Raw genomic sequence first — 144179 nt, forward strand, 5'->3', positions numbered from 1 at the left:
TATTTTGCTAAGGGAAATATTTTTAAAGGATATGCTATTGTTAATTTCTTTGCTGTATAAAATACGAAATGAATATAGAAGAAATTGAAAAGAGAATATAGTTTTCTTTTCGTATTTGCTAAAATAGTTGCCGATAATGATTTTACCCTGAATTCCGTTGATATCAACTCATCTTTGGCAAGTTTCTACAAATTATTAACAAACAGATAAAGTATAATGCAATGTTTATAATAATAATATTTCAAAAAGTACTAAATGTGAATTTGCTTTTTAATTATTTTGCCAAATATTGAAAAACATATTTCCGACGAATAAAAAATATATGCTTGGTGAAACTTCTGATAATGAACCTTGTCAATATGATTTTTGTAGTATCTCTTTAACTTTTATGTCATATAAAAATATTTAAAGAAATCATTAATTTTATTAATTTCAGAAATAGAATATTGAGTCTTATGAAAATGAAATCAATTTGCTAACATCTAGAAACAATACAACAAATAGTTAAGTACATCATTGAAATTTTCCAGATATTTTATTTCATAGTGCTATGAGTAAAATTTGCGATGACTGCAACATAAGATATAGAACAATATTGTAAATAATTACAAATTCTGCTTTATACATTAATCATTATTTTACTGGTATCTCTAATAACTATATACAAGAAGTATGTTAAAAAGCAATTTTCGCTAGTAATAAAATGTAAATTGCATCTTTGAAAGAGCATAAACAAAGTAGTGAGAACCTTTATGTAAGAACCAAGACCCTGCTGTCTTTTCTTAAAGATTATGGCCATGGCCAAATCGAAACAAAAACGGCGAATAGCGAAACCAGAAACAGAAGCAGAAGCAGAGCTCATACATTTAAACATAAGATTGTGAGGCCAGAACGAAGCCATACAGATGTAAATGTTTATGTTTCCTGTGTTGCTTGCTGGTTGCAAGTGGGGCAGAGTTGCACGGAGCGGGGAGGAGAGTTAAGTAAACTGGGGAATATCTTGGCAAATGGTTGGCACAGTTTTTGTTATTATCATTTAATATTTTTGTTTGGCGATTTTATTTTGCCATTGTTGGTGGTTTTGGTGGCTAAATTATTATTTTACGTTTGGCAGTGTTGCCACACTTTTTAAAAATTTATAAAACGCGATTTTTACGTTATTATTTCAAGCGGGAGTTGGGAAGTGGGAGCGAGGAGCGAGGAGGAGCAATGAAAGGAAAGACACACAACACATGGACACTTGGGAATGGAGAATTTGTGCAATATTTTTAATATTTATATGGCAACCACACAAGCACACAAATCATCAGCAGGCGACGGCAACCCAAGGAAAGAACCATGCGAAAAAATTCCTGTAAATAATAAATTTCTGTGCGCTGCAACAACAACAACAAGAATGGAGCAAGCAAGAAAGAGAGAGAGGGAGATATGAACAGAGAGTGGGAGCAAGAGGAGCAGGAACAGTAACAGAAACAGTGAAAAGCGCGGAATTATAAACCGTGGAAAACTATTACCCCAAGGATGCTCAAATCCAAATACACACACACACTCGCACACACGACCACACAAAAGAACACACAAGCAGATACACACAGATACAAATACAAATACAAATACAAATACGGTTACGTGCTTGGCGGAATATTGCAAAAATATTGCAACAACAAAAAATGCAAACAGAAACAAATGAGAAACCTCTTCAAATATTTAAGAATTTTAAATACCCTTTAGTAAGTTATATTTTGGTTTTACCAATTGATGCTTTTATATTGCTGAAAAGAAAGTAGAAAAGTAGAAAAATAGATGCGAGGGTTATTAATAAGAATTAGCAAAAGTCTAGAAAAAATGCATTGTGTTGTAAAAATACTGTTAAACAAATTATAACATATAAATGAATGTAATTTATTCTAAAATAGTACTAATAAATAACCACATAAGTTAATGAAAAAATGAGACGAACTTTATTTTGTTTTTTTTTTTCTCTTTTTTTCAGCTCAAAACCAAGTTAATTGCTTAATTAAATTAGTAAAGAAAACAAAGTAGTAAATAATTCTCACAACTGAGAAAAGTCATGTTTCTCACTTTGTTGCTTATGCTGTGTATACAAAACTTTTTCAAGTAATTATCTTACTTGCAACCAATAATGAAGCTAATTGCCGATCGAAATGCTCAGCTTGTGCAAGTTAGTTATGATCGGCTAACAAGCTTGATAAGTTATTTGGTATGCCCTTCAATGAAATTGCAATAAGCATCGGTACATTGGGGGACTTTCAGTTTTTCTCGCCAATATTCCTGCTGATGAAGTTTTATGATGGTAGCACAACAAAAACAAAAAAAAGACCAAAAATGAAGTGGAAAAAAATGCGAATGTTCGAATATTCATTCATATGCAGACAACAGCAGCGGCCCCCTCGAGCGATTCCCGACCCGCAGCTCCCTCTAGCACCCAACACACTCTCTCTCTCCCTCTCTCTCTCTTCATCTCCCCTTTTTGCTCCCTAGCTACTAGTTAACCTGCGGGGCCTGCAGCAGTTGACTTATGTGTATTTGTGTTTTGAGTGTACATGTGTGTGTGTTGGTGTGTGTGTGTTGATGTGTGTGTCGTATGCAAGCACTGTGCATATTTTTTAATTGAGTGCGCGGGGAATTGATTGTCAAGGACGTGAACGTGGTCCTGACTCGCGAGCTGAGTGGGCAAATGTATACACATATATGCAATACATATATGTATGTCTAAGTGTGTGTGGGCCACATGTGTTGGGTTTGTTAACTTGTTTGGCCACGGTTACTGTAACCGTTACTATTACCTTTAAGCCATTTTTTATAACCTTGCCGGAGTGTGTGCACTATGAATAACAGCACTTGGATTGTTTTCCTCTCTTTGTTTTTCTCTTCTTGATCAACTCCTTTGGTTATTCAATGCACATTGTGCAAGTATTTATACAGAGCTTTGCCAATAATTAGAGCAACTCCACTTTTGAAAAATTTTCAGTATTATAGAATGTTTTTAAACATAGCTCAAACCTTTCTTTATCCCATTTGAACTTCGATTCGCTCACGATCTCTGCATTTCCGCTGCATGTTTCTATATCCGGCAGTATAACAACAGAGCAGAAAAATATATTTGCAGCAAAAAATAATATTGATAGAAATAGTTAGTAACTCTAAACCGCGAGGGAGATGCTGGCTTCAATGAAAGGGGGAGCAGGGAGGTCAAACTGTTCACTAATGTATCATATAACAGTCCATCTAAAATCCCATTCACTTAGCAATTTGTAACAAACGGCGAAACAAACTGCGAATGAACTCAACCATTTGCATCGCTAGGTGAATTCTTTTTATTTTGTCTTTTTCTACGCCGTTTTGATGAATGCACCGTTGTGGCCGCCATTTTGTAGTCGCAGTAGTAACAGTTACAGACGCAGTTACTGCAATGGCAACTTGCAACTCGCAACTCGCATTGCAATTTCCGTTTGCCGCGCCATATAAATAAACATTTATTTTGTGTACTATTTCCCACACATGTCAACTACCGCAAAAATATAGTACTACAACCACTCTCCTCCTCTTCTTTCTCTCTCTCTCTCTCCTTACCCCCTCTTTTATTTTTTCGCTGTTTCTATGTTATTTAGTTTTCAGTTACAGTTACAGTTACCGTTAGTTTAATTAATCTTAATTCACGACTACAACAGACGCCGCTCTCAACTTCACATGCAAGATTTTATTTATAGCCCCAAAAAGGGAAACTAAAGGAAATGCAGTATAAACAGCGACATGACATGCAGCACTTAAAATACCCTATAAAATACATGGTGGAGTTATAGATATAGATATAGATATAGATATAGATATAGATATAGATATAGATATAGATATAGATATAGATATAGATATAGATATAGATATAGATATAGATATAGATATAGATATAGATATAGATATAGATATAGATATAGATATAGATATAGATATAGATATAGATATAGATATAGATATAGATATAGATATAGATATAGATATAGATATAGATATAGATATAGATATAGATATAGATATAGATATAGATATAGATATAGATATAGATATAGATATAGATATAGATATAGATATAGATATAGATATAGATATAGATATAGATATAGATATAGATATAGATATAGATATAGATATAGATATAGATATAGATATAGATATAGATATAGATATAGATATAGATATAGATATAGATATAGATATAGATATAGATATAGATATAGATATAGATATAGATATAGATATAGATATAGATATAGATATAGATATAGATATAGATATAGATATAGATATAGATATAGATATAGATATAGATATAGATATAGATATAGATATAGATATAGATATAGATATAGATATAGATATAGATATAGATATAGATATAGATATAGATATAGATATAGATATAGATATAGATATAGATATAGATATAGATATAGATATAGATATAGATATAGATATAGATATAGATATAGATATAGATATAGATATAGATATATATTATAGGGTATATGAAAAGGAACAAAGGGAAATTAGTTCCATAGACATATGCGGATGCACTTTTGGACTAGGTTTGCTTTTTACTTTCGGTTGGTTGTTGTTTATTATGTTGGCGTGCACTTGAAAAGCACCGTTATGTTGCATAAAAGCTACGCGGAAGTGGAAGCTGCATTAAAACGAGAGGAATATATAAATCGAGGGTGGCAACTGGGAAAATTCTAATAAATTCAAAAATAAAATTTTGTTTGCACCATAAACAAAGACATCAAACAATATTTGAAAAGCGAGTCGCTGTTGCTGCGCTGTTTATTTGGCAATGTTGAACATGAATCTGTTATACTAGTCACTAATATTCGAGTATATATGTATATATGTTTAGAGACATATGTATATGAAGGTAAATATATCAGAGAGTCTACAATGGAGGGGGCGTGCCAGCTGCCGCCCATAATAATTGAATAATTGAATTTATGCGATACTCCGGATTTGCATTTTGAACGCAGAACGTTGAACGTGGAAAAAAGTTTTTTTGCCTGTGATTTTTGAATAGAGTTTCTATTTATTTTTTACGCTTCGAATGGCAATAGAATTGAACCGTATTCAATGGCATTGAATGCCAAACATGCGATGATACCAAAAAGTTAATAAAATATTTTCGCTCACTCCGAAATCGAAACAAATTCGGTTTAGTTGTACTTTTCATCGGGGATTACATGAGTGAACATTCGTAGTTTAAGAGCTATTGAAGGGGATGGATATCATAAGCTGATATCATCATCTTGAGGCTGCGCACGCATCACTTAATATAATTTGGCAAATTAATATGTCCGGGCTCGATTTGTTGGCCATCAATGCAATTGGTTTCCTTTCGTGCCTGCCAATAACCACCATAAGTAAAGTAAAGTTTGTTGCTCATCTGGCAGGACTGATGATTAGTTGTGCAGCTCCCGCTCGTCAACCTTTGCGTGAGCTGTCAAAGTGACAACTGAATTGCAGCAGGAACTCAACGTTAACCAATGTTGACTCCCCCTTGGCAACCATTTCTCCGACTCCGACTCCCCCTTCCCACCTCCCCACTCCTTGTGGTGTCGTTTAGACGTGTGCCCACTCGGAACAACGTGCACACATTTCTCTGTGTCTTTATCTTATGTTCTTTAGACAGACGATTGTTTCCAATAATGCTTACTCGCATATACATATAGTACATATATATATATATTTCTTGTGCCGTATGAATTTTCATGCATTTTGAGGCCACATCCCGGGAGTATTTTGGCATCTCTTGTTTTTATTTCACTTGAGCTGTCAGTCAAGAGTTGCCAGTTTTCGACTTCCCTTCCCTTTTTGGGTGGTTGTGTTACGTGGTGGATTGTGGTGCTTTCTTGTCTTGTACTATATGTGTGTTTGTGTGTGGGTGCACTGCGAACAAAGTATATGCGTGGTTTTTTAGTTGTTTTGCCTTTGCTTTTGACAGCTAAATGCAGCAGCACAACTCTGCAAGACAACTCTGTCTCTCTCCCCACAACTCAGTTGTCAAATGCTCCTCTGTCTCCCGTGTCTGTTGAGACTGCTTTTAAAAAATGTTTCTTAGCAAATTGTTTGCCAAAATGCTGCACAGACATCGAGCAGGCAAAGTAGAAGTGGAAGCCCAACACCGGCAGCCGAATGACGCTAATGGAAGCCACTGTCATTGGTGAGAGTGGAAAACAGAGCAAAGATTGGGTATTCTACACTTCAACTTCCCTCTGGCACTTGTGTCATATGTGTAGCACACCTTAATTGAAGGCGCCTCCTGGCAATTATTTGATACTCTTTTGACAGCTGACAGTGCTCTAAAGGAGCACATAGAAAAAATGGCGTTTAAAAACTAATTCTTGAGTAGAAGAACATTTAAATTTTAATAACAATTCTTGAAAGAAGACTATAATCTTCAAACATCAATGTTCTTGTGTATTGGCAGTGAAAAGAAGGGCATCCCTCTCTAAAATTATAGTGTTGTCGCTAAAAGTTCAGTAAGTAGAAAAAACTCAAATCATATATGTTTACACTTATTACAAATTTTGATACATGTGATTAGTATATCCTATGATCAAACGATAGTCAGTTCATTTATTTCGATTACTTTAAAAATTGTTAAAATCAATCAATTTTAAAATAAGAATATATACTTAAATTTCAAGAATGGTCAATCTGAAGTTATCGTAAACTTTCATCTTAATTTGAAAGTTTTTTCTCTATTTCATTATGGTTAACAAATTTTTTCTTGAATTAAGCACATTTTTGTTCAGTGAACTTTATTTAGTACTTAACTACTTCAAAAAGTGGTTTTAACTTTGCTCTAAAAATGACCTTTAACACCTGTACATAACATATGTATTGTAAGGAGTATATTGATAAAGCATACTCATTTACAATCTGATTAATATCAACTGGTTTTTCCATTTGCTTTTCTTATCCAAACCCATTTCACATACTCAGCATCCTTCTTCTCGGCCTTATGCAATGCAAGTCAACTGCTTTGCATATGCCTTTGAATTATCCTTGAAGTTGAATTGAGTTTGGGGGTGGCAGATTGAGTAGTAGACGTGATCGGATTAACTATTTTATTGGAAGCTCTAAAACATATTTTTCATTTCGCTTCCAACATACGACGCGTATTCCTATGAAAATTGAAATACGTTTTTATAATATTCAATAAAGCAGCCTGAGCACATCGTGTACAGTATATAGTTTACGTATTTCTTTTCCGATTTTGCCTCTTCTATTGCGCAAAATGATAAAAAGTTATGGGGCATACGTGTGGGGCACAAGCAGGACACCTTTTTGGCATTGGCTTTGGCTTTTGCTTTTGCCTTTGACTTTGATGCCGCAAGCAAAGACGGCAGCTGGGGAGCTGTGTGAGTGTGCGATGAATACATAGAAATGAATAAGTGAATCACTGGAAAACTGAATGACAGATTGACTGACTTAATGACTGACTGACTGAATGACTAAGTGACTGAGTGAATGCATTGCGGGTCTTTGTCGATTCAATCACTTGAATAATGCCAGCCACAAATTCAACTAACTGCAAATGTTCAATACAATTTGATTATGATGGCAAAAGAGGTGCTGACTGTGAGCGTGTGAGTGTGTGAGTGAGTGTGAGAGTGTGTGAGTATAGTGGGTGTACTCTGTGCACTTGATTGAGTGCCTTGCCATGGCATTTGAGTGGCTTTGAGTGCCAAGTAGCGTCAACCAACAACTCTGAATGCGAAAATTGCATAAATGCATGGCACTTTTCTGCGATTGCAATTTCCATTCCCCTCCATCCCCCGCACCTCGCCCCCTTTTTCCCCTTGACACCATGTGTGGCCCGTTGTTATTGCTGCTGCTGCTGTCGGTTTTCAATATTCAAAACAGTTTGCCATATGCAAACGCTTGGCTCACAGCCCTCAGGGGCCACAGTCAGAGTCAGAGTCAGAGCCAGAGTCGAAGCCAGTGAAATTCCAGGGGCCCAAAACAAATGCACACAAATGACCCACGCGATTGGACAGAGTTTTGTGGCCTTTGGGGCCAGTGGAGGCAATGGGCGAATGCCAGATGGGAAGGACTGCTGTTAATATGTCTGTGCGAAGAGCCCTTGCAATCAGACAACAATTGTTAATAATAAATGCATAATTTGCAATTGGATTTTGAATGTTTTCACAAGCAGCCCGAAGGGAACGGGTTGATTAACGAGTCCGCACAGGAGATGGCAAATCGATGTAATTGATGTGGCAACAGCAGTTGAAAGTATGTAAGGAATAAGCAACTGATTAATGAGTTGAATAATCCAACCAAAAAAGGGTCAAAAAAGGAATCGACAGTTGAATTTATTTAATAAAATACAAGGATCAGGCAGGTGTGTTTCAAAAGCCACAATTATGTTGCAGCTAAAACTAATTGGGTTAACCGAAGCGTTAACTAATTATGTGGCATATGAATTCAATAAGTTTTGAGGCATTTCTTTTTTTATTGTTTTCGATTAAAAGAACATCAAATAAAATTTAAACATGCATAAAGAATAAAGGAAAGGAAAAGAGCTGATGGAGTTGGGCCACTCCTCGAACTTAACATATGTAAAATGCTCAATTAAGTTAATTAGATGGCAGCGCATGCAAAAGGCGTTGGTGCGCTACTTTTTGAAGGCAGAGCAGCTGGCTGGAGAGTCGAGTCTGCTCTGAACTGGGCTGGAAATTAGAGTTACCCAAAAAGGCAGCAGCAGAAGAAGTAGGAGCCACGATCGCACCTGCCGGAACTTATCGCCAGAAGAGAATGCAACGAAACAAAAATTTGGGAAAAAGGCAAAAAGAAAAGGAAAAAGCAAAGCAGCGAATGACCAACTGCCCTGCTGGCCACGCCCCCAAGTTGGGTCGCAATTATTGTGTTAGTTGTTGTGTTGTGCTCATTAAAATTGATGTCTTAATTTGAAGAGTTTTACATGCAGCCAGAGCCACAGCAGCAGGACACGCAGACATACACACATGCCGAGAGGCACCCTGTAATTAGGCGCCGCGGCAAAGAGCAAACCCGACTACCAAACCGAAAGAGACAACAAGAAAGGGAGAGAGATAGAGAGAGAGAGTGCGCCCTTCGAATTGAAATTGTTAACAAATGAATTTTACCACGAATTTGGCTCGCGGGTAAACTGAAAACAGAAAGAGAAACAGGAGCTGACTCCGACTTCGTCTCCGTCTCCATCTCCGTTTCCAACTACGACTTTCGGCTTATGGACCAGTTAAATGCAAAGACAAATAACGAGAAAACAGCATTGGCTTTTTGATTACGAGATTGGCTTTAGTGCAAGCGCTGCAATTAAGCCAAGGCATCTTCAACTTTGGCTCGCGGGGCGTTTTCGCCTTATGATGAAGTTGTCAGTGGTCTTTGGCTACTGTGCTTCGCTTGCTCTTTGTTGCTGCTGTTGCTCTTTGCCCCGAGGGAGGCACGTCTGTTGGTTTTACTTAGCAGAGGCTTAAAACGTGAGGCAATAATAAATAAATACACATACACATACTCGTATTCGTATGGCGAGTAAATATTGTAGTTAAAAATAATTGCAATTTCTGCTCTTGTAAGTTTTCAGCGCTTAAAGACTGATCAATGCAAAGGCCTCACAGCTGCGGGCCTGGACAGGAAGAAGGACCCATATGTCTTGCATCCTGGCATTGATTCGATTCACAGATTCGCCATGGCAGAGATAGAGAGAGAGAGAGCCGAGCACAAAGCCATTGTGCCTGCCAGACGTTTATCCATGTATTCAGGTAGCTGCCCCTCTGCTCTGTCAATCGGACATCCTTGGCACATCCTTGCAATACCTTGCCTTTGGCAGCGTGTGTGCCAAGCTTTAGTTACACTACTTTGATTTTGGATTATGTGGCCTGACCGTTTGGAGTTGTAGCTTGAGTTAGAGTTGCATCGTAACAACCTAATCTGCCTTGGACATGGACAGCTGTTGTTTTGTTGTCTGCGTATCTAAGGACTCCCCATAGGACACACTACTAATCACAGGCACTGTTGTCGCTATTGTGGCTCTGCTCACTTCCTAATGAGAGTGCAACGTAACACCCAAAAAAGAAGAAGCGTTGCATGTTTTCTGTATCCTGTTGTTGTCATGGCGTCACAAAGTGGCATCAGTCGCTAGACACCAGTCACTTGATTTCCCAGGCTATATAATTTTATGCGCGACTTTCACAGCCGTCAAAGTGTCAACTGCGTCGCGAGATTTCAGCACTCACTCGCTGGACTCAGACAAGGTCGCCATGCATTGGCCCAGACATGTCTGATGTCTGCTGCCTCAGGCGAAGGCTGAGCATGTGCCTGGATAGACAACTGTCTGTCTGTCTGACAGCTGGAAATTGGATGCCCAGCGACTCGTGTTTATATTTTAAATGTCAGCACAACTGGATGGCAATTGGATAGGATGCATCCTGTCAGGGACTCCTCTTCTTCTGGAGACAGGGGCAGGGGTAGAGCTCATTAGCAGCCTTGCGTGGGCAGCAGCTCTTGTTTGTGGCCCATCACACGCTTATTACCATGCGCATTATCCACACACCAGACTTGTAATTGTAACTAGTTTGGAGCAGAGTCCCTAAGCTACTCAGGATTCGAACTCGAACTCAACGTCGCACTCACTTTGGTATTCCTCTCCTGGCCGGACATTCATAAATCTTTTGCCAGGCCAGTGACTTTAAAGAGCGCCAGCAAACAAGCGCATAAATATAAATCAAAGCATATGAAATGGATTTTTACAGTGGCGGCGTGTAAACGGCACATTAAGGGTGTAGCGTTACACAACACTGGCATTAATAGTCGTCCCTCTAGGCTCTATAGTAGTGTCGTATTTCTGCTCACAAGGGTGTCGATCTGTTAACACTCCAGGAACATAAAACGCTCATTAGTAGCAAAACAAAAGACCTGCTAAAGTTGATCTTAAATTTTCGATTTTTCGGTATTTTATATTCTAGGAATAATATAGAAAATTACAGTTTCGTCCTAGAGTTGTTCAAAAGTATGTTCCAACAGTTAGCTAAGGGACTTAAAAACCAATCTTTAATGGTATTCTGTTTCTACTTCTGTTTATATTTAAATAACCACATTTACCTAAATTCCAATCTCCAGTTCTTACAAGCTCATCATTTTCAGATTGATCATAAGAACATAAGTTACTTATTCCTTATCAAGCATAAATAATACATGCTAATGCCTGGGGACGTTCTACAAATATGGGACTAATCTTTATTGGTTATCCCAACCACCATTTACTCCCCCCAACAAGCCCAAAGATATATCTATTCCATTTCATTTAGCTACCCAAAGGAGGCATTCAAAATATTTCTTGTACCTACTTCACTTTTAAAATATGAGTTGCTCCGTAGCTTGACATTGATATTTGTATTATTTCGTTACAAAATTGGTTTTTTTGTTCTTTTCCTGACCAAGTGACCAGCATCGATAATATTAGAAGGGGGAATCAAAAAACCCTTCGAGGCAAAATTTGGAACCCCTCATAGCTACAGCTCTGTCTCTTTTTAGGGGGAGCAAAAGCTTGACTCACTTTTTATGTTTTTAATGGCAGAGAGCAACATTATTTATAACTCAGCGGCGCAAGGATAATGCCATATTAAATGTCAACTGCACTAGACACACGCTCTCATAAGACTTGTGGGACACAAATCCCAAACATAAAAAATCTATTGCTTCGCTCTGTCCACTTTTTGGTTGCTTTCTCTTCTCTTCTTTTTTTTTCTCTTCGAGCGCTGCAAACTAAAGCAAGTTAAGTCCTTAAGATGTCCTGCAGCGACAAAGGCGGAAAGTAAATCCAAGGCAAGGTTACCTTTTTCCACCACGAGCAACAAATACAAATACAAATACAATTCGCAAGCAGGGTTCTCGTCCTTCGTCCCTTTTTGTCTTTCCGCCCGAGTGAAGACTAGTTGGAGTCAGTCTTGGATGGAGATGGGGATGGAGATGGAGATGGAGTTGGAGACTCCTGTGATTCCTTTTGGCCACTCATTTTTAATTCAGCTCACATGCTCACATCTGTTGGTCACCGGAGTATCCTTCCTGTCCAGTTTCGGCCGCTACATGCTCCATTGATTTATGCGCTGCCAATGCGCTTCCTTCTCCCCCTTTGCTCCGTTCCAGCTGCTGCTCGGACTGCGGCATTGTTCATCATATGCCTCGCTGGCTACTTTGTTTCATTGTTTCATTACATTGGCCACATTTGTGGCTCATTTCGTACATGCTCCGCATGTCTGATAATGACCAGCACACAGCATTCCTTTCATTATCCATTCCCAAATCGTATTGTAATTAATTTAATATATAAGTATGTGCATCGCTTTTATGCTCTATTCCCAGCCAAATCATTTTGCGGCATATGCGCTCACAGATCGCTCTCGACAACTGCAGATCTGTCAGCACAGCAATACATCTCTGTCCTGAAGAGCTGACGGTTCCCCTAGGACCCATCGCATCCATCATATAGAGTAGCAGCACTTGTTGTCGAGTCCTTTTTGCAAATGATGAGTAATAACTAATACCCAAATGGCAATGGAGCTCGACTCTCTAATTCTATCAATTTAATTAGTTTCCTTTCGCTCCAATTGTTTGTTCCAGGAAACTGCACAGCGGCTGCTGTCGGTCGAATCACGTACCAAAATGAACAGCAGTCCGTTATCCCTTTGCTCGCATCCTTTATCCTTCATTTGCCGTAGGCGTTGCAGCATATTGTTGGCTGCTGTTTGCACCTCCCCCGGAGAGGAGTTGGTGCTTATCAATCATAACCAGCAATTGACTACCAGATTTCGACTTTTGAATCCTTTTTAAAGCGAAACTGCATCGTTGACTTCTTGGCTTCTGCTCCTGCTCAATCATGACCATCAATCATTTCCATTTGTATGTCGTCAACTCCTACTTTCTCCTCCAGCATCTTTTTGTGGTCTTTGTGGTTTTCTCTCGGTATTCTTTTTTTTTGGCTTTTGGTTTTTGAGGCAGCCGCAGCGAACAAAAAGGACTCGCCTGCAATATCGGTATCTCAATTTCAGCAGCTGATACTCTGATCGAGGCTCTGGGCATCCCCGGGATGCCTCTTTTGTTGTGCATTGTAGGTGTGAAATGCTCAAAGCGTTCATGCATATCCTGTTGACAGGCCGCGCTGACTCTGTCTCTGCCTCTGCCTCTTTGCGTCTCTATCTTTATCTCTTTGTCTCTGTCGCTGGCTCAGCTGCCTGCTGGCCTCAGGTCCTTTGTTGTTTTGCGCCTTGGCCAAACCCCTCTTATCTGCCTGCTGCCTTCCTGCTTAACATCAATTCAACTGCATGTTTTTCTCCTTATAACATGTGTTTCACAAATGTTTGCCGAGTCCCCGCCAAGCATCTTCATCACCATCATCATCCTCATCATCGTCCTCGTCGTCAACTCATCGTCCTTTCTTTACAGTTTTTAATTTATGTTCGTTCGCTCTTTGTTCATCGGCAACGTCTAATAACTCAATTAAATGGCAGCTCCTATCAATGAGCTGACTCTTGGCGGTGTAATCTCTGTAAAAATGTTCGCATTCTTTAATTTAATATCCTGTGAATACGGCACAAATGGCAAACCGCAGACAGGATACAGAGCACAGAGCACATTGCACGGAAGCCGCAGTCGAAGTCGACGCCGACGACGAAGCTGTAGATGAAATCATTATGCCAATGACAGGAATATCAATTTACGCACGAAGGAAAGCCGCTTTCTCCATTCACGTTTAATTATGTCGCGGTGTGAGCGGAAGAAAATCTAGAAAAAATCTATAAAAAAAAAGGAAAATATATTTTTGTTAGGGATGGAACTTTGTGCACTTGTCTAGCTGAATTTTCATAACTGTATCATCTCTAATAATTCAGTTTTATATATTCAATTCAAGTACCTGCAATTGTGAGTCTCGTCGCGCCGGAAGCAAAGCAAACGGCATGAAAATTTGCCAACTCATTGTTAATAGAAGTCTAAGGGAAATGCAGAGAAAGCAGGGAAAAAAAATCTAATAAACAGAATCGCAAATCAGCTTGGAGAATTTAAAAGAAATATTACCACAAATATAATTGCAAGCGGAGCGAAGAGGATTAAAAGAACTACAGTACCTGTCGAGTATTTAGATGGAAAGATGGCAAGTATTTTGGTCTAATTAGTGGCTCAGCGTGTGCAGAACAGAACAGAACCTACTTAAGTGGCCAGGCTTGAGCACATAATTGTAGAGACCATGCCTAAGCCAAAGCCATCTTAAGTCGGAGACCAAAACCAATCAGGCACTTCATTTGCATTTTAAGCAGCTTCGTCGAATGCAACTGAAAGCAGCTTAGAAAAAGAATCAAGGAATGGAGAACTAGTCAGTGTTGTTCTTAATGTAGGCGTTGTGCCTGGGAATGTCTGGGAATTATCGATATTATTAGCTGCATAATTGAGCTATTTATAAAAGAGAACAGACCAATACAAAATGATGTAACGATTCGACTCCAAACGAGCTGTGAACCGTAGGTGTTGGCCCAAATCACGACGCGGCTAATACGACGGCCAGACAAAGCCAGACAGCTGGGGAGAACTGGACTCTTAGACACCTGCACATTACAATTTCAGTTCGCTTAATTAAAAGCTGCTTTTCATCTCTCACACACACACACACACACACACACACACACACACACACACACACACACACACACACACACACACACACACACACACACACACACACACACACAGGGAATGCAGCTCACAGTATGATGTCCCAACTCTATCTCACTCTGCCTTTGGTTTTTCACCTGTTTGGGGAAACCAAACAAAGGCTGTTCGAATTTATCTCGCCACATGCAGCGAGAAACGGAGGAAAACGAGGTGCTGAGATCTCAAATTGACATTGGCCGCCTGCTGCTGATTAGCTGCTGCTGATAAGTTTCGGCTGCCAAGCACCAGCAATCAATGAGAATGTTATGTAAATTCTTCTCCTCCCTCTTCTCACTCCCTCTCTTTCACTTCAGCATTTCATTCTTTAAACTAATCCAGTTCCAACTCGACAAGCTTCATCAATTGTGTCGCATCTGTGGGCACCAAATGTGACACTATTGTTGTTGACTTTTTTCTTTCTAATCTATCTATCTTTATCGTTAACTGTGACCGGCTATAATAATGTCTTCATCACCAACATCATCATCATCATCAACGGGTGTTTTTTCATTTAAGTTTCTCGTTTGCTGCTTAACAAATTTCATTGTCTGGAACTCTTTTTCTGGCCAGCAAATGAAGTTATCACAAATTTGTATTTACATTTTCAGCTGATTTTGATAATATTATGCAGAAATTAAAACACTTCATTAGGTTCGTGTTAATGGGCTTTGTGGTGTTGTTGTGGCTTATTTTCTTTTGACCCCAAAGCGTGAAAGTTGCAATGACGAACAAGTTAATAAAACTTTTAAATTCACGCAACTTTCGGTGATTTGACAACAGATAACAGGCGACATTTTCCCGGTTGTTTAATGCAGTTTAATGTTAATTAAAATTGTTTCAATTTATCAAATAGTTAAAATATTGTAATTTGAGCTAATTTCCATAGCAAATCTTTAACACGATGCTACAATTACAGTTAATTTTAGTGTGAAAAGTAATAAAAAATGTATGTATTATTTATACCTTTATTTTTCACGAGTTAAAATTGTTGGTGGCTTTAGCTACGCTTAGAAAGAGATTCTTCACTTAAAATATTCGAGTTGTTTATTTAAAATATAAATATATTAAGATTTGAGTGCAGTTATTTGAGAAATTAACTTTCTAAGCATTTGTAACTGAGCTTCGTTGGTTTCATTTGAGTTTAATATTTTTACATTTATTGGTTATGTATGGTTATTTTATGACTAATGCAATTACTTCTTTGAATTACTCTTAAATACCTAACAATTGTCCATTTTTTATTTCGAGTTCATTTAAAATTGAGAAACTAACTTATTATGTTAATAGAGTATGGCTGGAATATTCGTGGTCTTCAGAAATAAAATATACAATTACTTTATTGATTTCTTAAATTCATAATGGAAATAAGGTAATTTTCAGTCTGACTACACTTTACTTACAGCACCATAAAAATTAAATTAACGAATGTGTTTTTAAGTCAACTGAACCAGAAAGAGAAGAAATGATGTATTTCAACTAAATGATGTATTTCAACTAAAGCTGGCACTAATGCACTTATTAATACACATCAATTTAATGGAACATTACCGTTGAAATAAAAAACTGTTGTAGAAATATACTTAGTTATACGAATCTTTAACAGACTGAGTAGCTGGCAACGTTCAGCAGAGCTCAATGTCAATTTCAATTTCGGCATACAAATTGTGTAATTCAGATGCGACGCTTGTCTTTTCATTTGACGGCAGTGTAAAGTCTAAACACATTTAAGCCCTTACTAAGTGTCATGTTGAACACATGTACATCAAATTCAATCAAATCAAATCAAAACCCTCGTTCCTCATTCCTCGTCCTCTCGTCCCTCTTTACACTAAGTACAGTTTGTGTGAGGAGAAGCATGAAAATTGTCCTTCTGTCTGTATGTGTGTGTTAGTGTTTGTGTGTGTATTTTATGTGCCTGTCATTTGTCTGTCAATCAGCTGTCGCATATTTTTGGCAATAAGGGTTAATTTACGCTCATAATCCTTGCCCTAGGGCTGACGATGTCACTGTTCAGTGTTCGCTCCTCGGAATTCGGTGTTCGGTGTTCAGTGTTCTGCTGACATTTGCTTGCACAATTTTGTCACACAAATGTCCTTCAGGCTGAAACAACAAATTCCACTTTGTTTTCCGCATTCGCCAAACATTTGCAAAATTCTGCACTCTTCTATTGATTTTTAATGCTGATTGACAGCAAGACTCCTTTTCTCTCCCTCTTTTTGATTGACAATTTCCCCATCCTCTAGAGTACAATTTTTCCTATTTTAGCAGTTCCCATGACTGTGGGAAAATTTGCATAATTTTTCTATAATTGAGGTTGAAAACCATTTTGCACAAAGCTCATTTAATTGCCGCATAATTGCACCGAAAAACCTCTATTAAAAGAGGGGACAACAACTGCGAGGAGGCGGCACCACATCAATTACACTACACGTACTCTCATTTGACGTGTCCTGCTCGAGGATAACGCATAATGACCGCAATTCCCGTGACGCATCCAAAAAGCTAATCATCCGGGAAGACAACAGAGAAAAGCAGGGACAGAGATTGTAATTGTAGCTCATAATTTCAGTTGTTACACGCGAGAGAAAAGGTTGCCACCCCACCGCAAAGTGGGAGTTGACCGCGTCTGCTGCCAGGGTTACGACGCGCTCGCTTCATTCACACATGGACACGTAATTGTTGGCTGAAAGTAGTTGTTGTTGTTGTTATTGCAATAATTTAAGTCCAGCACAAACGTTTATCTGCAGCTTCAGGCATCGCTGGATTAACCGATGCACATTTTTGTCGTACCATAATGCGGGTTCAACCAGGGAGGTAAGAATAATAAAAGACCGCACTTTAGCGACATTTTTAATGCGCTGCTTCAGATTTATTATTCTACAACAAGTCTCTTAGAGTCAGGGAATAGCAAAATGTAGTTTACATAATGAAATATGCAAATTTGGCTTTAGATTCCAAGAATATTTTATTAATGGAATGTAAATGTGAAGATTAAACTGAAAATAGGTGCGAAGCTCAATCTTAGAAAGTTATTGAAGGACCACTTTTTTAATTCATATTCTTTATTAAGTATAGCATCCTCTTGTGCAAAAATTAACTATGCACATGTGCAAAATTGTATAATCAACACCTTTAGTACAATTTTAGTAGGGTACTCGCAATCAAGTCTTTGCAAAACTTAGAGTATTATAGCAATTAAGGTGCTAGTAAACTTAGAGAAAATTTTAAAGTGTGTTTTAGTTTAAGAATGATTGCAAACTTGATGTAGATGTATTTACTAAAAAGGAAAGGTATAGTATTTTAGTTTTAAGTATATTAGCTTATAGTTAAAATAGTTACTGTAATATAAAAAAACAAGTAAGAAAGCTACAGTCGAGTGCACTCGACTGTGAGATACCCGCTACCCATTTTGAATAAAAGAAATATATTTTGCGGTATTTTCTCAAAATATACCAAATATACTGCAAAAATACTAAAAAATATACCGAATGGTATATTTGGTATATAGACATAGTACCGTATTCAAAATATACCATAGACGGCACAATATACCAGATTGTCAGCCAAAGCAACTAAGACCCCTAGTAAGTAGGCGTTTTTGCCCATACTAAAGTATTTCTTTAATAACTTCGACAATTTTTATCTGAATCCAAATTTTCAGGAATCATAAATACTATAGTTATTATTGTATATACCAAAATTCGGAACTCTAGCTTTAAAATTACGCTTGTTATTCGATTTTTTTGATTTGCGGGGGCGGAAGTGGGCGTGGCAAAAATTTGAAACAAACTTGATCTGCGTGCAAACATAACAAATGCTGTCGAAAAAAAATTATAGCTCTATCTCATATATTCTCTGAGATCTAGGTGTTCATACGGACAGACGGACAGACGGACGGACGGACAGACGGACAGACGGACATGTCTAGATCGTCTCGGCTGTTGACGCTGATCAAGAATATATATACTTTATGGGGTCAGAGATGTCTCCTTCTACCTGTTACATACATTTCCTGTCGGCACAAAGTTATAATACCCTTCTACCCTATGGGTAGCGGGTATAAAAAGTGAAGAATAATAATAAATATAATGAAGTGGAACCAATGAGATTTCACCATACTTTACATATGTATGTAAGTTGAACTCGAGGAGCACCGTGCTCATCATTAAAGATTCAATGCATATCCGATGTATAGTGTTGACATAACATTAGATGGAGTAAACCTGTTAAGATAAAGGCTTCTAGTTAAATTGATTATTGCTGTGAAATTAATATTTTGCAAAAGGTAAATAAAATGAAAAAATATAAGTCTTCGTCTTGTCTAAACCAATGAATTTTTCTCAATTCTAGAGTTACCTAGTTGCACTTTTTTACTTACTTTTATGAACTGAAATCGAGTCTTTAACTGATATTCCATTAAATCGAAAGCTAAATCAATATGCCGAACAAAGTGTAGCGCAGCGTGGAGTGAAAATAAAACCGCAAAATTAATGAGCACCAACCAAATGAAACGATGCACAAAGTGTGCCGTCGGCTGCTCAAGTCATCATGATCATCCGCTCTTGGTGGTGGGTCGAGTCCGGAGTGGCCCACACACACACTCACACACACACATATGCAGTGTCGCCAGCGGGGTGGCGGGGTGGAAGTGGCATGTGACATGAGGCATGAGGTATGAGGCATGGTTGTTGCACTTTCGAAGCTAATGCAAACATACGCTTGTTTGCACAATGCTTCAGCTCCTGCTCCTGTTCCCAGTGTTGCTCTCGGTCGAGCTCATCGCTGATGCTAATCGGCAGAGACAATTTAATCTCTAATCAAAATTCAAAATCGCAAATTTCCGAATCAGCAAATGAGAAATGCGAATTGCGAAACGAGCGATGATAAATGGAAAATCAAGTGGGTGGGTGCGACTGAAAATGCAATCATCAACCGACGGAGGAGACTTGTGCATTAATGAGGACATTAAGCCAAAAGACAACAACATTGCCCGGAACTTGGTCGAGGCCGCAGCAATCTCTCCGAGTTCTCTTCCCTTAAGTGGAAAGCGCCCTGTTTGTTATTGTTTGTGTCCTGGTACTATCGATTATAGCACAATGGGAAAAATAGAGGAAAGTTGTGGGGTTTATTGACATTGCCAAAGGATTTTCACACGTTCCTGCGAGCTGCGTTCGTTTCCAATATTTAATTATTGATTTATTATGTAGAATATGGCAACAGCCAACCCCCGTGGAAGAACCTGCCAAGATCCCTGCTTCTCTCTCTCTGTCTCTGTGTGTGTTTGTTAGCTCATTAAATGCAATAAACGGCAACGCGTTAACCAGCAAAAGCAACAAAGCTAAACAAAACAAAAGACAACACAGCACAAAACAAAACGAATCGAATCGAAAAGTAAATCAAAAACCAAAACCAAACTAACGAGCTCCAAAGGATCGGCGCATTCTCTTTGAAGTGCAGCGTGCTTAAGGCATTAAAATAAAAACAACAACAAAGCCAAATACGAAGACGAAGACGCAGTCGACGACGACTTTTTTATGATCATTTGTTGTTTGGTTACAGCAAACATATAAAAACTCCGGCCAGGAACTGTTCACAAACAAAAGCCGCACTCGCCACAGCCACAGCAGACGCAATTCCAATTCCTATCTCGGTCCCAGTCTCGGTTTCAATCTCAGTTCTCAGCTTGGATGCTGAGTTTCCAGTTCAAGATTGTAAACGGGAACTCCTCTGTTGCTCTGTGCTGCATGTGCCGCATGACCTGCTGCCAGCAAACAAACAAAAACCAAAACCCAACGAAAATAAGAAAATACTCATACAGACTCGAAATTCACAAATCCCTTGCACCTTTATTTCAAAACAAAAAACAAAAATCCAACGAGAGAGAAATGTGAAAACAAAAAGCAAGCGACGCACGACGCTCAGCAAACAAAACTCGTACGTAGAATTTGAATTCTGAGGGCTGCACTCCAAAAACACACTCGATCAGTACTCACAAATACAAAAAAACACTTTGAATGCACCAACAGAGGGACACAGTTGATTTGTCAAGTCATTGTGTAATCATCACTAAGCCAAAGTCACAATACCGAGGATTGTCCAAGAAATTAGCATTAAATGTAGCACAACATGTCCAGGAAATGCAACAGGAAATTCAATTTCAGAACATGTCAAATTCAATGGAATTAATGATGAAACTTGACTTGAAACACAATCTAGTTAAATTTATAAGATCTATGTATTTCAAATGTGTAAGTATGCAACTCTGAAAGCAGATAAAGATATAAATTTTTAGAAAAATTAAAATTTATTCAATAATTTGTACGGTATCTAAATTATTTATATATATTATGCCACTCCCTAATCTAATTTAATCAAATACGAATTAATATATAACCAATTTGTACTCAAACCATTCATTTAATATGCAAAACTGTTTTCATATATAATATTTAAAAACTTCATTAGTACTTCATTTTGTGGATTCGTTCTTATACCCGCTACCCATAGGGTAGAAGGGTATTATAACTTTGTGCAAATATATGTAACAGGTAGAAGGAGGCATCTCCGACCTTATAAAGTATATATATTCTTGATCAGCAGCAATAACCGAGACGATCTAGCCATGTCCGTCTGTGTGTCTGTGTGTCTGTCCGTCTGTCTGTCTGTCCGTCTGCCCGTGTGAAACACTGGATCTCAGAGACTATAAGAGATAGAGCTATAATTTTTTTTCGACAGCATTTGTTATGTTTGCACGCAGATCAAGTTTGTTTCAAATTTTTGCCACGCCCACTTCCGCCCTCGCAAATCAAAAAAATCGAATAACAAGCGTAACTTTAGAGCTAGAGCTGCGAATTTTGGTATGTATTTGGTTGCGATCAGATAAAAATTGTAGAAGTTATTAAAGAAATACTTTTGTATGGGCAAAAACGCCTACTTTCTAGGGGTCTTAGTTGCTTTGGCCGACAATCTGGTATATTATGCCGTCTATGGTATATTTTGAATGTGGTACTATATCGATATACCAAACATACCATTTGTATATTTTTAGTAGTTTTAAGTATTTTCGGTATATTTTGAAAATGATACCGCAATATTTTGCCTTTATTAAAAATGGGTACCGGGTATCTCACAGTCGAGCACACTCGACTGTAACTTTCTTACTTGTTTCAAATGATTTCAATATAATAATTTTGAAATTGTAAGTCAAACATACATATTTAATAAGATTTGATTAAATGTTGAATGATTTATTATTTAATGAACAATAAATTCAATATTGTATTTATATATAATATATAAGAACTTTTGTTTTTCCTTTCTGTATAATTCAGTGTAATTCTTTCTGCCTTTTCTCTCAGTCTATTTTTGTATGATTTTGCATTGCATATTCATCCCGTTTTCCCAACACAATGCTTGACCTACGACTAGAAGCTGTTAATTTTTGTGACTCTATTAAATTCTGCTTATGGCATTCAACTCGTACCCTGACAAACTCTTTTGATTGACTGCAGCTGAGATACTTTGACAACAGATTCAGAGTTGGCACTGTGGAAATGAACATAGAAATATCTCAGGAAATATCAAAATAATAAACCTCGCGCACACGAGTCGAGGACAACAGCGACGATGATGATAAAGATGATGACACGAGATGCGAAGAGACGGACACTGAGATTCAGAGTGCGACTGAAGTCGACAACGATGTGCCACAAATAAATACGCAGAGGAAGTTGCCACTCAACGCGGCGACGTCACAGGCAGAAATAATTCAAAGATTCTTTGTGACTCGAAAGTATTTCGAATTCTCTTCGCAGTAAGTCGATTTAAGGCATTGAAAGAGGTAATAAAAAAGAAACTTTTTAATGTTCCGAAGTACATTTGTAGCTAATATTTGTTATATACAGATTTTGAAAATGGAATTCATTCTAAGGGTGTGCAATAGTCGGTTCTGCCTCATCATGAGATATGATTTTTTTGAGTTTCCGCACTTTTATGTGGCCGTATTGTATAGACGAGCGTGCTGTGAGCGTGCATCAGGAATCGCACTTTAATTTACACTTGAAAGACTTTTCACGAATTTCTCTCACGGCGCGCGGAAAACGTGTCCGCAACAAATGAGCAGCGACGGTCCATAAAAAATAAGGATCTCCTCAGAAGGAAGGGAGAAACCCAAATCGGGGAAAAACTGAGAAACTGCGAAACTACGAAATGTCAGGCGTAATAATTCGATTGTCCACTCAAATGAAATCGAATGCACAAAATCAGATTCACAATCTGAAATCACAAATCACAAATGCTGCGAAGGGTGAACTATCGGAAAAACGTTTCGGTAGCTGTAAATTGTGCAGAAGGAAGGGAAAATCATTTCCCAAGCAATAATAAACCATAATTGTTGTTGCTCTACCGATAAGCATATTGCACTCTCTCTCTCTCTCTCGCTCTGCAGAAACGTTCGCTCAAGTGTTAAGTGTCAGCTGCAGGATAAGTGCGTGCAGCGACAGGATATTTGTTTGTTTATTTGCTCCTTGCAACGCAGTTCATTGCTTGCTCTGAAAGCGTGTGTGCTTGTGCGATTGCAAATACATCAGCGGCAGGCACATTTTTAATGCATACTTCAAGGCAACATGGGGCATCAACAATCTCGATTCGATAGCGTCTGACATGTGTTGGCGAGTGTACGAGTGTTGGATTGTGTGTGTGCTGAGTCTTAACTGATAGACAGACGCCCACAATGACTAGACCAAAGTCAAGTTACATTTTTGGGCTGCACTCTCCATATCTCAGCTGCAGCAGTCAGAGCTAAAGCCAAAGGGGTTCAAGATTTTGATTCTAAAGATATATAATATAAGATTGTTTGTCTATGTTGGTAATATACATTAACAGCAAAAGCTTCAGATAATATAACTATAAACATGTCCTTAAGTGCAAGGTATTCTAACGAATGTAAGTTAGGTTTTACTGTTTAGGACAAATAGATAAAATATAACATAAAATATAAATGGCTAAGTATTTAATGTAAAGATGTAGATAGCACAAATATTTATGGTCACTAAAATCTTGTAAATCACTCACATACATGACATAAATCCATCACAAGCATTCGTAAAAATTTGATTTATTTTTCATTCAAATTCTAATCAGTTTCTAGTACTCCAAACATTCAGAATTGGTCAGTTTAGATTTAGTACCTTACATAATATATATATTTCTAGGTTTATAAAATAAGATTAAAATCAATCAAGTTAAGCATGATTATTTTTGGCTATCGATCATGTTAATTTAATTAATATAGTATAGTACATTATACACAGAATCTAAATTAATGATCATTGAAAGTCTGCTAGTTATTTGTTCTAAATTAAAACAAAAAATCATAATTTATACCTAGGTTTCAAGCTCGTATAGAAACACTTTAATTAAATCAAATGCTCTTTCATTTTAAATAAAATTAACTACACGGATTAGATGTCCACTTGAATAGTCTTGCTTAACTCGAAAATTTGTCAGCAAATTGCGGAAATCAGATTGTAAGCTGGTGCAGCAGCAAGTGTTATTAACCCAAAAACCCATATTACTGGCAATTAGTTGCCACAAAAGTTTGGAATGACAACTGCGTGCGAGTAATCTGAGAGAGCTTTAGACAATTATTTATGGAACTGCATGTGACTCTCAGTTGGCTGCGTCTCCCCCCTTCTCCCTCTGCGCTGTGAATCCAGCTATCCTTGTGACTCTTTTGCTCTTGGCTAATTCTGGTGACACCGCATTAGTCAACACTTTTGTGCGCACATTTTCCAACACTTGAACTGATTTATGACACTTCACACAACTGAGCGCTTAATGTGATTAAGTTTTTTATCTAAAGCTCTACCAGACGCCAGAGGGCGCCACACACATAGCTGAACTGTGGCTTGACTCGCTCTCTGCTCGTAAAATGCCGACAAGTTGTGCTGTTTAGCTTTTAATGTTATTATTAATATGCTCTTATTTACTCAGCATGTAATGATCGTCATCATCATCATCATCATCATCATCATCGCTATCGACATCGTCAACAAAATTAACATCAACATCAACAAATTGTTTGCACTAATAATTTGTGCATCAAATTATTTGTCACCAGAAACACGTTGAATCCACAGGCAACAGAGGCGGCATCCTGTTGCATCCTTCAGCATGAGACAGCATTCATGCAATTAAGTCAACAGCGTTGTGTGTTTGCAACATGGCAGTTACATGGTTTAGCTGTCTCGCAACCCCCTTAATCCTTCTCTTTTCCATGAAATTCCGACTAATAAAATGAGAATTATGCCAGCAATAAAAGCGTTAGCAAATTGTTATTGCTTTAATGTGTATTTGCCATGATTGTTGAGGCACAATTAAAATAGGAGACAATGTGTATCGAATTGATTTCAAATTGGCCCAAATCAAATGTATCTCAGACTTGTTAACACCAATCCAACTACAATTAAATCGTCTCTTGTATGGCCAACTAAACAGTCTCCGTTTCGTTCTTCACACATTTTTCATTTAATGATGAACAAATAAAGCGTATAATAAGAAAATAAAGCATCTTGAATTGTTTGTTGTGGAACAAAAAGTATCTGAGAGCTATTAGAGCACGCGTATCCATGAGATGCTCGTTAGATCGAGTTTCTTTTCAGGTGTTTCGAATGATATTAACGAATGAAATTAGTGCAGCTAACTTTATATATTATATTTAATGATGCTCAAATTGCATTTCCCACTGATGGGTGATGATGAGAATTTTAAACGCATTTTTTTTTTGTTTGGCCTTTGCCTAACGGATCGCCAGTGCCATTAAAATGGACAAGAAAAAGTCGTAAACTAAAAATTAGTTGAGAGAATTTACAAATAAAATACAACAAGGAAATTGTGGTGTGAACGACACGAAGAGATACTCTGTACATCAAGGCAAGTATCTCTTTTCTTCTGCTGCTGATAAAGAGTTGATACCCTTCTGGATAGAGTGTGTGTGAACAGGGTATAGACGAGTTGTGGGCAGTCAGCAGACAAAGATGAACAGTCGACCGACCGTGTGGTAATTAGAATTAAGAAGCATTAAAAGAAACTCAACAAAATTCACACAATGCGCTCAAAGCGAAAGTCGTAAATAAAGCCATAAAATTGTGCGAGTAAAAACGTAAAGCCAGTGACTGGGTTCTCTTCTTCTTCTCCATCTTGGTGAACTGTGGAAACTTAATTAGTTGCAAGAGCCACGTAAAGAGGAAGAGTAGTCTCCAACCAAACGAGATAACAATTAGTTTGGAACTCTCGAACGATTCGAACTAATTTATGAATGCACCTTGTTGACAATGCCGCTTTTGGACAGCTCGTAAAAACATTTGGAGTGCCGAGTGCCCAGTGCCATAAAATAATCATGGTAATAATAACTAGCACAATGAATATCAAGAGTTCCCACTGTCCCGACACACAGCTGCGTGGGTGAGCTGAGGGCTGAGCTGGAATTACAAGCTCGATTGATTCGCAATGCGAGTGCCAAAGAAATTCCGTGATTACACTTATTCTCAACTAGCCCACAGGCAAATTCAAATAACAAACACTATTATTTTTTGATTATTTTTACCTAGTTTTTGTCAATTCCTGTGCTTTGTTTTTTTGTCAAGTGTAATCCCACATTGAATTGGGTTTGGGACCCGGCTTGTCCTCCTCAACGGAGAATAATAGCCAAGCCCAAGCTGTTGACATGCAATTTGTTCGAGCGTATTCAGTATTGCACTCATCCTGCTGTTCATCCTGATCCTCGCCTCTGTTCCGTTTCAACCCCAAGGCACTCCGCACACAATTGACATTTGCCTTGCCAAGTGACAATGGCGGATTTACTTGGGAATGAGACTGCAACTGCGACTGCGACTGCGACTGAGAATTCGGATTTAGCTGCAGGGACCTGGGCAGCTACAACTACGACTGCAATTGCAACTGCGGCTTTGGCTTATTCATTTGTAATTGGACATCCATTTTGTTTCTTCCTGTTGTCAAACATGCATTAAGCTCGAAGCAAATGTCATTCGTAATCTCTGAAATGATTTAGAGTTTAACAGACTCTCCCAAAATTAAAATATATGCTATTACTAATACAATAAAAGTTTTTCTAACTTATTAAGAGCCTTTTGCTGAAAATCTAGTATATTTTGTATTCTATGTCATTTTTGCCATGTACATATATCGATATTCCAATTATTCTTTCCTACTTTTTTTGATGTAATATCTTTCTTGCGAACTTACGAGTTTATACTGCAAACAGATTTAAAACGGACGGAATATATTCTGTCAAAACCCCGATAGCAAATAGAAATACAATACATTACAGACAATACATTAAAGTATAAGATCTAATTTTTAATATTAATATCTAGTTTTAAAATAAATTCACTTATTTCATCTCATTTCGATATTATTTTTATTTCTGTTTTCGCTATAGATTATATATATTAATTTTGAAACTTAAGAAATAATATTTTTTAATTTTATATCGACTATTTAAAGTTCCCATTATTAATTGTATGCCACAAAATATTCCAGAAAATATAGAGACAAATAGAGAGTTTTAAATTTTAAAATCTTATCTTTGTCTATATTTCATCTCTTTTAAAAAGTATATTGATTGATGAAAGCAATGACGAATGCCAGGACGATGTGCTCCAACTTATTGGTGAGGCAACAAACTCCATTTCGTAATATCCATTCTCGAAAATAGTAGACATTAGTGTATACATCAGGAATTGTTGCATGCCCAGTACGCATCCCGTGAGAACAAATGCCGACCACTTTGTTATCGCATATTAACGGTCCTCCTGAGTCACCACTGGAACTGCTGACTTCATAATTTTTGGGGTTCGAGACGCATACAAACAAGTCCTTTTTAAAGCCAAAGCTTCTTGAGGCACAATATGCGTCTGAGTGAATTGTTACATCTCCATTTCCAATATCATCAGGCAACGGTCCATCCTAAAAATCAAATTGAAGTGATGCATATTTCTATTGTATATTATAGTTGCAAACTTACTTCCAAAATGATGCCCCATCCTATGACAGTACATAACTGTCCAGCTAATGGCTTCTCACTTGCTATAGGAATAATACTCACAAACTCTTCACTTAAGTCCAACTCATCCTTGAGCTTAATCAATGCGATGTCATAGGTATGAACATTAAATGCATTATACTTAGGATGCACTTTTACTGAGGCCACCGTTAATTCTTGGCTCTGTTTATTTCGCAGCAAACGGCGAGTTGTTCCAGCGACGACCTTTATATTCTTTGCGAACGTTATAGAACCCCTGTATAAAAAACAAATAAAATATAGAAGATCCAAAAATTGAAATATTGAAATATTAATATATAAAATATTGAAGAGAGAGCTGAGGAACGCAATTGTTCCGTTTGTAACAAAAAGTTTTGTCGAAAAAAATTTAAAATCTATCTTTTATAGTTAGATGATCATATGGACAGACGGACAAGCTTATATCGTCTGCTGCTGACCCTGAACCAGAATATATATACTTTAAGGGGTAGCAGATATCCTATTCTGCTTGTTACAAAACATTTCAATCTTATAGAACCCATTCACCGTTTTATGTTCTCTGCTTTAAGGAAATGTATGTGCAATTTAATTTGACAACATGTAACGTACCTCTTAGCAAGACAATGCGCTGCTGTCAGAATAACTTTCTTAGAAATTATAGAGCCACAACAAAAGTGTCCAAATCCAAAACCATATTCATCCTCCATATATACACGGCGAAGCGACACAACATATTTAGCAAGATCATTCTTCTCTGGACGATAACCACCGACTACTAGAAAAACAAATTCATCATCCTCTCTGGTTTTGACTAAGCTTGAGTTGGCAAAAGATTCGCTTTTACTTTTCACTTTTGTTAGTGGTGCCTCATTGGTGTTCTTGACCTCATCAAGTAAATTATAAAAACTCTTGTAGTTACTTCGTAATGCCGCAGACTCAATATTAAGGTTGTCATTCAATAGTGCGTCAGCCAAAAGATTTAAATGTTTGTAGCGGTAATGTAAAAAAGCGAGAATAACAATAAATTTTGAGAGATTCATTTCAGAGTTTTATGTTTCGATAAAACTTGTTTTGATTGTAAACTTTCAAGACATGTGATTTGAAAAATAAAAGCATACTATATCGTTACTTACTTAAATATTACGAATACAAATGCTCTAAGTTATTCGTTTTATTTTTTTAAATGTATGAAAATCCTCTTTAATCTTTCACAATCCAAATTTGCAATTTGTAGATTGAACAAGTTATATTTGATTTTAAAATATATTTATATTAGAAATCTTCAATCTTTAGTCAACTAAAACATTCGGGCATAACTTCAGATTTTCTTATTCGATGATATTTTTTAGTGTTTAGATTTAAGAAACGATTTAAATTATGCAGATTACAGGTTTTTTATAAATGCAAAAAGACAACGAAAATACCTATAATTTAAAGCTGCTTCATGTATAATATATTTTATTTTTAATGTTGCTTATTATATAATATATCGACTATTTAAAGTTCCCATTATTAATTGTATGCCACAAAATATTCCAGAAAATATTTATAATTAATTTCAAATTAAAATGAGACAAATAGAGAGTTTACAAAAATGTTTAAAATTATAAAATCGTATCTTAGTCTATATTCCATATCTTTTAAAAAGTATATTGATAGATAAAAGCAATGACGAATGTCAGGACGATGTGCTCCAACTTATTGGTGAGGCAACAAACTCCATTTCGTAATATCCATTCTCGAAAATAGTAGACATTAGTGTATACCTTAGGAAGTGTTGCATGTCCAATACGCATCCCGTGAGAACAAATGCCCACCACTTTGTTATCGCATATTAACGGTCCTCCTGAGTCACCACTGGAACTGCTGACTTCATAATTTTTGGGGGTTCGAGATGCATACAAAGAAGTCCTTTTTAAAGCGCCCGAGTCTTGAGGCACAATATGCATCTGAGTGAATAGTTACATCTCCATTTCCAATATTATCAGGTTCCGGTCCACTCTAAAAATCGAATTGAAGTGATGCATATTTCTATTGTATATTATAGTTGCAAACTTACTTCCAAAATGGTGCCCCATCCTATGATAGTACATAACTGTCCAGCTAATGGCTTCTCACTTGCTATAGGAATAATACTCACAAACTCTTCACTTAAGTCCAACTCATCCTTGAGCTTAATCAAGGCCACCGTTAATTCTTGGGTCTGTTTATTTCGTAGCAAACGGCGAGTTGTTCCAGCGACGACCTTTATATTCTTTGCGAACGCTATAGAACCCCTGTATAAAAAACAAATAAAATATTGAAGATCCAAATATTCCGAAAATATATTGAAATATTAATATAAATTTTCCATAAAGCGCAAAATATACCATAGAGTATACCAATTTGCCATATATAGTTATGTCTTGTCTATCGGCTCCGCTGCTGACCCTGAACCAGAATATATATACTTTATGGGGTAGCAGATATCCCATTCTGCTTATTACAAAATATTTCCTGTAGGCACCCTTTCACCCTCTTATGTCTTCTGCTTAAAGGAAATGTATGTGCAATTTAATTTGACAACATGTAACGTACCTCTTAGCAAGACAATGCGCTGCTGTCAGAATAACTTTCTTAGAAATTATAGAGCCACCACAAAAGTGTCCAAATCCAAAACCATCATCTTTCTCCATATCTACATGGCGAAGCGACACAACATATTTAGCAAGATCATTATTCTCTGGACGATAACCACCGACTACTAGAAAAACAAATTCATCATCCTCTCTGGTTTTGACCAAGCTAGAGTTGGCAAAAGATTCGCTATTACTTTTCACTTTTGTTAGTGGTGCCTCATTGGTGTTCTTGACCTCATCAAGTACGTTATCAAAACTCTTGTAGTTACTTCGTAATGCCGCGGACTCAATATTAAGGTTGTCTTCCAATAGTGCGTCAGCCAAACAATTTAAATGCTTGAAGCGGCAATGTATAAAAGAGAGAATAACAATTAATTTTGAGAGATTCATTTTCAGAGTTTTATGTTTCGATAATAGTTGTTTTGATTGTAAACTTTCAAGACTTGTGATTTGAAAAATAAAAGCATACTATATCGTTACTTACTTAAATTACGAAAAAAAGGAATTCGATTTTACTATTTCTTAACAAGTTCTATTTACTATCAAAATATATTTATATTAGAATTCTCCAATATTTAGTCAACTAAAATATTCGGGCATAACTTTCGATTCTCTTATTCGATGATACTTTTTTTGAAAACTATTAAAATTATGCAAATTACAGTCTTTTTATAAATGCAAAAAGACAACGAAAATATCTATAATTTAAAGCTGCTTCATGTATAATATATTTTATTTTTAATGTTGCATATTATATAGTATAAAATAAAATAAAAAGTAAAAAAAAAAAATATTAACGCACGTATTTTTTTAATTCTTTCAGTATACTCTACGCTCAAATTGTTTGTTGATAGTGTCGTACTTAGTATTAACTTTATTCATAGAATAACTAGGGTAACTCACAGTCTATAACTTTCAGGCAAGCTTTAGATAGAAAGGGGAAGAGAGGGAGAGCGCATGTGGGACATACTTACGTATGAGCTGTTTATTGTAAGCCAGGCCAAGCTTAAGTAATTCCCAGAGTATAACTTAATTAATTGCAGCTAATGTAATGCCCGGAGCGTAAATGAGAAGAGCAGCAGCATAAAAGCCGCAAAAGCGAGCAACAGCAGCAACAACATGTTGGCCAACACACATGGCCGGTAACGAGGAAAACAGAAGATGGCTGCCGACATGGAGATGTTACAACAATAAACACTAAAAAAAATTGAATTAAATATGAAAAGTGTAACATGAACAACAGCAGCCGCAGATATGCGAAGTGAATGTTGCAAGTTGTGTGGTGCCCAGTGTGTGGCATGAAGTATGAAGTATGTTGTCGACTATGCTCTGTTGTTATGTAAGTAATCTGGCAGTCGACTGGCAGACTGCACACTGGCATGCAATGCTGCAGCCTTCGAGCCTGGCTAATTGGGACAGCTTATTGCCTTGGTTCTATCTTCCTCTCATGTGTTATGTGTTTGTGTGTGTTGTTTGTTGTGCCAAGCCGGACGTGTTGGCCAGCAGAAAATTGTGAGCTAAATACTAAATGAATTTAAGGCATTTATCTAAATTATCTGCGTTGGAATCATGTTTTGGGCTAATTGTGCCAACCACAACATAACGACGCCCAGGCAACAAATATGATCATTATATCTGAAATTATTTAACAAATTTAAATGAAAAGTTTAAATGAACTTTCCCTTATTGCCATTACAAAATAAAAAGTCGTTTTCATATATTTGGAGTTTTTTTTTTTTAACTAAAGCGTTGCATAAACTTTTCTCAATCAATAGTAAAAAGAATGAAGAAATAAAATTACTTATTATTACACCACTTAATCGTATAACATTTATTTTTAAAAACTATTGTTTTGGAAACATTGCTGAATCTTACAAGCTTTCGATATTTGCATGTAAGCAGCTCATATTTTTACTTGCTTGATCGAGCAATATATGTTAATACATTAAATAGCATTGTAAAACTCGAAACGCGTCTTTTTGTCAATAATTATAAACTTTAGGAATCTGATCAAAAAAGGGATACGAAACTTTCACACCTATTTCTATACAATTTATCGTGATCCATGGTAAATGAAAAATATATTTATTTTACATTAAAAAAACAAGTTTAGCTTCTTATAATCCTTGGTGAGAAATCAAAACGTCATAGCAGAATTTGACTCTAATTGGAAGAACTCAAATGATTATTGAATTGTACAAAAAGTTGAATATTTAAACTATCTTTTACCTTGTTAATTTTTGTCTTTGACCTTATCATCATTTGACTGAATTTCAATGGCTTGTGCTTCCAAGTTCTCCACTCAATACTCTGAAGATCATCACTTCGAGGGTCCGCTTTAGTGTATTCTCCATTAAGATTGCTGAAAAGAGGCAATAATTTAAATATCTGATGAATTTAACTACTACTTTCAACCTTCTTACCATTCATAGCACTTGGAAAACCACCAACCAGACCTGAAATTCTCAGCACAACTATCTTTGTCCAGATCATTATCCCTATCTGGAGTGGAGAATTGTGTGAGTTCATGACTGCGCAGAGCATCTCCGGCATTTCCAGAGTATGATCCAAGTTCCTTCAACTCGTAGGATTCCTCCTCGCTGCCAATGGAAAAGTCACTGTATCTGGCATATCGTTCTCTATTCGCAAAGTCCACAAGTAAAATATACAGCTCGTGAGGTTGCGATGTGGTCAGTAAATGAATCTCTTCGAGACCCATGAAAAACTCGCCATTTAATTCACCGAATCCTTTCCTGTAATCAGCCCAATTACGATTAAAATTCAATCTGCCATCTATACGCCGTTGCATAACTATCCAACCAGGACCAGCAATGCTAGAATCACATGAGTAATAGTTGGTATTTCGTACGTAAACTGGAATTTCAACGAGGCCAGTTAAACTACTCGGACATATTGGCACCGGATGATACTTTTCATCTAGGTGAACAAATTTCTCCAATGGAAATTTCTCCATTGGCAGTGAATAAGAATCGTTAAGTGTTTCATCTTTATTAGTTTTAACCTTGGCTTTTCGTTTTACGTTTTCACTCTCAAGTTCCGCAATGCGTTTTTCATAGTTGTTCGTATTGTTTTTATACAAGGCAATTATCTCCGCTTGCAATGCCAATTGCATATCGTTTTGCTCAGCCATTTCATTTAAATTCACTATTTTCGCTTCTAGCTCTTTAATCTTGTTGTTTAGTTCGATGAATATATTCTCTTTCGAGTTGGCCGAGTTGACGTGTTGCAAAAGAGGTTTCACTACTTGATAGCAATATGTGCTGCATTGTTCATCCATTTCCCTTGAACCTGCGAAGCACTATAAACAAACAAATTCATTGGATATTGTATAGAGAATTACTTTTTAATTGAGTCACTAACCGAGCTTTGCACTTGTGAAACCATCCACAATATAGTTAATACGTTTGCAATTAAAATCATTTTGAACGCGCACTTCGAAGCTTCGATTCGTCTCACAACTAATCACTTACTAAAGTAATGGAAATTTGTCTTTAATCATTTGTGTCTTATCAGTTAAATATTACACAAAAGTATATTTGCTTATATTATTTTCAATCACATCGAACGTCGAACGTTGTAGCATTGCAATAAGCGCGAATAATAGTTTCAATTTTCATACCCGCTACACCCATAGGGTAGAAGGGTATTATAACTTTGTGCGCAATTTTAGAGCTAGATAAAGCAAATTGGTCGAGTATACTCGACAGTGGCTTTCTTGCTTGTTATATTTTAGACTAGTTCTAATATATAATAATAAACTTGACATACATAGAGTATTTATCTAAATCAAATTATTAGGAATAAAATAAATAATGTACTTTTTTAATCTATTTAATTGAGGTTTTGTTATTGATGGCATATTTGGTGTTAAATTAAATTAATAATAATAATTATTATCTTTCTATTTAGTTTGATCAAACTGTTTTATTTTGAATTCATTTATAGCGTGACAACTTTGGTAAGTTCAATTTATTTTATGTACAACGCGAAATATTGTAATATTATTGCAATTGTTGTCACTGATCGCATTGCAAGTAATTACATTATAGATGAGAATTAACAGATTAGATTATTCGGTGCTCAAATTGCAAAGAGTATTTTCCCATCTGTTGACCGTTGATTGCAACGCACGAGCTGAAAGAGAATTTTACTGTCGAAATAAGTAACTTTTGAGAGAGTTTTCTCTGTCGACATTCGACACAATCATTAGAAGCATTTCAAAAACAACAGAAGCTGCATCGACATCAACAATGCACTCAGAATGTCAGCTTTTCTTTTCAGGTGAAAACACGCACATTTCCAACCTGAGCTTTCGGCACCTCTGATGAAATCTTTAGAACGAAGAAAATTATGGCTTGACGCATTGACAGCTTTTCACCCACTTTGAAGAAAACTGAATCAAAATCGAACGAGTCTTCAATGCATTTGTGGAAGGCTTTTCGCCCCTGCTAGGTGCCACTTGTCACATACAAACACATCGTCCCCGCACTCCGCCCTTGACAACACTCATCGAATGTGTTGTGTGTAAATTATGCGTAGTCGGAGTTGTTGCTGATTTGAATGTTGTTGCTTGGTTTTAAATTTCAAATGCTTTGGGATTTGGAAGTGCGAAAAGTCAATGCAACAACAAATGCAAAGGCTTATTTACACACACTTCCCCACCTCGAAGCGGGGGAATGCCCCGCATTCTTTTCCATTCCATCATTCAACACACTCGACAGACTCGAAACAGCCAACACTCAAACACTCAAAGAGCGACGCAACAACGAATTGCATTCATTATGTTTATGCAATTCTCTTCTCTCTCTCGCTCTCTCTCTCTCTCTCTCTCTCTCTCTGCTTCTCTTTCTAGCCATCTCCCTTCAACTTCGCTCACTTTGCTGAATGTTTTAACCTTTTTGCATTTTTCGTGTACGAAAAACGGCTAAAAATACTTGAATAATGTTCTGTCTGACTGAATGTTGCTGTTGTTGGTGCTGCTGTTGTTGTTGCTTTGACTGCACAGATTTAATAGGATTTTAGTGCATTGAAGTGATTTCTCAACGCCACCTCATCATCATCATCATCATCAAGACCATGATGGCAACGTTGCTTTTCATGCTGATGATGTAAATGGAAAAGGGAAAGCAAATAGGAAACGGGAAAAGCGAAAGGGATGCGTCAACTGTGACTTCGCTCTCTGTTGAGTTATGCTGGATGCCAAGATGAGAACTAGAGCTGAGCCTCCTAAACGTAGCCAGGAAGCGTGGGCTATTATCCATTGCCAAAGCCGTAACTCTTTCCGTCATAATGGACAGACTATTAATAAGACCAACAACTTGGTACAAGTTGAGACTTCTGTACTATTTGTAAAATTATTTTTATATAATTAGGTGGCCTTGCAGTTTTTCTGTTTAAAATAGTTAATGCAAATAATGTACACAAGGAATTTACAAATTATTGAAAACACGCCGAAACAGTCAATCATATTTTAAATAATATTCAGGTTCTACTTGAAGATATATATAATATTTGCATTTACTAATTATAAGAACTTTTTTTAGGGTTGATCAAGTCCAACAATACATTAAATAAATAAACCTATAAATCGTATCCCACATTAATGCCTTTAAAAATTTCAAAGTTAAAAAGCTTAATTAGATTTATTTTCATATGGTTTTATCGAAAATGAGTTGCGAGTATATAACAGTCGAGAACACTCGATTGTTGCTTTGTTACTTGTTTTGATGCAATGCAAATTATCATTTTAATTTAGTATCATTCATGCAAACTTGAAGTCGGCATTGCAAACAAACTTAAATCTGCTAAAATAATCCGTCAATATTTTGTATTTAAACCCGACAACAAATAGACATTAAGAATCAACATCAAAAATTCATTTTTAAATACAAAATTTAATATACGTTAAAGTATAATATCTAATTTGTATTTTTATTTTTAGTGTTACAAAATATTTTAATTTAAGAATTCAGGAACCCAACAACAAATTTAATTTTCAGTTAAAAAGCGAATGCAACCATTTCAAACAATTTATTTAGTATTAGATAAAATAAATTGCCTCTGTAAATAGTTTTGAATTTGCTTTTTAGCTTAAAATAAAAATAAATTCAATACATTTTTGTATATTTTTTTTACCATAGATTTTATTTTATTGCTAACTCAATGATATCAATACTGGAAACTTATGAATTTTTATACCCGCTACCCATAGGGTAGAAGGGTATTATAACTTTGTGCCGGCAGGAAATGTATGTAACAGGTAGAAGGAGGCATCTCCGACCCTATAAAGTATATATATCAGCGTCAACAGCCGAGACGATATAGCCATGTCCGTCTGTCCGTCTGCCCATCTGTCCGTCCGTCCGTATGAACACCTAGATCTCAGAGACTATAAGAGATAGAGCTATAATTTTTTTTCGACAGCATTTGTTATGTTTGCACGCAGATCAAGTTTGTTTCAAATTTTTGCCACGCCCACTTCCGCCCCCGCAAATCAAAAAAATTGAATAACAAGTGTAATTTTAAAGATAGAGCTACGAATTTTGGTATATACAATAATTACTGTAGTAGTTATGATTCCTGAAATTTGGTTGCGATCAGATAAAAATTGTGGAAGTTATTAAAGAAATACTTTTGTATGGGCAAAAACGCCTACTTACTAGGGGTCTGAGTTGCTTTGGCCGACAATCTAGCACATTGTGCGGTTTATGGTATATTTTGAATGGTGTACTATATCGATATACCAAACATACCATTTGGTATATTTTTAGTATTTTTTAGTATTTGAAAATGATACCGCAATATTTTGCCTTTATTAAAAATGGGTAGCGGGTATCTCACAGTCGAGCACACTCGACTGTAACTTTCTTACTTGTTTAATTTTAATTTGATATCAAGAATTGAATGCCAAAGATACGTTAATAGGTAAACTATATATATATATTCGAGATAGAGTTATAGATAAAGTATAATGTAATGTATGTATTTATCAAATTATAAAATCTTATCTGGTTTGATTCAGTCTTCTTCAATTTTAAAAAATATATTGATTACTGAAGGCAATGACGAAAGCCAAAACGATGAGCTCCAACTTATTGGTGAGGCAACAAACTCCATTTCGTAATATCCATTCTCGAAAATAATAGACATTAGTGTATACCGGAGGAAGTGTTGCATGGCCCATACGTATCCCGTATGCAGCAATGCCCACCACTTTGTTATCGCATATTAACGGTCCTCCTGAGTCACCATTAGCAACGCTGACTTCATAATTTTTGGGATTCGAGACGCATACACACAAGTCCTTACTAAAAACCCTGATTCTTGATGCACAATATGCATCTGACTTAGTAGTTACATCTCCAGTTCCAATATCATCAGGCGTCGGTCCAGTCTAAAAATCGAATTAAAGTGATGCATATGTATTTCTATTGTATATTATAGTTCCAAACTTACTTCCAACATGTCGCCCCATCCTATGCTAGTACATAACTGTCCAGCTAATGGCTTCTCATTTGCTATAGGAATAATACTCACAAACTCTTCATTTAAGTCCAACTCATCCTTGAGCTTAATCAATGCGATGTCATAGATATGATTATAATTATAATACTTAGGATGCAATTTTACTGAGGCCACCGTTAATTCTTGGGTCTGTTTATTTCGTAGCAAACGACGAGTTGTTCCAGCGACGACCTTTATATTCTTTGCGAGCGTTATAGAACCCCTGTATAAAAAGCAAATAAAATATAGAAGATCCAAATATTCCAGAAATGTTTGAAATATTATTATACATTTTCGATAAAGCACAAAATATACCATAAAGTATGCCATTTATAGTTATATATTGTCTATCGGCTCCGCCGCTCACCCGGAACAAGAATATATATATACTTTATGGGGTCGCAGGTATCCTATTCTGCTTGTTACAATACATTTCCTATACGGACCCCTTTACCTTATGTCTTTAGCTTAAAATAAATGTATGTGCAATTTAATTTGACAAAATGGAACGTACCGCGTGGTAAGACAATGCGCTGCTGTCAGAATAACTTTCTTAGAAATTATAGAGCCACCACAATTGTGTCCAAACCCAAAACCATATTCATCCTCCATAATATACAAGGCGAATCGACACAACATATTTAGCAAGATCATTCTTCTCTGGACGATAACCACCGACTACTAGAAAAACGAATTCATCATCCTCTCTGGTTTTGACCAAGCTAGAGTTGGCAAAAGATTCGCTTTTACTTTTCACTTTTGTTAGTGGTGCCTCATTGGTGTTCTTGACCTCATCAAGTACATTATAAAAACTCTTGTAGTTACTTCGTAATGCCGCAGACTCAATATTAATGTTGTCTTCCAACAGTGCGTCAGCCAAAAGATTAAAATGTTGGTAGCGGCAATGTATAAAAGCGAGAATAACAATTAATTTTAAGAGATACATTTTCAGAGTTTTATGTTTCGATAATACTTGTTTTGATTGTAAACTTTCAAGACTTGTGATTGGAAAAATAAAAGCATACTATATCGTTACATACTAACGAATGCAAAAGAAAAGGAATTCGATTTTACTATTTCTTAACTGTATGAAATTGCTTTCCGAATCCTAAACCTTGCACAACCCAAATTTGAAATTTGTAGTTTAAACAAGTTCTATTCAATATCAAAATATTAGGATTCTTCAATATTTAGTCAACTACAATATTCGGGCATAACTTTCCAATTCTCTTATTCGATTGGTTATCAAAATCGATGACACTTCAAGGTATTCATCACAAAATGAATGTTTTCTTTATTTTCTTTTCTTTCTTTATTTATTTAAATGTTTAAAAATTTAGAAAACAATTGAATTTAAATCAACTACAAGATTCTTATAAATGCAAACAGTAAAAGAAAATGTCTATAATAAGAGCTATTATATGCAAATCAATGTGGTATTATAATTTACATATATCAAAATAATATACTGAACATTAGTGAAAGCATATAGTCTCTGAGATATATATAAATGTTCATACGGACAGACGGACGGACAGGCGAAGTTATAATACTCTACCGGCATAAAGTTATACCCTGTGAGTAGCGAGTATAAAAATAAAATAAATAAAGAAATGTTAATCCGAAAACGCGCATTTCAAACCTTGAAATCTAATCTATTATCTTAATTTTAAATATTAAGTATAGTCAGTCAATAAGTTTATTAGGAGTTTATAAATGTTTCTCTTAGAAATAAAATATATAAATAATAATGACATTATAAAGAGTTTCATCGAAGATTCTATTAAATTTATGCCTAACTCGCGATTTCACAACATTACCTGCAATCGAATAATCGACACTCGGGACTAACTAAAACAATTTCTCGCGGGTGAAAGATTTAGGAAGATAGGCACAAGCAAGTCACAACGACAGTGAGAGACGAAGACGAAGAGAGAGTGCCAGGAAAACAGTGTAGGTGAATGCTGCTGTGGGTGGCTGGGACTTGTGGCAAAATTTATGACTTGCCTTTAGCTACTAATGAGTTTGTCGGCATCCGTCAGTTGAGCCGCTTGGCCGGCGCCTAGAAAGCAGCTTAAACCAGAGCGCCGGACCTTGAGCATTCAAGCCGATGATACACATAAAACACACACGCACAACACACACGCACACACACACACAATACAACATAATGGGTTAAAAATGCGTAAACGATTTTGGGCGTCGTAAGCTTCTTAGATATTTGCATCAGATTTGCCATAAATTGTGTGCATGTGTGTGTGTGTGTGGGTGAGGTCGCTGGGCGGAACAGTCAAGGCTTGGCGGAAGCATTTTGATTGATTTACTCACAGACACAAACAAACACACTCACACACGTGTAGCACCATGAGATGGATCAAGTGCAGAGCTGAGTGACTTCCTCTACGGGCAGAGGAGGCTCATCTTATGTGCTCCCGTAATTTACCATACCATAAAGCCAAAATGCGGCCGTATTTCTTCAACTTCCGGCATTAAGTGCACACAGCAAACGGCATCAACAGCAGCAGCAGCAAATTAATTAAGTGACGCTGCCAAAGAGCTTCGACCTCACACAAGCAAGAGGACACTTACAGGAGTGTGTGTGTGTGTGTGTTGTCAAATTAATTAAACGCACACCACAACGAAAACAACAGCAACAACAACAACAATCAAAATTGAGTGAACCAAAGTCAAAGCAACTGCACTCATTCCCCTCGATTTACCTTTCTCTGCTGCTTCTTCATGCTATGCAGCTTTGTAGTGGCTTTTTCTAAGCTCACGTAATTTACACCTGTCCGTGTTGATCCAATTGGCATAACAAAAGCCAACACACAACTCCACAGTCTATTCTCCAGACGCTGCTGCACTCAATAAAATGCAGAAGAATGCTGCAATTACTTGGGAATCAATTTTGTAATGACAATAAGATACAGATATAATTACGGATATTCAATTAGAATTTGTTTCATTTGAAGTAATTAAGATAAATAAATATTTTAATATTACTAAGTATTAATAACTGAAAATAAATAAAGAAATATTTTAGTATTATTAAGTATTAATAGCTGAAAATAAACAGCAGATCGAAAAAGCATACATAAGTATCTTTTTTGATGCGTATCTCTAGTTGATTTGATCCAAAAGATTGACTCTAGAAACTAACTACTCTTATTGTAAAATTCTGTATATCAACACCACAAATAGAAATATTTCAATAACTAATTGTAATGACAATAAAATGGTACATTCAAAAGTTAATATTCAGTATAAAGCAATAAATGTTAATACATAATTTAAGCACTTTATAATTAAAAAAATATAGCAGACAAGGGGAAAGATACTTTATTAATCTTTATCTATTATTATTTGTTACTATTGAACAAAACACCTGTACGTGCAATAAACTACAAAACACTAAAGTAGAATTCAATATAAAAGCTGGTAACATTTCAAAAATACAAATTCTAATAACTTTCAATTTAAATTTCATCGAAATGTTATTAGAAGACTTTCAATACGCTTCTATACCGTATAGTAGAATATATATATCTTTTTGCGAATATTAAGATACTTCAACTTGATTTCAACTGTCTTCTGCACAAAAATGTCCCAGCTCGCTTAAGCTCATTTTGTTGCCTACTGTTTTGAGTGGATTATTAGACATTCTCCCACATATCGATTGCAAAACGTACTCAGTAAAAACTAAGCCGAATTGTGCCAATCGTTTCACCTGTCAGCAGCATTTCAATACATCTAAGCTGCAAAATTGCCTTTAAATGCTTTGAAAAGCTTTCGCAATGAATGTACAAGTTTTCAGTTAGGGATGTAACACAGACATAGTTACATACGCATACATATGTAGAGTGACACTCTTTCATAATCCCTTAGAAATCGACTCACACTCACACACACGCATAGTTGCCTAATTTCCATAGCAAACGACCCAACTAAGCTGCTTCGCAATCCTCTAACAATATCAATACATGTCACTGAAGCCTATTCTATTTGGCGTGAAAATCTAAACCATACGATGGAAGGGGCGTGGTTCACACGCCTCCAACCTAAGCTGGCCCTTCATAAAATTGTGAAAACTAGGCTAATGGATTATTTTTACAAAGCGACGCAAAAAATTCACTCAAAATACGAATTGAATCGAAAGTTGATGTCTGATATGGATTTCAGTGGCAGCGAGAGTATCTTTGAATTGCAAATAATGAATATTCTGGTTAAAAATATCAAGTGAAAAATTCTCTTTACTTTCGTTTAAAAATTAAATTATTTTTACCAGATTCATAATAGCATAATAATTGAATTCTCTTTAGTTGTAGAAACTTTAACTCCCAGTTTTATGTATTCATAACTTAATTATAATGTAATTTTCATAAGCTGCATCAATTATTGATAATTTCATTCGCTTAACAAAAAATTTAATTTAATTTAGAAAAAATCATAAATTTAATCAACTATATTTTCTGCAGCTGAATTCATTCAATTCCATTCTCTTTTTATTGATGCAATTTTTTTCAGCAGCAAATTCTTAATTTTAATTTAAATGTATTAACAAAAAAAATTTATGTATATAGATTTTGTATATGGGTAAAGAAATTTTGGAATTAATCTGGAGTTCAAATGTATGAGTAAATTAAAAAAAAAGGAACCTACTTCATATTTTATTTAACCAAATAAGAAATATTTTGAATGTTTTCAAAATTGTTTTGATAATTATGTGTAATGTAGTTTATATTCTGTCGGCTTCTTAGTTATCTGAATGCCTTAAGGAGTGAAGCAGAGGTCATTACACGAATTGTTTGCAAATTGCAGCAATTAAATAACTAATTAAAATCATTGCAAATGAGGAGAAGAAGATTCGTTGTCCGTTTGCGTCGAGCAACACTTTAGACTCATCCATAAATAATTTATTGTAATGAAATTTGCTAATTGCTAAATGTCCAAATTGCAGTACAGGTTCAACTTTTGGCTTTAATTTAATTTTTAATGTTTAAGTTTTGACCAGCAAAACACTCACACACACACACACACGCACACTTAGAGATGCAGACGCACTTTGGGGCGAGATGGGAATTGAAATCTTGACTTTAGCATCTTGTTGCAGCAGCATGAAAGGCAAATGCCAATATTTGTCTGGCCTGAGCAGTTGAGTGTGTTGGGAATGAATGAGTGAACTAACGAAAGAGTGTATGAGTGAATGTTCACTTAACCTCTTTTTGTATACTTCTTGCCAACAAGATTTTCAATTAAAATTGATTTTATGCAAATTTTCAATTAGTCAAACACATTTTATCAAGCGCACATCAACAAGGACAAAGCAAAGGATGTGAATATGAATGCGAATGCAAGCTCATCATCGTCATCGGCATCGTCAACAACATCATCAACTGCAGACATGGCCAAAAGACTTGTGTAAACCACTTGAGATAAATAGATTTTAAGTTGCATTCGCAACATTCTCCCGTCTCAATCTCTCTTTCTCTTGTCCTTCCGCTTGTTTATCTCGAACTTAACCCTCGGCCATTTTTGCAGCTCTTGAATGCTGATTAAGTAATTGCATTTGCCCAAAATTGTACAACATTTTGGCGTTGACTTCATTTGCGCTGCCTTTCAGCGTCAATTACGAGTTGAGCGACAAAAAAGAGATGCTATATACCCTTCATACCCGCTCCCCACTTCTTTAACATCTCTTCATATGTATATGCGTTAGTACAAGTGTGTGTGTGTGAGTGTTTGTCTATCGCCTAATGTTTTGCAGCTCTCACTAATTGCATTAAAAAAGTAGACGCTCCTTTTTCCCCTCCGAATGCTAGACTGGCGCTTGCTAAATTATATAAACCCAGAGAGAAGATTTAACTGCTCTTTAAGCCGCAGCATAAATACCCTTTCACTAATATTTATGTGCGTAGTCTCCAGCAATAAGCATACCCGCTTGGATGAGAGTAGAGTGAGGACAGACAGCCAGACAGTTGGATAGTCAGCTGGCGAGATAGTCGAGTAATTGTAGTCTGTGGATTGCACAGTGGGCACACCCTCGATGTGGCTGTTTAAAAGGTGGAGTTGCGTTGTCTTCGTTGCTCTGCGCTTTTAAGCTGCAATTTGGTTGCATGTCACTTGTGCGAAATGCTTTCAGACAATGTTCCCCGGCTACTTCACATGATATGCCATTAGCAGCTGTGAGTGTGTTCACCTGGCGTATGCTTAATTTGCGACTTGAGCCATAACTGAAATGTGCTTGAAGCGAATGCAATCTAAACTAAACAGAATTGCAGTGCAAATGAATTCAGTCAGCATCGATTTGAGTCGAAACTAATCACTGTCCTTCCACACACAACATCATCAGCATGTAAATTGTGTGTGAGTGTGTGCATACCTCAAGAAAGGCAACAAAATTGTCAAGCTGCCAACATGTTTTTGCAATTAAGTTACGGTTTTTCTTGTTCAAATATTAGCACTTACATTTTCAATAAATGTCCCAGGCAGTCAACTCATTTGCATGGGATGTGTAGACGGACAACTCAATAAACTACTGACTGCCATTGAAAATACTCAGCAGACGACGACGAAGTCAGTGAATTGCACGCTCAATTTAGTTGAAATGTGGAGATGGGCAGACGTCGACGACGTTGACGACTCTTCGAGTACAAACAACAATGGCACGCACTGATTTGACCTGGGAATCGAACAGGGCAGGGGAAGAGGAAGGGGAGAAGAACAGCAGAAACACAGTTGTAAATAATGCGAGAGAGACGATTACGAGTGCTTTGATTGGCTCGAAGACAGGACAGGGGCAATTAGCAGATGGGCAATGGGCAATGGGCTAAAATGAAGCACAAGCAGAGACTCAACTGAACAAGCGGTGAATGCCTCACTAAGTGCATGAATAAATAAACTGAAGGCACTTGTCCACATCTCTACAACTGGCATTGCAACTGGGCATTGCAAGTCCACGACCAAGTCCAATTCCAGCTGTGGCGCTCTTAGTCACAGTCAACACATGTTAACAACTTGATGGCCAAAAGTCAAATGGCTTAAATGCCCAGCACATTGTAAGCAAACAGCGCCACAAAACAGCACACACACAGAGTCAACCACTGACTGACTATGCTCCACACAAAGGGACAAAATAAAGAAACCAACTTCGACTCCAACTCCAACTTTCAACTCGTATGCAAATTGAGGCAAATAAAATTATTATTCAAATTTTTGGCATGTCCCATGAGCGTTAAACTAACAGCCAGCAGAGCAATGGACAACAACTTGCAACTCGGCATGTTGCTGAATGTCTCCTTCCTCCCTTTTCATCCCATCCTTCGACGGTTCTATGAATGGGGTGACAGTGCAAACAACTTCAGAAACGCTTCATAAAAGTCAAGTTGCCTCATAATGATGATGATACTGAATGCTGATGTTGATGTCAGTTAATGTCTGCTGAATTGGGAGTTCTTTTTCCCTCTCTCTCTCTTTCTCTCTCTCTCTCTTTGAAGCGATCAAATAGTCACAGTGGGAAAAGCTCTATTAGCATCGAAGTAGTGCATTTGAGAAATCAAGGTGTTCAGCCTTATTAAGCATTCTCTATTCCTGGGAAAACATCAATCCGCTTTTTACGTATCGCAGACCATGCAAATTGTCAATCAGAGTTCAGACTGCCTCGTGTCTCTCGTTTGAATAACGCTTGCAACTCTTAGACAAATAGTTCACATTGTTTTCCAGGGCCAAACGCAAGCCATTAGCTTGGCCCAAAATGTTTCTCAGCTAGACAACAAAAGGACAGCTTCTTCTTCGTCTGCTATTGCTGCTGCCAGACTCCCAGTGAGAGACATGGCAAAAAGTGTTACGCCCACAAATCACGCCCAGCACATTGCAAGAACACCAACAAAACGAATCGAAACAAAACACAACAAAACAAGCCACCCAAACGGCAAAAAATGACAGGAATTTTACAGGCAGTCAATTATGGCCGGGTCTAGCAATCGTGGACATCGTGGACAAAGGCGGACAGCAACGGATGGTTGGACACTTGGTCGGTCGGGTTGTTCGGTTGCTCTGAGATTGGGAATCGGTTGAGCACTGGTAGCCCACCAGACGTCAGCCACTGAGACCCAGCAGCAAACCCACAACGCAAAAGCAAAAGTTGTTACTAGTATTTTCACACTCGTTGCCCAAAATCATATAAAAGTGTATACGCTTAGTGTCTTGGTCGAGAACACTTAACAGAAAGCCTTGCTATACAAAACTATCTTTCAAATTAGTTTAAGGAATGGCTTATAATTTCTAATATTATATAATACTAATTAATAATTAAGTTTGCATTTCTTTGGATTACTTATGAAACTTTATTAGCGCTTATATTTTTTAATCATTTGACATCTCCATTACATCTCCAAAAAATTGTTTGCATCTGCGATTTGTTTATATATTCTAGTCATTAAAAAAACTGTTACCTTAAATCTTCAATATTTTCTTTAACTTTAACTTTAACTTTAAATGCACTTCAAGTATTATATTAACTTCCATATTATTCTTGAATCTATTATCGCTTCTTTACTTCAACTCAACACATATTATATAAAACTTATCGCATATATCTTCTATTTCAAAGATGATTGGAGTCATATCGTAAAATTTCTAGTTTTATTAATAAACAAATTGTGAATTTTTCTAGAATATGTGTTGTACTAACTATTATTATTTTAATACCTAATTTTCAATATTACATATACTAAGAGATAAAATGTGATCAAAATAATAAACTAATTTATTAACTAATTAACTCAATATGAATGTTGCCTTTTATATCCCTTAATATGTACGTATGATGCATAGTGCTTCAATGTCGAGCACACTTGACTGTTTTTTTGATGGCACTTGTTCTTGTTGTGGCTGCTGCTTGTTGTTTTGACTGTGTTGAAACCAAAACGCGCATTTTCCATGCGATTGGCAGAAAGAAAAAACCTGGCCAAAAGAAAGGAGGGAAACGAGGCGGAGCAAATCGACATATTGACAGACTAAATGGAGTTGTGGGTTTTGAGTAGTAAATCAAGTTAGGCACTCGCAGCACTCACACACAACCACACACACACACACACTCGCACATAAATTGTTTGTTGCATGCATAAGCGAAAATTGCATGCCGCAGAGAATTTGCCCAAGAATTGAGTGAAAAAACAGTTGAAGAGTTGCGCAGATCGAAGCACAGATACTCTGCAATAACTGTAGCAATCAAATGTCCATGAGTTGGCAGCACCTTCTCGTCGAGTGGACAGTGCTTGGTATGGCATCAGTTTACTAGTTTATCCTAAGGATAAACCTGCTGTTAAGTTTGTCACTCACATTTCGTAGTATGTGATATGCAAATGACTTCACATCCTTGAGTAGCATCCTATGTCATTGGAAAGTTGTGTTTATCCTGTCCCATTGACAGCAAGTTGGCCAAAGAGTCAAAGAGCCGAGGGACTTGTTGTCTGGTCCATTTTGGAGACTGAAGAAGCAGCTTTTGTTGTCTGTCAAGCGGAGTGGCCAAATATGGTTGTTAGTTTACCAGACAGACAACCCCGAAGTGGAGACTCCCGCGCTGCATTTGCATATTTTTGCCGGCCAAGTTGTTGTTGTTTTTGTTTCCGTGACTTGGCTTCTCCTGGGAGCTGTCTTCGCTCCAATTGCTGGGAGCTGGGCAGTCAGCCTTTTGCTAGTTTTCGCACAACATCAAAATGAAAATCAAAGCCAAAGTTCGCTGATGTGGCTGCAGCAGCTTGTCAATGTGGCTGCCCCGTGAGACAACTTAGTCAATTGTTGCCACTGCCACGCATTGTGTGCACACTCTCTGCCTTTCCTTTCTATGCCTACCAGTTGGAGTGCCTCCAAGGGGAATGTTTATGCAAAAGTCTCGTTAGAGCCTGCACTGCATTCATTGTTTCACTCGCCGTCTATCCATAAAACATGAGACCATCTGATAGCATCGCCATCGAAACAGATACATGCTTAGGCTTACTATACTTACTGTATACCTCAAAATGAAGGGATAGTCAAAGTACCCCAAGCTGATTTTACTTGGTCTCACATAATTGTTAAAATTGCAGTCTGGTCTGCTGATAAGTTTATTAAGAGCACTCGACTTGACCATCAAACGATTCATTGAATCTTTCTCACTCTGCTCTCCACAAGTTCTCGCTTTGTTTCCGAGTGTGTGTCGAACAAGGGCCCAAAGTGCAACGTGTTTGCCTAATTGGCATGAGCAAAAGGGTACTAAAGTGCAGTCTGGGGTCGGGTTTATTTTTTCTTGCCCACTTGCTCATGCCATAATCTCAAGGTACTCTCTCGCTCGATGGGTAGTCAAATGTGAAGAGCATATTTGTACAACCAACCTCAGCATTTATTGACATCTTCTGGGCGTGGCCGTCTGAGAATTTACTACAAATTGGCAAAAGTCAGCAACGGCAACGGCAATGGCAACGCCAACAGATGCCACTTGCCACTCGAGTCTTACTCTCAGCTCAGTTTGCGGACTGCTCTTTATGCAACTTTCATTAGTTTTGAGTGGGTGCTTCTTTTGTTCCTTGCAGCACCGCTCTTTGCCCAGGTTCAGAGTTCAAGCGACCAAACACCCAACGGCATTGTTTCAAGTTACCAAATTTAATTAGACAAATTTTTAATTGATATCATATGGCCAACGCCCAATTGTTGGCGTCTTGTAAAGTGGCCACCCCATCCGACTGAAAGTTGCATATTCAACTTGCCACACAACGCCAAGCACGCCAATTATTTGTCTGCCAGCCGCCTGCAGCAAGAGTAGCCTGAGATGTTCTTTGCTCGCTTCAAGATGTCGAATAAGTTGATTACTTTCGAGTAGCCTCCGAAAGTGGCAAACAAGCTCAACAACTCTCGGTTCTTTGCCAAGACAGTCAAGTGTCAGAGAACTATGCAAAGTGTTGCCACATCTCATAAAAATGCAGCAAATGGACGTTGTTAAGTTGGCCGCGCATCAATCGCATGTTATTGCAGTTAAGTTGGCTGCGCTTGATTGAATCATGAAATAAAAGCTATGAACTGCTGTTAATTTAAATAAAATTTAGATTTAAGCTACAGTCGAGTGTGATCGACTGAGAGATACCCGCTATCCATTTTGAATAAAAGCAAAACAGTGTGGCAGTCTTTAAAAGAGCCAAGTTGAAAGACCGAAAAAATACCGAAATATATATTTGGTATATTGATACCGTAGAGTTCAAAATAAACCCTAACTTAATCAGTTGTGTTTAATACATATAACAGCACTTTGAGTTAAGTCAAAAAGCTCAACAACGCTCAGTTCTTTGCCAAGACAGTCAAGTGTCAGAGATCTATGCAAAGTGTTGCCACGTCTCATAAAAATGCAGTAAATGCACTTTCTTAAGTTGATCCAATGCCTGTTGTTGAAATTAAGTTGAAATATATGTAGCTAACAAATGCAGTCGATTAAATTATAATTAAAAAATGAATTCATTTTTAATAATTTTAATAGTTTATTTGTTAATTTATTAATCCCAACTTAATGAGTTGTGTTTAATACACAAAAGAGCATTTTGTGTTGAGTAAGTTGGCAAATAGTAAGTGAGAAGCCCAGGGCAACGGGATGCCTTAAACATGAACAGAGCACGCCAAGAATACCCCGATTCCCCCATGAGGCGCTGTTTCGCATCCTCTGCTTTCTTCTTTATCTCTTTGCTGCCATGTACTTTTGTTTTAAGTCAAAGCATTTAAAAAGCCAAAGCCCAGATTTCAGCTGCAAAAAGTGGCAAAAGGGTTGTTGGTTGCAGCCCCCTCTCCAACGCGTTTGCTTTTGCTTTATGCGAACTGTTGGGGGGAGAGATGAACGTTTGTCTGGTTTGGGGTTGTGTCGAGTGTTGTCAATGGCAGGCGATAAGGCGACTGCCATGCCATGGAATAAGGAGGGCGTTGGAGTATATAATGTGCCTGCAGGTTGTAATATTAATTGTTTTTACCGTTGAGCCTTTTTTGGCATAGCGTTAAAGGATGTGCTGGGGAATTGCAATCGCAGGCGCCAAAGCGACAGAGGAAGAGAGAGAGAAGAGCATGGCAAAGTGGTCAAAGCTATATTGAATGTCTTTGACAAGCGCAGTCTGTTAACTTAACTCGCAATTAGGCACTGCGTGTGCCACGACATGGCCAGGACATTTGCTTTGATTCAATTAGCCGGCAGCCACAGTCACAGCTATAGCTATAGCTATATCTACAGCTACAGACCCAGCAACTGGTGTAGCTCAGCGTGCCGAAGGAGGCAAGAAGACCGACCGCATGATCCGGCAAGATTCCCGTTTCATTAACGCTACGAAATTCGATTAATTGAGCATTTGTGCGGCTTTGCTTGCCTGCTTACTTGGGCACTGGGTAGTGGGCGGCAGCAGGGGGCGTGTCAGAGCACAAACTGTGTATATTCAAACAGGCGACTGCCCACAGCGTCAGTTGTCGCCAACAATTGTCGTCGAGGCTGCGACGTTGGCTGACAAGCCAAACTTTCCTCATACTCTGGCCCCCTCCAACTCCCTGTCTCCTCCCCCTGGCCACATGTCACCTTATGCCAGTGACATTTCCGGCTTGCTTTTGACTTAATTTGATTAAAAGTTTTTGTCGCAGCAATTGAAATTCACCGGCTGACGAACAAGTTCCTCACTTTGTTAGCGGACTTTTTCTCCCTCTCCCTTGCCTATCGATTTAAGCCGCACAAAATACAAATTGAATCCTTAGATAAACGCTGCCAAATATATCTCTATCTACAGCTTTTAATGACTTAATTGTCTACTCAATTAGGTGACAACTCACCGAATAGAAAACATCCAAAGTACACAAAAACAATTCTAAGCTCGCGCTGATCTCATTAAACCTAATCAGCAGCAATCAAAATTGACTGGATTTCAATATTATTTCGCAACGTCAGCTAAAGCAATGGAGACAATGGAAACCTCAATGTCTTCAACGAGAAGGGAATTACGAATTATTGTTTAATAATCCATTTTCTTAGCTTTCCGCGATTGTCAGGGGTTATATATTTGAGCAGCTTTAAAAAAGAAATATTTAAAATTTGTAAAAAATTATTCCGACAACTTTTATTTCGCTTTATTTTGAATGGCATCTTTATGAAAGTCATGAAAAATTGTTGAAAAATGAAGCAGAAAATTAAAATTTGTTATTTCCGATCATATTACTGTTTAAGAATATATATTTTACTTTGTCTTTTTTTAAGCGCTTCTCTTTTGTATGCTTAGTTACTTATGTATATTTGACACAGCGAAGAAAATGTAATTTTATTCTATTTACAAAAGTTAATTAATCAAGACACTAACCGATCCCTGCGCGTGTAGAATTAAATTCGATCTAAATTCGAAATAAATTCCAATGATTGGGAATCGTAATAGAAAATCTGTCTTGATATTCTATGGGAATATAATTTTGATGACGGTCCATGCCTCCTTCTGAATGAGGAAATTTTACATTTTCTACTGACACTCAGTTATCAGTTAGTTAACTTTTGCCATATCTATAAGTCGTGAGTGTAATAAATGAATGCAAATAAGAGAGAAAAAACTTTTCAAAATCAAAACAATTTCAAAAATATGCATTAGACATTTATTCCACTTGATATGAATGCATATACAATGAAAATAATGCAATCATTGCAATCATTCATTGCCAGAGTGTTTTCCAGCTAATACTCAGAGCATTAAAATCAAGGTTCATTTGCGTACACTAATTGAGATTCTATTTAGTTAAGAGCGAAACAATTTGATGTCAATGTGGCCAAAGGCAGATTCATTTAGAATGAACAAAGAAATCATTTGCGAAGAACACTTTTGGCTCAATTCCTTTTTGGCTTTCGACTCGAGTTTTTAATTAATTTTTAAAACTACTTCTCCTGCACTTGCTGTACTACAGATATCCAGTTACTGATGACGCTCCATTGCTGATTTTGTACTGCATTTACACATTAATCTCGCCAAATGCTTCAAGTGTCCAAAGGAACAGGAGAAGGGGCAGAAGCAAAGGCGAGAGGCAAAGAGCAGTGCTTCAATTTATTGATAGACGCCTTCATCAAACGATTTTTAATTTCATTTCTCTATTCGTCTCTTGCTCTCGTCTCTCGCCTTATTTGATTGTCTATCTCGATGTCGACAAAGAGAAATGCAACGCTGTTAACATTTTGTCCCAATGAGTTTTGTGGTCAATAATGAGAAATTCCTTTGGTTGCGCTTTGTAATCATCGACTAAAGCTTGGGGAAAAAGCAAAAAAAAAAAAAAAATGAAACAAGCAGAGAAATGGGAGAGAGGAAAGACGGAAAAACAAAGCAAAGTATTTGCACTCCATTCAATTAAGTAATGGCGAAAAAGGAACCCCTCAAAAAGCTTTGACAACTTTGCTTTGCCCGAACGAATTCATTTGAATTCTTGACATTTCGTTAGGCATACGCATGGGGGAGATGTCAAGCATGGCATGCACGAAGTATCCTCTGGATTTGAAGCTCCTTTGGCTGTCTCTCGAGTGTCCTAGGCGAAAGAGAGAGGGAGCGAGAGGAATGAGAGACTTGACTCTGCTTGACTTCTCCATCTCTCCGCTCCTTTCTTTGCTCGAGTTTAAAGCTAGCTTTGTTTTGTTAGCCTGCTTTCCGAAATGTCAGTTACATGTGTTGTAAGTGTTATGAGAGAAAGTCAACTGGAAGTGTATGAGACAGAATCAACATTACACATACGCAGCGTGGGCTGCGCACAACACAGCACAAAATTTTTGAAAATTTAAGAAGTTGCTTTTTATTGCTCCAACTTCTTATCTGTAATGAAACATACGTCCCATACCCATTCTATGTACACTTGCAGTACGCCATCTATTTGGGTCTAATCAAAGCTAAACAAAGGTCTAAAGAAATTCTCATTACATGCGCACACATTTCATTTTGCGCGGGGGGGGAACACTCTCCGGGCCCATAAAAGTCAAATGTGGCACTTAAAGTGGTCCATTTCACTAGACACGAACGAGGGTCCCACAGGTGTGTTCCCCACACAGCGTCCGACGCCCTTCAAATTAAATGAAATGCGTAAAAATGGCAACAATTTGATTTTGTCAGATTTTCAGGCCAGACATGTTTTGGGGGTCTGTTGTTCTGTTGGACACGTAAATAGCACAATGGTCGAAATCGAGCAGCCGCCTTCTCCTCCTCGCCTCGCTGGAAACGCATCTTTCCTGCCTGTCTGCCTTTCTCCTCCTTCTCCTCCTCCTCCTCTGGCCAGCTCAAATTGCACGCGCGGCTCCCAAGTTGCTAATTTAAGTGTAATAATCCTCAAAGCCAAGGAAACGTGAGCCAATTTATATGCAAGCATTAGAGGCCAGTCGAGAGCTGCGAACTCAGGGGATGTCAGACTGGGGTAGCTCGGAGTTTGGGCTTCGGGGTTGAAAGATGCTGCAATCACCTGCTCTGCTGCTTCGGCATTTCCGCACACGGATTTCACTTTGGCTAATAATATGTAGTGCGCCAGCCTTCAGCTCCAACTCCAACTCAAACTCCAGAAAATTATGAAACAACACAAACAGTAGACAGGCAACCGCAACAAAACAGTTTGCTGCCCCTCCTCTCGACCCCTGATCCCATGTTAAAATAAATTTAATATTGATTCAGCTTTTGTAATGAGAAACGCGACGTCATCAAAAGTCCACTTAATATCCCCTCGACCTAGTTTAAAAGCGTTTCGGGGGAAATGTTTGTCATGTTGTTGTTCAAAATTATATCTAGGGCTGGGCCATTGTCTATATTGTTGTCTATGCTGTTGACCAAAAGCTCCATTGTCGCTGTTGTTGCATTTTTGCTGCCAAATTAAAAACCTCTTAAATTATGCTGATGACCATGGATACATTTAGCAGCTCCTCTCCGTACAGCTACAGTGTGTGACAGGTGGGGGATTTTATGTTATGTCAGGATAGGCTTGGGCTTTTCATTATACGTAATGCTGGTCATTGAGAGCAGACACCAAAAGCACTTAACACGTTGCCCGTTTTCATTACATTTCCCCCTCCGTCATAACAGGAATGCCAAAAAGGGAGCAAACACACACCACGCAACCAATCTAATGAAAGAAAGAGGTAGCTGTGGGTAGCGAAATGTTGTTATTATGAATATTGCTGAGCGTCCCTCTGAATTCTTCCCTTCCCTGGTAGAGTAGACTTTCCAAAGCGTAACTATTTCGGTAACCATTTCTGATCGTATCTCCTTTGAAACCGGTTCCATTTGTTGCCAGAATTCCATTTATTGCAGCTTAAAGCGCTGCGGGCGTTTGTTGTTTACCGTTAAGTATTATGCCACGCCCACACGAAAATCCAGTTATTTACAGAGCAGCTCATTAGCCAGACACACACACACAAACATACACAAACCACAAAAAGGGTTTCAGTTGCCGCAAACGCTGAGGAACTTGAGGATTCAACTCGGCAGTTGTCGCATTCCAATTTTCAGATTTTTGTGAAACGCCACCCGCTGTGTCAGCCCAAAACGAGTTGACAGTTGTCTATCGGTCTGACTGTCTGTCCGCCTGTCTGTCTGTCTGTCTTTCTCTCTGTCTGCCCCTTTTAATGATGGCAAATGCTGTGCTGACAAAACTATTGCCCAACGTTTCTTAATTTTGATAGCCCCAACTCCAGCTCCAACCTCAACTGCTGCTTGAGAGGCATGAATACCTAAAATAAGTCCTTCAAGTTTTGTTGGCAAAAATGCAATTAATTTGAACGCCAAAACTCATTAATATCTGTGAAGAAGACACTCGAAAGTTGTTTGTTTCGTCCTGTTTCGTCCCCAAAAAAAGTATGCAAACCCTTTTCCCTTGTTCCTTTCTCATTTCAGTTTTTTTTTTCCTGATTTTCGTTTGGCCCTTTTGCTATTTACCTCAGGTTAATAATAAAGCAGCCAAAGGCTTACGTATTATTTGCACACAAAGATGAAAACAAACTTGTTGCTTCACTTGCCACTTGCCACACTACGCTACGCCTTCGACTTGAGTTGAGTTGAATTTAGTTGAGTCAAAAGCGAGCTAAGCCCAGCCGAGTTTTCATATAAAATTTACCTTTTTCGGCGCAATGATTTATGGCCAAAGGGCAGGCCAAAGCAAAAGCAAAAGGGCCAAGGATCTTAGGCTGGTTGGCAGCCTGGCAGCGTGGCAAGGAAATGAAGTTCAAGCCATCGTAAGTAGTTTCGGAAACGAAGTAACGTTTCGAAGTGTAAAAATTCTCATCGTCTTACCTTACTCAAATTGAAAAGCGCACTTGACGCTGTCCAGGTTTGTATTTTCTTTATTTTTTGCCTCCTGTTCTTTTCTTTTCCTTACGTTTCTTTGCATTTTTTTCTCTCAGTTATTTATAAAGAGTTTGGAGACCCTGCCGCTAGGCATTGGGAAAGTTTCATTGTAGTCCTGGGATTTGGGCAAACAAAATTAAGCAGTCTGCAAGTTTTTAATTAAAAAAGGACGCGAGTGTGCATTAAACAGCTAAGACACGGTGAAACGCTAAGGAGAACTCAGCTTTAAAGCCAATGATAAATAAAAATACTTTAACGAATCAAAAGCTTAGCGAACTTAACTAGAAAAGATACATACATACATCTTCAGGGAGGTCTGTCGTAATATTAAATAAGAAAACCTACACAAACGGTGTGATATAGTTTTCAAAGACTTTATAAGTCCAAAATTCCATCAATTTTTAAGGAAAAACTATTACAAAAGTCCAGAAAAATTATCTTTTACGAAAATTACCTATGAAATGTTATTATACTGCAAGTAAATATACAAAAAAAATATATATCTTTATATAATTAAAGTTCTTGATTATAATTCTATGAAATGTGAATCACATTCCTTGTAAAGGAAAATTCTTTAAAAAAAATCATGTCAAAATTTAATTTTCAAATTTAAATCGAATTTAAGTAAGATTTCCCCATATTTATTTATATTTCATACATATTGTGATTAATTTTTTTAATTTTACTGTACTATATCTTATTAAGTAGATTATCAGAATAGTAAATTTAAATATAGATACTTTATTTATTCCAATACAATTTAACAAAAATAAGTAACTCAGATCAGTCAACTAAGCTTAACAAATTTTGGACAAAACATATTTTGAATTTTTTTTTTTTTTGCTTTGGATTTTTGCAAAACTAAAATCAATAGATAAAAATATATATATATAAATATAGAAAATCAAGAATCAATTCATTATTAAAGAATTTAAATATAGTTAGCTAACCAAATGCGAAACATATTTTGTAGTAAGAATTTTGCTAAGATCGATTCTTAATGATCAAATCAATAATGTTGAGAAATTGCTTAATCGATTCATGCCTGATAATTATTGAAAATCACAGCCAACGTAGAAGAGGCTTTTTTTTTAGCTAATAGGAGAACTGGAAACAATCATTCAAATGTTTGGACTGTGAGTGTGCAATGATCACACAAACGAGTGCACGTGAATAAATTGCGTGGCTGTTGGCAGGAAATTTGTTTAATCTGACAACAAATTGTGGAAGACACGCAATTGGAATCGCCACGCCAGGTTCGTTCGACCAGTTTTCTTAACCAAAGCCAAACCAAAATGTGAGCTGAGCTGAAAGTTGATGAGATGCAAATGGATTGGCGCGATAAGGCGCCAGGTGAGACGACCACAAGACTAAGTCAGACTAAAAGTTTCTCAGTCTCAGTTTCGGTCTCTGGCTGAGTCTGAGTCTTAGCCTGACTCTGTCTCTGTGTCTGGGCTATAACCAAAGACTTGGACGTGGGCTGTCCTCGAGCTGGTAACGCCAGCTTATTATTAACTGTATAATTTAATGTGTAGGCAGGAAATTGATTTATTATCAGCGTCAGTTAATTTTTTTCTTGCCTCTTTCCTTTTTGCGCATTTTATAAATTAAGCAACTCGCATGCCGTATGCTGTATGCTGTATGCCGCTTGCCGCATGCCGCATAAATCTTGCCACTTGGAGGACAACAAAAAAATAAATTACAAATTAAGTTGTTGGCTCCCACAGTTAACCAACCGACCGGGTGACAACAACTTCAGCGGGCTGCAATAACGCTTGTCATCTGAAGATAAGGATAAGGCGACACTGCCACTCGCCACTCGCAACTCGTGAAACTGTGTGGCAACTTCTCCGTTCTTCATATAATTTATTGCGCCCACTTTTTCTGCTGCTTCCTTATCAACGTTATCGTTGAATTTAGCTGTTTAACGCCCAAACCTATCTGCATAGGAAGCCAACACTTTGATTAACTAAAGCGACAACAGATTTAGCCAGGTTAAAAAAGTATTAGAAGCAGCTTTGTCTTCTCCTGAAATGCGACTAGACACAATGAAGTTACACATCAATTTCTCCAGCTATCACATCGGAACTCAACTCAGTCTCAACTGTCAGTTGGCTTTCCAATAGTTTGTCAATGTTGTTCCAAATTATTATTGTTGCAGAAGTTGTTGCCATTGTTACGATGTGCAGTCAGTCATTCAGTCAGTCAGTCAGTCAATCAGTCAGTCAGTCAGCAAGCTAGTTATTGAGTGAGTTGTCCCATGCACAGGCCGTGACTGTTTCCAATTGCATTTCATCAAAATTTCGTCAGTTTTTGTGAGTTTCCGTAGCGAAGGGACAAATTGCTATTAAATTGCCTCACAATTGCGAAACACCATAAATCGACGAGTTACCAATAAGAGTCGATATATGTATGTATATAGTCGATAGACCAGACCAGACCAGACAGTCAGTCAGACTGTTGGCATTGGTATAGTAGACACCCCCTAAAACGATCCAATTTTAATAGTCTGGTTTTCCGCTTGGTTAACTCAATTTGCGTGGCTACTTTCAATTAGATTTCCGTTCGCTTTTCCCGTCGCTACTTTTTTTCGTTGTTCGTTGTCGTTATTCAGTCGATTTCAGTTAAATGAAAAGCTGTAACTATTATTTGTTTATTTGTCGCAAATAAAATGTCAATCGAAAGAGAGAGTTCAGGGTTCACAAGTTGCGTGCTGTTTTCTTTTGTATTTATGGTCTTTTCGTTGAACTCGTAAAAATAGAATTGTTATAATTCCCATTTAGTGCTTGTGCCGCAAATGAGTTTAATGACAGTTTGCTTCACTGCCTCGCGTGGGCGGAGATCGGGACAGGGATGGGGGCGTGACAGGTGCAGCTACCCAGCCTTAGCTACTTTAAAGGGTGTGGAGTCGATTGCCAAAAACTGCATCTTGGTGGTCTCTCCTGAGTGACAAATGTGAAACCCAACTTGACCCGCCCAAGAGTCATCAGTCGATTGACTAATGAATCAATTAAATGCACTTTTAAATGTGCCATAAAAACCTGAAATCTGTTTTCAAGTTCCTCTCAAAGTGAATGTTCGTCATGGCCACAACAAAGAAGCAAGTAAGAAATGGGTGTGCTCGACTATTGAATACTTGAAATTATTTGGAGACTTCTCAGTGTTAATTTGTTATTTATACATATATCTTATTTGGGATTAATATTTTAAAATATTTAAAACGCTTAAGTTATCACCATGACATTACACGCCATTACTTTTTTGATGACAGAATAAAAAGTTAAGGATAAATGCTCAGAATCGAATCTGAATCAGTGTCAATATCTGGATAATCCCGGATTTTCTTAATAAAAAGTATTAATTTTGAAATCCTGAAATTTTTAATTTTAATACAATATACCACTTAATATATATTTAATATAGTATTTAGAAAAATAAAATAAAATCTTGTTTATATTTATTTTACTGAACATGCTATATATGTATATACCATACATATGTATGTTATTTTATCAATGCACATGCATCACCCGAAACAGCAATTCGGCGAAAGATAATCGAGAAATTATTTCAAGCAAATAATGGAAACTTAATGTGGCATTCGACAAGCGACAAGAAAGCTGAGCCAAAAAGCCAATGAAAGCTGAATCGATAGGGAAACAGAACTAAGACAAGAAGGAAGAAACTGTTTGCTCAACATACCGAATTACGTATACTCTATACTTTGCGTTTCACCCGTGTTGACGCTGCTGACGACACTTGGAATATACCTTTTTTATTCTACCTGTCAAAGAACAAGTCGGGGGGAAACATGTTCCCGCTGCTGACATCGGACCAAATGACGCATTATTGAACTGTCAATGGACGTGACAAAGGGTTAACAGTGTCAACATCGAGTAGTTGTTCATTCTTTAAATTGTCTCGCCCAATGCAATAATGGGTTTGACTTTGGTTCCATATTAAATATTGATGGAGAATGTACACAAATATTATTGTACTTTACTTGACATTTTTAGTATTGAAGCGCTTAGAAGTATAAATAATTGAAATTGATGATCGGGATTGAATTTGTGTATGTGTTTAATTTCTCACCTCTTTCGATTGGCATCGACTCATGAATAATAGCTTAGCCCCTAACAAAATGGCAAAAAAGAAGAAGAAGAAGGCAATCGCAACCAACAAATATTTATGGTAGTGGAGCTGAGACAAGGGACAGGCAACTTTTGTTGGGCTTGGCGGCTTGACGCTTTTGTGGGTCAGTGTCGCGAGACGTTGCGGGGGTCTATGCTAACCTGGACCTGAACCTCAACTTGAATTCGAATCTGAACCTGGACCTCGACTTGAACCTATGTGCATCATCATCTTTTGTAGTTGGACACCTCACTTTTTTGTATTTGATAAGGATCCGCAAAGAGAATGAAACTAAAGACAAGGCGAAGGCGTGCATTCGAATTTTATTATGCATGACAGCTCCATGAACAACAAAAACTACAGCAACAATAACACCGGACACTCCCACTGCCCCGTCACGAAGTCAGAACAGAACAGAACAGAAGTGAGGAGAGTTTGGGGTCTCTGGTTATGGATAGGGGTCTGGGTATCTGTTTGACAGCTGGATACCTTTTTTTGGGGAGCTACACCCGAACTGAACCGAATGCTTAGCCATGTGAAAAAAGATTGCGTTTTTCATATTTTAATTTTACTTGTTTAACGTTCGAATACGATTTTGGAATATCGATAAGGTGCGAGGCGGAACGTTTCCTTTGTTATTGTTTGTTCTTGCTCGTTGTTATTCTCCTTCAGTTTGTTCTGTATGCATGATTATGTAACATTTACTCCAAAAGAGCGAGAGAGAGAGCGCATCGATTTATATTTTGACAAATGATTTCTAAATGAGTGGACACTTTTTTTGCCTCCCTCTTTCATTTGGAGTTCATAAAAAGAGCCGTGTAAATATTTTTGACTCATCGGAAAACGAGCTTGGGTTTAATTAATTAAAACGCGTCAAGCCAACAAGATCAACGATAAGAATATCGGTATATCAATAACCCACAACGATTAATTTGATTTGATGCTGAATAATGCAATAACCAAGAATCAAGACAGTTTCTCTGTAACTTTGTATATGAAATATGAAGTGAATACAAATTTAAATTGACTCACATTAACATGCAATTTTCAATACAAACTAAATCAATATTTTGAATTAAGATCATTATCGCCATAAGTATTGCAATTGTGTAAAATACTTTAATATTTCCAATAAGAGTCAATTGCACCTTTATATTACATTGCAATTCAAATTTTAATAGCCTCGCGTGTTTGTTAATAAATAAATCTAATTCACAGCAGGCAGAATTTCCAATTTAACCGGTTGTCCAATTGCACTTCATTCTCTATACATACATATGTTTGTATGTTAGCATATTTTTAGCATCAAATTAAATTACGCCGGCTTGCGTTCAAAACAAACTCGGAGAGTCTGCTGAATGATTCACCGGTAAACAGACACAGTGTCTGTTAAAAAAATTGTCACCCAAAAAAAAATATGACAAGTTGGAAAAAAGAAATGCCTTTTTTTCCATTTAAAAATATTAAAAACAAAATCTTTGTTGTTGAAGATATTTTAAACAATGCATGGGTCAAAAGAGAATACTATGTTCCTTATGGTACATTACTTTTCTTTTAATGTTTAATAGAAAAGCTTATTTACTTGTTCTTATAGTTTCAAAAACACATTCTTTTATTAAACTGAATTTTGCAATTATATTAATAAACTGTTAAAGTTAATAAATCAAAATATTCACAAACATACTCTTTATTTTTACAAATGAACTTGATTAATATATATATTTTCTTTAAAACGCTAAAATATCTTGATTTTATTTAAATGAATATTGTTATATTATATAAAATAATCTTGAACTATATTTTAATATACAAATAAATACAGATATATATGTTTTGTATGTTAAATAATATTACAGAACTATTATATTATTTGCAGATGATAAACAATACCAATTGTGGGTCACTGTAGTTGCTCTAATCAATGTCGTTGATTGTTGCTCACGTGCAGCATAAAATTATAACGAAATCTATATAACACAAAAACCTGCATAGATATGTGTATATGTATATATGTATGTATGTGGTATTGTGAAATCCAAAAAGTGGAATGGTGAATTAAAGCAAATTAGCAGCTAATACTCGTAAGCATGGAAAGTTTATAACAAAACGTATTCTCTAGTTTCATTGTTTACACACAATGCACACAAATACATAGGTTTGTGTATGTGTGTGTGTACGTGTCAGCAGCAATAAAATATAATGTAAATGTGGGGGAATAAATAATTTATGTGATTATTTGTTTGCAGGTGCCTTGCAAAGTTATTTTAAAATGTCCATTATTTGCAAAAACATACGTATGTACATATGTAGTATGTACGTATAAATATGTGTTATCCACAACCAAATCGTTAAAATCAAAACTAGTCACACTACAGTTTGTGTTGTTGCTATTTTCGTGACTCCCAACTGACGAACGATAAAACAAAACAAACCCGAGCAAATTACAGACAGCATCACAACAACAGCAACAATAATATTCATTAAGGTTGAGCAACAACAGCGTTAGACGTTAGAATTTGAATGAAAAACACGTTAATTTATGCAACACAAACAATGTTTACATACATACAGCGGCGCATTGAATAAAAATACAATCAATTTTCTCAGCTGAGCAGAAAATTGCAGAATTGAAGCTGGCTCGTTGATCGTGAGTACGCAAAACGAAGATCAGTTGAGTGCAGACGATCGATGTGAAAAGAAGCAAAGTCAGAGGCTAACGGGCTGTCTTCATACATAGAGCATTTACAACGGAACTATTTTTAGCAAAGAATAAACACTTCCATATTCACTTGACATTTGTCTGCTTAGACTGTTCCCAGCTGACGTTTGCCTAATTGACTGTTCCCACCAGACGTTTGAAGGTTTGTACAGCAGCCAAGTTAAGTTTTGCCAATTCAACTGTTCACAGTTGACAGTGTGCCACTTTACTATTCACATTCGACAATTGCCTATTTGACTGTTCCCAGCTGACGTATACAAATATATAAAGTACTCAGCAGACTGTAGACTAATTGACTGTTCACAGTTGATATTTGGCTGTTGCGTACTAAACTATTCCTATGTAGCTGACGTATGCAAACTTCAACTGTACCCATCCTGCTCTTTAACTATATAACTGTACTCAGCAGTCATTTGCCAGTTTTTGCTGTGCCCTCCTATTGAGCGGCAACTTGCCTATAAGACTGTTCTAAAGTTTATTACTTGACTGACGCTTGCAAGTTTTTACTGTACCCATCTACCTGTTGCTTATTTAACTGTTCACAATTAGCTCTTCCCGATTCTCATGTTTGCAGTGGAAATTTGCGTATTTGTAGTCAGTTTCATCTGTTCCCAAGTTGCTGCACCAACATGTCGACGACATTCACCATCAATGGCCAGCCCTACACAGGTAAGTCTGCTCAACCTTGAGTTACCTTAACTAACATTTTGTTACTCTCAGTCAATCTGAGCACTCTGCCATCGGACATCACACTCAACACGTTCATCCGGGAGCATGCGCAGCTGACGGCCACAAAGTTCATGTGCAAGGAGGGCGGCTGCGGTGTTTGTGTGTGCGTGTTGCGCGACGGGAAGCGCACCTGGGCCGTCAACTCGGTGAGTATTCACTCCACGACCTCCACATCGATCATCACTAAAAACTCAATTGCAGTGTCTGACCCTGTTGAATAGCTGCACCCAGCTGGAGATCATCACGGCTGAGGGATTGGGTAACAAGAGCATCGGCTATCATCCCATACAGAAGCGTCTGGCCAAGCTCAATGGCACCCAGTGTGGCTTCTGTTCGCCGGCATTCGTAATGAACATGTACGGACTGCTCGAGTCCAATGGGGGTCAGGTAAGCATGGCCGAAGTGGAGAACTCCTTTGGAGGCAACATTTGTCGCTGCACCGGTTATCGACCTATATTGGATGCCATGAAGTCCTTTGCCGTGGACAGCAACATTGCGTTGCCCTCGGATTGTGTGGACATCGAAGACTCATTCGAGATGTTGTGTCCACGCTCTGGTGCTCAATGTTCCGGTAAATGCGCTAGGAAAACGATTCCATGTGACGATAATGGCCATTGGTATTGGCCCAAGACAATGGAAGAGCTCTTTGAAGCTATCGATAAGGATCCCAGTGGAGACGAGTTTATGATCGTTGGAGGCAACACGGCTCATGGTATCTACAGGCGTTCCATGGACATTAAACACTTTATTGATGTTCGTGGCATCGAGGAGTTGCAGCAACATAGCATCGATGCGACTCAACTGAAGCTTGGCGCCAATCTGAGTCTCACCCAAGCAATGGACATCTTCAAAAGCAGCTGGCGACAAACGGGATTTGAGTATCTACAGGAGCTGTGGCAACACTTTGATCTGATTGCTAATGTACCAGTGCGCAATGTAAGATTCGCATTCTTTTCTTCGATCTTGATTTAATTCCTTGTGATGCCTTGCAGACTGGTTCACTGGCTGGCAATATTAACATCAAGAAGCAGCATCCTGAGTTCCCATCGGATGTCTTCATATGCTTTGAAGCGCTCGATGTGCGTGTCGTGGTGGCCAAAAATTCCAAGGAGGAACAGGAAGTATCCCTGACGGATTACCTCAAGTGCGGAAACAAGAAAGTTGTTCTCAAAACCTTTCTGCTGCCGTCATATCCGAAAGATAAATTCATCTACGATTCCTACAAAGTAAGGATATTTCTCTCTTATTTAAATATCTGAACAACTTTTTTGTTTGAAACTCTTCTCAAGATCATGCCGCGTGCTCAGAATGCTCATGCCTATGTGAATTCCGCCTTTCTTCTGGAGCTGGATAATCCCACGAAGGTGAAGAACGCACGCATCTGCTTTGGTGGCATTCGACCGGACTTTGTGCACGCCAAGCCAATTGAAGAGCTGCTTGCTGGACGCAATCCCTTTGATGACACCCTGCTGGAGCAGATATTTACCAAGCTCTCGACCCTGCTTCAACCGGATGAAGTACTGCCTGATGCTTCACCCGCCTATCGTTTGAGCCTGGCCTGTGGCTTACTGTACAAGTTTCTGTTGAAACACGCGCCCCAAGCAGAGGTTAGCGATGCATTCAGAAGTGGGGGTCAGTTGCTACAGCGACCGCTGTCCTCGGGATCACAGGTGTATCAAACCCAGAAGAAGAGCTATCCCGTCACCCAGGCAGTGAATAAAGTAGAAGGCATGATTCAATGCTCGGGAGAAGCGACTTATATGAACGATGTGCTGACCACGGCGAATACGCTGCACTGCGTCTTTGTGGGTGCTACCAAAGTAGGCGCCAACATCGAACAGATCGATGCTAGCGACGCCCTACGTCAGCCTGGAGTGATTGCTTTCTACAGTGCCAAGGATGTGCCAGGTGCGAACACTTTCAGTGATCCGACTTTTGGATTTGAGGCTGAGGAAATCTTTTGCGCCACTCGAGTGCGACACTTCAAGCAACCCGTGGGAGTTGTGGTTGCATTGAGTTCAGATTGCGCAGGTCGTGCTGCACGTCTGGTGAAGGTTAGCTATAGCCAGCCCGATCCCAAGCTAACAATTAGGCCCAGCTTAAGCGATGTCCTGGACACGTTGCCCCGCGAGGATTCACGCATATTGCGCATTGTCAGCGAAACACCCGGCAAACTGGAGTTCTCAGCTACTCCCGATAAAAGCGTTAGAGGCGTCTTCCAGATGGGATTGCAGTATCACTTCACGCTGGAGCCGCAAACAACAGTTGCCCTGCCCTTCGAGGATGGGCTCAAGGTCTACTCGGCCACTCAGTGGATGGATCACACACAGTCGGTGATCGCGCATATGCTTCAGCTGAAGGCCAAGGATGTGCAGCTACAGGTGCGACGCTTGGGCGGCGCCTATGGCTGCAAAATATCCAGGGGTAATCAGGTGGCCTGTGCCGCCTCCCTAGCCGCATACAAACTGAATCGCCCGGTGCGTTTTGTACAGTCTATCGAGTCCATGATGGATGTTAATGGCAAGCGTTGGGCCTGTCGCTCCGACTACGAGTTTCATGTGCTGGCAAATGGCAAGCTGGTAGGATTGCAGAATGATTTCTACGAAGATGCTGGCTGGAATGGTAACGAGAGTCCCATCGATGGACACTCTACGGGCACGGCGTCCAACTGTTATGACTTCTCCGACAGCAATTTCAAGATCAACGGTAATGCTGTGCTCACGGACGCGCCCAGCTCGACGTGGTGTCGTGCACCTGGATCCGTTGAGGGAATCGCCATGATGGAGAACATTATCGAACATGTGGCTTTTGAAGTGCAACGCGATCCGGCGGAGGTGCGACTGCTTAACATGGCCAAGGGTAACAAACTGGCCGAGCTGCTGCCACAATTTTTGCAATCAAGGGAATACGAAGCACGTCGCAAGGAGATCGAAGCGCACAATGCCGCCAATCGATGGATGAAACGTGGTCTTGGTCTTGCCGTCATGGACTATCCGGTTTTCTTCTTTGGGCAGTATCCGGCAACGGTGGCCATTTATCATGTAGATGGCACCGTAGTTGTTACTCATGGTGGCATTGAAATGGGTCAAGGTATGCCAGTTTTTTCCTCTATTTATTTACTTTTCCTAACTTTTCTCCTTTTCCTCGGATAGGTATGAACACAAAGATTGCCCAGGTTGCCGCCTACACATTGGGCATCGACCTAAGCTTCATCAAAGTGGAGGCCTCGGACACGATTAATGGAGCCAATTCAATGGTTACTGGTGGCGCTGTTGGTAGCGAAAGTCTTTGCTTCGCGGTGCGTAAAGCTTGCGGTGTGCTAAACACACGACTACAGCCCGTAAAGAAGGAGAAAGCGAGCTGGCAGGAAACTGTTCAAGCTGCTTACACCGCCTCGATCAATTTGATAGCCTCAGATCATTATAAGGAGGGTGACATGCAGAACTATCATGTCTATGGCCTGGCACTGACCGAAATCGAACTGGATGTGCTCACGGGAAACAATCAAATCAAGCGTGTAGATCTTTTGGAGGATGCGGGAGAGAGTCTAAGCCCCTACATCGACATTGGCCAAATCGAGGGCGCCTTTGTCATGTGCTTGGGCTACTGGCTAAGCGAACAATTGGTTTACGACCGCCAAACTGGACGATTGCTCACGAATCGCACCTGGAACTATAAGCCACCGGGTGCCAAAGATATTCCCATTGATTTCCGCATTGAAATGGTACAGAACCCGCAGGCAAATGGAGCTGGATTCATGCGTTCCAAGGCAACTGGAGAGCCGCCTTGTTGCCTGGCCGTCAGTGTATTATTTGCACTGCAACAGGCTCTGCAATCGGCCAGAAAGGATGCTGGTCTGCCTAGGGAATGGGTTCGCTTGGGTGCGCCCACAACACCTGAAACATTGGTGCTCAATGCTGGTCACGATGTCAAATCGTTTAGACTTAAGTAATACCATATTTTTGGTATGCATATATTGTAAAATAGCACACATCTGTAAAATGAAGAACTGAGCAAGCAAATGCTACCAATTCATTAAAAAAAAATGGTTGCGGGTAAACTTAGATTGAATACTATTCGTACAAATAAAAATTATTTAAACTGTCTGTATAGTGTTTAATGTAAATTATAGTTGCAAATACGAAATCACACCAAGCCATCAGCGTAAATTCCAATCGACTTGTCGACAATATCTGTTTGCATTACTTTATAACTTCAACAGAAAGCTTAGACGATTAAGGTTAAGACTGTTGCACAGAATTCCAAACCACGCTCTGAATTCATTTAGCTTAGCTTCGTAAAGAATTTATCTACACTTCGATATACTATGAAAACATCTGCTTGGCGAATAATAAAGTGTAAGCTGTCTGTATATGCCCGGCTGCTGTGTACTCTCCACCATTCTCCAAGTCTAAGCTACTCTCAACAATCCACTTTTGGCACAAGACGCCACACTGTCCATCTGATAATTAGAGCAAGTGCCTGAATATACAACTGAAATTCTGCTAGTAGTATTTATCTATACAGTCAGCGCAAAGCCTCGCAAGCTATAGAATGCGTAGTGGCGAGAGAATCAGCAAGCTTACGGTGAGGAGAATGTGGGCAAAAAAGCTACAAAACATAGAATACAGATTTTAACAAGAATTACATGATTGGTAAGGTTGTTATTACTTACTGTCAATAGAAACTAAGTATACATATTTTTAAACAGCAAAACCAAAAAAGTCAATCTAAGTATTCGTGATAATACTACTGTAGCTTCTACTCTGTGTGCTATATAATTTGAAGACGCCTTCTTCCACCCTCTCAAATTACATATTTACAATCATTAATATGATTAGTTTTCATTATAAGCACTTTATTTTTTAAATATTTGTTATGTACATATGTACTTAAACTTGAAATCCATTGATCGATTCAAAGCACATTCTGATTTTTATCAAAACGATTAAGTGAATGAAATGATAGGTTTGAGCTGGAAATACCTTATGCATTCATAATTGTAGTAAAAATGTATAATATGCAAATCAGCATTAAAATGGAATATTATAATTCTGAAACTTCGTATGCAAATTTTATGCAATTATTGATTTTATTGTTTTATTATTTACAGAAGAGGTATTCAACATTTGTCGCGCTTTTTGTAGCAAACTCAATACGTTATAATATTATTTACTGAAAAGAAGTTGTCTATTAAAGTCTTTAATGCCGTCTAAAGAATTTATCAAGATAAAATCGGACGTAATTAAATAAATTAAACACATAAAACAAAAAAAAAAAACAAATGTTTAAACTCGTATTATAAAATAAAATCCAAATAAATATTTGTCGTTTGACTTATTCTCAGTTCTAATTACTTGGGGTATTTAATTATTTTCGATGTACGAGAGTTTGCACCTCATACCTCGCAATTCTCTAGGCAAAAATTGTATTACAAACAGCAAAATTTTGTTGATTCACCTAACGTTTTTAACTTTCCAACCTACTTTTTCGATCCCAGTTGAAGTATGATATATTTTTCAATTACATTTTTTTAATAATAACCATCATTAACAAACTTTAATTTAGCTTTTTTTAATTTTTCGTATTACGTATTACATTGGATACGTATCTCACAGTCGAGTCCAATAGACTAAAGTTTTTTTTTGCTTAATTTTAAATACTTTAAGCTTAGGTAAGCCGAACAGTAAAGAAACATTGCAAGAACCAGCATTTAAGTGATAAGCTTATAATTGAAGTTGAAACAGTTCTACATATGGATTCCGATGGGACAGAGAACACAAACAGAAAATAAACTTCAAAGACAAAGCAAGTTTTTTATTGTCATGTAAAGTTTATGCACTTTTTTTTGCACATTTGGTTTGTTTTATTGCTATTCGCTATCACTGCGAACCAGTTTAGCTTTTGGCTAATTACTGCTAATCAGGTTTCACTCGGGGCTTTAAATAGAGGCGCTTGGTCAAGAGCTTCGCACTTTGCGATTGGATGCCAAACTAGCAGGAATGAGTATCAGATTCAACGTCAATGGATTTCCATACGAGGTCCAACCGGCGGACTACGCCGTGGACATCACACTCAACACTTTTCTTCGAGAACATCTCCACCTGACTGCCACCAAGTACATGTGTCTCGAAGGCGGTTGTGGCTCCTGTGTCTGTGTGATCCAGCGTCGTCATCCCGTAACTGGCGAATTAAAAACCCACGCCGTCAACTCAGTAAGCAGCGAGTAATAAAGTGAAATGCAATGTATTTTAAGCAATCCCTTCTCTATAGTGCTTGATGTTGCTCAACACCTGCAATGATGTTGACATTATCACAGACGAGGGATTGGGTAACAAAAGCAGTGGCTATCATCCCATACAGAAACGTCTGGCAAAGCTCAATGGCACTCAGTGTGGCTACTGCTCGCCAGGATTCGTAATGAACATGTACGGACTCCTCGAAGGTAAGGGAGGCGTGGTCACCATGTCCGAAGTGGAGGATGCTTTTGGCGGAAACATCTGTCGCTGCACCGGCTATCGACCTATATTAGATGCCATGAAGTCCTTTGCCGTGGATAGCACCATTGAGGTGCCTGCAGAATGTGTGGACATCGAGGATTCCTTCGAGTTGCTGTGCCCACGAACTGGTCAATGCTCCAGTGGAAGCTGCTCCCGGAAGATGCTTCCATGCCAAGACAATTGTCAATGGTATTGGCCCAAGTCATTAACAGAGTTGTTCGCTTCTTTAGATCAAGTTCCCGCAGGCGAAGAGTATATTCTGGTGGGAGGAAACACAGCTCATGGTGTCTACAGAAGACCGAAGAGTATTCGGCACTACATCGATATCAATGAGGTGCCGGAGCTGAAGCAGCACAGCATTGAGTCTGATCATCTGCTACTGGGCGCCAACATGTCGCTGACAGATGCGATGCAGCTCTTCCAACAGGCTACAAGTCGCGCCGGTTTCGAGTATTGTGCTCAGTTATGGCAACACTTCAACCTGATCGCGAATGTGCCAGTGCGAAATGTGAGTGCTGGCCATAAATCCAGATGATCCAGTTCGAAACTTGTTTTCTCTCTACTGACTGATCGTGATTGCAGTGAGAAAGTGAATTTGAACTAGAAAGTAATCGAAGTGGTGTTGCTCTAAACTCTGTATTCACAGAATGGAACTTTGGCTGGCAACATTTCTATAAAGAAGCAACATCCAGAATTTCCCTCTGATGTTTTTATCACGTTTGAGAGTCTTGATGCCCAAGTCCTGGTGCATGATAACGCACATACCCAGAGAGTGATGACCCTATTGGATTATCTTCAAGATCGCACTCCCAAATTGGTTATTGGTGCATTTATTCTGCGAGCATATCCCAAAGACAAATACCTTTTCAACTCATATAAGGTTAGTTCATCATGTCTATGGAATTCATTTTAATATACTCTTCTGCTTGATAGATTCTTCCCCGAGCCCAGAATGTTCATGCATATGTCAATGCAGGATTTCTCATTGAATGGCAAAATATTCAGCGTCGCATAGTCGGATCGGCTCGTATCTGCTTCGGAAATATTCATCCAGGTTTTGTACACGCTCAAAATGTAGAACAGTTCTTGGTGGGTCGTGATCTTTACGATAATGGCACTGTGGTGCAAGCTTTCGAACAACTTCTGACGATTTTGCAGCCAGTTGAAATGCCACCAGAAGCATCTCCTGAATACCGCCAGAAACTGGCCTGCTCTCTATTTTATAAATTTCTTTTGGGGTCCGCCCCTAAAGAGTTGGTTCGGGAGCGTCTTCGAAGTGGAGGACAATTGCTTGAACGTCCTCTCTCCTCGGGCAAACAATCGTTTGAGACTATTCCCAAGAAATACCCGGTTGGTCAGGTGGTTCAGAAACTGGAGGGTGAGTCTTAAATACTTTAATGTCTATGGAACTCAGCAATATTCTGTTCAGGTCTGATTCAGTGTTCCGGTGAAGCCAAGTATATGAATGATCTGATGACCACTTCCAATGCTGTCTACTGTGCCTTCGTGACTGCAAAAAGAGTCGGAGCCACGATCGAAGGCATCGATACCAAGGCTGCCTTTCAGTGCAATGGTGTTGTGGCCTTCTTCACACTGAAGGATATTCCTGGAGATAATAACTTTTACAATTCGAATTTACTGGCTGTTGAGCCCGAAGAAATATTTGTTAATGGTCGTGTCAAGTACTACGATCAACCCCTCGGGGTAATTGCTGCAACTACCCATGATGTGGCTGTCTATGCGGCTTCCTTGGTGCAGGTGACTTATGCTAATGATCAGGTTAAAATCTACACAAGTATAAATGCTGTGCTCGCATCCAAGAAGCAAGATCGAATGTTTACAATAACCAAGAAAGTGGAGGAAGTACAAAAACCAATGCCAGAGGCAGGTGATATAATTGGTCGAGGAATAATAGAGTTGGAGTCACAATATCACTTCACGATTGAGCCACAGACCACCATTGTGGTACCTGTCGAGGAGGGTATTCAAGTGTGGTGTGCCACTCAATGGATGGATGTGACTCAGACTAGCATTGCTCGTATGTTAAAAATAGAGTCGAATGCGGTGCAGTTGCATGTGCGACGTGTTGGCGGAGCTTACGGTGCAAAGGTGACTCGATGCAACCATGCAGCCTGCGCCAGTGCTTTAGTTGCCTATAAACTAAATCGGCCAGCGCGATTTGTGCAAACTATTGAGTCCATGATGGAGACCCTTGGCAAACGATGGGCTTGCAGATCCGACTATGAGTTTCAGGCTCGTCCGAATGGAACAATTCGTCGTCTAACAAACAACTACTATGAGGATGCTGGTTGCACTCTTAATGAGAATGTTGTCGACTTCCTAACCCAACCTGCATTGCCAAATGTCTACAATCTTAACAACACAAACTTCACTGCGAAGGGCACAGCAATCCGAACGGATGCAGCGAGCTCTACATGGTGTCGAGCTCCAGGATCAGCAGAGGGTGAGTTCACAGAGCATTACTGAATTGCATATACAAACTTTTATTATTTATATCATAAAAAGGTATTGCCATGACTGAGATTGCACTGGAGCACATTGCCTTTACTTGCAAAATAGATCCAGCTGATGCTCGGCTGGTGAATCTTCGACCGGGCAACAAAATGATTCAGTTGCTTCCTCGATTCCTTGCTTCAACGGAATATCGCAAGCGACGCAGCGAAATCAACTTGTTTAATGCACAGAATCGATGGCGCAAACGAGGATTAGGACTCTCCCTCATGGAGTTTCCTCTGAATGTGAGCATTGCCTTAGCTTATCCGACAACAGTAGCAATTTATCATGCGGATGGATCTGTGGTCATTACCCATGGAGGCATTGAGATCGGCCAAGGAATAAACACGAAGGTGGCCCAAGTTGCTGCTTTTGTTTTGGGTATTCCACTGGAACGTGTGCGAATTGAGACAAGTAATACAATTACAGGAGCGAATTCCTTTTTGACTGCCAACTCGATGGCTAGTGAACTGGTAGGAATTGCTGTTCGCAAAGCCTGTAATACCCTGAATGAGCGACTTGATCCGGTGAAGCGTAGATTGGGCCCCAATGCAAGATGGGAAGAGATAGTTGAGGCGGCCTTCACTCAATCGATCAGTCTCATTGCATCAGAAATTTATAAAATGGGTGATCAGCAAAATTACAGTATATTCGGATTGAGTCTCATTGAATTGGAGCTCGACATTTTGACTGGAAATCATTTGATACGACGCGTGGACATTTTAGAAGATGCAGGCGAGAGTCTCAGTCCCAGCATTGACATTGGTCAAGTAGAAGGAGCCTTTGTCATGGGACTAGGCTACTATCTCACTGAACTTCTGCTTTATGATCGCCAGACAGGTCGCATACTTACGAATCGAAGCTGGAACTATCATCCTCCGGGCGCTAAAGATATACCCATTGACTTTCGCATTGAATTATTACAGAAAAATCCGAATCCAGTTGGATTCCTTAGGTCGAAAGCCACTGGGGAGCCAGCCTTCTGTTTAGCTGTCGGAGTTCTCTTTGCTATGCAACATGCTATACAATCTGCGAGGGAAGATGCTGGACTTCCCAGAGAATGGGTTCGCCTTGGAGCACCAACAACACCAGAGACAGTTGTGCTCTCGGCGGGAAGTGATGTCCGTCAATTCGCTTTAAAGTAGATAATAAAATATAAAATAGTATTAATAAAGAAAATCAACAGGATAGGTTTTCAAATAACTATAGCTTTTTTGATTATTACTTAGTGTCTTCTATCTTAGTAAATTTATTTTAATAACTTTGTAGTTAAGAATAAATTAACTTTTATTATACTAAAAATTTAAAGATTCATGTTTTAGGTAAATACTTTAATATCATATAAAAGAGAATATTTGGAACAATATTAGTCGTTGAGGGTTTAACCCAAGTAATCAAGGGTAAATTTAAAACTGAAAACAAATATTTTTGAACACAGACCAGCTTATGAAGTAGATAAATAATCGCAATAAATAATACATTTACATGTTATTAAAATAAAATAATATATAGCAAATACTTTTAAAGCATTTATATAAAATTTCCTTACTTATGAACCTTAATATTGAACATTTCAAATTGCTCTCACGTTGTTGGTAATAAAATGTTATTATCATTTGCAAAAATGAGCAAAGAATATTGTACGCACAGTGGACTCTAACTTGTTATTTAATTAAATATTAAATAAATATTTTCAAAATAAACAAAAAAGAGCTTTTTCTCTTTAAAAATGTTGCTACTGTTTCCGATTTTAATGAGTTAATACCTGGTGAATATCTTTCTCCAACTAATTATATTTTGAGCAATATATACCACACTAAGTTTATTGACTTCAGCATGAACGGAGTTTTCGCCACTGTATCAGTTAGTTCGTATTTGTCTATCGCTGCGAACCCGTTTAGCTTTTGGATAATTACTACTAATCAGGTTTCACTCGGGGCTTTAAATAGAGGCGAAAGGCTAAAAGCTTCGCACTTGGCAATTGGATGCCAACGGAGATGCAATGAGTATCAAATTTAAGGTGAACGGATTTCCATACGAGGTCCAACCGGCGGACTACGCCGTGGACATCACACTCAACACTTTTCTTCGAGAACATCTCCACCTGACTGCCACCAAGTACATGTGTCTCGAGGGCGGTTGTGGCTCCTGTGTCTGTGTGATCCAGCGTCGTCATCCCGTCACTGGCGAATTAAAAACCCACGCCGTCAACTCAGTAAGTAGTAAGCAATAAAGTGAAATGCAATGTATTTTAAGCAATCCCTTCTCTATAGTGCTTGATGTTGCTCAACACCTGCAATGATGTTGACATTATCACAGACGAGGGATTGGGTAACAAAAGCAGCGGCTATCATCCCATACAGAAACGTCTGGCAAAGCTCAATGGCACTCAGTGTGGCTACTGCTCGCCAGGATTCGTAATGAACATGTACGGACTCCTCGAAGGTAAGGGAGGCGTGGTCACCATGTCCGAAGTGGAGGATGCTTTTGGCGGAAACATCTGTCGTTGCACCGGCTATCGACCTATATTAGATGCCATGAAGTCCTTTGCCGTGGATAGCACCATTGAGGTGCCAGCAGAATGTATGGACATCGAGGATTCCTTCAAGTTGCTGTGTTCACGAACTGGTCAATGCTCAAGTGGAAGCTGCTCCCGGAAGATGCTTCCATGCCAAGACAATTGTCAATGGTATTGGCCCAAGTCGTTAGCAGAGTTGTTCGCTTCTTTAGATCAAGTTCCCGCAGGCGAAGAGTATATTCTGGTGGGAGGAAACACAGCTCATGGTGTCTACAGAAGACCGAAGAGTATTCGGCACTACATCGATATCAATGAGGTGCCGGAGCTGAAGCAGCACAGCATTGAGTCTGATCATCTGCTACTGGGCGCCAACATGTCGCTGACAGATGCGATGCAGCTCTTCCAACAGGCTACAAGTCGCGCCGGTTTCGAGTATTGTGCTCAGTTATGGCAACACTTCAACCTGATCGCGAATGTGCCAGTGCGAAATGTGAGTGCTGGCCATAAATCCAGATGATCCAGTTCGAAACTTGTTTTCTCGCTACTGACTAATCGTGATTGCAGTGAGAAAGTGACTTTGAACTAGAAAGTAGACGAAGTGGTGATGCTCTAAACTCTGTATTCACAGAATGGAACTCTGGCTGGCAACATTTCTATAAAGAAGCAACATCCAGAATTTCCCTCGGATGTTTTTATCACGTTTGAGAGTCTTGATGCTCAAGTCCTAGTGCATGACAACGCACATACTCAGAGAGTAACGACCCTATTGGATTATCTTCAAGATCGCACTCCCAAATTGGTTATTGGTGCATTTATACTGCGAGCGTATCCCAAAGACAAATACCTTTTCAACTCATACAAGGTTAGTTCACCATGTCTTTGGAATTCATTTTAATATACTCTCCTGCTTGACAGATTATTCCCCGAGCCCAGAATGTTCATGCATATGTCAATGCAGGATTTCTAATTGAATGGCAAAATATTCAACGTCGCATAGTCGGATCGGCTCGTATCTGCTTTGGAAATATTCATCCAGGTTTTGTACATGCTCAAAATGTAGAACAGTTCCTGGTGGGTCGTGATCTCTATGACAATGGCACTGTGGTGCAAGCCTTCGAACAGCTTCTGACGATTTTGCAGCCAGTGGAAATGCCACCAGAGGCATCTCCTGAATACCGCCAGAAACTAGCTTGCTCTCTGTTTTATAAATTTCTCTTGGGGTCTGCCCCTAAAGAGTTGGTTCGGGAGCGTCTTCGAAGTGGAGGACAAATGCTTGAACGTCCTCTCTCCTCGGGCAAACAGTCGTTTGAGACTATTCTCAAGAAATACCCGGTTAGTCAGGTAGTTCAGAAACTAGAAGGTATGTTCGGAATACTTTAATTATCTAGGAATTTATTAATTTTTCATTTAGGTCTCATTCAGTGTTCCGGGGAAGCTAAGTATATGAATGATTTGATGACTACTTCCAATGCTGTCTACTGCGCGTTTGTCACTGCAAAGAGAGTTGGAGCTACAATAGAAGACATTGATACCAAGGCTGCCTTTCAGTGCAAGGGAGTAGTGGCCTTTTACTCACTGAAAGATATTCCTGGAGACAACAACTTTAACAACACAACGGTATTTACAGTAGAGCCAGAGGAAATATTTTGCGCTGGACTTGTCAAATACTACGATCAACCCCTTGGAGTCATTGCTGCAACCAGTCAAGATATTGCGATTTATGCAGCTTCATTGGTACAAGTCACTTATGTCAACGATCAAGTAAAGATCTACACATGTATGAATGCTGTGATTGCAGAGAAGAAGGAGGATCGCATGTTTACAAACTCCATAAAGATAGAGGAAGTAGCTCAACTTATGCCAGAAACAGGCGACATTACAGGCAAGGGAATCTTGCAGTTAGACTCCCAGTATTATTTTACTATTGAGCCTCAGACCACCATAGTTGTGCCTGTAGAGGAAGTACTTCGTGTGTATTGTGCCACACATTGGATGGATGTAACTCAGGCTAGCATTTCACGCATGCTTAAGATAGAAACCAATAAGGTGCAATTGGAAGTCAAACGCGTGGGAGGCAGTTATGGTGCAAAGCAAACCCGGGCTAATCAAGTGGCATGTGCCTGTTCACTTGTTGCTTTCAAGCTGAATCGACCAGCTCGATTTGTGCAAACAATTGAATCTATGATGGAATCGAATGGCAAGCGATGGGCTTGTAGATCGGATTATGAGTTTCAGGTGCGTGCCAATGGATCCATTCGACGATTAACGAATAACTACTACGAGGATGCGGGATGTACTCTCAATGAAAATGTCGTATTTTATTTAACACAAGCAGCTATTAGAAATGTTTACAATTTAACTGATGCCAACTTTTATGCAAATGGAACGGCAATTAGAACAGATGCTGCAAGTAATTCCTGGTTTCGTGCACCAGGCACAGCAGAATGTAAGTTTACATAACAAGCAAAATTAAAAAGTGCTATAATCTCTTAAACTCCTTCTTTCAAATAGCCATCGCCATGACCGAGACTGCGATAGAGCACATTGCATTTGCTGCCAAATTAGATCCAGCTGACGTTCGTCTGGTGAATCTTCGGCCGGGTAATAAGATGCTACAATTACTTCCTCGATTCCTCGCATCCACGGAATATCGAAAGCGACGAACCGAAATCAACTTGTTCAATGCACAGAATCGATGGCGCAAACGAGGATTGGGATTATCAGTGATGGAGTTCCCTCTGAATGTGAGTTTTGCTTGGTGCTATCCAGCAACTGTTGCCATTTATCATGCGGATGGATCTGTAGTAATTTCACATGGAGGTATTGAGGTTGGACAAGGGTTAAATACAAAAGTTGCACAAGTTACTGCCTTTATTCTCGGAGTGCCATTAGATCGTGTGCGTGTCGAAGCTAGCAACACAATCTCAGGTGCCAATTCTTTTGTGACAGCTAACTCAATGACCAGTGACTGTGTTGGACGAGCTGTTCGTAAAGCATGCGATACCCTCAATAAGCGTCTACAACCCGTGAAGCAGAGGTTGGGAGCCCAAGCCCAATGGGAGGAAGTGGTGGAGGCTGCATTTTCACAATCGATCAGTCTGATTGCAACCGAGTCATACGAACAGGGGGATCAACCTAATTATAGCGTGTTCGGTTTGAGTCTCAGTGAACTGGAACTGGATATTTTGACTGGCAATCATTTGATTCGACGCGTGGACATTTTAGAAGATGCAGGCGAGAGTCTCAGTCCCAGCATTGATGTTGGCCAGGTTGAAGGAGCCTTCGTCATGGGATTAGGCTATTATCTCACGGAACATTTAGTTTACGATCGTCAGACAGGGCGCATTCTGACAAATCGTACATGGAACTATCATCCTCCAGGTGCTAAAGATATACCTATCGATTTTCGCATTGAATTGTTGCAGAAGAGTCCTAATTCTGTTGGATTTCTGCGTTCGAAGGCAATTGGAGAACCACCTTTCTGCTTAGCTGTCGGAGTTCTCTTTGCTATGCAGCATGCTATACAATCTGCGAGGGAAGATGCTGGGCTTCCCAGGGAATGGGTTCGTCTTGGAGCACCAACAACACCAGAAACAGTTGTACTTTCCGCAGGGAGCGAAGTTCGCCAATTTACACTGAAATAGAAATCGAAATATTTTTACACGCCTTACTTATAAGACATGTCTGCAATTTATATCATTATCCATTTGCTGTTCATTCATTTTACCCATACGGTAGAAGGGTATTATAACTTTGTACCGGCAAGAAATATATGTCACAGGTAGAAGGAGGCATCTCCGACCCTATAAAATATATATATTATTGATCAGCGTCAACAGCCGAGACGATCTAGCCGTGTCCGTCTGTCCGTATGAAACACTGGATCTCAGAGACTATAGAGCTGTAATTTTTAGACACCATTTGTTATGTTTGCACGCAGATCAAGTTTGTTTCAAATTTTTGCACGCCCACTTCCGCTCCTTGGTAAATCAAAAAAAATCGAATAACAAGCGCAATTTTAAAGCTAGAGTGGTATATACAATAATAACCATAGTATGTTAATTGTGATTCCTGAAATTTGGTTGCGATCAGATACAAAGTCTTACAGCCAAAACGCGTCAGAGCGTCAACTCTTGCTTCAGGAAAAAGCTAATTTTTGAAAAATTGAAATTAAATATCTTAATTGTTCTCAGTTCCAAATAGACTCTCGCATTGACAAGACGTGTCCACGCATAGTCATTTTTCGCGCGCTTATCTCGTTGATCTCAGTTTTTGTAAACAAATAAGTCTCAAAGAGGAAACAAAAAAGTGCCGTTACCCGATAAACGTTTGTTACTCGCTACGATGCGGAGAGACGACCCTCCAGACAAAAACAAATCTGAGCACAGATTTGTTGTTGTTAAACGTCTAGATGACAACTCAATGTCAAATGTTTCACCGTTTGTCATTAAGAAAATTATTGACCACACCTGCGGCGGTGAAGTTCTTTTTGCAAAGAAGACCCGAGACGGAAATTTATTAATCAAAACTAAGAATGGAACACAAGCCCAAAAATTGGTAAAGATGACATCATTTAGTGATTTCCCTGTGGAAGTTAAAGAACATCTCTCGCTGAACTCTTCCAAAGGAGTTATTTACTCCAATGACTTGCGAAACCTTGATGAAGAAGTTATCAAAAACGAGCTTACTGCTCAAAATGTTACCCAAGTTAAAAAAATCAAGAAGAAGTTTAACGAACAACTAATTGAAACAGGCCTTTTAATTTTAACTTTCGGAAGCGCCTCTATCCCGGAAACTATCAAAATTGGTTATGAATCAGTTAAAGTGAGGGCATTTATTCCTCCACCACTTCGTTGCTACAATTGCTTTAGATTTGGACATATTTCAAATTTATGCCGCAACAAAAAAATTTGCATTTATTGCGCCAACGAACACCACACTGAAGTCAACGAACAATGCTCAAATGGAAAACGCTGCATCAATTGCAACGATGCAAAATTACTGGACTGTAATCACTCTTCGGTATTCAGAAAGTGCCCACTCTTCGTTAAACACCAGGAAATACAAGCGATTAAAACGCTTGATAAGGTTGACATGAAGACAGCTATAAACACCTATAAAACCAGACACGCCCACGATGGATCTCTATATTCTAGCGTTGCTAAAAGCAACCTAGATAAAATTAATGATAGTATAAACACTTCTCAACTAACCTTTTCCAATTTAGTTCAAAGCAGTTCCCCTATTCCACCTTTTTCTAAAAATATAATTGACTACAATGACATATCAATTGACCCTAAGACAACATCTAACACTGAACTCCCATGTACCTCTAAGCCTTTAACCCCAAACTCTTTAGTAAAAATTCTCCCTAGAGCCACCTCTAACAGAATGAAAAGACAACTCAAAGCTAAAGCTAACGTTCAATCTAAATCTTCAAAACAAAATTTGAAACGATCTCCAGATTCTATTCTTTCTAACAGCACAGACGTATCCGATATAGATTTGTCTCCTGATGATGGTAATATAACTTAAATAACCTATTCACTTAACTGCTGGATTCCCCCCTCGTCGGCTCGCCAGGACCATACTCTGTTGTTTAAATAGAGTGTGGGCTTGGCGGGCTGGGGAGGGGGGAATCTGCAGTCTTATATTTTCTTTTCTCACTGTAGTTTGTGACTGTATATGCGTATTCATATGCATTTACGGTCACATACTAACTAATTTATTGTTATTTATATTATATCGACTATTTCCTCCTTATCAATACATCATTTATCAATTAACAATTCTCCAATGGAATATTAATGGCTTCACTAACAACTACAGTGAGCTGCAAATTCTATTAGCCAAATACAAGCCACAAATTATTTGCCTTCAAGAGACCCACTTAGCATATCATTCCATTCATCCAATTCCCATAAACTACACAATGATCTCGCGCAACTCTCTGCCATCTTATGGTGGTGTCGCCATACTGATTCATAACTCCATTCAATACAAAGAAATTTGCCTCTCTACAGAATTCGATGCCATCTGCGTCGAAATCTGTTCAAAAAACAATTAAATATTATTTCTACCTACCTCCAACCTAAAGCTGTCTTTACTCTTGCCAACTTAATTTCTGTTCTTTCCCCTCCTAATAACAAACCTTCGTTTATAACTGGAGATTTTAATAGCTGGCACAAACGCTGGGGTTCCCCAGTCAACAATAAGAAGGGCCTAATTCTTGATAAGTTTTTAACCCAATCTAACCTAATCCTTCTTAATGATAAAAGTCCTACCCACCTCAGTACACATAACACACACACTCACATAGTGGTGGAATAAAGACCTAGAAGCTCTACGCAGCTTAAAAAACTCTGCATGGCGTACACTTAAAAGATATATTTCTACGGAAAACATCATCGATTTTAGAAGGAAAAATGCCGTATTCCGAAGGGCTCTAAAAACAGCCAAAAGACAATCCATTTCTAAATTTACTGAAGAGATTAACCCTACTACTCCGGTCGTCAAAATCTGGAACAATATTAGACGCTTTTGCGGTATGCATCCTACTAAGGGTATCCACTGTATTATCCCACCCTGTAATCAAAAAATCACAAGTCAACAGGATATTGCTGATTTCTTTTGCCACAACTGGTCCGTTCAGTCTCAAGACTCCGCATTTTCTAGTCTCTTTACTGTCAATAAAATTAGAACTCTTTCCGACTCACTAATTTACCCACATAGTAAACGTGCATATCCAATAGAAGCTGACATTAATTATACAGAATTCTCGGCTTCCTTAAATTCCCTAAAAGGCAAAACTCCGGGTTTTGATAGGATTAACTATCAAATGATAAAAGAGCTACCTATCAATGTCCATAAGAGACTAATTGATCTCTTTAACCGCATTCTTCATAAATGTATTCCTCAACAATATAAATTGAGTATTATAGTACCTATCCTTAAACCTGACAAAAACAAGACAAACCCATCGTCGTATCGTCCTATATCTCTGAACTCTTGTATAGCTAAAATACTAGACAAAATAGTAGCAAAGAGACTTTGGTAGTTTGTAACTAACTACAAACTGCTACACAAAAGTCAGATTGGTTTTAGGAAGGGCAAGTCGGTTATGGATTGTCTGTTATTTGCAGACCATCTTATCAACCGTACCCTTAGCTCAAAAAATCATTTATCCTTAATTTCGCTTGATTTTTGTAAGGCATTTGAAAAAATTGGCGTTCATGTAGTTATAGACCAACTTATTAATTGGAAAGTAGGCCCCAAAATAATTAATTACGTAAGAAACTTTATGACACACAGACAAATCAAAGTTAGAGTTGGTAATTACCTCTCAAAAACTCATTCACTTAACAATGGCATCCCTCAAGGCTCGCCACTATCGGTCATTTTATTTGTTATAGCATACCAAAAACTTGTTGAAATAATTGACATAAATAAAGAAATTCAAATCAGCGCTTATGCTGATGATTTCAATCTCCTTGTCAAATTAGATAAGGGTAAAAACATAACCATTAACCTTGATTCTTTAGCTCTTAATATTTCAAACTGGTGTTCCTACTCAGGAGCCAATATTTCACTTGACAAATGCAAACACATGCACATTTGCAATAAACATAACTGTCATTGCACCATCTCTTTTGGTAATTTCCATCTTCAAAATGTCCGATCTCTGAAAATGTTAGGCGTTTTCTTTAACGCCAAACATAACTGGAACTCACACATTGATTATCTTACAGATCCACTTTATCAACGCCTCAATATTATTAAATGTCTTTCGAGTCTTAAATTTAATTGTAGCACCCTTACACTTATCTCTGTAGTTAAAGCCCTTCTTTTATCTAAAATCGACTTTGCACTTCCCTTTTATGGCAATGCTCCTAAAACCACTATTAAAAAAATAAATACAATTATACATTCAGCAATTAGATTCGCATTAGGGGCTTTCCGCTCCACTCCTATCAAAAATTTGTTTTTTGAAGCTAATATTCTGCCACTTAACAACAGAAAAGATAAACTAACAGCTAATTTATTTACTACCATAATCAACAGTTCTGATTCCCCGTTATACATTATAATGAAAAATTACCTTCCGCCCAAGAGTGGCAAACAATTTTCGACTATAGATACTCACAATTCATTAGGGATTCATCTTAAGCCCATTTCAAAACTTAAACATAAATCGCCGCCTTGGAATCTACACTCAAATTCTATTAATTTATCTCTAAGCTATTTAAATAAAAATTCTAACCCTCCTGAAATTTTCAGGAAAGAGTTTGCTAGAATTCAGTCGGAACCAAATCAAAACACAACATTCATATACACTGATGGGTCTCAAATTAATGGCTCTACTGGTTATGGAATAACCACAACTCACACCATCCTCTCTAACGGTATTCTTCCTCCGTACACAACAGTGTTTTCCTCTGAAATTATTGCCATTTACTTAGCTATTCGCCTATTACAAAACAAGAGGGGCAGATACATTATCTGCTCAGACTCTCTTTCCTCTCTCAAATCAATAAAAAACATATCCAACTCCTCCTTTTACCCAGATTTAATTCGTAACCTTCTAATACGACTCTACCCTAAATTCACTTTGCTATGGATTCCCAGTCACATTAACATAACAGGCAATGAGTTGGCAGATCAAACAGCTAAAAAATCTTTTCAGTTTCCTCTTGTTTATACTACCAACAACAACAGCAATGACATTAAAAAACACATTCAAAATAGTTTAATTTTATCCAATGACAATTCCTTTGCTGAAACTTCGAATTGGTATCAAAGCACCAACCCCCTTAAATTAAACATCTCTAATTTTCTCAACAATAATTATATATCTATTTCACGGCTAGAAGAAACTAAACTAATTCGCATTCGTCTAGGCCACACTAAAATTACCCATTCTCACTATTTTACCAATGACACACCCGGCAATTGCCCTCTATGTGACTCTATATTCTTTAATCTTAACCACTTCTTGAACTCCTGCTCCTTTACTCAACAAATCAGATCCCGTTTCTTTCCCAACAACTCACCTTTATCCGCTTTAACCAATCCAACTGCTGACAATATAAAATTCTTAATCAAATTTCTCAAACATAGTAACATCTTTCATTCTATATAAAGTTAACCTTAAGTTTCATATACTCACATGTAAATACATATATTCTTTTGCTATTCTAATCTATTCAAAATTTATATAAACAAAATTAAAATAAGAAAATTATTCACCCTCATGTAAATATGTATCTTTTCAAAACTATTATAATTACTTTTTTTCTATTCATCTTATTCATCATTGTTAATTCATACCTAGAATTTTAAGTGTTAACTATTTCTTTATAATCAATTTGTAAAATTAAGATTGTTATTAGTAGCCGAAGACCTAAGTTGTCATGGCTCTTCTCCTAGTAGGCTAAGATTTTTTATAAATTTTTGTCTACTTTCATAAATAAATAAATAAATCTTAATTGTTCTGTTTGTTGGATAAGTCGATTTAAGGTCAGGCATAATATCGTCGACGGAACAGTCAGTGCAGAATCTTTGTCTGTAACTTTCGCAGAACGTATTTTTAAAAATATATTAGATGACGGACATGATAGCGACGACAACGTCGATGATCAAAATAAAGATGTATCAGCACAAGTGTTGCCAGAGTCGCTTTTTTCCCGTCAAAACTGGCTTTTTTCAAATGCCATTTGCTAGAAAAAATTGCAAACAGCGGACAGCGGGAATTCTGGCTTTTTTTTTACTTAAATGCTTTTTTTAGATTTTTTTTCTATTTGCCCAAAATTATGGAACAATATTTACTATAGCTATTCTGTCAATGCTTGCCAACATTTTTAGTGACAAATCGATTGTATAGTGTTGTAAAGCAATCTCAAAGAACATGCCAATTTAAGAATTGGCGATAAGTCATAGCGTCTCTAAAGACAAAAGTGAATTGATCTTCAGTTCACTGTGTTTTGATTGTTTTAAAAAACTGTCAAAAGACTTTAAACAAAAATATCGGGACGACACGGGTGACAGTTACTGCAAATCTACAATCACCGCAAAACTCTCTGATTTGCGCGCCCATGCTTTGACCAAAAATCATAAAAGTGCCAAGTGCGGGTTAATGCAAACAAACCAAATAAATTTTGTAGCTTTGACGGTCAAGACAATGGAGCAAGAAGCAGTGCTATGTCTTTTTGTGGCCGAGCATACATTGTTGGCTCATTTGGATCATTTAGGAAACCTAGTTGTTAAATACTTTGAAGACGACAGCGCTATTCGTTTTTCTACTCGTTGTTTTCTACTTAAAATGAAAATACATTTTATTCTAAATCATGTATTTACAGTTATGGCTTGCGCAGACTTGAGAAATGCTGCTATAGATATAACCTTCCTAATAAATTCCTAAAAATTATGGGAACTGGATGAAAATATGACAATAAAAATGAGGAGAATCAGGATAGTTTTAATAAAATTCTCCAAATATTGTACAGCTGCTGTACAAATTCTATACATATGTTTCAATATAACCGATTTCGTGCGCTCACCTTGTGACTATCAGAAAAACATAGAGAATCCACTGAATTGAAAAATCAGTTTTTTTTACAGCTTTTTTTTTAATTTTTCAGCTTTTTTGCATCGTTCTTCCCGTCAAAAACAGCTTTTTTTCTCAACAAACTTTGGCAACACTGATCAGCACCTAGCGTTTTGGAGCCATTCAAGGCTGCAGAAATACTGAATAGATTTGTCCATTCAAATTTGAATAACAAGAGTTTAACGACTGTTTAATATGTCAAAAACTACTGCTAAATATTAAATATTCACTGATTATTTAAATTAAGACTAAAAATAAAAACATACATAAATTACTCTTGTTATATTATGCTTATGAATATGCATTATACGACTTATTATGAAAAACCCATGTTATTAAATTAAATTTATTAAAAAAGACGCTCTGCCGGTAGCAAAGTGCAAATAGGGAAGCACACACTTTTTTTTATTCATTTTGTAAAAATATTCATACTTTGATGGTTATCGGTGCCATTATAAAATGTTATTAAATCTTTAATTTTGCGCGTAAAATTGTAGTGTCGCGATTATTACGTAGTATAATCGATTAATGATTCAATTAATCGAAACCCATTTTTTGATACAATTAAATCGCTAATTGAAACAAATTAATCGATTAATATGTATCATATGATTAATCGTGCGATCACTAGTTATATTGCTATTCGCTATCACAGCGAACCAGTTTAGTTTTGGCTAATTTTTGCTAATCAGATTCCACTCGGGGCTTTAAAAAGAGGCGCCTGGTCAAGAGCTTCGCACTTTTCGATTGGATGCCAAACTAGCAGGAATGAGTATCAGATTCAACGTCAATGGATTTCCGTACGAGGTCCAACCGGCGGACTACGTCGTGGACATCACACTCAACACTTTTCTTCGAGAACATCTCCACCTGACTGCCACCAAGTACATGTGTCTGGAAGGCGGTTGTGGCTCCTGTGTCTGTGTAATCCAGCGTCGTCATCCCGTAACTGGCGAATTAAAAACCCACGCCGTCAACTCAGTAAGCAGCGAGTAATAAAGTGAAATGCAATGTATTTTAAGCAATCCCTTCTCTATAGTGCTTGATGTTGCTCAACACCTGCAATGATGTTGACATTATCACAGACGAGGGATTGGGTAACAAAAGCAGCGGCTATCATCCCATACAGAAACGTCTGGCAAAGCTCAATGGCACTCAGTGTGGCTACTGTTCGCCAGGATTCGTAATGAACATATACGGACTCCTCGAAGGTAAGGGAGGCGTGGTCACCATGTCCGAAGTGGAGGATGCTTTTGGCGGAAACATCTGTCGCTGCACCGGCTATCGACCTATATTAGATGCCATGAAGTCCTTTGCCGTGGATAGCACCATTGAGGTGCCAGCAGAATGTATGGACATCGAGGATTCCTTCAAGTTGCTGTGTCCACGAACTGGTCAATGCTCAAGTGGAAGCTGCTCCCGGAAGATGCTTCCATGCCAAGACAATTGTCAATGGTATTGGCCCAAGTCGTTAACAGAGTTGTTCGCTTCCTTAGATCAAGTTCCCGCAGGAGAAGAGTATATTCTGGTGGGAGGAAACACAGCTCATGGTGTCTACAGAAGACCGAAGAGTATTCGGCACTACATCGATATCAATGAGGTGCCGGAGCTGAAGCAGCACAGCATTGAGTCTGATCATCTGCTACTGGGAGCCAACATGTCGCTGACAGATGCGATGCAGCTCTTCCAACAGGCCACAAGTCGCGCCGGTTTCGAATATTGTACTCAGTTATGGCAACACTTCAACCTGATCGCGAATGTGCCAGTCCGAAATGTGAGTGCTGGCTACAAATCCACTACTGACTGATCGAGATTGCAGTGTGAAAGTGAAAGTAAGTAAACAAAGAGATTATGCTCTAAACCCTGTATTCACAGAACGGAACTCTGGCTGGCAACATTTCTATAAAGAAGCAACATCCAGAATTTCCCTCGGATGTTTTTATCACGTTTGAGAGTCTTGATGCCCAAGTCCTAGTGCATGACAACGCACATACCCAGAGAGTAATGACCCTATTGGATTATCTTCAAGATCGCACTCCCAAATTGGTTATTGGTGCATTTATAATGCGAGCGTATCCCAAAGACAAATACCTTTTCAACTCATACAAGGTTAGTTCACCATGTCTTTGGAATTCATTATACCCGCTACCCATAGAGTAGAAGGGTATTATAACTTTGTGCCGGCAGGAAACAGGTAGAAGGAGGCTTCTTCGACCCCATAAAGTATATATATTCATGATCAGCGTGAACAGCCGAGACGATCTAGCCATGCCCGTCTGTGTGTCTGTCCGTCCGTCCGTATGAACACCTAGATCTCAGAGACTATAAGAGATAGATCTATAAATTTGTCGATAGCATTTGTTATGTTTGCACGCAGATCAAGTTTCAAATTTTTGCCACGCCCACTTCCGCCCCCGCAAATCAAAAAAATCGAATAACAAGCGTAATTTTAAAGCTAGAGTTGCAAATTTTGGTATATATAATAATAACTATAGTAGTTATGATTCCTGAAAATTTAGTTGCGATTAGATAAAAATTTGTGGAAGTTATTAAAGAAATACCTTTGTATGGGTAAAAACACCTACCTTCTAGGGGTCTTAGTTGCTTTGTATATTTACTTTGTATATTTTTAGTATTTTTGTAGTATATTTGGTATATTTTGAGAATAATACCGCAAAATATATTTCTTTTATTCAAAATGGGTAGCGGGTATCTCAGTCGACCACACTCGACTGTAGCTTTCTTACTTGTTCTAATATACTTTCCTGCTTGATAGATTCTTCCCCGAGCCCAGAATGTTCATGCCTATATCAATGGAGGATTTCTAATTGAATGGCAAAATATTCAAAGTCGCATAGTCGGATCGGCTCGTATCTGCTTCGGAAATATTCATCCAGGCTTCGTACACGCTAAAAATGTAGAACAGTTCCTGGTGGGTCGTGATCTCTACGACAATGGCACTGTGGTGCAAGCCTTCGAACAACTTCTGACGATTTTGCAGCCAGTTGCAATGCCACCAGAAGCATCTCCTGAATACCGCCAGAAACTGGCCTGCTCTCTGTTTTATAAATTTCTCTTAGGGTCTGCCCCTAAAGAGTTGGTTCGGGAGCGTCTTCAAAGTGGAGGACAACTACTTGAACGTCCACTCTCCTCGGGCAAACAATCGTTTGAGACTATTCCCAAGAAATACCCGGTGGGGCAGGTGGTTCAGAAACTTGAAGGTAAGTCTTAAATTCCTGAATGTCTAAGGAACTCATCAATCTTCTTTTTAGGTCTCATTCAATGTTCCGGGGAAGCCATGTATGTGAATGATCTGCTAACCAAGTCGAATGCTGTTTACTGTGCCTTCGTCACTGCAAAGAGAGTTGGAGCTACAATAGAAGGCATTGATACCAAGGCTGCCTTTCAGTGCAAGGGTGTAGTGGCGTTTTACTCACTGAAAGATATTCCTGGAGACAACAACTTTAACAACACAACGCTATTTACAGTAGAGCCAGAGGAAATATTTTGCGCTGGCCTTGTCAAATACTACGATCAGCCCCTTGGAGTCATTGCTGCAACCAGTCATGATATTGCGATTTATGCAGCTTCATTGGTACAAGTCACTTATGTCAACGATCAAGTAAAGATCTACACATGTATGAATGCTGTGCTTGCAGAGAAGAAGGAGGATCGCATGTTTACAAACTCCATAAAGATAGAGGAAGTATCTCAACTTATGCCAGAAGCTGGCGACATTACAGGCAAGGGAATCTTACAGTTGGACTCCCAGTACTATTTTACTATTGAGCCTCAGACCACCATAGTTGTGCCTGTAGAGGAAGTGCTTCGTGTGTATTGTGCCACACATTGGATGGATGTAACTCAGGCTAGCATTTCACGCATGCTTAAGATAGAAACCAATAAGGTGCAATTGGAAGTCAAACGCGTGGGAGGCAGTTATGGTGGAAAGCTAACCCGGTCTAATCAGGTGGCATGTGCTTGTTCACTTGTTGCTTTCAAGCTGAATCGACCAGCTCGGTTTGTGCAAACAATCGAATCTATGATGGAATCGAATGGCAAGCGATGGGCTTGTAGATCGGACTATGAGTTTCAGGTGCGTGCCAATGGATCCATTCGACGATTAACGAATAACTACTACGAGGATGCGGGATGTACTCTCAATGAAAATGTCGTATTCAATTTGGCACGAAGAGCTATTAGAAATGTCTACAATTTAACTGATGCAAACTTTTATTCAAAAGGAACGGCTATTAGAACAGACGCTGCAAGTAATTCCTGGTTTCGTGCACCAGGCACGGCAGAGTGTAAGTTCACTTAAGATTATTTATTTATTGTCGTGTTTAATTATTATACAGAAATAATATAATAACTAAAAGAAGGGAGTGCAAACTACTAAGGCCATCTACTCCAATTTTACTTAACAATGAAAATTAATACTATTATAATTTTTTAAACTATCTCTTTCAAATAGCCATCGCAATGACCGAGACTGCAATAGAGCACATTGCGTTTGCTGCCAAATTAGATCCAGCTGACGTTCGTCTGGTGAATCTTCGGCCGGATAATGAAATGCAGCAACTACTTCCTCGATTCCTGGCATCCACGGAATATCGAAAGCGACGAACTGAAATCAACTTGTTCAATGCACAGAATCGATGGCGCAAACGAGGATTGGGATTATCAGTAATGGAGTTCCCTCTGAATGTGAGGATTGCTTGGTGCTATCCAGCAACTGTTGCCATCTATCATGCGGATGGATCTGTGGTAATTTCACATGGAGGTATTGAGGTGGGACAGGGATTAAATACAAAGGTGGCACAGCTTACTGCCTTTATTCTCGGAGTGCCACTGGATCATGTGCGTGTCGAAGCTAGCAACACAATATCAGGTGCCAATTCCTTTATGACAGCTAACTCAATGACCAGTGATTGTGTTGGACGAGCTGTTCGTAAAGCATGCGATACCCTCAATAAGCGTCTACAACCAGTGAAGGAGACGTTGGGAGCCCAAGCCAAATGGGAGGAGGTAGTGGAGGCTGCATTTTCACAATCGATCAGTCTGATTGCAACCGAGTCATACGAACAGGGGGATCAACCTAATTATACCGTGTTCGGTTTGAGTCTCAGTGAACTGGAACTGGATATTTTGACTGGCAATCATTTGATTCGACGCGTGGACATTTTAGAAGATGCAGGCGAGAGTCTCAGTCCCAGCATTGATGTTGGTCAGGTTGAAGGAGCCTTTGTCATGGGATTAGGCTACTATCTCACGGAACATTTAGTTTACGACCGTCAGACAGGGCGCATTCTGACAAATCGTACATGGAACTATCATCCTCCAGGTGCTAAAGATATACCTATCGATTTTCGCATTGAATTGTTGCAGAAGAGTCCTAATTCTGTTGGATTTCTGCGTTCGAAGGCAATTGGAGAACCACCTTTCTGCTTAGCTGTCGGAGTTCTCTTTGCTATGCAGCATGCTATACAATCTGCGAGGGAAGATGCTGGGCTTCCCAGGGAATGGGTTCGTCTTGGAGCACCAACAACACCAGAAACAGTTGTACTTTCCGCAGGGAGCGAAGTTTCCCAATTTGCGCTGAAATAGAAATCGAAATATTTTTACACGCCTTATAAGACATATATTCAATATATGATATTAGTTCATATCACGATGAATAATGCAATTCATTATCCATTTTTTAATAATTTTTTTAAACAAAAATTTTCTCTTTACTTAAATTTTATACCCGCTACGCATAGGGTAGAAGGGTATTATAACTTTGTGCCGGCAGGAAGTGTATGTAAAAGGTAGAAGGAGGCATCTACTACCCTATAAAGTACTACCCATATAGTATTCTTAATTAGCGTCAACAGCTGAGACGATCTATCTGTCTGTCCGTATGAAACACTGAATATCAGAGACTATATGAGATAGATCAACCAAAAAATTTAATATGTATTATTTTGGTATATTTTGCGTATATTACCGCAATATTTTGGTTTTATTCAAAATGGGTAGCGGGTATCACACAGTCGAGCACAGTCGAATGTGGCTTTCTTGTTCATTCATTAAATAAAACGAAGGTCAAATGCATAACAACAAAATCATTTAAGATTGAATTTGTTAATGGTTCATAAAATTTTCTTTTACGTTGGCCGATTTTAACTTTTACCAATAATATTATAAGTTCTTAATATTTGTAACAATTTTGTTAATATATTATTAAATAATTTATATTTTCAAAATAAACGGGTATGCATAGACAAGTAAGCTAAAAAAAACAAGAAAGCCAACTTCGAGTGTGCTCGACTATTAGATACCTTCAATCCACTGCTTATTACTAGTATCATGAAGTTATAGCACCCCTTCACAATGAGAAACTGGTGTTATCATCATTAACACAATCCTAATAATATTTTGTATTTCTTTCTATACACCCCACGACACAGTAATTACAGTTAATGGAAAAATACGCACCAAAACTTAACGACAACATACGAAACTAGTCGATATTTGATGAATCAATGTTTTCAGTACTCCAAGAAAAAAAGCGAGGAGAGCAAAGCTTTTTACCGATTTGTTTGGAAACGAAACCAAAACAAAATTGTATAAACATAAACAATAAAACAACAACTCGCACATGTCGCGATAAGCCGGCTTCAGGTTTGAGATATTGTGTGGATGTAAAACAAAATAGAGAGAGTGACAAAAAGAATGAGAGAGAGAAAAAGCTAACGAAAGATAGTAAGAGGAGGAGAGAGAATAAGAACTTAGACGAGAGCGAATGTTCAAATGTGAATATAATGACTTAATGGAGAATACGACAAATATAGAACTCTTAACGAGAGAACATTGAGTCTCTCTGTCACTTGAACTTGACGAAAAATTAGACACATTTTGAGTATGAGTATTAATCGAAGTGGTCTCGCCATATAAAAGCACAAGCTCGTGTACCGAAGGCAACAGTAGAGTTGAAACCAGCGTTGGCCGTACATTGGAATCGCAGATTATTACTATATATACCCCGTATAGTAATAGTATGTTAAATTGTTTCTGCGCATTGTGAAATACATTCCAGAACAATATTCTAACAGGCGGCTTTTACCCTACTACAATATATTTCTCCCGATTATATAACACAAACATAGATAATGGTGGAAAGTATCACGATCAACGGCGATAGCTATGAAGGTATGTACACACATTTCAACAAGCAATTATAATCCAACACTAGCGTACATATAGTATATCTACTATGAAAATTCTCTAAGGCGTAGGTAGCCTATTCGTGTTATTAATTGAGAATAATTACATATCTATTTTCTTATATGAAAATATAAATAAAAGCAAACAACTTTGTTCGACAAAGCTTCTAGAAAATTCTACAATCTTAACTAGTTTCACCACAGAAAATTTGATTGTATATTCGTAAATGAAGAAAAGGTGTTAAAACTATTTGAGCAACAGCAGAGAATAAAGTAAAGTTAGAACAGTTCGACTTTTGGTTACCCTGTTGTATACCTCAACAATAGCACACAAAACTTTGGAATTATATCATTTATTTATCTTTAGTTTAAATAAATATCTTTCTTTATTAGGAGTATATATGTGACTTGCAAGAGTCAAAACAAGAATAAAAACTTATTAATATGCATAAGCATAATATGATTATGATTGGTTCTCTAGAAAGAAATAATCAGCCTTTGTAATTACCCTATAGTTAACTCTAAAAAATAGATTAAAAACGTTTAAGCGTCTGCGCATTTTCAATGAAATGCGGAATATATTGAGAGTATATTACATAAAAGATATACAGTAAAAGATATAACCCACTAATCTAGGCACTTTCATGGTATGATTGATAAGATTGTCTTTTTGAACTCTACTTATTTAATATCGAGCTGATCGAATGATCAAAGAAAGAAGTGATTTCAAATTTGTTCGAATTTCCATTGCCCAAGACTCTAGGCAAGAAATATTCGGATGCCTTAGCATTTATGATGAAATTCAGTTATATAAAGCGTATTTCTTATCAAGAGTATACACAAGTTTTGCAGCTCTCAAAATAAAATCAAACTTAATACGATTGAAACTTTCTTGATATGATTAAGATTGTCTCTCTCCGAACTCTATGAAAAAACGTTAAGATTACGAATAATGAAACTCTTCCGTTATATTTCATTGCTTTCTTAGTTAACTTCGCCAATCTGCCGGCTGACATCAGTCTGAATACTTTCATCCGAGAGCATGCCGGACTCACGGGCACCAAGTTCATGTGCCAGGAGGGCGGCTGTGGTGTCTGTGTTTGTGCCTTGAGTGGCATTCATCCGGTGACGGGCGAGCTCAGCACTTGGGCAGTTAACTCGTGCCTAACGCTGTTGAACACTTGCCTGGGCCTCGAGGTGACCACCACCGAGGGATTGGGCAATAAACGCAAGGGCTACCATGCCATCCAGGATCGTTTGGCCAAAATGAATGGCACCCAATGCGGCTACTGCTCGCCGGGCTTCGTGATGAACATGTACGCCCTGCTTAAGGGCCAAGGGGGCAAGGTGACCATGGCCGAGGTGGAGAATTCCTTCGGCGGCAACATCTGCCGCTGCACCGGCTATCGCCCCATTCTGGATGCCATGAAATCCTTTGCCGTGGACAGCAACATTCCGGTACCCAAGGAATGCGCTGACATCGAGGATCTGAGCACGAAGCAATGCCCCAAGACGGGACAACTTTGTGCCGGCAGCTGTAAGAAACAGAGCCAAAGGAATGTGCAGCTGTACTCTGATGGCAGTCGTTGGTCATGGCCTCAGACGCTGCCTGATCTGTTCCAGGCGTTGCAGGATGCAGCCAAGGAGAAGTTGCCCTACATCATTGTGGCTGGCAACACGGCGCATGGCATCTATAGGCGGGATGTAGAGATCAAGGCGTTCATCGATGTTCGTGGATTGGCTGAGCTGCGAGGTCACACCGTCTCCGATAAGGGATTGACCTTGGGTGCCAATCTGAGCCTCACCGAGACGATGGCCATTTGCCGCCAGCTGGAGCAGACCAGCGGATTTGAGTATCTGGCCCAGGTGTGGCTGCACCTTGATTGGATTGCCAATGTGCCAGTGCGCAACGTGAGTTGAGTTCCAAGTTGTTAATAAGCAGGCGACGCAATTTGTTATCTGCGTGTTGATAGCAACAAGTGCGCTTATATCTAATCTGAAGGGCTTTTGAATTGAATGAGTGTTTATTATTGTAGAACAAAACACTATCTAATACTATATGTTATGTATGATATTCATTTATAGGCCGGCACCTTGGCTGGTAATCTGTCCATCAAACATGCCCACCCCGAGTTCCCCTCGGATGTGTTTATTGTGCTGGAGGCTCTCGACGCCCAGGTGATCATCCAGGAGTCGGCGGACAAGCAGCGGACTGTCAGCTTGGCCGAGTATCTGAAGACGCCAATGCAGGGCAAGATCATTCGCGGATTTGTGCTGCCCGCCTTGTCAAAGGATAAAGTGCTGTTCGATTCGTATAAGGTAAATCTAGGGGAATCTGCATCTATTTAATCCATCTTCGGATTTTCGATTTTGATTTAAGTCGTTTGATTAACAAGTCAACAAAATACATATAAGATTCTTAGTTTTTCAATCATGCGATCCACGACAATATTCAAACTTATTTTTCCTTCATGCAGATCATGCCGCGTGCTCAGAATGCTCATGCCTATGTGAACGCTGCTTTCCTCCTAGAACTGGATGCCACATCGAAGGTGAAGAACGCCCGCATCTGCTTTGGTGGCATTCGCCCGGACTTTGTGCATGCCACTGCCGTGGAGCAGCTGCTGATCGGACGCAATCCCTTCGAGAATGCCTTGCTGGAGCAGGTCTTTAGCAAGCTTTCCACGCTGCTGCAGCCGGATGAGGTCCTGCCTGATGCATCGCCCGCCTACAGGCTTAAGTTGGCCTGCGGCTTGCTCTACAAGTTTCTGCTGAAGGCTGCCGCACAGCGGCAACAGAAACTGAACAGTCGCCACACAACCGGGGGCAACTTGCTCGCACGCCCAGTGTCCAAGGGCGAGCAGATTTTCGAGACCTTTGAGCAGCACTATCCAGTGACTAAGCCTACCGAGAAGCACGAGGGTCTCATCCAATGCTCTGGTGAAGCAACCTACGCCAACGATCTGCCCACACAGCACAATCAGCTGTGGGCTGCCTTTGTGACCGCCAAGCGAGTCGGTGCCGTGGTCACCAAAGTGGACACAGCTCCCGCCTTGGCGCTGCCTGGTGTTGTGGCGTATTTGGATGCCAAGGACATTCCTGGACCCAACAATCTGGGTCCGCATACCAAGGACGACTTCTTCTTCAAGGAAGTGGAGCAACTTTTTGCCACAGGACCCATTAGGTACTATCAACAACCTATTGGCATTGTGCTGGCTACTTCCAATGCATTGGCTCAACGATCCGCGGAGCTGGTGCAGATTAGCTACGAGGGAGGCGCTGAAGAGGTGCTGCCCAACATGAAGTATGTGCTGGAAGCCGAAACCGCTGGTGATCGCATCAAGCAGCCGGTCAAGTCGATGATTGACAAGCTGGACTTGCAGGAACCCTTTGAGCTTCAGGCAAGTGGCAAGCTAGACATGGGACTCCAGTATCATTACTTCATGGAACCCCACACGACTGTGGTGCTACCCTTCGAGGGTGGTCTGCAGGTCTATGCGGCCACACAGTGGATGGATCTCACCCAGGACATTATCGCCAGTGTGCTCAAGCTGAAGAGCAACGAGGTGCAGGTGAAGACACGTCGCATTGGCGGCGGCTACGGTGGCAAAGCGTCGCGATGCAACCTCGTCGCTGTGGCAGCTGCCTTGGCTGCCCATAAGCTCAATCGCCCCGTGCGCTTTGTGCAGTCTCTGGAATCCATCATGACCACAACAGGCAAGCGTTGGGCCTTCCACTGCGACTACGATTTCTTTGTGCAACGCAGCGGTAAAATTGTGGGCCTCAACAGTCGCTTCTACGAGGATGCCGGCTATCTGGAGAACGAGTCTCCACTCGGTCACACAGTATTGTTGTCGAAGAACTGCTACGAGTTCAGTGACAACTACAAGCTCGATGGTTTCTTGGTGCTCTCGGACTCGCCCACAAATACTCCTGCTCGTGCTCCTGGCTCCGTTGAGGGCATTGCCATGATTGAGAACATCATTGAGCACATTGCCTTCGAGACCGGTGTAGATCCGGCTGATGTGCGTTTTGCCAACATTTTGCCAGGACACAAAATGGGCGACATGATGCCCAGGTTCTTGAAGAGCACCCTGTATCGCGAACGTCGCGCTGATATCATTGCCCACAACAAGGAGCATCGTTGGCGCAAACGCGGACTGGGTCTCTGCATCATGGAGTACCAGATTGGCTACTTTGGACAGTATCCGGCCACGGTGGCGATCTACCACAGCGACGGCACCGTTGTAGTCTCCCATGGCGGCATCGAAATGGGTCAAGGTAAGTTACCAGAACAAAACGAAAGTGCTAAATCGAGAACAAATCTTGAGTCAATAAGAAATCGTGTCAAATATAAACTCAGAATTCTTAAAGCAAAACCAACTCTTAGAATGATTCAAAGAATTATCATTCTTTAATTCATTAATGCAAAAATGTCAATTGAATCCACTACGCAATATCTTAATTCAAGACCAAACATTCGTAAAATTATATTGTCTAAAATATATTTTTTTATTTTTTTAATAATTCAGCTACATTAAGTGAATTAATTGACATTGTTTGTATTTAGTTACAAATATTTTCTTAACATTATTCCAACTGACTAAAATTTGAGCACACAACTACTAATTTTTAGGATGGCCATATTTTAGATTAAGATAAAGGTAATTTCAACTTCCGTTTGGCCCAGACTAACAATTCTTGTTTTGAATTTCTACGTTAATATCAGAATATTTTTAATTTTTTATACCCGCTACCCATAGGGTAGAAGGGTATTATAATTTTGTGCCGGCAGGAAATGTATGTAACAGGTAGAACGAGGCATCTCCGACCCTATAAAGTATATATATTCTTGATCAGCGTCAACAGCCGAGACGATATAGCCATGTCCGTCTGTCCGTCTGTCTGTCCGTCTGTCCGTATGAAACACTGGATCTCAGAGACTATAAGAGATAGAGCTATAATTTTTTTTCGACAGCATTTGTTATGTTTGCACGCAGATCAAGTTTGTTTCAAATTTTTGCCACGCCCACTTTCGCCTCCGCAAATCAAAAAAATCGAATATTAAGCGTAATTTTAAAGCTAGAGTTGCGAATTTGGTATATACTATTATTACTATAGTAGTTATGATTCCTGAAAATTTGGTTGCGATCAGATAACAATTGTGGAAGTTATTAAAGAAATACTTTTGTATGGGCAAAAACGCCTACTTACTAGGGGTCTGAGTTGCTTTGGCCGCCAATCTGGTACATTGTGCCGTCTATGGTATATTTTCAATGCTGTCCTGTATCGATATACCAAACACACCACTTGGTATATTTTTTAGTATTTTCGATATATTTTGAAAATAATACTGCAATATTTTGCCCTTACTAAAAATGGGTAGCGGGTATCTCACAGTCGAGCACACTCGACTGTAACTTTCTTACTTGTTTGGATCAATTTTTGAGAAAAAAGTAATACGTTTTTAGAAGTTCAGAAGAATTCAAGAACTTCTAAGATTGTTTAAAGAATTTCTAGTGTAATTAGTTTCTCTCTTTAATCTATAGAAGTCTCTACACTATAAATCAATCTCTTTTTCTCCGCCCAGGCATGAACACTAAGATCGCTCAGGTAGTGGCCCACACGCTGGGCATTCCACTGGAACAGGTGCGCATTGAGGCCAGCGATACCATCAACGGGGCCAACTCCATGGTCACCGGTGGCGCTGTTGGAAGCGAGACACTTTGCTTTGCCGTTCGCAAGGCGTGCAACACATTGAACTCCCGTCTGGAGCCACTTAAGGAAGAGTTGAAGCCAGCTGACTGGCAAACGCTCATCAATGCTGCGTATGATCGCAAGATCAACTTGATAGCCAGCGATCAGTGCAAACAGGGCGACATGGAACCCTATTCGGTGTGTGGCCTTTGCCTCATCGAGGTGGAGCTGGATGTGCTTACTGGCAACTATCTGGTTAATCGTGCTGACATTCTTGAAGACACTGGCGAGAGTCTGAATCCCAATGTAGACATTGGACAGATCGAAGGAGCCTTCATGATGGGTCTGGGCTACTGGACATCTGAACAAATCGTTGTGGATAAACAGACTGGCGAATGCCTGACGAATCGCACCTGGAACTATAAGCCTCCAGGTGCCAAGGATATTCCCATTGATCTGCGCATCGAGTTGCTGCCTAAGAGTCCCAACAAGGCGGGCTTCATGAGGTCGAAAGGTGCGTATGCAAATTTCCTGCCATTATTTATTATTAGCATGCTTTAATCTCTGTTTTTTTTTTTCATTTGTAGCCACTGGTGAACCAGCTATTTGTCTGTCCATAGCTGTTGCCTTTGCCTTGCAGCAGGCGCTGCAATCTGCTCGAGACGATGCTGGTTTGGCCAAGTCCTGGGTCACGCTCAATGCGCCCATGACACCGGAGTTGCTCGTGCTGCACGCTGGCACCCAGCCTGGTCAGCTGACGCTCAACTAAGCTCGGCTAATGCCAAAGCCAAAGCCTCTTGCCTCGTCCTGACCCCCAAAAAGCGAACAGAACGAAGACAGCGCGTGAGAAAACGGCACGTGGCCACAAAAGCGCCGATGGCTGTGCGACGATAAGAAGAAAGAAGCATACTTAAGTATGCTCCACACTCCATTCCATTCCACTCTACTCTATATAGTAGAATATATTGTAGTACGTATAACCAACCAACTAGACACACACCTTGTTGTTTTTTGTCTGTTTTTCTTGCGCAATAAATTAGAAACTTATCCAAGGCAAATCCAAATGACATTCATTGCGAATGCCGCTGGCTACGCCAGCTAACGTCCAACTGACCAAGTGGCCAAGTTGGCTCACCCCAGAAGGTATTTACATTTTTCCCATCGTCTTCTTAACGCTTAACACCTCGACACCAGCAGTGCACATCCCCCACACTCCCTAGTTGGTTGGTGGAAGGAGCTCTTCATTAATTAATACATTATTGTAAGGAACATTTTATGCCACACGAAGCGTTAAGTGAATCCTCACTGACAACGGGGGTTATCATCGGGGGTTGCATGTCAATTGAGAGGCGGAGGGCTAGAGCAGGGGTCAGTGATAGCGTGTTTCTCACTCTGTTTCTCCATAACTAGGCTGTTAATGAGCAAAGCAAAAGCATAAATTGAAATAATAATCAGACATGCATTAGTTGGTTATTGATATTTACGACAGCATAGCATATTATGTCTCATTGTGTACTTTCGGATAATCATTAAAATAAGAAATAAGAAAGCTAAGGTCGATTGTGCTCGACTGTGAGATACCCGCTTCCCGCTTTTAATAAGACAATATTTGGTATATCGATATGAAATTAAGTTCAAAATAGAGTACAAATTATACCTGAGTGTAAAACAAACTGTTGGAAAAACAGACAGAAGGACAGACGGATGTTGATGCTGATCAAGAATAAATATACTTTAAGGCTTCGGTGATGCCTCCTTTTGCCTGTTACATACATTTTCTTTAGGCGCAAAGTTATAATACCCTTCTATCCTATGGGTAGCTGGTATAAGAAGCATTCTTGAATTTGAAACTGGACTCTAGAAGTCGACTCAAAGTTTACCTAAACAAGATGCAGATTGTTTTCAGCATAAGGACTTTAAATTAATGAGGTATGTATGTTAAACATGTACTTCATTTAAAGAAGTCAATGGCAAGTTTGCCTAAGAAAGATGCAAATTATTTGCAGTATTAAATTTATTGTAGTAAGTTCTTGTAAATAGTTGGTGAAAAGTATTTGAAATTCGAGCAAACACTTTAAAAGGGGTTTTTACGATTAAATTAATTTCAAATTAACGAGTTAAGTTCTATATTTACTTTATGTAATAAAAATGTGTTTTAATTTATGGAACTTTCTGCAGACACCTGACAGCTAAAATAAGTGGAATATTAAGCAAGCAATGCTTTGCTAATAATATAATTATATCTCAGTGATTATAATTTATTAGCATTAATTGAAGATATCTCTCGGATAGAAATGCATGTAATAACAATAGTAGCTGAGAACTATTTTTAATTCGAACAAGAACTTCAATTGCATTAATTTTTAGTTTATTAACGAGGTAGGCTCGTCAAATATTTTATATAATAAAGATATTTTATTAATTGTATAATATAAATTGTAGTGATTAACCAATTTATAACTATTTTGCTACCAATTTACTGCTTAAACGAATAAGAATATTTAAGCATGGAATAGATATCATATTTGATAGAAATTATTCACATCAATATAAGTTATAATTCCGAGAGACCATTAACTTGCTTATTGTATCATTTGTTGTTGAAAAGTATTTTAAATTCAAGCAGGAACTTTAAATACAGCCTCAACTGGCCTCAACACTGTGAGAATCGTAATAGTGCAGAAATGCACAAATATCTGATGAAAACGGATGAACAAAATCAGCGCACATGAAAAACAAATAGTTAAAATCCAGTGAACACAGCATGGACAAAGGACGAAGTGCGGAGATAATAGAGGAGGATAGTCTCGATAATCATAGGGCGCATTTGCATGTAAACATGCTTCCGGCGTATGGCGGGGACAGCGAGTTGACGGGAAGGGAAGAGTTTGGCGGGATGCTGTCCGCATGCAAATGAAAACATTAGCGGCACACGCGCAGCTACAACTCTGTGTGATATACAGATACATTTGCAGTCGCAGCGGCTAATGCAGATACAGATGCAGATGCACAGCTGTGCGGATACAGACACAAGTGACATTCGTCGTACTCTATTTCTCTGTTTCCCTTTCTTCTCTCACTATGTGTGCTGCTGTCTGCGAACCCGGCTTAAATATATATTTCAATTAAAATTTTACACACGAATAAATGCAAAGCCACGCCCGGCACATTAGACGCTGCCCCAACACTCTCTTCCCGCTGCCCAACTACTCGCTTCTCATTCTGTTTAAACTCTTTGCTCTCCTCCTTCTGCTGCTGCTTGTCTCGCATTTGTTTATGAGCGTCTGAAGGCCAACATCAGCTTCGCAGACATCAGACAGACAAACACACAGCAAGCACTAAAAGGACAGCACATGGGTCCAGGTTGAAGTTCAGGTTCAGGGATCAATTCTGCACTTTAAAAAGCATAAAACAAGTGGTCTCGATTGTTGCAGTTATTTAGAAAAAAGAATTAACTTTACTAGCGACTTCTACTCTAATTGTTTAGCAATTTTCAAAATAAAATAGTAAATAGAAATATTCATTCAACATATACTTAAAATTAAATTTCGACCCAAGGTTTAGAATAACAATGTAAATTTAAAAAAAGTTAATTAATAAATATGTTATTTTTTTATTCATTCATGCAAATTTGAATTCAAAATCCACTCTTTTGCTTAGAATAATATAATGCATAAAAAACGCAGATTAACTATTAAATAATATAAATTGAAACTAATTTTTTTACCCTACGTCAACAAACCATAATCAATTCATGGATCAATAAAAAAAGAGGATTTGACTGTTAAACCTTGATGCGATTTTTCAAAGTTCTTCATCAAATATTTAAAAAATCTGGTAAATGAAAACGCAAGTTGAACGTTTAACTATTACAAATTTTAATTTGACGTTCGCCTCTAGGTAAATAAAAAACGTTTTCTAATTATTTAGTAAAACCAACTTAAATTCAATTCGTGTCCCTTGGCTTAGTATAGTATAGCAAATAAAAAACTTCTTTGTAGATAAGTTAGAATACAAATTGAAATTAATTGTTTTTCAATAAAATCAGCTATTTCGTGATCTGACAATAAATAAACAAACATCGGATGGAGAGACAATCTTTGGAATTAATTCATCAATGTTGAAAAAAGTGAACTAAGTATCTCAAAATTTAAATACAATTTATTCAAAATTTAAGCAAATTCATATAATAATACAACAAATTGAAGACATGCATGTCTGGAAGTCACCTGAAGAAGATGAAATACAATGTCTAGAGATTGACAATAGAAGCTAAGTAACATTTACTTCCTGTCACAACTTGAGCTGTCTGAATTGCTTGACTACACAGAAAAAAGGTTTCCATTTCATGCACGTTCTGAACTTGAACTTGCGCGTTGCAACTGTTGTGGCATAATGCGCTTCAAACAGGCAATAGGAGACAGCTTCACTTTTGGGCCACAACCAACTGCAACCGGTTTCGACTATTTCTTTCTCGCCCATTTCCCCGTCACCCATTGTCCAGTCTGTCCGTTTGTCCTGCTGTCAGCCGCTGTGCTTTGGGGGCCATTGTCTGCATGCCATGCTTTTCAAATTCTAAGCAAATTTGTCGTCTGGGGGCGCCGGGCGCAACATTTTATGAGCGTGCGCGCGATGCAGCGCCTCAGATATGGCTGCGAACCGTCTGCTCTGCTGAAACTGGAGCAAATGCAGCAGCAGTTTAGGGGCAAAGCGAAAATAGAAAGAGAGAGAGAGAGAGAGAGGGAGATGACTCTGCGTCTGCCTGTGGCACACACACAAAGATGTCCTGGTGTGATTTATCGCCAACGTTGCTCGGATAATGGCCACGTATTATAATAATGCCGCGCCAGGCGTATGCTTATCGCTGTCGAGGACGCAGCGTCAACGTCTAGACGTCCTGCGGTGCAGCCAGGCAGCCGAAGCAGCCCCGTCCTGGACAAGGATTATGCATTTGCATTACGTATACGTAATATTCTTATTCGTCGTCGTATTGGACGCAGTTGCCTCTACATGCAGTTTATTAAATAGGAAAACCAAAATTAAGTACATCATTTTAGTCAAGTTTCTTGTTGATTGTGCATAAGTATGCATGTATGCATGTATGCATGTGTGTGAGCTTGTGTGTATGTGTGTGTGTCTGGCGCATATCCTTTGGGCAACATAATTTACAGGCTCTGCATGAAACCCGTTGTTGAATTTTACGCCGCAACGAATGTCTTTCTGCAACGAACGAACTCGAAATCGTGAGCCAAATACATAAGCTCTTTACGCAGTCTTCACACATAGGAGCTTGTCTCTTCTCTGTACCTACGAGCATATCCTTGCCTTCTGCCTGCTGCCAGACAGCAACCACACACATCGTGAATACAATTGCAAATACTATAGTTTATAATACATGTCATTAAAATTGCGAGCTGCCATTGCCTGTCCTTGGCTCCATTGTTATCCTTATTACCACCACAAAAAGAAAGCAAACGTTTCAAGCACGTTTGGAAACACACACAATGATATTTCAGTCTGTCTTTAAAGTTGCTTTATTCCGAGAATTTGCATTTCTAAAGTAAAGTTTATGTCTTAATTCTAAATCGCACTCAAATTGCAGTTGGAGTATTCATAATTCGAATGAAGACGCACATAATCCAGCAGCTGCATGAAATGATAATCCTTTGGAGATTCCCCTAAATTAACATATTCCGACTTGACGCGATACAATGGGCGAGTAGTATCGCTTTCAATATGCATATTCTTCCATAGAGACGCATCTATAGCTACAAAGACATTTTGAGTAAGAACCTATGATCAAATACATTCAAAACTTACGCAAAGAATTCACTGACGACAACGAACTTTGAACTCGAGCGAGTTGTTGATTTAAGGTCAGTTCGTTGGCCATTTAAAAGTTGTTTGAAAAATTCACAAAGTATTTTCCCTGAGCTCAGAAAATAATATTCTGATATTCGAGACTATTCAAGTTGTGAGTAAAAACACAAGGCTATACAGATTCGTATTCAACTGCCAAATAAGTGAATGATGGGAAGGAATCGACGTACAAACAATTGCCCCGCAGCGGAGTTTAATTAAATTTAAGTCCAAATGGGACTTCATAACCCATCGCTTCGTTTGTAATTAAATAAAAATATGCAATATTCGATTTTTCCATAACAAATCCAACTCCTTCATTCCAGCCACATTGCGATGGATAAGCGTCGACAACGATGCCAACAACGTTAACGTTAACGTTCACGTTAACACTGGCGTTATGGAGGAGGCGGAGGACAACGACAGCAACCGTAACTCAATCTGCAAACACTTGTATGCAGAAAGGAGTAGCCAGCCAGAAACACGGCCGCAGGACAATGATATCACGATTGGTTCACCAACATGAAAATAAGAAAGAAAGTATCCCAACAACAGCAGTGCCTGAACATTTCCTGCGCCCTTCAGCAATGAATTCAGCACAGTGGTTAGTACTAGCATACTCTATGCTAATATATAACATCAGTTTTTTAATTATTGGTTATGATCTACTATATATTAAAGAAGCTTCTTAAAGAAAAGAAGCTTTAAAACTGAATTTAAACTGTAAATGAGTACTCTCAAGATATGCTTACTTTCATTCCAAGCACTCTACCTAAGTCAACAAAATTTAAACTAATGTAAACAATAGAACAACACCTTTTTAAAGTCGTCACTTTACGCCTACAAAGTTTACCCAATGAAACATTGAATTATCTTAAATTGTTCAAGCAAATGTATAGTATTAAATTTCATAAACCGAGTAATATTTTCAAATTTATATACAAACACTTCTTTTTCTTTATTAGCATTACATTTGCCTATGATTTCACATGAACTTATTGAAAATTTACTATAGATAATAGACTAATTTTCCAAACTAAATTTTCTTTTAGCATTGCCAACAGTATAATTTTGGTAGGACTTAAATAGTTTATTAATACTTTCAAAATAAAACATGTAGCTTTCTTTGGAGTTAAATATAATACTTTTTTAGTGAAAAGACATTTCAGTTGGCTGCGTAATTACTCCACAAATATTTTTTTTTATTTCAATGAATATTCTTATGTTATTTTCCAAAGATTTTTACGTGCTATAAATAAAGCAACAAGTTGATTTTACGTTTGTTTTAATCCATTGTCTAGACTGTAAGATTTCATTTTACGTAAGACTGTCTGTGAGCTGGCCAATAATTGAACTCATTTGCTGAAAGTAGATTCGCTACCTCGGATTTCGATACCATGATCCTTGAATCCCATCGCTTTGTGGCACTCGTCAGCACACTCTGAAATTTCACAATGCCCACAATCATTAATATTACAACTTTTTGAGCGGTTTCGCCGAAGGCGATGTTGTAATTAATACAAAATGCTATGGCCACATCACGAAGTCCCAAGTCCTTTGCCACCCCAATCCGATTCTCATTCTCATTTCCATTTCCATTCCCAATTTCATTCCCAATTGTGGCGCACGCACAAAAGTCCCATGCCCAGGGCAGACCAAAAGTTGGGTACATGGCCCAAACTCAATTTGATAAAAGTACGGCATGAAAAAAAACACACACACAAAATTCATTTACGATTGCCATCGCTCGCTGTCAGCGCCGTGTGAGTGGACAGTTGTTGTCTGGCCAGACTTCAGCTTCAGCTTCGGCTTCGGCCTCGACTGAGGTCCGGAACTGAGGTCCGTGCCAATTGTTGTGTTTATTAATTTAATTTTGACAGTCGCGTTTTCGACAGTGTGCCCCCTACACGTAGAGCACGTCGAGCGCCTCGAGGCATCCGCAGCAGCTGTGGACAGTTCTCTGCTGCGAAATGCGGCTTTTGCAATGGACAGTTTTCATTCTGTGGTTAACCATAATGTGATGATTTGCTGGGAGATTCACAGAGATAATTCGTTGGATAGTATCTGAATTAAACTGAAGTCCATTCGTCTGTCACCTCACTCACTTTTCAATTAATGTAAATTGCAATAGTTTTTCAATTCTTCGACTAAGCCAAGGCTATTAACTTGGCTCACTTCCTGATTCTACCCACAACAAAAACTCATGTGCAACGTGAAGCACGTGCCTTCAGCTGAAGTTTCACGCACTTCGTCTTCGTTTGCTAATCAAATGCTAAGTGGTTATTCATAATCACGCAATTCCGACAGCAGTCGGATCATTGATTTGCCTCGCTGAGATATTCATGCGAAATGCTCAATAAATCAGCAAAGCAATGCTAAGAATAGACAGCAAATAATTTCGATGATATTTAAATACTCTGCATCAACAAAAGATCTGCGTTTATTAACTAACTAGTAAATAAAATTATTATTGTTATTAATTTCTCTTTATTATGAATTAAAAATGAGTTTCTCAAATGTAATAGCAATTAAAATATAAATTTTAAGAGATTCAATTGAACAGCTTTCAGGTATTCTAATTAAGATTATTTAAAATACATTCCCATTTAGTCTTTTACAAGGAAAATATCACTTACATTTACACTACTTTCAAACCAAACGCAATAGTTTAGTTTAGTATCGAATTCTATCTTCATATGATGAAATAAAAACATTACTCTTCATATAAAAGATTCCCTATATTAATATTTATATTAATATTTATATTAATTATTATATTAATTTCAAATTTCATAAATAATCTGCTTTCGATGGATTATTTTTTCCCTTAACAAACTCCTTTAAAAATATTGCTCAGCTTCGCAGTACAACAGAGTATTGAGATTAAGTTTCTTTCGTTTTTTTTTTTTAACTTGACTGTAAAATTGAATTGCATTTAGCTTTGATTGGACGGCTTTGTGGTAGGTAGATAACCAGATGCAAGTTAAACGAATACACATGTATGCTAGTAGTATTCGTAGTATGTGGTTAGGTGGTTAGGTGGCTAGATTGGATGGATGGTCGCGTTCTGAAGTCAGGTCCAACACTTTTAGTTAACAGCGTATGTGGTTGGGGCATTTGTCAACGGCAGCGACGTGTCGGCAACTTCAACGCCAACGCAGGAGACGTCAACTAAATCACGTTTTAAATGTTGCTGCCACCGACAGCCCAAGAGGCAAGTTGCCCACCCCCCGCGGACGTCTTCCTCACAAAACTTGCACAGTTGTGAAAAACAATAAACAATTTATGCGTTTGGCAGACATGCAACGCATGCCAAACGCCTTTGCATTCGCTGTCAATTGCGTTGTGGTGGCAGTGGCACAAAACTGTGGCAGGGGCAACAAGACGGTAAATACTGTCAGCTAGACAAAGACATACGGCAAGTAAGTGAGAGCAAGAGAGCGAGGAGGGTATGAAGGGGGACACAGAAAGGACTTGTAGTCGTATTGCATTACATCTGCTTGAGAGAACTTCATAGAGAGAGAGGAGCGAGGAATGCAGTTTGGGGGCAACATTGTGAACTAGTTTTTGATTTGTCTGCGCAGCGCCACTTTGTTGCACATTGTTGCACTTGAACTTATGCCCCACGGTTATTTTCGGGGCTAATTATTCGCCAGGCACTCTTGGCAACTTTGTTTGTGCTGCGCTCGTATAAATTACAAAATTTGCAAACAACAACAGCAACAGCAACAACAGCAGTGGCAACAATGAGAACAGCCAACACAGAAGCAACAATGGCAACAACGACCCTCGTTGAAAGTTTAACAAGTGTTAACTTTGCCATTTCCATTTTCATTTTCATTTCTTTGCTTTTATTCATTTGGCAGATAAGCGCCAAAGCGAAACGAGCCAGCGAATAATACAATAACAACAATAGATGAGCTTACAACGAGGGGGCAAGCTGCAAAGCGCGACGTGCGATTTGTGGCAGCTGCTTCTCTCTCTCTTGCTGTGCAAACAACTTGAGCCAAATAATTTTAAATGACCGCAAGTGTATAATTAAAGTGCAGCGCATAATAACAAAAATCACAACAACAATAACAACAACTCTGACTGCTCCTCAGTTGCAATTAGAAACGAGACTTGTGGCAATCAGCTTTTGCCACAGTATCTTTACTTCATCACTTTCTTTGTCTGCATTCTCTTCTTGTGGCAGCAAACTGATTAAGCATTCAAGTTAATCAATGAGTAAGTAAATAGTTAAACAAATTTCTACGTTTTCTGCATGCGAACTAAGATCGTATAAGCCAGTGAGATAACGCCTTGATTAACATTTAAACATAACAATAATTTTCCAGGTAAAGTTTAAATTAATTATAATTAATAAACTTAAAATTTGATTATACATCTATTAATTTATAAGTAAATACACAAACATCTTAAATATTACTTTTTTATCATGTGTTTATTGAAAAATAAAATTATGTTTTCTATAAAGGGGTACTTCTATTATTTATTTATTCCGAATTATTTAACCCTGAATAAACTTAAGCAACTAAACTAACCCCATAAATATCTCCTTACCACATATGATAAAATAAATTTCTTTCCATATGAAAATGAATGATGAATGAATGAAAAATGAACAACAATATTGTTCCGCATTTAATAATAATATTCGAATTTAAATGGTCAATGGTGCTTGCAATTTTTGTATAACTCTTAAACATAAGTATGTGACAGACTGATTGATTTATCTATTAAGAAACCACTTTTACCCATAAATTTCTAAAAATTATACAATAACATAACATTTACATACATTATACAATATATCAGTCTGTATATGATGATTTATGTGGTTAAGTTATTACATTGCAATGTAAGAATAATGTAACTAAATTAACTTAAAAGTAAATATCAATCAACTCAAATTATTTAATGAGACTTTAATTGAAAAGGTATGCACCAAGGTCAATTTTTGATTAATAAATTCAAATTAATGAAGAATTCTGTTAAAACGTCCCATGAAAATGACTATTAAACTAAATATTTAATACCCAATCATAGTTCCCGCTAACACGTAAGATGAACAAAAGTGTGCTGAAGAACTCCATGCGTTATTAATTTACGAAGTTCGACATTGTATTTGTAAGAATGAAGTCTGCATTTAATTAAATGAATATTTAAAGAATTTGTTAACAAGGTTTTAAAGCATTATCTTGACAGATTTCATGGAAGTCAACGCTCAGTTAGCGTTGAATTTAGCATTATTGGTTTAATTACGAAATCAGTGAAATGTCGAAGCAGACAATCGATTTGATTTGCCGCCATAAAAGTCACAATTAATTATTTTCATTTGTTTCAAATTTGTGATTTCAGATTTTGTGCATTCATTCGCAGTGCTATTATTGTCATTTGTTTAACCAGCCAGCCAGCCAACCAGCCACACAGAGCATCTCTCTCCTTTGTCTATATATTGTACTATATATGCGTATGGTATTCATGTTGGACTTCCGTTGGGCAGCTGCGACAGCTTCCGTTGAAGGGGGCGTTGCTACGTTTGTGATCCATTTGAGTCTGGTCGCAAGCCACGTTTCATGTGTATTTAAAATCGTTAAAAATAATCTGGAAATTGTGAATTTTTAATGCATTGCATGTCTGCGGCGGCCTGTTGTGTTCACTGTTCGCCCGCCAAAAGAGGCGTGGCTCAAAGGCAATAATGTTGTCTGATGGGGCGCGCCCGACGTCTGGTCATCATCATCATCATCATCAACAGCAGCAGTAGCAGCAGCAGCCGGGAAAACAGAAGCAACAGAAGGAGTTGGAGCTGAAGTTGAAGTTGCTGCAAAACCAGTGACCAGGATCAACATCATTTGCATTTATTGTTTTTATGCATTTGTGTGTGAAAAGTGATCAGTGATTGCCTTGCACTTGCCACCCAACTGCAGCTTCAGCAGCAGAGGCGTTGTGAATATGCCACACGCAGAACGCGTGGCATGCCCCATTGCGCCGTTGCCTGTTGTGCATTGATTGCACAACGGAAGTGTTGTGGCGGAATTAAAATAAATAAATGCATTTCATTTCCACTGGGAACCCCTGCAGCTGCAACAGCAGCACACACACACACACATGACTGTTGCAGCAAACTTTTGAAGTTGTGAGGCTTTAAATTGCATATTGAACTTACCACCGCAATTCTAATCAATAATATTCCAAAATGTAGGCTACATTTTCACATGTGATACGCACCCACACGCACACACACACACATGGAGCGCAGAAAAAGGAGTTTACAAATTCACGCCTCATTTAATCAGGAAACGGAAGCACACATCTGTCAATCGCATTAGTTGAACCACCTCAAACTGAAATCAGTAACGTATCAAATCTCTCTCTGGTTGCTTTGATGTCTCATTAGGCCCGCGGTTGCCAGGTGACAAACACGAAGACGAATCGAAGCGAGTGGCAACCTGAAGGATACATTCACCCATTAAGTTGTATGTATCTGTATTGATATCATATTGTGTGCTTGGAGATATCCAAACATAATTTGATACTTTTCCTGTTTGTTCTGAGGGGCAAAATTGCGATACGGGTCGACCACGGGTCGTTGGTCGTTGTTCGTTGGTTTTGGTTTCGTATAACCTATTAAATTTTCCTCTCTCTATCTCTGCCTCATTAAAGCTTTAAGAACAACTGTCGAACTATAAAAGTTGAGGAGAATGCTTCGACTGGCATTTGTAACCGCACTTAAATTATGACAGCACTTAATGGTAAAATTAATTACCATAAATATGCCAATATCGGGACGAGAAGTACGGCCAACCATCGTCAGGCATCATTGAGTGGAACTTTTGACTGCCCAGGATGTGAATGGATATGGATGGCCGGAATGTCCGCATATTCTTCAATGAAGTGTTGTGGCGCCACTTGCGATAATGAAGCATTGAATATGTATTTACATATTGTCAATTAAATGTTTACTCTCTCTCTCTCTCTCTCTCTCTCTCTCTCTCTCAGTTTTAAATCGATATCGATACATTCGTCAATATCACATTTAACTCTGTTGAAAGTAGTGTTAAAGTGTCGCTATTAAGGCTCATTTACTTAATACTGCTGTCGATAGTGCAAATTATTTTTACAAATATCGGATTATTTTTCTGAAGTCAATATATTTTTTATTTATATGTAACCTTTTCCAATTGTGCAATTAATCCTTTTCACTATTCTTTTCCTTTCACTTGTAACTTCATTTTTTAAGACTATTGACGAAAGGTATGAAATGACTAAAAACTAATTCTTGTCAAACGTTCTTTATTGAAATATGCTTAAATAATTATATTGCAACCTATAATTTAATATATTTTTGGTCTGACTATACAAATTTAACTATACATGTAATATATGAAATGCACAAATATTATATAAATATATGCATAAAATAAATTTATAAATTTAACAGAATGATAAAAGAAAGTAAGAAATAATTTGAATAAGAGTAGTATTATTTTTAAAATATTCTACATAAATATACCCCAAAGACAACTACTACAATTTTTATCTGAACGCAACATAATTTTCAGGAATCAAAAATACAATGTAGGTTCGGAGATGCCTTCTTTCTACGTGTTACATATGTATATACATTTCCTGCAGCCACAAAGTTATAACACGCTTCAACCGTTAAAGTAGAGGGAAGATAAATTACACTAAAATATTAAAATATGCATTAATTCAATTAATTTAATGTATGTAAACTGCATTCTACCTTTATAAATTTTGATATAAATTGATATAAACAAATAAGATTTTAAGGTAAAACACATTTTAGTTTAAAAGCTATTAGTAGAAAATTGAAAAAACAATAAATGCTTCTTGTCAAACTTTAATAAGTGAATAATAAATTCTAATGAATACAAAAACTACAAAAGAAGATAAAAAATATATGGGCAATTCTCTAGAAAGTGCAACCGGCGCCAAAAAATTCAAACTCTATAAAAGCATGTTTTCTTCACATTTGTTTATAGGGAAAATATTACATTTAACTAATATAAACGATTTTTCCATTTACTCATAACACATTTTGAAAAATTTCAATGCAAAGTCGAAGATGAGCAAAAGTTCTGTTTTGAAGATTTCTACTGCAAGTTTTGTTTTGATTCATTTCCTTAAAGGGAGTCAGTATGCATTGATACCCTTAGTTTAATATCTTGTTTAATATCCAAGGAATATACAAAAAATATAAAAGAAATGATGCAATAGCTAATAACGGTAAATTTCTTTTCAGCTAATCAGCTTCTATTTTTGTCGCGTGCGACAGTGAAAACAGCATTTGTTATGAGTGCATCTAAAGTTTTTGTCCATTGAGCATGCAAAATTGTGTCCAAACACATCTTTTGCTACCAAATATAATAAAATAAAATTTGAATGAATATAAGCACAACTTCATTTTTAAGAATTTTTGAAAGTTTGTCGCGTGCGACATGGCAAAAAAAAATTTTTTTTTTTTTTCGTTAAATTATTTTTTTTTTTAGTGTAGATGATGCATACTCTTTTTATGTGCAAAAATAATATAAATTTCATGTCATAAGCGCCAATTGAGACTTTGTCATTAAAAACAATGATAGAATGAATGTGCACAGTATACCGGTTATAAACCAAATGAATTTGTTTTGCTGAAATGGCCAACAAACGAAATCTACTAGAACAGTATATTCATAAAAAAAATTTTTTTGACATTAATGATGTAATTTAAGATAGGTAATTATGTTTCTTATGTACATGTTATGAATATATTTCGTTTTGTTTACCTTTATTAAAGTTATTTTTTAAAGTATGAAATTTCAGTTGAAAATAAAAAAATTGAATATATTAAAAAACTATGAAAATGCTTCATATGCTCTTCAAATGAACTTAAAAAGTAAAAAAAAACAGCATAAAACGTATGATGGAAAAAATGTCGCGTGCGACATGTCGCGTGCGACAGTGATTAAAATTTAATTTAAAAAAAGACATCTTAATATTTTTAAGTCAAACAAATACACTATTTAGATAAATATATGCATAATACATTAAAATTAATTGCATTAAAATCTTTCATCACGTTTCGCTGAAATAAGTGCTTGAACTGGTTTTTGAAAAAGTAACTTCTGTTTTTGTCGCGTGCGAATGCGCAACATTTTTGCAATTTTCTTGAAAACGAACAATTGCCCAAAATCCATCTTAGCACCAATTATAGTGCTAACCGAGAGCTATAAGTTTCAATTTTTACAAAATTAAAATAATGTCGTGGCACATGTTTTTTTTCAGTTTGAATGCGTACAAATGTCGCATTCGACATCAGAGAATTGCCCATATGCTTCTTTTGAATCTTAAATGTATAAAATATATTTAAATTGATATATAATGTATAAGTAATAATATTCCAAGATACATTTTAATTGAATTTTAAGCATAATAGAAAATAAGAAATAAATTCAAGTTTCTTGGCAAACTTTCTATATTTAAATATAAATATAATGTATGGTTTTCTTGTTGAGCCTTGGGCGTAATTCATTTCTGTGAATATTTTCCGAATTCGGCATTTATCTCTCTGCTCACAATATTTGTTGCAGTCTGCACATTTCCTGAGAGCTCTCCGTCAGAATTCTGTACAACTGCCCACAAGGGCTTTCGTCTATAAATACCCATAACAAATTTCTTACCTCAACAACAATTACAACTTTTTTCGTTCATTATTATTTTTTTTTGTAAGGGAAAGAAATTTCTTTTCTTTTTTGTCTGTGTTTTGTTTTGTCGGTTGGCGCAAAACTTTTCACACAACAACAAAGAAAGTTTTCAATGTTACCGCATATTAAATAAAATGTATATATGCAACTATATGTATAACTATGTATGTATATTTATATGTATATGGTAAGTATAAACCTTTATTTATATAGAAATGAAAGAAGTGCTCTGCATTTTTCGGCTAACTTTTGCATTTCGGGTCTAAAAGTTGTTTCAGTTTCTCTTATTTTTTTGCAACTGAGGCTAAATCTGATGGCTGTTGTTTTTGTACTAGAAGTAGCAACTGTAATTGTTGTTTTTGTTGTTGTAAGGACTCTCCGCATTTACTTTAATGCGCAGACAAAGTGGCAAGAAAAGTTTACGAGCCCGAGCTCAAGCTCTAGCTCTGGCTGTAGAGTCCAGCTCTCATCCCTCAGCTGCAATCTAATAAAGCAGGTACAACATTTCGGGCAGTACCTAAATTCCAACTTTTACTATGGCTAATAATGCCGCATAAACTTTGCCACAGGTTGGCAGCGCTTTTTCGCATACCCTGCGGCCACAAATGGTGATGGGTGTGATGTGAAGTCAACTCTCTCGATGATATAACACCTGAATGGCTTTTAAAAATGTTTTTTGATAAAGATAATCATTCTAACATGAAAACTAAAAAACTGTTTATTATGAAATTTTGTAAATAATCACTAACACAGTTCATATATTCATATCATATAGCATAGGAAGTCAGACAAAAACTTTACAGGCGAAGCGTAAAGCATATAATTAATATTATATCAATTTATATTTTATTTATAATTTAGTTACCCCTTCATGTTCAAGTTAAATTGAGAAGCAGCTGCAAATGATATTTTAAAATTTTAAGTCATATCTATGTAGGTTCTTTCATATATCATTTCTAGAGTATCTACCAGCTGAGAACTTTCTGCCTTGCATTTTGTGCGTTTTGCATGAAGCACTCATACAACTTTGTGGCTGGCTTTTATGGCCAAGTTTTTGGCCCTGGCTTCTACACGAAATTATGAAAGTCGGCCCAACAAATTCAGAGTGTGCGTGACTCCTTGGGGTCACATTAACATGTATTTGTGCTAAAAGTGTTATTAGATTTTAGTTTCAAGTCAAGTGTAGCCTGCTGCTCCTGCACAAATACATAGATACATACATATATGGTATATATTGGATATTGTCGTCGCTCTTTCACTGTGGCCTAGGAGCGTGACTCATATGTTGTCGCTGGCCATGTCCAAGGCGAAGAATTAGTCCTTGTCCAAGTCCAAGTCATCATCGTGTTTGTGACTGCGCCCAGCCTGCACTAAAGTTTTATTCGACCAACATAAAGCAAAAGTGCTTTCGAGTTGACTTAACATATTGCCAGCTTTATGACACTCGGAACGTGCCACAGCTCTTGGTCGGGGGGGGGGGGGGGGGCAGCAGCAGCAGCAGCACAAGAGTCTTGCAAAATAAACTTTAAAGTGTGCCAACACTTAACAGTGCGATAAAGATAACAGTCCCCCACTCTCGCTTCTTTTCTCTCTCCTTGGACTAGCTGTCATAAAGGGTTGCAGCATTCTTTGAATAAAGCGGATTTCTCTCTCATGCAAATGCAGATTAAGTGTGATAAACATTTATTCAAATCAAGTTTGATTAAATGATAAAACAACCCACTGATTCTCTCTGATTTCTCTACTCCGTCTGTACTTTAAATTTCTGTAAATATTTATTTATTCTCAGCTGCCAGACAACGCATTTTAATTGCAAAACTAAAAGTTTCGACCAGTCGCCAATACTACAAAATGTCAATCATAAACAGATCTAGAAGCTGTCTGACAGTTGGCAAAAACTCATTTTAAACATTCATTGAAATTAAAACGAGAGAAAAAAAAAATTACACCATAGATACGACAGAAAGAGTGGAAAAAAAAAGTTGAAATCAAAATCGTTGCGTTGACATTCAGCCAAATGGCTAGACAACCAAAGTCCTGTCCGGACAGTTGAGTTGAATCAATGCCAAAGGACGAAAACCGGCTGCCGAGTCGCCCGATTTTTTATTTGTCGCATTGACACGTCAGTGTCATTAAAAACAAGAGACGAGCAGACGAATGGACTTAAAATTAAATAAAAATGTGATTATGCATCGTAAATAACGCATTGCAGACAACAGACAAAAAATTCAATGGGGTTTTTTTTTTTTTTTTGTTTGCTCTCTGTTTATGCTTTCGCGAATTTACTGCTCGATTCTTGTGCCCATAAAATTGAGACAAGCGAAAGAAGAATGTGTATAATTTGAACTTGATCATCGGCTGTCTGAATCCAATGAAAATAAAAACTAATGCTAATAAACTGAAAATGAAATACACAAAGTCCTAAAGTCCTGTTCTTTTTACACACCGTGGCGTATACGCAATTTGAATTATGCATGCGCTAATAGAAATTCGTTTGAAGTTTTCACTTTTAAAGTTGACAAATTTACGTAGATTCAATACACAGACACTTGCCGTGAAGCTCCAAGCTGCCTTCTAATTAAATTAAGAGTCCTGCGTCCCGTATTCTGGGCGTGGCTGCATATTAAATTGTGATGGGATGGCGGGGTGTCAAGGCGTTAATAGCATCGAATTAGGACCGACAGTTGTCTATACGACAAAATATTAATAGCCGAGAAGCAGAGCTGAGTTCTTCCTTGTCAGCCTGGCGGAGGTGTTGGCAATTCATGTTTACAAGTAATTAAGCAATTTCGCCTACAAAAAGGCGTCCTTTGATGTCATCTGCCACGCAGCCATTCTTTTAGTCATAGATATGATATTCCCATTATTTTCATATATATATATATTTTTTGTATTTTGCTTATGCAGCCCAAAACGCAATCACAAATTTGAGCTTTCTGTCGTGTCAACGTGCCAAGCCTCGTTCTCGTTCTTGTTCTTGGTCTCAATGTGCCACACGCTCTGGCAGCTGCAATTCCTCGACCACATTTTATCTCAGCCATTCGAAATTCCTTTCTCGCGCTGACAGCTTGCGGCTTGCTGCAGCATATTTAAATGTCATTGGCAAAAGGACTCGCGATAACAAATCCTTGACTGAGGTTTGTTCTCCTGCTTCTGCTGAAGCTGCAATAAAGTTGCCATGCATTACAATGCGACTGCTATTTGCAAGTGTAGCTTTTTTGTCGCTAAAGAAATTTTGCTGATTTATGCAACTGATTACGGTAAACAGCAAAAGTATTTTTCGATATTTAATTTACGCATACGGTGAGTTGTTATTATTTTTAAGTATTAAACATAATAGATCTAAAGTTAATATCTTCGCTGTAGCTATGTTTACAAATTTGAATATTTCTTTATTTTAAGCCATTTTAATATAGCAATTATCTTAGTCATAAATAGATCAATATGTTTTTTAATTTATAAGGTATTTCGATTTATAAAATGAAACAATAATTATGAGTCAATAAAAGTCCACTGAATAAATTCTTTGAGGATTCTTCGAGCACACTCGACTGTGAGTTTCTGAGTTGTTATATTCAATTTAAATTTATTTTACAATATAGTACAATATGTAACATTAAAAATAAAATATATTATATATGAAGCAGTTTTACGTTATAGATATTTTCGTTGTCTTTTTGCGTTTATAAAAAAACCTGTAAATTGCATAATTTCATTCGTTTATTAAATCTAAAGACTTGAAAAGTGTCATCGATTTTGATAACAAAAGTTGAATAAAATCTAATAAGAGAATCAAAAACAATGTCCGAATATTTTAGTTGACTAAAGATTGATGCATTATAATATAAATATATTCCGATATTGAATATAACTTGTTCTATACACAAATTGCAAATTTAGGTTGTGCAAGGTTAAAGAGCATTTTCATTCAGCTAAATAAATAAAACGGATAACTTAGAACATTTGTATTCGTAATATTTAAGTATGTTAAGATGTAGTATGCTTTTTTTTTAATAACAAGTTTTGATAATTTACAATCAAAACTAATATTATCGAATCATAAAACTCTGAAATGAATCTCTCAAAATTAATTGTTATTCTCGCTTTTATACATTGCCGCTATAAACATTTAAACCTTTTGGCTGACGCACTATTGGAAGACAACCTTAATATTGAGTCTGCGGTATTACGAAGCAACTACAAGAGTTTTTATAATGTACTTGATGAGGTCAAGAACACCAATGAGGCACCACTAACAAAAGTGAAAAGTAAAAGCGAATCTTTTGCCAACTCTAGCTTGGTCAAAACCAGAGAGGATGATGAATTCGTTTTTCTAGTAGCCGGTGGTTATCGTCCAGAGAAGAATGATCTTGTTAAATATGTTGTGTCGCTTCGCCGTGTAGATATAGAGGAAGATAATGGTTTTGGAGCTGGACACTTTTGTGGTGGCTCTATAATTTCTAAGAAAGTTATTCTGACAGCAGCGCATTGTCTTGCTATGAGGTACGTTCCATGTTGTCAAATTAAATTGCACATACATTTCTTTTAAGCAGAAGACATAAGGTAAAGGGGTCCGTATAGGAAATGTGTTGTAACAAGCAGAATAGGATACCCATAAAGTATATACATATATATTCTGGTTCAGGATGAGCAGCGAAGCCGATAGACAAGACATACTATAACTATAAATGGCAAATTGATATACTTTATGGTATATTTTGTGCTTTATCGAAAATGTATATTAATATTTCAATACATTTCCGGAATATTTGGATATTCTATATTTTATTTGCTTTCTATACAGGGGTTCTATAACGCTCGCAAAGAATATAAAGGTCATCGCTGGAACAACTCGTCGTTTGCTACGAAATAAACAGACCCAAGAATTAACGGTGGCCTCAGTAAAAGTGCATCCTAAGTTTAGTTTTCTTGAGAAATTTTATGACATTGCATTGATTAAGCTCAAGGATGAGTTGGACTTAAATGAAGAGTTTGTGAGTATTATTCCTATAGCAAATGAGAAGCCATTAGCTGGACAGTTATGTACTATCATAGGATGGGGCGTCATTTTGGAAGTAAGTTTGCAACTATAATATACAATAGAAATATGCATCACTTCAATTCAATTTCTAGGGTGGACCCTTGCCTGATGATATTGGGAATGGAGATGTAACTATTAACTCAGATGCATATTGTGCCTCAAGAATCAGGGGCTTTAAAAAGGACTTGTTTGTATGCATGTCGAACTCCAAAAATTATGAAGTCAGCAGTTCCAATGGTGACTCAGGAGGACCGTTAATATGCGATAACAAAGTGGTGGGCATTTGTTCAGGCGGGATTCGTATTGGACATGCAACACTTCCTTCGGTATACACTAATGTCTACTATTTTCGAGAATGGATATTACGAAATGGAGTTTGTTGCCTCACCAATAAGTTGGAGCACATCGTCCTGGCATTCGTCATTGCTTTCATCAATCAATATACTTTTTAAAAGATACGGAATATAGACTAAGATAAGATTTTATAATTTTGATAAACTCTCTATTTGTCTCATTTTAATTTGAAATTAATTGTAAATATTTTCTGCAATATTTTGTGGCATACAATTAATAATGGGAACTTTAAATAGTCGATATATTATATAATAAGCAACATTGAAAATAAAATATATTATACATGAAGCAGCTTTAAATTTATAGACATTTTCGTTGTTTTTTTGCATTTATAAAAAATCTGTAATCTGCATAATTTTAATCGTTTTTTAAATGAAAACACTGATCAAAGAGAATCGGAAGTTATGCCCGAATATTTTAGTTGACTAAAGATTGAAGAATTCTAATATAAATATATTTTGATATTAAATAGAACTTGTTCAATATATAAATTGTAAATTTGGATTGTGCAAGATTAAAGAGGATTTTCATACATTTAAAGAAATAGATCGAATAACTTAGAGCATTTGTATTCGTAATATTTAAGTAAGTAACGATGTAGTATGCTTTTATTTTTCCAATCACAAATCTTGAGAGTGTACAATTAAAACACGTATTATCGAATCATAAAACTCTGAAATGAATCTCTCAAAATTAATTGTTATTCTCGCTTTTATACATTGCCACTACAAACATTTAAATCTTTTGGCTGACGCAATGTTGGAAGACAACCTTAATATTGAGTCTGCGGTATTACGAAGTAACTACAAGAGTTTTTATAATGTACTTGATGAGGTCAAGAACACCAATGAGGCACCACTAACAAAAGTGAAAAGTAAAAGCGAATCTTTTGCCAACTCAAGCTTAGTCAAAACCAGAGAGGATGATGAATTCGTTTTTCTAGTAGCCGGTGGTTATCGTCCAGAGAAGAATGATTTTGCTAAATATGTTGTGTCGCTTCGCCTTGTATATATGGAGGATGAATATGGTTTTGGATTTGGACACTTTTGTGGTGGCTCTATAATTTCTAAGAAAGTTATTCTGACAGCAGCGCATTGTCTTACCACGCGGTACGTTCCATGTTGTCAAATTAAACTGCACATACATTTCTTTTAAGCAGAAGACATAAGGTTAAGGGGTCCGTATAGGAAATGTATTGTAACAAGCAGATTAGGATACCTGCGACCCCATAAAGTATATATATATTCTGGTTCCGGGTGAGCAGCGGAGCCGATAGACAATATATAACTATAAATGGCATACTTTATGGTATATTTTGTGCTTTATCGAAAATGTATATTAATATTTCAAATATTTCTGGAATATTTGGATCTTCTATATTTTATTTGCTTTTTATACAGGGGTTCTATAACGCTCGCAAAGAATATAAAGGTCATCGCTGGAACAACCCGCCGTTTGCTTCGAAATAAACAGACCCAAGAATTAACGGTGGCCTCAGTAAAATTGCATCCTAACTATTATGAATATAAGAAAATCTATGACATCGCATTGATTAAGCTCAAGGATGAGTTGGACTTAAATGAAGAGTTTGTGAGTATTATTCCTATAGCAAATGAGAAGCCATTAACTGGACAGTTATGTACTATCATAGGATGGGGCGTCATTTTGGAAGTAAGTTTGCAACTATAATATTCAATAGAAATATGCATTACTTCAATTCGATTTCTAGGGTGGACCCGTGCCTGATGATATTGGGAATGGAGATGTAACTATTAACTCAGACGCATATTGTGCCTCAAGAATCAGCGGCTTTAATAAGGACTTGTCTGTATGCATGTCGAACCCCAAAAATTACGAAGTCAGCGGTTCCAATGGTGACTCAGGAGGACCGTTAATATGCGATAACAAAGTGGTGGGCATTGCTGCATACGTGGTCCGTATAGGCCATGCAACACTTCCTTTTGCCTACACTAATGTCTACTATTTTCGAGAATGGATATTACGAAATGGAGTTTGTTGCCTCACCAATAAGTTGGAGCACATCTTCCTGGCATTCGTCATTGCTTTCATCAATCAAAATATTTTTTAAAATATATGAAATATGATAGTCTAAAGCAAACCAGACAAGATTTTATAATTATAAAATATTGATAAGCAATCTATTTGTCTCAGTTGAATTTGGTAAGAATTATAAATATTTTTTGCAATATTTTGTGGCATACAATTAATAATAGGAACTATAAATTCGCTAATATAAAATTAACAAGTGACAAAGCTACAGTCGAGTGTGCTCGACTGTGAGATACCGGCTACCCAATTTGTATAAAAGCAAAATATTGCGGTAATAGTCTAAAAATATAAAACAAACAAGTAAGAAAGTTGCAGTCGAGTGTGCTCGACTGTGAGACACCCGCTACCCATTTTTAATAAAGGCAAAATATTGCGGTATCATTTTGAAAATATACCGAAAATACTTAAAAAATACTAAAAATATACCAAATGATATGTTTGGTTTATCAATATAGTACCTCATTCAAAATATACCATAGACGGCTCAATATACCAGATTGTCAGCCAAAGTAACTAAGACCCTTATAAGTAGGCGTTTTTGCCCATACAAAAGTATTTCTTTTATAACTTCGACAATGTTTATCTGATCGCAACCAAATTTTCAGGAATCATAACTACTATAGTTATTATTATATATACTAGCTTTAAAATACGCTTTTTATTCGATTGTTGTTGACTTGCGGGGGCGGAAGTGGGCGTGGTAAAAATTATAGCTCTATCCCTTAAAGTCTCTGAGATCCAGTGTTTCATACGGACGGACGGACAGACGGACATGGTTAGATCGTCTCGGCTGTTGATGCTGATGAAGAATATACCTGTTACATACATTTCCTGCCAGCACAAAGTTATAATACCCTTCTCACCCTATCAAGGTTCCAAGATTGTTATAAATTCATTAAATATTAATAATATTTTTATTCGGTTCTTCTAGTTTCCAATGTTTTTTAGAAAATACCCTCAAATCTAATTATAATATTAATTTTAAGATTAGAAATCTTTTTTTCAAGCTGACTATACGTAAACTCCTCAATAAGAAAAGTCTTCTAAGCAGGAATCTCTTTTTCGAATCCCCAGCAAACTCATACTACATATGGTGTCATCATCATCTTACTTATTTTGGATAATTATGCGGAGTCCCCTCAACTCAATCAAATTGCATTGGGCATTGGTAAAATCTCTACACTCATTAGATGCAAATCCAGACTCGGAATGCTGGAAAGTATTACATGGACATGGACAAGGACATGGACATCAATCATGCCACAGAAGAGCAGGATCTACGGTTAAGCGGATATAATACTTTAAAGCCGCTGCCAAAAATGGGCTGCAAATGTTTTGACAAAAGCATTTCCGGGTTCATTCATGGACAAAGTCAGATGCAAAGCGGCATCAATTGATTGATTGATGGCTGCAAGCATGAATATCTGGGCAAGGGGATAAAGAGCGGAAGAGGACGTAGACGAGGAAGAGGAAGGCGAGGAGAGGATTGATTTGTCGCGGCAAGTTGCTTGGTCGCATATGAATGAGAAAAGCGTGCATGATTAATGAGTTCTTCATTAAGCTCGTTAAGGTGACAGGCCCAGTTCGAAGTGCGAGGCGCCACGACAAAGTCCTGTTGCTCCTGCCTCCTGTGGCAAGAACGCAATGTAATGCGGCGCGTTCAGGGAATCGGCTGTGTACCACACGCACTCTCTCTCTCTCTCTCTCTCTCGCTCTCTCTCTCTGCTGTTGCATGTCACTTTGGGCCTTGCGAGAAATTGGCAACGTTATCCTGCCACTCACATTGACACTTGCCACTTACTGCTTGCCGCTTGCCGCATGCCGCATGCCACGGCGCCTCATTGATTTAGCGACGCGTCGCATCGCGTCTCGCTTCTGGTGGCGGCTTTTTTGCCTCATGAAAAATGAAGTGCAAAGCAAAGCGGCGGCAAAACAAAATCAAATATTTTGCTTTACCCAAAAGAAAAACGCACACAAAATAAGAGAAGCGAAATTCATAAATTGGGTTAAATCCTTAGAGGATTCACCATGACAGCGCGAACAAGTGGCACGCGGGTTGCGGCCCTGACACTGACATGAAATGCCTGCCATGCCACATCATGCCACGCAGACTTGCCCCGGTGGTTGCTTGATTACGCTTCTTGCCACCCACCCCAAAAAAAAAAATATATATAAAAAGAGAGCGCATAAAAAATACGAAACAAACTACCCGCTCCAGTTTAAAGCAGCCCTCATAATATTATTCTATTTTTTCCCCCTGATTCCTTTGTAAAGTGTGTGCCACACACCTCATTCATGCTTCTGGTTTTTCTTCTTATGCAATTCGCATTTCAATTGCCCAACAATGGTGCCTAATTTGCGCCTTTGAATCCAACTCTCTCTCTCTCGTTCTCTGTGGTCCCTGGTGCATTGAATCGTCCTCGTGTGAGCCTTGATACCCTGCAGCTACTGATTTCCATAATTAAATCATATGTATTTTGCATATTCGTTAACTACTCGCATTGAGCTCATTAACTGCTTGTAATCAAGCCCAGTCCAAAGAAGCAACAGCAGTAGCAATAACATCAATTTTATTCCTTAAAACGCGTGTCGTCAGCAGGGAAATCAGTCTATTTTCTTCAATATAAAAAGACATCAAAGTCTTATTAACTGCAGGTTAATACAAGGTTACAAATAAAAATAATAATGAAAATACTCAAAAGAGAATTCTCAGTGGTTGGGTTCTAATGTGATATCGCTATGAAATTTTTTCGAAAAATTAATAAAAATATTTTACACATAATGTAAAAATTGGCCAACTCTTTCTTATATTTAGATTCAATAAAAATGAATGAGACAACTTTTAATAATATTCTTTTTATATATTTATATTTAATATTTGACCTCTCAGTGAGAGCGTTGTTAAAATTTTAGTACTCAAAAGTAAAAACTATACAAAATTAATAGATCATGCATCATCGGTTAACACCATTGTTTTTGTTTTGTGCATTGCAAGATCCATCTATTAAACAAATTTGTATTTACGTCAAGTAGTGAAATTTTTCTAGTATGATTTTCTAAATTTGTTCATGTTAAAGAAATATTCAACAATCTACATATAGTTAGAGTTGAATAGTTTAAGAATTGGTCTTAATTTTTCATATATGAAATGTAGTCTACATATTGCTTATCTCTCCCAAAATTGTGATTGTGCTGACTATGAAAGACCCGCTACTCATTTTTAATAAAAACAAAAACATGTAGTATTATTTGTAAAATATACTTGATTATATATAAAAAATACTGTAATATACCGAAGGCTGTATTTGGCATATCGATGTTAAAAGAGAATACATTTGGTGATTCAAAAATATGTAAAACAAACTTTTAAAACTTATAAAATGCTTAAAATATCGATCAGCCAACATTCCCATTTCATACTCTTGCATTACAATATCGATAGAATGATATTCATTAAAACCTTAAGACACCTCTCTGTATACCAATATTGGATCAGAGCAGTATTCTGAATTAATAATGTGTGCCTTATCTGAGTTCTAAATCCTGAGATTAGCAGTTACTTAACTTGATTCGATGGCTGCTCAGTGAGTCTGCTTAGCGAGCATTCATTTTGTCCGCCTCTACAATTAATAGCGAGTTCAAAGTGCAATTGCCGTTATCATTATCCATTTAGTCTAGTCGAACACGTAAGACAAACAGACGGTGGGACGGACGGAGGGACAGACATAACGCGTTCTCAAATGGCTGTTGGCATGTCATAAATTTACGGATTAACTTTTAACCAATTTACAAGGGAAGCAACAAACAAGCAGCATGAGGCAAGGAATCGCGAGACGACATCGCATCATGTCCCATATTGCAAGTGTAATAAAAAGCAGCTGTGCCACACACACATACACACACACACATAGAGTGAGTAAGACGCAAGTGGCAGACAGAGAGTGAAGTCAAGACGCAAGTGTTTGTGATAGAAGAGAGAAAGGATAGCATCTGAGCGGGCACCTCAACAAGCATCACGTGCAGCCCACTTCCGTTTCCGCTAGCTTGTTTTAAACTTTTCTCTCTGTGTGTGCGTGTGTATGTGTGTGTGTAAATCAATGTATGGGAAAGCGGGGAAAGGCGCAGACCTGCAGACAAAGTACGTTTGCTTACACAAAGCTTAACGGCAGCAGCAGAAGCAGCAGCGACAACGCACAGCCGGCGGTCTCCATTGGAGAGTCAGAGTCAGATACGCAACATGCCACACCCCTCGTTGCCCTCGTTAACGCCCACCCGCTGTGAAGCCAAAACAAAGCACTGCATAAAAAAAATGTAAAAATAAAGCTCTTGGAGCTGTCGCATCCACACACACTCACACAGTTCACATCGCAGAGCAGCCAGAGCCACTCATTAAACTGATTATATTGTTATCCTTTTTATGATACGTGCAATACGTGAGCGCATATGGCAGCATCGTCAACAGCCCTCTCTCTCTTCCCCCTCTGCACATAGAACGTATTGTTTTACTGTTCATTTTTGCAAGTGTAATTATATGGAGCAGTAAGTAAAAGTAAAAAGCGTTAAACCGCATTTATGCACTCCACAAGTTAAGACTGCGAATTTATGCATTTCTCGTCTTATTGACTTCATGGACAAGAAGAGAAAGAGAGGTGGAATTTGCTTATACCTAAAAGTAATCCATAGCATAAAAATACAAAAAATTATAGACATATTAATACATTTTTTAATAAAGTAATGCTAATGAACAATAAAAAAATCATTTTAATTATCTCTAATTTTAATACTTATAATAATTATTCATATAATTTACAAAAAAGTCAACATTAATTGCCTATTCAAGCAATCTTTGTAGAAATAAAAAATAGATATTTTAAAATAGACTTTTACTTGAACAGAAATTCAACAAAATGTTCAAATAAACGTATACTAATACTAATACGAGCGAACATATTTTTAAATCTCAGCTCTTAGAAAATAAAGTTTAAATTATACGCTACTTCAAATATTTAATATATATCAATTAAACCTTCACTTTAACTTTAAATATTAAATACATGGATTGAAGATTGATGAATAAAAAAACTCAGAATACAACAATTTTATTTTTTTTTTTAAATTATCTTTTTTTGTTTTGTGTAAGCATTTACAAAAAAAATATTGTACTAGTTTGTATTATATGTATTCTACTACTCGTTTTATTTAAGTATTGAGTAATGAATGAAATTGTAATGAATGACATTTCTCATTAATGAAAGTATTATTATAAAGATTATTTACTATAAAAATTTAGAATACGTCAAATTTACTATTATGATTTTTATTCGAGTCAAAAATATATTTAGTTCATCTTTTAAAATTGAATATTCTGATTGAAGTTTTTTTTATTTTATTTCAATAACGTTTTTTAATGTTTCTAAACATAATAACTTTACTTTTATATTTCAAATTCTATGTTTTCCTGTGTAAGCGCGTAATAAAAATATGTTGAAATGAAAAACTATTTGCTGCCCTTAACTTTGACAAAGTTTCGGCATAATTGGCAAAATTACTCGTAAGTAGTTAATGCAGCACAAACGCGAAACAATGAACCCGAAATAATTCAAATGAAATAAGTAAAAAGTTGCATAAATTAATTAAGTTAAGCACAGCAGAAAAAAAAGGGGCGAAGCCCGCAAAGTCAAATAAAAACGCAATGCAATGAGACAAAGAAAGCAGCGCGCACTCAAAAAGTGATTTATTTTTGAGTACAAAGGATATACAATATTTATGTATGTATATGCGAATAAATATAGTAAAAGTATAAACATAAATACATACTATATATACGAAAGTACGAAACAAATGTCATTTAAATATGAATTTAAGTGCGCTTTGTGCATAAAGAGAAAGCCGCTTGTCGTCGAGCATGACGACATCGTCCTGGCAGCGAAACATTGCGGATACGCAGCGTGGCCAAACAATGAGGCATGTAAACAAAACTGTTGCCACTGCGGACACCGAAATGGCTAGAGAACAAGTGGCAGTGGCAGTGGCACAGTGGGAGGGCATTTCGAGCGCCACGGGGGCAGAGAGCGAGAGAGGGAGACGGAGAGGGAAAGAGAGCGGGAGAGGCGGATGCGTCAGGCATGCAGCCAACAACATTTTCATAATCATAATCAAAATGGCATTCACAACAAAAGCAATGCAAATACGAGCGCGTCAGCAGAGAGAGCGAGTGAGAGACAAAAAGAGCGAAAGAGTGAGAGAGCGGCGACAACAGACGCGTCGCAAAATGTAACCAAAAATGCGATAATGAAATGCAAAAGCGACAACGAAAACAACTTTCGAGTGGAAAAACTAAAATAGCAACAGCAACAAAAATGCACAGCAAGAGCATGTTGGCACCTAAGATACTATGTAAATAATTTATAAGAAACACATCTTATATAAAAAATATTATTTAACTACTAACTAATTATTTCTATCTTATTATAAGATTATATTAAATACACACTGAATTTAAATTTAGAATAAAGTTATATTTGCTAACGTTTTCTAGATTATATTGAATAACACCAGCATTTTTAACTTGAAATTAAACTTAAAATTAATTTTAGACCAATAATAATTAATAACTATAATATAAATAAAAAAAAATAAAGAAATAATAATAATTAAAATAATTTGATTATATTAAATAGATTTAGCTACAATTACTTTGATCTAATGGAATTATTTCATTTATTACTATTTCATTTTATTTTTCACTATAATTTAAGTTCATACATCAATTGTTCTTTTCATTCTCAACTCAATTTAATGTCCATAAAAAATTAATAGTAAAATATAATAAAAGAATATAGTAGAATTATAAGATGAAAATTAAGCTGTTCATTCATTTCTAAGCACTTCTAAATTATTCACCTCAGTTATTTCCCAACTACAAATTTGATATTCTCCGCATATTTTCAGTTACAGGGTATGCGTCTGCGTCTGTAGTTCTGCATAATGCAGTTTCAATTTCATTTGTTGTCGCCCAACAAAAAAACACAAAAAAAGAAAGGCAACTGCAAACAGGACACAGAAAAGCCCGGTCTGTCAGCATCGGGTTTTTCACCCCCATCGACATCATTGCCGCCAAATTATGCTAATTAGATTAAAGCATAATTTCATGCAACTTACAGTTCGTACAGCTGCTTCTCTTTGCACTTCACTCTCTCTCTCACTCTCTCTCTGTTTCTCTGACTTTGTATATGCTTCGCCTGTTGTTATCTTCTTCCGCGTTCACGCTTTTGATATTACTTTCCATTGTATAATTCCATTAAGTTGACAGTTGAGAAAGAATATTTGAGTTTCTATCATTATACCCAGATAGAGGGTGTTTCATCAAGATGATAAGCAAGGTCATTACGATCGTCAGATCAAACCATAATATAGCATAATTTCAGCAAGAACATTGGAGAAACTCACAAAGCCGTATATAAACCTTTTTTGGTATAATGGCCAGGATATATTTAGTAACCAGACTACCAAACTTACAATATTAAAAACCAAACAGCTAAACTTATTTTATTAAGAAGCTGTTGAAACGAGTGTTTCACCGAATAAATTATAAATATCATTTGGTATGCTGAATAAACTGAAATATTTTTGTTTAATTGATGTCTTGAATTAAATAAACTGATAAAAAAATATTGGAGAATATTAATAAATTTTATTTCAGAATATTCAATGTTTCCCATAGAAAGGAAAATTGAATACAATATGAATATAAGATAATATTAGTAGCTTAGTAATTCAATTTTTACAAAGATATTGTGCCATAAATTTGTTATCTTTCGATTATAGAACAAATGAGAAATATTTAACAGTTTGTTATTCATATTCCCCTAGAGTGTTGCAGTTGTTCAACTTCCTCACTCATCACTATTAAAGCCAACCCACTTGACTCGACAACGTGTGTTTTTGAAGTACTAGGAAGTAAGGATGTGAATCGAAGCGGAAATCCAAGTTAACCCTGATTGCCGCTGCACAAGCAGCACAAAGAATCTCCCCGACTGACGGCCAATTAAATGAACTCCCCAATGATGTCTAGCCAAAAAAATAAACCAGATCACATTTCCCAAAATACCCGGACCGGCTATTGCCCACCTAATGCACTTTGCTCGGGTTATGATTATTAGTTATGATAATTCCGCTTTTGGCGTCGCAAAAGGAGTTGACACCACCACGGCCAAGTCAAGATGCCAAACTCTGCACAAGGGGCGTTAAAACCACCCTTGGGCACAATGCGACTACCTCAAAGATACTTTTAGGTGCAGTAAGACTTGGGCTTCTGTTTTTTGTTTCAGTCCTCATTCTTGTTTTATACCTACTTAGCAAAAAATAGAGGGATTTGACAATTTGGTGCTAATCGAAGAACAAAGAAGAAGAACGAACAAAAAATAAAATCTTTAACTTCATGAAGTTCAGATGCAAACTTATAAGTACTAGATGGGCTGAAAAGTAACCAATGTAGTCTCCTTTTAGGTCGATACACTTATAGTAGTATTTATATTATTTTTTGGTATGAATAGAATTACATAACCTTAAGTTAACCTTAAAGTTAACAAAACTTTTTGCATACTTTAGTTATCCTTTCATGTAATAAAAGTAAATTGAAATGTTATATCTATCATTTTTGAATATGCATAAATTCGGTATATTTTATATACATATATTTAAGCATAAAAGTTGTTATTCAATGAGTCAATTGTAAGTAAAGTTTTTAATTATATAAATCGTGCAAACCTAAAAAAATAATCCTGAAACGCGCTTTAAATTTTATGATTTTATCAAATATTTTCAGCCTGTCAAAACTTTAATACACTTTAATTCATATCGAAAGTATTTCTCATTTGTATCTGTGTATTTAGTCATCTTTTTAGTGAAATTCTTTAGTTTTTTTAAGTTTTAGTTGAATATGAACTCTTCATTTAACTCGTTCGATAATTGTGTATAATATTTATTTTTAAAATTATTATAGTTAGTTTAATATCAATTATCAGATATGATCATTTCGATTTATTGCATTCTTCCTCAATGGTTACCAGGTATCTGGAAGTCGAGCAAGCTGGTCTGCAGCTTTCTTACGGGGTTTTTAATGTCCCAGTCCCCGGGCGCACATCAAAAACTGTTGCGTATTTTGCATTCGACTCGGCTGGCATGACATCCGGTGTCTCTGTCCTCTGTTCTATGTTCTGTTCTGTTCTTCTATCTGTTTGTCCTTTATTGTTTTCCATTTGGGGTGCGAGTACGTCGCATTTGCACCTTCAATTAATATTGCGGAGAGGGGTGAAGCATTGCGTCGCAGGGGGATGGAAAAACAGTAGCTTCACTTTTCGTCCTCTGTTGTGATTTATGAGGGTGCAAAGGCAAAACAAAATTAAGCCACGACAAGCAAACGACATTTGGCGTCAGCATCTTATGCATAAACAACTCCCACCCTCGCCCTCCTCCCCCACAATTCACCTTCTCTAAACACTCACTCCAAACGACTTGAACTTTTAATTAAAAGTCACTTTTGATTTATAAACGTGCGCAGTTTAAAGTTTGGCATTAACAAACAAAGACAAACACGATAACTTGATAACTTCGCTTTGCAATCAGTTCACATTTTACGACAAATTCATTAGCTTGGCATATTTCTCCCCCCAAATTATCGCAATTGCCTTCAATCTATTCAGGAGATCGTCAGCTTAAAAATTCATATATCGAATGATCATAATTAAAAGTTGCTTAAGACTCGTTTACATATCCTAATAAACCAAACTTAAAATCTTAGTTACTGCAGTTTTATTAGTAAACTTTAAAATTTAATTCTAAGTTACTCTTATTACACACAAATATATAAAGAAGTACATAAATAAATTATAAATTTTAAAAGTACAACGTATTCATTTTTATAATCAATTGTGATTCAATAAAATTTTTCATACAAATATAATTAAAAATTATGGTGAAGTTATATCTTAATAAAATTTTAATAAATAGACTAGACCTTTCTTTGTATGTCGCAATTTATGAATTTAATTCTTTATAAGTTATTGAATATGTTTGTCTTTGCAAAAAGAAACCATGAAAAGCATCTATAGTTGATTGAGCTAAATAAAATATGTATTTGAATCAAATTTACTTATTATATACCCTTGAAGCAAAGTAATTCACCAAGATTAAAAATTACAACAATATAGAATTTATTGATAACATCGAAGACGGGTTAAAACATTCTATTATATCTATTATCTCCTATGGAATCGTATAGTACAACATAAATAAAAGTATTAAGAATGCTGAAAAGAGAGATACCTGCTTCCCGTCTTCAAAAAGAAAGCAAACAAATTAATACACCGAAAAATTACTGAAATATACCAAAATGTATATTTGGTATATTGATATAATAAGTGTTCGTACAAACCCTTCTAACGTATGGTTAGTGGTCATAAAAATATCAAAAAATTTGTTTGTCAACTGAAATATCTATTTTGTTGGCTCTATTAGGCACAGGGTATATAAAAATTCCCCAGCAAAATTATTGATAACCTCAACAAACCCTGATAAGACATAGAGCACTATATGAAATTCTGTTTGATTTTCAATCAACAGCATTCAGTTATTGATGAGCTGTTTAGCGGACTGAAACATCGAAAAACGATGCTAATGGGCAGAGTTCGGTTAGTGTCTTCGATTAAATAATTGTACTATCATACTTATATTGTTGCAATTTTATTAAGTGCTTCACAGGTTCAAAGGAAATGGACTCACAATGCAGTACATATAATATTACTATCAAGTGTGAAGACTCTTTTCCCAATTCAAAATTGAACAATTCGGCGATTTGCAGGAATAAATTTGGGATCAAGCAGCGACAATTGCGAATTTAAATCTGCAATTGGCAATGCAAACTGAATTATTAATGTCTCATAAAATTAATAGTGAAAACCAACAAAAACTTATAACGAAATTGCAATCGAAAATTATATCCAGAAATGTTAGGATTGCCGAATATTGTAATAAAAGGATTCCATATTTAGAATGCATTGTGATGAAAATCAGGAAAAAGTGGCTTGTAGTAGAGAGGATGGTTTAATTTTGACAATTACACCGCGAAAAATAGTAAGATCTCAATTAGTCAGAACTTAAAAAGTTATTCGGAGATGGGAATGAAAAGGATTTAACTGAAATTCGTTCGCTTTGCACTTTCGAAACTGAATGATCTTTTTGCAAACTGCTTTATCCATGCTTAGCCTTTATGGTTATGTAATTGCATGTTTATTAATGACAATTAGTTTAATAAGATTAAATGTCTTATAATTATATAATATATTTTACATTTATTTATATTTTATTTATTTATATTTTCTATTCATTTGCTTAGTGTATTGTAACCTTAAAGTTTCAACAATTATAAAGCTTTTAACGATTTTGCTTAATCGATTATATATTAGTGAGCTCAATGGACTTTACTATTTCAAATGTGATTACAAGCAAGCTAATCACAATAATGCCAATAAAGCAATGTAAGTATTATATTTAGCTTGCTCCCAAGTTAGATAGATATTGAAATCAGATGAATTATTGTGTACTTACAAATAATACTCAGGGAGATAGATCAAGAACACTTATATAATGAACACCTTACTATAATACTTATATTATAAAATAAATATTATAATAATAATAGGGTAAAAGATTGTTACAACTTTATACATACAGGAAATGTACATATATATGTAACATGCAGATGGAGGCATCTTCGATCCCATAAAGAATATATATTTTGGATCACCATCAACAGCAGAGATGATATAGCCAAGTGCGTCTGTCTGTCTGACGTAGAGCTCAGTTACTATTATTAAAGAGATAAAACAATAATATTTGTTTTTTTTTTTTATTATTATTTTATTCAATATTATTTCTGTATTTTATTTATTTATTAATTATTTTTTTTTATTTATTTATTTTTTTTTTTGTTGGGAAAGATTTAATCGTCTTGCTCGCGGCATTGCGTATAAATGTATAAATACATAATATCGTACATAAATATATGATACGTTACGCTGACAGTTTACTTACTGTTATTCATTACTATAAGTGCAGCCATTTTGGTGGAGTATAATTCGCGCTGTCGAATATAATTCGGGGATAAAAAGTATCCTATGTCCGTCTCCTGGCTCTAAGCTACCTCCCTACCAATATCCACTCAAATCTGTTCTGACGTTCTTGATTTATAAGTGGTCTAACATAACACGACTTTCTTTTATATATATATATATATATATATATATATATATATATATATATATATATATATATATAGATGAATATTCTAGATATATATTTATGTATATTTCAGTATTTTTAAGGTGCATTAATTAGGTATATTTAAATTAGTATTCTAGTGGGTATTTCTTAATCGACTCTAGCTTTTTTACTTGTCTTATTTCTTATTATGGATCCTTTTCAATGTCTAGCTAACTTAGCTGCATTTTAGTTGACTTTTCAAACAGTTTGTTTAGACTACATTTAACTGCTATTGAAGCACATTGGTAGCTCTGGTAATATGCTGTTAGCTGCAAGCAACGTTGCCATATTGTCAGAGACGCACGTGACGCGTCGCATCCATGTGGCATGTCGCATACCGCATACAGCATGTGGCATGTGGCATGTGGCACATCGCGTACATTAAGTGGGGTGTCCAGTGACGCGTGTACTGTGCATAATCAGGATTTGCATGCATCAATTCAAATCGTAATGGCATTATGACAATGAAATACATCAGCAGAGAGGAGCGAGTAGAAGAAGAAGATCACTCTCTAGCGACAGCGTCATAGAAAGAGACAGAGAGAAGAGTTGTAACCAAGAGCGATTCGTTGCAGCTCCTTTATGCGTAACATGTTTGTGGCAACCTTGGCGACCGCCGCCTGTGCATACCCAACAGACTACAGGGTATGTTTGTGGTGGTCACGTGTACGTTTAATAAGCCTAATGTCATTTTTTTTTTTTGTTTGAGGGGGCAAACGGCAACCGGCAAAAGGTCGAGGAGGTTACGGCAATGAATAGACAATATTGGCAATATTTTAAAGTGCATCACAACAGGAGAATCAAGGGAGAAATGTGGAAAGTCGACACACGACCCACAAGCGTCTGTGCTCGTAAAAACACTTTAATTAAATTCATATTCGGCAAACAGAAAACAATCGTTGATTAATCGAGAATCGAGGACGTGTGACAATAATTAATAAACGCTCTTGTTTGCTTGCATTAATCTAATTGTATTCACCGTGTGTCTCTGTGCCTGGGGGCAACTTTTAATTGCTAGAAACACAGCTTCGAGTTGTTGCCACAAAAAGAAAATTGTTCAAAAATGTTGCTTGCTGCATATAACTGTCGCTAGGTGTCGCTTTATGTACTCAACTAAGTTGAGAATTGTTGGGACGTTAATTTGACATTTGAATTTGAATTTTGCGACTAAAAACGAACTATGTAGAAAAGTTTTATGACAGTTGCCTCAGCAGTTGGTCAGAATACGAGTTTCTGTTCGGCAACATGGACAACACTTTAAAACTGTGTCGACAACTGAGTTGTAGTCTATAGAAAGGATTTGTGTGTTGAAATGTGCCTTCATTTATTCAAATACGAAATGAAAATGTTCTGACATTGATTTGGTATTAGTATTTAAATTGACCAACTTTGTTCTTTTGGATTTGCATTTGAACATTAACATTAAGAGAAGTGATTAGATTTTTAACATTTTGTAGCTTCAAGGCTACACGAACTCTGCTTTTAAAAGTCCTACACTTAAAAGCTTATTAAAGCTAAAATTTTGGTTCATTAATATACAATTCAAGAATTTTTGTTAAATTGTGAATAAATTGTGTGCAAACTTTGAACTTATGACTTAAATTATTAGATACTTTTAAATAAAATAACATAATTTAGACATTTTTGGAATATGTTTATTCTATTTCAAAAAGTAAACAGCTTAAAGGGTATATTTATTAAAATTAAATGATTGACTGAACTTTCAGGCTTGGAAGTTTTAAGTTTTTCGAATCAAAGCATAAAATGCTGCATAATAAAACTAAATTTTATGAGGTATCAATAACAATTTCTTTATATATTTTATTAATTTATAAAATCAAAATCAATTTATTGGCTATTTTCGAAGCTTTTAAGTACTTACTTTACTTAAGTACTTTAGTAAGCTAACAACATTTATGTATGTGTGTTAACAATTTACACCAAATAGTGAAGCTTTAATATAAAACTATCTATAATCAAGTTCATTAAAGCTCATTAAATATAAGTTATTCTTACAGCTTTTAAGTGCAATTTCAAAAATTTAATTTTATTTTAGAATTCATAAAAATATTTAACCTATACTTCATCTACTATATATAGTATGTACCCTAATATGCAACAGTTTAACTATTGATTTATTTAGCCAAATTCAATTCATTGATTGAGTTGCTTTTATAGCTTACGAGTGCTTTTGGTTAAGTTTACTTATTACTTTGAAAAAGGCCACAAAATGTTTATAGGTTATCAATTCACAGAGAAAGTTGAAATGAATCTTTATCCACGTTAAATACATCAAAATACAGAGTTCGCCTTAAAAGTCATCAGCAGGCAAACGCAGATGCCACATGCCACATTTCAGAGTCCGTGCCACCCACTGAATATGCGCTTATATTTGCATAAGCTGCCACCTTTGGTTGCGTATACGTTGCAAGAAGGCAACCCGCAACGTATGACCTGCTGCCTGCTAGCTGCAACATGCAAGCTGCATGCTGCACGCTGCCTGAAGCTTGTAGCATCATGGTCATCATTACTCAACTTCTGGGCTGTGTCCTCAGTAAATAGCAGTCACTTTACGACCTGTGCCAGGGCTGCAATGGCTGCCAGTGTGGGCGTGGCTTCTTTTCGCTAGCCGTAAACAGCAACTGCTTTCTCTCTCTGTCTCTCTGGCTCTTGCTCTTCATGCTGTTGCACGTGCAAAGCATATTGAATAGCTTTCGGTTGCAAGCGCTGCAGAGGATGCGCTTTCTTTGCATCCGCTTTTCTGAAAAATGGTCAAAGTTGTTTCTGTTGCGCGTCTCTTTTTTGGCCCAACTGACATTCACCTATATATACACGATATATATTTGGAGCATAGGTGGATATGGCTGTGGCAAAGATCACGCGCACAACTCCATCAAACATAACGCAGTGTGCTTAACCCACTTTCGTGGGGCACGTGAGTCCTTGCTAATCATTTGTCTTCCTTGCCAGCTTGCCAGCTTGCCACTTGCCTCGAAGTTTCCATTACGCACTGACAACTGATTGCCAAGTTTATTATTGCTTCCGTTCGCTTATGAACTACCAAAGCATTGCCATTCCATTTCTTTGCAGTTTTTCATTTATTTCTCCTTTATTTTTTGTCGTTTTTTACAAATGCTTGCAGCAGCAATTTATCAAACAACACACACAAATATTTGAGAATGCAATTCAATTTTGACTTTACTTGCATTCTGTACATTGAAAAGAGAATGATTTATCCATCTATACCAAAATAAATGCTATAAAACAGTATTACCTTCAGTATTAAGTATACGCAGCATATGCTAGTTTGGCATTCCCTTGGATTAACCTACATTAAAGATATAATTGTTAATAGTTCTCTGAGTTAAAAGCTGTCAACCATACTTAAGTTATCCGCATTGAACTTGACACAAGTTCATGCATCGTTCAATAGATTCGCATCAAGTCGCAAAACGTCAGCATTTAAAAAGTTGTAAAAGCTCGGCGAGCACTTAACACTGCCACCGCCACGCCCTCGAATGCCCAGACGCCCCCCGCGCGTCCACATGGAATGGGAAGAACAAACATCCCGGAGCCACAGCAATTGAATGTCAGTCACAAAAATGCAATCACAGTTTGACACAATTTTACCGAGGCGCCACTTCAACACGTTGCAACTTGCAACTGCAATATCTTTGCACAGTGGCAGCCAAACAACAGCAGCGAGGAGCGAGAGCGGAGAGCGGAGAAGAGAGAAACCAAACGCACGAACGACAACTCTGCAAACAACACAATGACAACTCTTTAACACTGTTAGGTTGCCGTTGTCCTCGTTGTCGTCGATGTCGTAGTTGTCGTTGTCGTTGTCGTTGTCGTTGTCGTTGACGTCCTTGTCGTTTACTACGTAGCTCATGTCGCTGCACTTTGCCAATAAACAAAGAGACTCACAGCTTGATCGCCGAGTATGTAACACTTTGAGATAAATTCATTTATGATAAATTAGATAGACAATAAAGTAAACAAAATTCATGAAAAGATAACCAAAGAATAAAACTCTGAAATAAATAAATTTGTAATAAATCAGATTGGCAATAAAGTAAAAATATTTTTTAAGAAGATAAACAAACAATAACCGTATGTATATCTCTATTAAGGTACAGTGAGAACATTCTCATCACAACAGTAAATATGTCGATTATTTGCTCCAAGAATTACTATTTGATCTATTAATATTTTATGTAAGCAATATATTGAATAATTTGTTCATAATATGTTTTGCTACTTTGACACATAATTCATTGCAAAAGAAAAAAATGTATTGTAATAGAATAATATTTTTCAAAATAAAATATAAAGAATTATGACAAAATAAAATTGTACTTACTCTTAAATTTTACATTTCGCAAAACAGCATTAAAAAAAACACAAGCAAAAATTAAATATACCCATTTTGGTACAAATTATTAAAAAATTAAGAGCATTTTTGAATACAATATATTTTCTTTCAATATATTTTCTTCCCTCAGATGTAAACAATTTATTAAAATAAAATATAATTATAAGTAACTAAATATTTAATAGTCTAAACAAAAGTAATTTAAATATAAATATATATTAAATATTTTCATTAAATCTAACATTTTGCCAAGCAATCCAATGTACGAATAAAAAAACTCAAATACACCGCTTTGTAAAGTGGGTGGAAAATTTGGTTATACGTAGCCCAATTGATGAAAATAATACTTTGTTCATAATATTCTTTGCGGTTATAACATTTTATCAAGGGATTATATAAAAAATGTATAAATAGTGAAACTCTTGGGAATCTTGACAAACTTGCCATATTTATGTGTACAGTGTACAACTCTTCTCACTCGAAGTTTTTTGTGATATCTTCTTCTGGCCTATAGAGTATACTGTACAGTAGAGAATGAGTGCAGTATTTTTAAGAATACTACATTAATGTACAGATCTGTTATGGTACAAATGAGAATACTCATGCAGTAGTCTAGTGTAGACTTATGCATGTTAAGTGTACCTTTTGACAAAACAATTAAAAAATGTACCAAAAGAACCAAAAGATGTACCCATCTTGGTAGAAATGTACCAAAAGTTGCAGTCATAATTTCCACAACACATAGTTACGCAAATCCAATAAACACGACTTAGTGGGTAAAAGAAAGGGTATCTAGAAGCTAAAGAATAGTATTTAAGCTTGCTTACATTTTTGTTGCAGTTGCAGTTGTTGTTGTTATCGTTATCGTTGCCCTCATCGCCGCAGCGCGTGCTCGAGTGCATTTGCACTCACACACACAGCATCACACACATACACACAGGCACACTCAAACAACAAACAGCACAAATACCAACACATGCTATTGCCGAATATGCCACACACACAATCACACACACACACATACGGTGCACACTTACAGGACATTTTTGTTGTTTGATTGCGTTTTTATCTTCGTCATTTCAGGAGCGCCTGGCAACCCTGCGGGTGAAGTGCAGCTCAGCGGCAAACTGCAAACTGCAGCAGCCCTGACGATATATTTTACTGCGCCAACATTTTACAGCAAACATTGAGCAATTTCACTTTAAACGTCAATCGATTTTCATTTAATTTTTACGAGCATTTCTTTTTCTCCATTTTACTTCATTTTTTTTTGTACTTTTTTCCATCGCGTTCTGTTCTTTTGTAGTTTGTGCTGTTGGCCCAGCTTTTGACTTTCTCAATTGCAATCGCATTCTCATTTCTATACTCAGTAACCACAAAGTGCCTCAAATGGGGTATAACTCAATAACATACATATGTGAGGTTGCAATTGCTTTGTATTAAAAGGAGTTTTGCAAACCTTTGCTGGCGCCATCTACAGTTCGTTACTTGTGTGGGTTTTACTACTCTTTGTTTGCTGTAGTTTTGCAAGCAGTTGCTGGCTCCATCTATTCGTATATGTTTTAGTACTGGGTATCTGCTCGTTGAGCACTCACGTTGAACGTCGCACCTACGACGACATTTACGACTTGTTATCCCCAACATTTTACTTAACGCACATATTTTGTGGCACAGCAAAAGCAATCGCGTTGATTCCTCCAGCTATTCTCCTCTTCCCCTACACTTTACTCTAGGTTTTATATATGTGTGAGTGGGTGAGTGTGTGTGCGTGTGTTTGAGGGTCTGTCAAATTTAATTAACTTCACATTTATTGAGATAGACGCTTGCTATGCAAATTTTCGAAATACGCATTTGTCAGATACTTAATTTGTCAACGCTTCGCTGCATTATGTGTGTGGGATTTGTGATGCGATTTATGACGGAAGATATAATTCTTTAGAGTAAGATAATTTATTTAAAATCGAATTAAATTATTCTCTTTGAAAATATTTGATGTTTCATTTTCATCTACAGCTAGCGATTTAATATAATTTATCAGCTCTGTTTCTATTTCTTTTACAATTTATTTATACATAATCTATATTTTTGGTGTGTACTGTGCTAATGACAATCTATTTAAGCATAGATTTTTAGACTTTCTTTTTCTACATGCTACGCAGCAGTCCAAGGATTTATTAAACGTAATATGAACAATAATTGATTTTATGCATTTTAATAAATTTCATCATTTGATTTATCAAATTATGCCTTTAAATGAGTGAAATATGTGTTTGATGTATACTTTATTTCTGCATAATCTACTTAAAATTTCAACTTATTGTGAAGATTTTCTTTGCGTGCTTATATATTTATATTTATTATATATATATATATTATATAACCAAAACCCGAATTTTTTATTACTCATTTTTATCAAAACTTGTATTTAATTGAATGAAATATGTAATTCAATCTCAACTTACTTTTCAAAATAACGAACCTTGGTGTGTTTAAAATTCATTTTCAAATATTCATCATTAAAAAAATGAAAATATAAATCAGAGATCTACTAATAACGACTGGTATATAGGGGATCTATTTTTTTGAAGGCCTCTTTATAATAATTGTTTGGCAGACTATCGTATCGAAATCTTTAACAGACTTTCCTTAGCACATACTACGAAGCACGCTAAAGATTTATTAAACGAAATGTGAAAAATAATTGAACCACGTAGGCAACTTCCCAACTTGGCAATTGCAAAACTTGTTAACTCTTTCACTGGCATCGACCTCATGTGCCACATTAACTTTCGCTTTTGTGTATTTGCGATAGGGGATTTTTCCACATAGATGAAGCAAGGGAAAGAAGCAGGAGAAGATGAGGTGGTTTGCATGTTTGCTCCATTTTCGCAGAGTCATCGCATGATTTACGTCGAATCGGCTTTAGCCAAGCAATCATGTTGTGCACACACACACACACACTAACACACAGCCATAGTTGAGGCCATTACCAAAAGCCAACAGCCAAGAGGCTGACAAGGGTTGGGACACAATTATGGGGGCCAAAGGGCTTTCAATTTCACTTGGCTAGCTTTAGGTAAACAACTACAACAAGCCAACGCTGGCCCCAGGACGCTGGACAACGTGCCACGTTCCCAAGTCCTCGGTGTGGCAGTGCGCGGCAATGTGGCAGCGCTCAAGTCAAGCATGCAACAACCGCAAGCGGCACGCAAACGCATCAAATCAATGAAAGTGGCCACTGCGCCACGATTTGCACTTCATTGATTCCACAATCCACACAAACTGACTCAAAAGCTTCAGCTCCTAGCTTGGCCAGTTTGTTCCCTTGATGACCAGCTGCCCAGCTACCCAAAAAAGCCAATGGAGCTGAAGCTGAAGTAGAACCTGAAACTGGAACTCGAGCTCATGGTTGAGCTTGTTGTCGACGCTTGTGGCGCTACTTAAAGCATTTTCATTCCATTCGCTTTATTTTGCCCCATTTGGCCGCAGCCAGTTTATGAAAATGAAAATTGCCAAGAAAATGGAAAATTCTTCATTGTGGCATGCCATTTTCATTCTCGACTTTTTCTATTTCTCCCTTCTGCACGCTATCAAATTGCACTTGTATGAGCTTATTGAGCCATGCCTCTGCCTTCTCCATCTCTCTCTCTCTCTCTCTATCCCGCTCTTTGGAATTCATCTTATGCGGCAGCTCAATATATACAACATGCTTGATTTAATGTGAATACAAATCGCTTATCAGCTAGAAAACAGTAGTAAAACTCAAAATCGAGTGCATACACAAAGTTCATACACAAAGAGAAATAATCGATGCTCTCCATAAAATGCTGATAGGGAAATCTAAAATATTGATTAAAGTACAGCAGCACTGAAAATGTTCATATACTATAAAAATATTTCAAATCTTGAAAAGAAATATACTGATTACGAAATACTTAATATTTATATACATTGCAATATTAAATTCAAGTTTTGAAATCATTAAATTACACTTGAATTCGAATTATATACAATTTATTTGGCTTTACAAACTATTGAATATTTATTGTATTGCTGGCTGTTAGTATTTGTTCCTCTAAGCAAATTGAAATTATTATTACATAAAAAAATAAATTTATATATAGTAATTTGTATTAATTGCCAGATGAAATTAGTATTTCTTTATTATATCCATTATCCTAAACAAATTCAAATTATCGGAGCAATAGAATAAATAATTCTTCCATAAGCCCTAAAATTTAAAAAATAGCAAATATTATATATAAATTGAGGAAAACATCTATTTTACTATATATTTTAAAATTTCTATTAATTGCCAACTAAATTCAATATTTAATTAAGAATTTTTAGAGCATTAATATTCACCATTAATTCTAGAATCTTTAACCTTTCAATTTCATTTATATATATTTAATTAAGAATTATTAGAGCATTAAAATGTTCTATTTTGTTCTATTCTAAAAAAAAATTGAATTCCATAAATATTTATTTATATCTATGCATTTATTTATTTATTATCCTATCTAATTACAACTTATAAGAGCATTTTAGAAAATATTCTCTGCTTATCTAATGATGCACAGCAAATTTAGAGAATATTCCCAGAATACAGAGGCGTGATGAGTTTTATATGTAATGATGATTTCACAATGAGTTTATCACATCCAGCACTTGGTCAGAATATGAAGGGAAAGAAAGGCGAGTATCGGAATCACACCGAATGCAAGTTGCCGGGCAGCAGCATTGCATTTGTCTGGCGATTGCTCTGACCACATAAACAAACTACCATATCTTGATTTTGCCAACAGTTCCTCAATGATTACTTTAGTGCTGTTATCAACCTCACGTAAACGCGTGAAAATCTTTACGGACGCAAATGGATAAGTTGTACCATATCCGCAAATCACTGTAATGTAGCTGGGTTCGCTAACGACCACTTTGTATATGACCACGGGTTGTTTGCTTGAGCCGTAGTAAACGTTGAAGATGCCTTTGGACGCACTATCATCCCAGGGAAATTTCTTTGGCTCCTTGACAGCCCGATTCGATCCATCATGTGTGTCAATATACTCCAGATATAGTTCAATATCACCATTATCCACACTGTCTGGCACCGTAACATTGAGACAGGCTAACGCAGGGGTTGCAGGCGCTCTTCCTGCCTCATACCATAGACCCTCCATCTGTGAAACAGGAAAGTCACAATTAGTAAGATCGTCATTAAGTTATAGAGAGTGGATTTCAAATTTGTAATATGCGATCTATTATATCTGTGCAATGATTTTATAGATCATAGATTGCACTCCCTAATTACGAATTAAAGTTGTCAATTCAATGATTCAATAAGGATCAAAGATGACATAGCACAATAGAGTGCAACAAAGATCTCTGATCGCAGCTCATTAAACATATGATATGTTAGGCAATCTATTAGATTTTTGATTAAATGATGTGCGATATCTCTTTAATGGTCATAGATCATAGATTACACTCACTAATTACAGATGGCAAATCAATGATTCAATATAACCATCAAAGATCACATATCACCATTCAACAATTACAACTGATCGCATCTCATTATGTTATGCAATCTATTAACTGTTAAATAAAATTTATGCGATATCTGTTTAATGATCATAGAACATGGATCATCGCAAATCGAGAAGGATCAATGCAACAGAGATCACTGATCGCAGATTATTCAAAGCTCTCTGATGACAAATTATTGAACACAAATTATAACAAATTATATATTGCATACTAAAAATATAAAATCCAAGATCTTTTTAGATTTACAGTTTAATTACTTACTGTTTCGATATCAAATGTTGACGGCTGATGGTTACGGCAATTGAAATTTTCCAGTGAGTTTAAGTCAAGACCGTGCGTCCAACTGATTGCCAAAAGCAACACAATTAATACTTGTGCCGCCATTCGTAGATGTTTTCTCTTGTGAATCCGTTAAACAACTGAAAATAAACGGTTTTGTTGTTGATGAATAACTACATATGCTTATCAGGAACCACTGGAAGTGTCGGCTAAAGAAAGAGAGCGCAGAGAGCCATGCTCACAACACATGGTGAAATCGACCATGGAAATCTAAGTGTAAATGCTCACAACTGACATATGGTTAGTATATGTTATAAATGCATTATCAATGAGGCGCGTCATTGACGTATAGTAGCTCTATTTGATTTCGATTGATGGCAATACGTAATCTTAATAAAGCAATTGACGATCGCGGTCATTCGCACTTTAATACTAACATTGGATAAATTTCAAAAGTGTGCACATGACTATCAGAAATATGATGCAAGAGCTGAAAAACCTTGTTTAATCGTATTTTAGCCCCAATTTACCAATAACTTACCAAAGTCTTACAATACATTGTCTACTTTGCGCTTTGATCGTCGCAAATTAAGACTTACAAACACAACATAAATCGAACAAATTATAAAAAGCTTGTTATACACACCAATATTTAAAAATAAGTATCTAATAGTGCAGTAATAAAAAGCCAACTACAATTTATATAATT

General features: G+C 37.4%; 9 protein-coding genes across 21 annotated transcripts; 6 read left to right on the forward strand and 3 right to left on the reverse strand.

Moving 5' to 3' along the window:
- Nucleotides 1–27338: 27338 nt before the first annotated feature.
- LOC117576993 (trypsin alpha-3-like) lies at nt 27339–38985 on the reverse strand. 8 transcript variants are annotated; one of them, XM_052006515.1, is made up of 5 exons: nt 38750–38983; nt 30395–30669; nt 30063–30093; nt 27800–28042; nt 27339–27741 (listed from the first exon to the last, which is right to left on the reverse strand). In XM_052006515.1, exons 1-5 carry the CDS (start codon nt 38903–38905, stop codon nt 27382–27384), a joined length of 1065 nt encoding a protein of 354 aa, XP_051862475.1. In that variant the 5' UTR covers nt 38906–38983; the 3' UTR covers nt 27339–27381. The 8 variants fall into 8 exon arrangements, with proteins under 8 accessions (XP_051862475.1, XP_051862476.1, XP_051862474.1 ...); XM_052006516.1 differs by lacking the exon at nt 30395–30669 and having other exon boundaries at nt 38474–38983; XM_052006514.1 differs by lacking the exon at nt 38750–38983 and having other exon boundaries at nt 30395–30879.
- Nucleotides 32170–33932, reverse strand: LOC117576225 (angiopoietin-related protein 7-like). Its single transcript, XM_034260838.2, has 4 exons — nt 33817–33932; nt 32859–33754; nt 32665–32797; nt 32170–32598 (listed from the first exon to the last, which is right to left on the reverse strand). The coding sequence occupies exons 1-4, from the start codon at nt 33874–33876 to the stop codon at nt 32581–32583; spliced, it is 1107 nt and encodes a 368-aa protein (XP_034116729.2). The 5' UTR covers nt 33877–33932; the 3' UTR covers nt 32170–32580.
- A 22957-nt stretch (nt 38986–61942) lies between the features above and the next one.
- On the forward strand, nt 61943–66974 carry LOC117575899 (uncharacterized). Of its 2 annotated transcripts, none has more exons than XM_052006513.1 (7): nt 61943–62067; nt 62756–62808; nt 62860–63014; nt 63070–63804; nt 63861–64094; nt 64158–65958; nt 66021–66974. In XM_052006513.1, exons 2-7 carry the CDS (start codon nt 62769–62771, stop codon nt 66818–66820), a joined length of 3765 nt encoding a protein of 1254 aa, XP_051862473.1. In that variant the 5' UTR covers nt 61943–62067; nt 62756–62768; the 3' UTR covers nt 66821–66974. The 2 variants fall into 2 exon arrangements, with proteins under 2 accessions (XP_051862473.1, XP_034116234.1); XM_034260343.2 differs by lacking the exon at nt 61943–62067 and adding an exon at nt 62078–62281.
- Nucleotides 66975–68825: 1851 nt separating this feature from the next.
- On the forward strand, nt 68826–73094 carry LOC117575900 (uncharacterized). Its single transcript, XM_052006510.1, has 6 exons — nt 68826–69083; nt 69142–69876; nt 70015–70248; nt 70302–70746; nt 70798–71832; nt 71895–73094. The coding sequence occupies exons 1-6, from the start codon at nt 68871–68873 to the stop codon at nt 73025–73027; spliced, it is 3795 nt and encodes a 1264-aa protein (XP_051862470.1). The 5' UTR covers nt 68826–68870; the 3' UTR covers nt 73028–73094.
- A 790-nt stretch (nt 73095–73884) lies between these two features.
- On the forward strand, nt 73885–78155 carry LOC117575897 (uncharacterized). The gene is made up of 6 exons (XM_052006512.1): nt 73885–74097; nt 74156–74890; nt 75029–75262; nt 75316–75760; nt 75812–76846; nt 76912–78155. Exons 1-6 carry the CDS (start codon nt 73885–73887, stop codon nt 78042–78044), a joined length of 3795 nt encoding a protein of 1264 aa, XP_051862472.1. The 3' UTR covers nt 78045–78155.
- A 7601-nt stretch (nt 78156–85756) lies between these two features.
- LOC117575898 (uncharacterized) lies at nt 85757–90638 on the forward strand. Its single transcript, XM_052006511.1, has 6 exons — nt 85757–85984; nt 86043–86777; nt 86879–87112; nt 87780–88224; nt 88276–89310; nt 89478–90638. Exons 1-6 carry the CDS (start codon nt 85772–85774, stop codon nt 90608–90610), a joined length of 3795 nt encoding a protein of 1264 aa, XP_051862471.1. The 5' UTR covers nt 85757–85771; the 3' UTR covers nt 90611–90638.
- Nucleotides 90639–91962: 1324 nt separating this feature from the next.
- LOC117575896 (uncharacterized) lies at nt 91963–98966 on the forward strand. Its single transcript, XM_034260339.2, has 6 exons — nt 91963–92197; nt 93200–94122; nt 94297–94530; nt 94689–96492; nt 97802–98422; nt 98496–98966. Exons 1-6 carry the CDS (start codon nt 92158–92160, stop codon nt 98675–98677), a joined length of 3804 nt encoding a protein of 1267 aa, XP_034116230.2. The 5' UTR covers nt 91963–92157; the 3' UTR covers nt 98678–98966.
- Nucleotides 98967–117490: 18524 nt separating this feature from the next.
- Nucleotides 117491–121013, forward strand: LOC117575901 (mast cell protease 8-like). 5 transcript variants are annotated; one of them, XM_034260345.2, is made up of 4 exons: nt 119493–119981; nt 120273–120462; nt 120524–120543; nt 120602–120859. In XM_034260345.2, exons 1-4 carry the CDS (start codon nt 119551–119553, stop codon nt 120639–120641), a joined length of 681 nt encoding a protein of 226 aa, XP_034116236.1. In that variant the 5' UTR covers nt 119493–119550; the 3' UTR covers nt 120642–120859. The 5 variants fall into 5 exon arrangements, with proteins under 5 accessions (XP_051862479.1, XP_051862480.1, XP_034116238.2 ...); XM_052006519.1 differs by lacking the exon at nt 119493–119981 and adding an exon at nt 117491–117980 and having other exon boundaries at nt 120273–120543; nt 120602–121013; XM_052006520.1 differs by lacking the exons at nt 119493–119981; nt 120273–120462; nt 120524–120543 and adding exons at nt 117493–117980; nt 118282–118552 and having other exon boundaries at nt 120602–121011.
- A 21109-nt stretch (nt 121014–142122) lies between these two features.
- Nucleotides 142123–144166, reverse strand: LOC117574159 (uncharacterized). The gene is made up of 3 exons (XM_034257844.2): nt 144012–144166; nt 143453–143610; nt 142123–142821 (listed from the first exon to the last, which is right to left on the reverse strand). The coding sequence occupies exons 2-3, from the start codon at nt 143573–143575 to the stop codon at nt 142297–142299; spliced, it is 648 nt and encodes a 215-aa protein (XP_034113735.2). The 5' UTR covers nt 143576–143610; nt 144012–144166; the 3' UTR covers nt 142123–142296.
- Between the last annotated feature and the right edge of the window lie 13 nt (nt 144167–144179).

Source organism: Drosophila albomicans, chromosome 2R (assembly GCF_009650485.2).
Source record: "Drosophila albomicans strain 15112-1751.03 chromosome 2R, ASM965048v2, whole genome shotgun sequence".
NCBI lineage: Eukaryota > Metazoa > Arthropoda > Insecta > Diptera > Drosophilidae > Drosophila > Drosophila albomicans.

What these genes read in the sequence shown, in the direction of transcription:
- LOC117574159 (XM_034257844.2), bottom strand. Translation starts at nt 143,575, where the DNA reads ATGGCGGCACAAGTATTAATTGTGTTGCTTTTGGCAATCAGTTGGACG. An exon ending in CAACATTTGATATCGAAACA is followed by an intron (nt 142,822 to 143,452) that starts GTAAGTAATTAA and finishes CCTGTTTCACAG; the next exon opens with ATGGAGGGTCTATGGTATGA.
- LOC117576993 (XM_052006515.1), bottom strand. Translation starts at nt 38,905, where the DNA reads ATGTATCTCTTAAAATTAATTGTTATTCTCGCTTTTATACATTGCCGC. An exon ending in TTTATAATGTACTTGATGAG is followed by an intron (nt 30,670 to 38,749) that starts GTCAAGAACACC and finishes GTACTTGATGAG; the next exon opens with GTCAAGAACACCAATGAGGC. An exon ending in CGTTCGCAAAGAATATAAAG is followed by an intron (nt 28,043 to 30,062) that starts GTCGTCGCTGGA and finishes AAGAATATAAAG; the next exon opens with GTCGTCGCTGGAACAACTCG.
- LOC117575896 (XM_034260339.2), top strand. Translation starts at nt 92,158, where the DNA reads ATGGTGGAAAGTATCACGATCAACGGCGATAGCTATGAAG. An exon ending in CCAATGTGCCAGTGCGCAAC is followed by an intron (nt 94,123 to 94,296) that starts GTGAGTTGAGTT and finishes ATTCATTTATAG; the next exon opens with GCCGGCACCTTGGCTGGTAA. An exon ending in CGGCATCGAAATGGGTCAAG is followed by an intron (nt 96,493 to 97,801) that starts GTAAGTTACCAG and finishes TTCTCCGCCCAG; the next exon opens with GCATGAACACTAAGATCGCT.
- LOC117575898 (XM_052006511.1), top strand. Translation starts at nt 85,772, where the DNA reads ATGAGTATCAGATTCAACGTCAATGGATTTCCGTACGAGGTCCAACCG. An exon ending in ACCTTTTCAACTCATACAAG is followed by an intron (nt 87,113 to 87,779) that starts GTTAGTTCACCA and finishes CCTGCTTGATAG; the next exon opens with ATTCTTCCCCGAGCCCAGAA. An exon ending in TGCACCAGGCACGGCAGAGT is followed by an intron (nt 89,311 to 89,477) that starts GTAAGTTCACTT and finishes TCTTTCAAATAG; the next exon opens with CCATCGCAATGACCGAGACT.
- LOC117576225 (XM_034260838.2), bottom strand. Translation starts at nt 33,876, where the DNA reads ATGATTTTAATTGCAAACGTATTAACTATATTGTGGATGGTTTCACAA. An exon ending in TTTCACAAGTGCAAAGCTCG is followed by an intron (nt 33,755 to 33,816) that starts GTTAGTGACTCA and finishes GTTTGTTTATAG; the next exon opens with TGCTTCGCAGGTTCAAGGGA. An exon ending in TTTTCCAAGTGCTATGAATG is followed by an intron (nt 32,798 to 32,858) that starts GTAAGAAGGTTG and finishes GCCTCTTTTCAG; the next exon opens with CAATCTTAATGGAGAATACA.
- LOC117575897 (XM_052006512.1), top strand. Translation starts at nt 73,885, where the DNA reads ATGAGTATCAAATTTAAGGTGAACGGATTTCCATACGAGGTCCAACCG. An exon ending in ACCTTTTCAACTCATACAAG is followed by an intron (nt 75,263 to 75,315) that starts GTTAGTTCACCA and finishes CCTGCTTGACAG; the next exon opens with ATTATTCCCCGAGCCCAGAA. An exon ending in TGCACCAGGCACAGCAGAAT is followed by an intron (nt 76,847 to 76,911) that starts GTAAGTTTACAT and finishes TCTTTCAAATAG; the next exon opens with CCATCGCCATGACCGAGACT.
- LOC117575900 (XM_052006510.1), top strand. Translation starts at nt 68,871, where the DNA reads ATGAGTATCAGATTCAACGTCAATGGATTTCCATACGAGGTCCAACCG. An exon ending in AAACCCACGCCGTCAACTCA is followed by an intron (nt 69,084 to 69,141) that starts GTAAGCAGCGAG and finishes CCTTCTCTATAG; the next exon opens with TGCTTGATGTTGCTCAACAC. An exon ending in GGTGGTTCAGAAACTGGAGG is followed by an intron (nt 70,747 to 70,797) that starts GTGAGTCTTAAA and finishes TATTCTGTTCAG; the next exon opens with GTCTGATTCAGTGTTCCGGT.
- LOC117575901 (XM_052006519.1), top strand. Translation starts at nt 117,550, where the DNA reads ATGAATCTCTCAAAATTAATTGTTATTCTCGCTTTTATACATTGCCGC. An exon ending in GCGCATTGTCTTGCTATGAG is followed by an intron (nt 117,981 to 120,272) that starts GTACGTTCCATG and finishes CTTTTTATACAG; the next exon opens with GGGTTCTATAACGCTCGCAA. An exon ending in GATGGGGCGTCATTTTGGAA is followed by an intron (nt 120,544 to 120,601) that starts GTAAGTTTGCAA and finishes TTCGATTTCTAG; the next exon opens with GGTGGACCCGTGCCTGATGA.
- LOC117575899 (XM_052006513.1), top strand. Translation starts at nt 62,769, where the DNA reads ATGTCGACGACATTCACCATCAATGGCCAGCCCTACACAG. An exon ending in TCATCTACGATTCCTACAAA is followed by an intron (nt 64,095 to 64,157) that starts GTAAGGATATTT and finishes ACTCTTCTCAAG; the next exon opens with ATCATGCCGCGTGCTCAGAA. An exon ending in TGGCATTGAAATGGGTCAAG is followed by an intron (nt 65,959 to 66,020) that starts GTATGCCAGTTT and finishes TTCCTCGGATAG; the next exon opens with GTATGAACACAAAGATTGCC.